This window comes from Ctenopharyngodon idella, chromosome 3, assembly GCF_019924925.1.
Source record: "Ctenopharyngodon idella isolate HZGC_01 chromosome 3, HZGC01, whole genome shotgun sequence".
Lineage (NCBI taxonomy): Eukaryota > Metazoa > Chordata > Actinopteri > Cypriniformes > Xenocyprididae > Ctenopharyngodon > Ctenopharyngodon idella.
This window is the reverse complement of record NC_067222.1, coordinates 52,205,011-52,349,189: the sequence shown is the minus strand read 5'-3', so window position 1 is coordinate 52,349,189 and position 144,179 is coordinate 52,205,011. Positions and strand designations below refer to the sequence as shown.

The 144,179-nt window shown below is 38.2% G+C and overlaps 5 protein-coding genes across 15 annotated transcripts; 2 read left to right on the top strand and 3 right to left on the bottom strand.

Annotated features, from left to right (window-relative positions):
• Nucleotides 1-36,997: 36,997 nt before the first annotated feature.
• LOC127508742 (NACHT, LRR and PYD domains-containing protein 3-like) lies at nt 36,998-61,764 on the bottom strand. Of its 8 annotated transcripts, none has more exons than XM_051887077.1 (11): nt 61,617-61,763; nt 58,400-58,565; nt 58,008-58,085; nt 57,793-57,930; nt 57,625-57,675; nt 52,453-54,247; nt 51,903-52,076; nt 51,607-51,780; nt 50,964-51,125; nt 48,999-49,045; nt 36,998-38,795 (listed from the first exon to the last, which is right to left on the bottom strand). In XM_051887077.1, exons 3-11 carry the CDS (start codon nt 58,063-58,065, stop codon nt 38,188-38,190), a joined length of 3,207 nt encoding a protein of 1,068 aa, XP_051743037.1. In that variant the 5' UTR covers nt 58,066-58,085; nt 58,400-58,565; nt 61,617-61,763; the 3' UTR covers nt 36,998-38,187. The 8 variants fall into 8 exon arrangements, with proteins under 8 accessions (XP_051743037.1, XP_051743038.1, XP_051743036.1 ...); XM_051887078.1 differs by having other exon boundaries at nt 58,008-58,082; XM_051887076.1 differs by having other exon boundaries at nt 58,483-58,565.
• Nucleotides 61,765-74,238: 12,474 nt separating this feature from the next.
• Nucleotides 74,239-78,101, top strand: LOC127508913 (gastrula zinc finger protein XlCGF52.1-like). The gene is made up of 2 exons (XM_051887415.1): nt 74,239-74,472; nt 76,064-78,101. Exons 1-2 carry the CDS (start codon nt 74,415-74,417, stop codon nt 76,909-76,911), a joined length of 906 nt encoding a protein of 301 aa, XP_051743375.1. The 5' UTR covers nt 74,239-74,414; the 3' UTR covers nt 76,912-78,101.
• Nucleotides 78,102-101,656: 23,555 nt separating this feature from the next.
• On the bottom strand, nt 101,657-107,496 carry LOC127508852 (gastrula zinc finger protein XlCGF8.2DB-like). Its single transcript, XM_051887299.1, has 2 exons — nt 106,633-107,496; nt 101,657-102,810 (listed from the first exon to the last, which is right to left on the bottom strand). Exons 1-2 carry the CDS (start codon nt 106,751-106,753, stop codon nt 101,807-101,809), a joined length of 1,125 nt encoding a protein of 374 aa, XP_051743259.1. The 5' UTR covers nt 106,754-107,496; the 3' UTR covers nt 101,657-101,806.
• Nucleotides 107,497-116,655: 9,159 nt separating this feature from the next.
• Nucleotides 116,656-126,242, top strand: LOC127508809 (E3 ubiquitin-protein ligase TRIM35-like). 4 transcript variants are annotated; one of them, XM_051887186.1, is made up of 6 exons: nt 116,656-118,690; nt 118,778-118,873; nt 119,489-119,719; nt 119,797-119,819; nt 121,729-121,932; nt 123,073-123,212. In XM_051887186.1, coding segments are annotated over exons 1-6 (951 nt in total). In that variant the 5' UTR covers nt 116,656-118,294; the 3' UTR covers nt 123,074-123,212. The 4 variants fall into 4 exon arrangements, with proteins under 4 accessions (XP_051743146.1, XP_051743145.1, XP_051743148.1 ...); XM_051887185.1 differs by having other exon boundaries at nt 116,785-118,690; nt 121,729-121,847; nt 123,073-126,237; XM_051887188.1 differs by lacking the exons at nt 116,656-118,690; nt 118,778-118,873 and adding an exon at nt 118,968-119,424 and having other exon boundaries at nt 119,508-119,719; nt 121,729-121,847; nt 123,073-126,242.
• Nucleotides 126,243-139,142: 12,900 nt separating this feature from the next.
• LOC127507919 (zinc finger and SCAN domain-containing protein 29-like) lies at nt 139,143-143,685 on the bottom strand. The gene is made up of 3 exons (XM_051885352.1): nt 142,717-143,685; nt 139,830-139,923; nt 139,143-139,153 (listed from the first exon to the last, which is right to left on the bottom strand). Exons 1-3 carry the CDS (start codon nt 143,599-143,601, stop codon nt 139,143-139,145), a joined length of 990 nt encoding a protein of 329 aa, XP_051741312.1. The 5' UTR covers nt 143,602-143,685.
• Between the last annotated feature and the right edge of the window lie 494 nt (nt 143,686-144,179).

Below are 144,179 nucleotides of genomic sequence, written 5' to 3'. Positions count from 1 at the left end.
TTTTTTAGATTTTTATTGTAATGTTTTAATTTTCACACAGAAAAATACATGTTGCACATGTTCTTGGCTTTGGAGTAAATGTTTATTTTGAGTCTTGTGATTAAAGTATATTTCATATAAAATGCATTATTTTCATTTCATATAAAAGCATTATTTTTTAACATCATGAATGGGAAATAACTTGCATAATACAATGAAACGAATACTTATATACAGTTACATCACACAAGATCAATGTTTTAAAATGCTGTACTGTACCTTAATATAATGAATCATTATAATATACATATAAACTTTGCTAACTTTAGCCTGCTAGCATTGAAAGTGTACGTCCCTCCCTCTCTGCAAATCGCCATCCAAAGCCACGTCTCCTCCAAAATACCTGAACCCACACAGACCAGAAGTGAGGCGATCTTGAAAGAACAAACTTGGAAGGACTCGAGGACACAGAACTCATCCTTGTGAGAATTGAGATGTGCTGATCTTGTTCCTCAACTGACCGTCCCAGCAATAGCAGCTAATGCACAATTAATATACAAATGTCATAACCTATTAAACATTTTCTTTTATATTAGACATTATTTTTGTATAATTTTATATCACCGTGTGTATTTATGAAATGAGTAGCCTGTGTTACCATGCTTTGTCAATGTTACAATTCTTTTTAATATTCCAATAAAAACACTGCAGGCTGTCCTCAGGTTATCATCACTTTATTAAAATTAAGCAAACCAGACAAACCAGTGTTTACTTTCATGAGCTGTCACGTATTTGCAGCAGGAATCTCTTAAGTGAGAACGAGAAGTTAATCTGTTCACCTTCAACATGTACATTAAGTTATATTTTAGCATAATGGACCTCTTCTGTACTATACTGTACTAAACAAAAAAAAAGTCAGGAATAATTAATCTTTTGTAATGTTTTTGAAAGTCTGTTAATGTTCACCGACTGCATTGATTTGATACAAAATGTTGATATTATTTATATGAACGGCTTTCTATTTTGAAAAGTAATTCCTGCACATGATCCTTCAGAAATCATTCTAACATACTGATTTGCTGCTCAAGAAACATTTCTGATTATTATCAATGTTGAAAATATTTGTGCTGCTTCATAGTTTTGTGGAAACTGTGATAAACTTCCTTTCAGAAGTTTAGGTTGAATAACAATTTTAATCAACAAAGATCAAAAATGACAAACACATTTATAACATTTCAGAAGATTTACATTTCAGATAAATGCTGTTCATTTGAACTTTGTTCATCAAAGAATCCTAAAAAAGGATCAGTTTCCTCAAACATGAAGCGGCAAAAACTATTTTAATGTAGATAATAAGAACCATCATCAATAATTGACCACCAATGATAATTGCTAATATCCAAGCATAAAAATGGCTTATTAGAATGTCATGTGACACTGAAGACTGGAGTAATGATGCTGAAAATCAGAATAAATGACCTTTTACAATATATTCAAATGGAAAAGTTATTTAAAATAGTAATAATATTTCACTGTTACTGTTTTCACTGTATTTCTGATCAAATAAATGCAACCTTGGTGAGCAGCCGGTCTGTTCCAGCCGGTCTAGATCTTAAATGGATGCAAGTGGAAAGATGCCATCCTCTTCTTCGTTCTGCATTTGGGGGTAAAAATCGGCTGTTTCCCACTAGAGACTGGACCAGTGAAGTCAGGTGGTTGATCTTCAGGTCCATTTTTTCTAGAGTTTCTAGAATTGTCCTTTCTACAGCTGCAGTACAGAAGAACATTTAATTTGGCATGTAGTTTTGATGAATAATGTATTTTATCAGTGTTCTTTTGAGTACATTAAGGACTCTGATGTAGTTTTTACACTGGGGATGTTGTTTGTTGTAGTCCATATTTGAGTGTGATTTATTCCTTGCACCCCCTGCAGCTTTGGTCTGGTCTAGGGTACGGTACGTTTTGGTTAGTTCACCCAAAAATGAAATTTCTGTCATTAATTACTCACCCTCATGTCGTTCCACACCTGTAAGACCTTCATTCATCTTCAGAACACAAATTAAGATATTTTTGATGAAATCAGAGGGTTTCTGTAGTCAACATGACAATCAACTCTGGGAAGTTAGTATCATTAATTCTGTAAGGCACTATGAATCAAATGAACATTTGTGTAGCGTGTTTCCTCCAAAGGCTTCTTCCTCATTCCTCCTCAGACATCAACAAGGGTTTTCTTTGCTATTGTCACCTTTGGCTTGCTCACTGGAGTTTGTAAGCATCATTATTTGGAACAAAATACGAATATAATGAGGGATCAAGCAAACAAAGGGATAGATGGACAAACTACAGGCTGTTGTACATGATGGGTTCCAGAAAATGTTAATATGAGCTTGTATTTTTATTGGTATTTTAATTTATATATACTGATTTGTAACCAGATTATGATTAAGTCACCCTTTGCAAATCATTTAAAGCATTTAAAAAATTAAATCCATGAATGCAGTGCTTATGAGTGCCTTTTTGATTATTCTGAGCTGAAAGCAAAGAAGCTATTTAAGTGTAAGTGCACAATGTAAGACAAAATGTATCAGTGAAACTGCATTTATCAATGCAGAATCTCCAAAATAGGCATAACTGTACTGTTTTTTTGTTGTTTTTACATGTTATGTTAGCTACTCGTTGGGGAAAATGCACAATATGAATTTCATGCTTGTCAAATTGTATGCAGATCAATGAGCCATCAATGTATTTGTATTTGATATAGTTAGTTTTATATTTCTGTCTACACTGGATGCGAAAGGCGTGACGTGACAAAAGAATAGACTCCACTTTGTCACATCCAATGTAGACAACTTCAAGCGAGCTGCTGATTGAAGATTCATCATATAGACGTCGTATAGAGGTAAGGAAGACGGCTCATTAACCCCTAAAAACGACCGACTGAATGCGATGTTTACCAGATGCTACGATGTTTCACAGACGTCTCCTCGACGTACGTGTGCTCTCTGGGATTTGTGCTCAGGAATACTGTGGATTTGTTTTGAACTTTATTCGTTGTTGTGCAAATTGTGTAAAAACAGGCAATGGTGTCTAAAATGTAAACATATATAAAATTAATATAACATTTGTTATCATGCTGATATCTGAAGAAAAATGGCCCTCTTCATGTGATATTTATTAACTATATTAAATGATATAAGTCACAGTGAAAGCGTGCACTCTGAAAGACAGCATCACATAGAGGGATGTCGGATTGATTGTGCATCGATAAAACAACAATTATAATAAAATCACAGACTAATATATCGCACACCCCTAGCCTCTTCACGGTAATTATTAATAACATTTGAAATTCAGGTCTGTAGACATTTCTATTTAGACTCTTGGAGGCAATGAAACAGGCTACTCTGGTGGCGCCAATCAATCTATAATCTTTTTTGGTGGCATTTTATTTTCTTTCACTTCATGAACTTGTGAATTTACATTATGCATTTAAATAAATAGTACCCACTGCAAAATCATACTAGGGGAGGCCAGAGTTTATACAGGGGTGGCCGGGGCGCCCCTCATCTGGTGATTTTTTTTTTTGTGAATTTATATCACAATATATGTTGCAGAAAAACTAAATATCACAATGTAAATCTTTTACGATATCATGCAGCCCTACCCTGACATATAAGTGCATGACTCAAGAAATTCGTTCCAACACCTCTAGTACAGATAGATCTGTCATCTAATTATATAATATCAGATGGACTTTTCTTGTAGATTATTAATGGAAAATGAAAAACTTGCTTGATACTAAAGTAAAACTCACAAGTTAATTTCCCCTACTTGACATCATGTGTCCTGCAATGTGACTATGTGCGTACATTGCAATGTCAATGCTGAAAAGATATATCATGCAGCCCTAACCTGAATAAAGCTAAAAGACACTGGAAATCAAGTATCGTTAAGGTAACGCATGGGTCAAACACTTCAAGACTTTACAAATATAAACGGTAACTTTTTAAATCTGTCCTAATTACCTTGCCCCTCCGTAGTGCTCGTCTGCTCCAGCTGCATGTTCCTCGTCTCCTCCACCCGTGTGGTCCTCACCTCCTCCCGGTTGCTTGTGTGCTCCAATGGGTCACAGGGTGTGAGGTGCAGCGTAATCAGCTGATCATCATTGGAATCCTGGGTCTAACCTGTGCAAGTTAAACTAGTGTTGTGTTTTGCTCATATTTATAACAGAGGTTAACCATGAATTTGAACTGTACCTATTTTAAGTGTTAATCTGTTTGAATCATATAGTCCCATTTTTCCCAACCAGTTTTGTGGCACTTTAGAGTCCAGGGAAACTATTGATAGTCTACTGGATGTATTAGATATCTGCAAATCTAGATTTAATTGATTTTCTGTGACTAAAACAAATCCAATATATCTTTTAGTCTGGAAAAAAACAGAGTGCTCATAATATCCATTCGAAGAATGACACCAAGTGTTATGTTTGAGTCTCTATTTAGTTCAGACTGGACTGTGTCGTGCGCTAAAAAACTTTATGCCTCCAAGTTAGTAGTAGTGTAAGTGTGTGGTGTATCCAGCCAACATCTGATGGTTTTCTTTTTCTTTGTGCTATTTCCATTGATGGTCCATCTGCATCGTGAGCTCTACAGTCAGCACTATATTGAGATTTATTACCATTTGATTCATTGACTCAGTGACCAAAACAGGCCTAAGCAGATTTTATGGATCTAATTAGTATACAGGTGCTGGTCATATAATTAGAATATCATCAAAAAGTTGATTTATTTCACTAATTCCATTCAAAAAGTGAAACTTGTATATTATATTCATTCATTACACACAGACTGATATATTTCAAATGTTTATTTCTTTTAATTTTGATGATTATAACTGACAACTAAGGAAAATCCCAAATTCAGTATCTCAGAAAATTTGAATATTACTTAAGACCAATACAAAGAAAGGATTTTTAGAAATCTTGGCCAACTGAAAAGTATGAACATGAAAAGTATGAGCATGTACAGCACTCAATACTTAGTTGGGGCTCCTTTTGCCTGAATTACTGCAGCAATGCGTCCTGGCATGGAGTCGATCAGTCTGTGGCACTGCTCAGGTGTGATAAGAGCCCAGGTTGCTCTGATAGTGGCCTTCAGCTCTTCTACATTGTTGGGTCTGGCATATCGCATCTTCCTCTTCATAATACCCCATAGATTTTCTATGGGGTTAAGGCAAGGCGAGTTTGCTGGCCAATTAAGAACAGGGATACCATGGTCCTTAAACCAGGTACTGGTAGCTTTGGCACTGTGTGCAGGTGCCAAGTCCTGTTGGAAAATGAAATCTGCATCTCCATAAAGTTGGTCAGCAGCAGGAAGCATGAAGTGCTCTAAAACTTCCTGGTATATGGCTGCGTTGACCTTGGACCTCAGAAAACACAGTGGACCAACACCAGCAGATGACATGGCACCCCAAACCATCACTGACTGTGGAAACTTTACACTGGACCTCAAGCAACATGGATTGTGTGCCTCTCCTCTCTTCCTCCAGACTCTGGGACCCTGATTTCCAAAGGAAATGCTAAATTTACTTTCATCAGAGAACATAACTTTGGCCCACTCAGCAGCAGTCCAGTCCTTTTTGTCTTTAGCCCAGGCGAGACGTTTCTGACGCCGTCTGTTGTTCAAGAGTGGCTTGACACAAGGAATGCGACAGCTGAAACCCATGTCTTGCATACGTCTGTGCGTAGTGGTTCTTGAAGCACTGACTCCAGCTGCAGTCCACTCTTTGTGAATCTCCCCCACATTTTTGAATGGGTTTTGTTTCACAATCCTCTCCAGGGTGCGGTTATCCCTATTGCTTGTACACTTTTTTCTACCACATCTTTTCCTTCCCTTCGCCTCTCTATTAATGTGCTTGGACACAGAGCTCTGTGAACAGCCAGCCTCTTTTGCAATGACCTTTTGTGTCTTGCCCTCCTTGTGCAAGGTGTCAATGGTCGTCTTTTGGACAACTGTCAAGTCAGCAGTCTTCCCCATGATTGTGTAGCCTACAGAACTAGACTGAGAGACCATTTAAAGGCCTTTGCAGGTGTTTTGAGTTAATTAGCTGATTAGAGTGTGGCACCAGGTGTCTTCAATATTGAACCTTTTCACAATATTCTAATTTTTGGGATTTTCCTTAGTTGTCAGTTATAATCATCAAAATTAAAAGAAATAAACATTTGAAATATATCAGTCTGTGTGTAATGAATGAATATAATATACAAGTTTCACTTTTTGAATGGAATTAGTGAAATAAATCAACTTTTTGATGATATTCTAATTATATGACCAGCACCTGTATGTCCCTACAAAAATGGCTTTGGTCAGCGTGCCTGAACATTAAAAATATTGTATGTGGGCTGAAAACAGAAAGGAAATATGGCTCCTACAAAAAAACATACCAAACATAATTCCATAGTTGGCAGTATATGCTTAAAGCCCCATATTGTTCTAACATAAATGCACATTAAAGTAACAAATGTACAATTAAACATTGACTTAAACACTTGCTTACAATCATAGAAATACACAAGGTTAGTGTTCTCTCCTTTCCAGATCAATAACAGTTACATGTCCTCAGAAGTCCCCCATGCAGAATTATCCATGTCTTATTAATCTACACATTCAATCACATAATCATAGTAGTTCGCTCCTCATCCCCAAATCTTGTGCACTTGCTTTCAAACCTCACAATACTATGCAGATAAAAACAGTGGCAGAAACGTTTTGAAGTCAGTTGTCTTACAAGTTGTAGTTTGCCAAATCTTACAAAATGGTTTGAGGGAGTGCTGTATGACTGTGTTTAAGGCTACATAAATATTGAAATACTTCAATTGTTTTAAAAAGATCCAGTGTTGTGCTAACAAACTCTGTGTTGGTTATATAAAAATGGAAACCTCTCCCAAGTTTCTACTGTCAAGGATCTTAGGAGTTGATGACTGAATTTATGATTTAAACACTGACCAAATCTTTTGCGTACTCAACACAAGTTGTGAAAATACAGTGCATGCATCTCACCTTCACAAAGGTATTCATAAAATGAGCCTATCTTCTGAAGGTAGTCCTGGGCAGAGGCGGAGAGTGTGCAGCGAGGGGTTCATATTTCACACTTGTTTTCTTTCTTTTTGGTCTCCTTTCCAAGAAGCAGAACTGGCTTGTATCCAATGGCAGGGAGTTTCTCAAGCTGCGATGAAATGACAACATTGTGTATTTGCTGTTTAAAGTAATAGAAAAACAACAGCAAAAATAACTAAGCATATTAATTATTGAGAGAATATAACATTATTAATGACAGCATCCAGGTTAATGCCATTCAGGATATTTAACTTCATGGTGAGTTTAGCTTTTGTGTACCAAGTATGTGCAAACAGGAAAGGCTCATACAGTAGAAGCAAAAACCAACTCTTCTATTTAGAAAAACAGCAAAAAGATGAATCTGACGCCATGAAGGTACAAGAGAACTTTTTGAAACATTAGTAGCTCGGGTTTAGCACCTACATTGATAGGATTGTGTAACCACTGTGCAATTGGACAGTGACAATCTATAGATTTATTAAAAAAATAAAGGCAGAACCTTTGTGATTATATGACCAAATGGGTGAATGCTGCACATACATTTACACTTGACGTGTGTACATTGTAAAATGCTTTAATGAATGTAGTATGAATGCAGTCCATTTGTTATTTCTCGTTCACTTGATAAGAAAGTTTGATTATTATATTGCACCTGTGATTCTGTCATAATGCATGCCTGTATTTGCGTGTGCTGTATATCACTTCATATATAAAGTGCAAGAGAAACTACGAGTATGCAGTGTTACGTTGTCAATTAATAAGTCATGAAATAAAAGTAAAGCACTAATAAATCCCGTAACTGGTACGTCGTGTGTTCGCTGGGAAGGATTTGCATGCAGGTGATGTTCATTCTATTTATCAGCAGCAGTTTCCATGTTTCATTAACGGTTCATGTTAGTATTGTGTAATTACCATGGTAACTGTAGTTTCTGTCACCCTAAAATGAAACATTATTTTTAATGTTATTTTGTATATTTTTAAATTACTCTGGTGGCTCATGCCAACTTACCAACTTTATTGTATTAACAAAAACTAGTTTGGGACTGCTATTTAATAGCCTTACATTATAGGTCTATTTATTTATCAGCATTAGCTAAGTCCCTTTGGCGGCCATCTTTGAAACGCCTTTCGGGCATTCAAGTGCAGCTCCTATCTCTTTGAATGGGGAAACATCAAATTCTCCAAAGCTGTTTGCTAAGCTTTTGATCAAATTTCATATTTGAAATCACCAATGAAATCTGACAACAACTGTCTCATAAATTTTGTTTCTAAACGCTCAAATCATTGCTAAAAACTGTGTTTTTCGGGCTGGATCAAGCTAATGCGCATGCGCAGTCCTAAATGCACGTCTCTTGTGCCTCATTTCGGAGGCGCGCGTCTGACTGTTCCTATATCAACCGGAGCTTCTAACAGCCATTGCAGTGACGCGATGACTTTACCTATCGGCGATTGGTAAGAAGGTGGGACTTATTCCACTATATTGTGCATTGCACTTTCTCCCATTCAAAACAATACGAGTGACACGTCTTGTGTTATTCTAATGTCTTTGGTATTAGTCATATTTGTACAATTTGTGTATGTTAATAAAGTGGGACAGTACTTGTGTGTGTGTGTCAGTATTTTTTGTGAAATAAATTTGCTTGTTTTGTAAAAAAAAAAAAAATTATATATATATATATATATATATATATAAACCTCTGAAGCTTCTTCTTGAGGCACTGCTTCAGAGGCTGCTCCTTTTTACAATGGGAACAGATCTTCTGTGCGCAAAATAAAATGCCCTGACAAAATGGACAAATCTTTTTTGTAGACCCCCCTGGCATTATAACAAACTGACACACAGACAGACTGACAGAGACGGATAAAACAGACAAGTAGACAAAGACAGACAGAGAGGAAAGACTGAAAAATAGAGAAATTGAGACTGAGATTTATATAAAAGATATGAATTGAAGAGATGGATAGAAATATAGATTGCAAGAGATAGAAAATGATGAAGAGATAGATGGAGGTTGGCTCTTAAAAGTGCCTTTGGGTTTTGAAAATCAGGTGTGTCTATAGGTTCGGAAAGGTGAAGTTTGACAGGATCTGCAGGGAGAACAGAAAATGTTAATTATGTAGTGTAGGCTAGATATGTTGATAAAAGATGTAAAATGTGTACACCAATAGTGAGAGATTCCCATTTCCTTAAAAATACTTAATAAATTAATAAAAATTCACATGTGTAACATGCGTCTGGGGTTCCTCATCAACGTTATGTGCAGTAACTTTAGGCCAAGTTATTATTATATCACTATTACTGAGACATTACAGTGACGTAGTGGGTGAATCACGATGATCGAGAGAAGAAGACATCATCTAGATAGCTTATGTTGAATGCGGTAAGTGGTTGCGACCATTTAGCAAACCTTGTCAAAAAATCCTAAAGGATTCCAATAAGAAGATTGTACAGGATTCTAAGTAGAATTTCTATCATATTTTGGAACCATTAAAAGATTCCTACAAGAATTGTCTGTAAATTGTAAATATCCTGAAGGACCAGTTCTATGGGATTTTTTTACTGGGATCCATTAGGCTATTCAGTTGTAATTGTGAATTCAAAGTGATTATTAAGGTGCCCTTAATATTTAAAAAAAACAAACAAACAAACAAATAGTACTTTTCTGACTCTTGCTATCTATGGGTGTTTTCACATTTGGTACTTTTCAGGGGTCTGAGTGCGGTTCACATGATTTTTGGTCCATACATGAACACTAAATGATCTTAGACCCCTTTAAAGTGAACTGAATCAAGACCATCTCGGGAGGTCTAGGTATGGTTGTCTTTCATCTTATGGTAGGGTTCGCTAAACATGCAATCTGAACACTAACCGCTCTGGGCTCACTCACTCACTCACTCACTCACATTTTTCTGTTTGCATATTTTCATTAATTTGGTCGTAACATGCCTCCATACAAATCGCACTATTCAACATGGCTGCTGCAGGAAGAGGGATGATATGGACAAATGAGGAAACTACAGCACTACGCCAAATTTGGAAGTTAGACTATATAAAGCAACAACTGTCAACCACCCACAGAAATACAAAAGTCCTTCTTCAGTTTTCCACAAAATGAAAGACAGAGGACATAACTCACGGTCTGTGGTTGGATGGAAGGAGTGAGGACTCAAAGGTGCAGAAGAAACAGTGTTCTGGAGCATTGTTTGAAATGAGGCTGTCACGTGACCTGTGGAAATGAAGCTTCGTTACCTCACTGACACATCGCACCGGACTCAAACAAACTAATATTTTCTAAAGCTGGTGACGTGATTAGTAAAAAAGGAGCTGCTTAAGGACCTGATAACAAGATTTGCTTTTTTTTTTTTTTTTTTTATATATATATTGCAGTAACCACTATGACAGTACTTTGGATCAAACCAGTATCGTTTTTAGTCTGCCAACACTGATTATCACATGTGTAAATAGTTATGTTTAGTTTGATGCTATGTAAAGGACAAAACAAAAGCATTAATAATCATATGATTATTATATTTATATAATTCATCTATTTAAATAGAATTCATTACAAACAGATTTCCAGGCATTTTTTCCCTCCACAACTGATGTATTTTGCTTGCTTTAAAAGAACTGTCTCTTGTTTAGTCAAGTGTTTTTTGTTTTTTTTTTTTGATTGCAGTCTTTTTCTGCTGCCATTGTTTTCCTTGGATTTGCTTCTCAGTTCCATGCAATTGTAGCGTCTGGACCAATCAGACACACATTTATTCATTATATTTAATGAATAATCCCCCTAAAACTGCAGCTAGCATCCCAAACGTAGCTAACACACAGGCAGAACTAGGTGTCCTGTTACAGATACATGGTACTTTTACGATCAGAAAGAATTTTGCAGAGACTAGTGACTCTGACTTCATTCTTTCTGAGAAGGACAAATAAACCCTCTTAATCCTATGTATTCTCTATATAACCACTTGGGAAATGTATAAACATGTATCCAATTTTCCCATCTCATGACTTTCCTTTTATAGGCTTTATTCTATGTATTAATTCTCTCTTTTGAACTATTTTGGTATTAATGTTCCAGAGTTGCAAATGTACAGTTAACTGAAATTACATTGGTAGCATGTTTGGTATCTACGGACTCCAACTTTCGTTTCCTATTTGGCAATTTATGTTACATGTTACTAACTCTGTGACACATTAGTATTATAAGAATCTAGAAGGTTCTTTTCTCATTTATCCAATCCAGGGTCTTATGCTAATATCTTGCTAGAGAACAAAGACTCGTAAAGTTCCCTCCGAGGGGGAAACTCCTTATTGGTTCGGACACCTTAAGAGTGTGTGACATCTTCACCCCTTATATTCACTGATCACAAGATCAAGCTCTCTTCTCTTTTACTGAAAAACGCTGATGTTAAGATGATACTGTAAGAAGGTAGAGGCTTCTAAAGAACCCCCAAGCTTGTGCCAGGCTTCGGCCTAGACCTTCCATTCACCAAAGATCCTCTGAATCCAACTGGTTCTCTCTCATCAAGACAATATCAGCAAAGATTCAACGGGAGCCTCCACAAATCGCATCAGGACAGTTTTAATTTAACTTGGAGAGACATGCAAGTATCAAACTTAGTCTCATTATCTGATACATTGAATATCCTTACCCCTTTTAAAGAAGGGCCTGTTACAGTTTTTTACGATTGTTTACACACTAAAATAAAAATTTCCACACAATTTGCAAAATTCTACTCCAGTGAGCAAAACACCTCCACAGATTTGCACAATGTTGCACAATTACACACAATGTCTGCTTCACCCTTTTTGCAAAACATTACACACAGTGATTTGTAAAACTCTACACACATTTTCACACCTTAGACACAGATAAGGATTGTGAGGTTACTTCCTTGTCATTACAAAGCCCCGGATTGCCAATGACCACACTAATGAACGAATTGGATAATCACATCCACCAGGTGTGGAAGCACACGTGTGCTAATTTGAAAACGCAGCACTGGTGTGCTATAAAAGGCAGCAGGTGAGTTCACCTGTCTTCAACAAAAATGGAAGGAACTAGAAGAAGAAGAGTGAGAATGAGAGGGGGAGCTCAAAGAGGAGATGAAGGAGGTAGAGGAAGAGGAGAAGGAGGTAGAGGAGGAGGCCCAGGTAGAGGAAGAGGAGAAGAAGGAGATAGAGGAAGAGGCCTAGGTAGAGGAAGAGGCCTAGGTAGAGGAAGAGGCCTAGGTAGAGGAAGAGGAGAAGGAGGTAGAGGAAGAGGCCTAGATAGAGGAAGAGGTAGAGAAGGACTTGAAGAGTTGATAGAACCTGAACAAAGAAGACGCGGACCAAATTTGACTCAAGAAATCCGTGCAACACTTATTGACCATGTTATCAACCATGGACTGACACTGATGGAAGCTGGACAAAGAGTTCAACCAAATCTCAGCAGAAATACTGGTGCGTCAGTAATTCGGACATTTCATCGAGAAAACAGGTAAGCTAACCACACATTACATTGAAACTGAAGCTCGCTGGACTTATCATCAATATTGTTTACTGTGACATTTGACAGTAGGCTGCATGTGTATTTTTTTATATATATATATATATTTTTTTACATAGGATTGAGGGTCGAGGACACCAAGGTGGAAGGGGCCCTATGTGCGAGAAATCCAAGCCAATATCATCAATGATGACCATATTTTCAATAACATCCAACGAGTCTTTCTGTCAACATTAGGTCGAATCCTCAAGAAAAATCAAATATACATGAAGCAACTGTATCGGGTAACATTTGACAGAAATTCAGAGAGAGTGAAACATCTGCGCAATGAGTATGTGGAGGTATGTATTGTTCATCTTACTGTGGTGTGGTATTGTGCACTGCTCATAATGTTCTGGCACAAAAAAATACTGTGCAATAGATAATGAATAGCATCCTATTGTCTTTTACTGTTTCAGAGAGTCTTGCAAATGGATGCTGCAGAAATTCAACATGAATTTATATATGTGGATGAGGCTGGATTTAACCTTGCAAAAACAAGAAGAGGGAGAAATGTAATTGGACACAGGGCAATCACCAATGTGCCAGGGCAGCAAGGGGGTAACATCACCCTTTGCGCTGCTATTACACAAAATGGGGTCCTCCACCACCATGCAAATCTGGGACCCTATAATGCAAATCTAATACTTGCATTTCTTGACAGATTGCACGAGATTGTCACAGCATTAAACCAAGTGGACCAGATGCGGTACATTGTCGTTTGGGACAATGTCTCATTCCATCGGGCTGCTCTGGTCCAGAATTGGTTCCATGAGCACCCTGAATTTGAAGTCTTATACCTTCCCCCATACTCCCCCTTCCTGAATCCAATAGAAGAGTTTTTTTCAGCATGGCGGTGGAAGGTATATGACCTGCGGCCCTATGACCGTTTGCCCCTCATTCAGGCCATGGAGCAGGCCTGTGATCATATCGAAGCAGCTTCTGTGCAGGGGAGGATTCGTCACACGAGGCAATTCTTCCAACGGTGCCTTGCCAATGAAGACATAGCCTGTGATGTGGATGAAATCTTATGGCCTGATCCAGCCAGACGGAGAGATGATGAATAGTTACAGTATTCTTGTTGCTTTTACAGTAGTTTTTCTTCAGAGTCAAAGTGTATGTACTTCATGCTGTAATTTTTATTTGTCTACAGATTTTATTTGTTTCATTGATTTCATTGTTGGTTGATTACTGTAACTGATTATGGTAAGAAATACTGTAAGTATTGAAATAAATACTTGAAATATTCAGTCTGCAGCATCAGTGTTGTGCAGTGCTTGGTAAGTTTATAGTAGGCCTATTTGTGTACATTCTCCCTATAGCTCAAACTAATCATGAAGAATGTTGTGGGTTTGTCACTATTTTTTTTTTTTTTTCATCTAAATTATCCCTTACATAACAATGTCTGGCCAAAAATCTAGCACATGCTATTTCCTAAAATTAGTTTTTTACAAATGTGTTTTTTTTTATTTATCACAGCAGTGTGAAACTGGCTGCAATAGTGTCTGATCATTGAGGACTGTTCTCCTCTACGACCATTCTCACAAATATGTGTATATGTTTTGACTGAATGTTTGCAAAATGACACACATCTAGGAATTATATGCAAATGTGTGGTGTTTGGATAATTGTGATTATATTTTGAAAAAAAGAACCCGGTTTTCAAAATTGCGTGTAAACAATTGAAAAAAAAAAACTGTAAATGACCATTCTCAGGGTATAAATACTGGGTTTAGGTCAGTAATCCCAACAGCAGTCATGGGGAAGTCTGCTGACTTGACAGTTGTCCAGAAGACGATCATCAAGACCCTCTACAATGAGGGTAAGCCACAGAGGGTCACTGCTGAAAGAGCTGTTCGCAGAGTGCTGTGCCAAAGCATATTCATAGGAAGTTGACTGGAAGGAAAAAGTGTGGGAGGAAAAGGTGTAAAAGTGAAAGGAATGACCGCAGGCTTGAGAAGATTGTCAGGCGAAGCCGATTTAAGAACTTAGAAGAGCTTCAAAAGGAGTGGACTGAAGCTGGAGTCAGTGCATCAAGAGCCGTCTTACCTGGGCTAAGGAGAAAAAGAAAAAGAAGAGGAAAGTCCTCTTTTCAGATGAAAGTAAATTTTGCATTTCATTTGGAAATCAGGGTCCCAGAGTCTGGAGGAAGAGTGGAGAGGCACAGAAACCACGTTGCTTGAAGTCCAGTGTAAAGTTTCCACAGTCAGTGATGATTTGAGCTGCCATGTCATCTGCTGGTGTTGGTCCACTGTGTTTTCTGAAGTCCACAGTCAACGCAGCCGTATACCAGGACATTTTAGAGCACTTCATGCTTCCTGCTGCTGACCAACTTTATGGAGATGCCGATTTCATTTTCCAGCAGGATTTGGCACCTGCCCACAGTGCCAAAGGCACCAAAAGCTGGTTCAATGACCATGGTGTTACTGTGCTTGATTGGCCAGGAAACTCACCTGACCTAAACTCCATAGAGATTCTATGAGAGACACCAGACCCAACAATGCAGATGAGCTGAAGGCTGCTATCAAAGAAACCTGGGCTTTATTACACCTGAGCAGTGCCACAGGCTGATCACCTCCATGCCACACCGCATTGATGCAGTAATTCATGCAAAAGGAGGCCCAACCAAGTATTGAGTGCATAGAAATGAACGTACTTTTCAGAAGTAAAATATCATTTTATTGGTCTTATGAAGTATTCTAATTTATTGAGATAGTGAATTGGTGGGTTTTTGCTAAATGTGAGCCAAAAACATCACAATTAAAAGTACTTCAATCTGTGTGCATTGAATTTATTTAATACACGAGTTCCACAATTTGAGTTGATTTATTGAAATAAATGAACTTTTCCACGACATTCTAATTTATTGAGATGCACCTGTATATATTTATGTGTGTGTGTTTTATGGGTTGTTATGGACTGTTTGTAATGGCAATAATGGAAACGTTATGTTAAATGAATGATACTGTGTAAAGCACATTGACCATTCAGCCAAAAATATTTGTGTCTACTGTGAAGTAACCATGTTTCTATCGGTCATGCATGAGTGTTGCATACAGTACATTCACATTAATATTAAGGCTGGGTAATCTTAATTAACTTTCAATATAAACTATGAGTCTACTGCAGTTCACTTTATTACATTCAGATCAGCAGTGTCTAATTATGGTCTGTCCACATGTTTGTCAGTGTCTTTTTCCTCCTTCAGCGGCACATGAACACCTGATGGATTGAACTCTCTCTTATCCACCACAGTGGCTTCAGACCCAGTGATGCAAACACCTGTGGAGTGACTGTATGCACTGTAATAAACTGTATATCTGTAGTTAAAAATATTTTTATTATTACTTCTTGAAAAAAAGAGTGGTAGAACGTCATGGTCTGATTGATTTACACCACTAAAGCGTCATATTTTATTTTTGTTCACCTCAATAGATGGCAGAGATGGTGCTAAAGGGCTGCAGGTTAACCAATGAGACCTTTGATCTGTCACAATCACAATATCTACGAGAATATCATGCATCAGTCTCAGTAAAAGATGTTGTTGTTGAGGTTGGTTGTCTTTAATAGAGATTATCTTTTTAACTTTAAATTGTTTAACTGGTAAGATGTCAAATCATGCCGGTTTTACCTCTGGAAGCATCCAGAGACTTCACTGAAATTCAAGCAGCTCTTAAAGCCAAAAGAATCACACTTTCTAACTGAATTAAAGGAAGAAATTTAATGTACAATTAACAAGAAAACATACACACGAGTTCACTCAATCAATTTTTCCTCTAATAGTCTTCAACTTGACTCTTCTGTAGTCACATGGTGTACTAATCTAAATAATCAAGGAAGTTTGCTGTGGTGCAGCAGGCTCAATGATATTACACCGTGTAACCGTGGAGACATTTGTGAGAGACGCTGCATAATATCACTGCACCGAGTCTGTATATCGTCTATTATTTCTCGATGTCCGACACCAAGTGCGTCAATTCTATTGTGCAATGCAGAAAATTCGGCTTTTATTATGTTGCGAATGGTTGCAAATTCAGCTGCCGATCTGTCTCGATCCTCCTGGAGGAACGCGAACAATGAGTCCAGTTTGTTATCGATAGTTGACATTCTGACGTTTAATGAGTCCAGTTTGTTGTGAATAGACGCGGTCTCCTCTGATGATCTGTTACGATCAGCGGCGAGGAGAGCTGCTATTCTGTTAAAGACCTCGTGCTTCCGACGAGCTTCCCTTCCCTCTTCTTCTTCTAGAAATATAACCAAAACTTAAATTAAAAGCCGTTATCGAAGGAATAACAGTTAATTGCACATACATCGTTTTGATTAACACGGGTATTCGACATAATTTTAAACAAATTAATATACCAAATATTGAAAATGATTTAATTTAAAATAATAAGGAAGAATCAAAACTCACTGCACTTTATTTCTTCATGGGGAGTGGGAGTCGTGTTCCTTTGTGGACTGGATCCGTTGTCACGACTCCTGTTCTTCTTTGGAGGCGCTGCGGAGCTCGGTCCCGGCTGCTCGCTGGCTTCCGACGGTAGATCTACCGGTTCGCTGATGGATATCATTTGGGCCTCCTTCTTCACAATCGTCTCCGGTAGGGTCAATGAAACCTGGGAATGTAGCCAAGTTGGCTAATAATATTTAAAAAAATATACTTTTTTGGGGGGGGGTAAACAAGAATAAAATATTCTATCATTAGAAAATAGTATTATTTTTTACCTTTGTCTGAGTCTGCGATGACGTTAGGGCTATCCGCTACTGAAAAATAAAACATAACAAATTTGTAAATTTAATCTTTCAATTGATACATATTTATTTACAATATAATGACATATCAGCAGCTGTGACTATATTCACATTGATATTATAAACATGTTTACAGTAAGACAATTGTCTTTAAACAACTAACAAATAACATATCACCCCACAAATTAATATAAAAATTAAAAATGTGTTCAGCAAATTGGTTCAAACTCCATATACAACACAAAACATACACATTTAATCATCAAATACTGAATATCTGTTTTTCTCAGATGGACAATAACAATGTAATATTAAGCCATTTATACTACCTCAATCAATAACACTGCGCTTTAAAAAAATACTTTTTAATTATTATATTATATACATAATCTGAATACAGCAAAATGAAAGGAAAAACATTAATAATCAAAAGAAACTGACAAAGAAAATACCAATACAGAAAAAATATATATAAATACAACAAATTATTTAGAAGTATTTAGCAGATTTCAAAATATAATAAATAAAGGATGGGTATTTAACATATGGGTCATTCCTGTTATGCAGTGACTTTTACTGTCTCAATGATTTATTTACTCATATTATTTCTAAAATGAGTCACATATTTTTAAGAAATGGCTTAAATTGTATATTTAGGTCTTCTTTATCACTTAAACAGAGATAATAGATTTTTTTAAAACTATTTTGTGTTTTACACACCTTTTTATTGATATATGCGTTCAATTTTATCATGTCCTCAGTGCAAAGTAATCAACTTTCAGAAGAAATATAAACCATGAAATGATAAAAACTTCAAAATATTTTTAAATTATATTATAGACTAGGTTAAACTGCCTCTAATCATACATATAAATCATGTGAAAATATAGTTATTTTTTAGAGTTTTCCTCAATTACTGTGTCCCTGAAGTCATCTTCCACCCTGTTAGTATGTACTTTCTCGCCTTCCAAAACCAGCTGCAGTTTCATTGAGACCATTTTCAAGAAGTGACATCATTTCTTTTTCTTGCTGGAATTCAGCTGTACAAGCTGAGGTTAGCTTCAACTCTCACTTCTAACTTTTTTTTAGTTTTTGAAATGTTATCCTGCTTGTCCCACCCTGTTAGGCTATATTATGGAGAATGTTTGTCCTATCAAAAAAACGTAAAAACAAATCTGACATAGTTATAAAAGTTCTGTTTATCTGTAGAAGGTTAGCTAGCTTAATGTTGATCACTCAAAGAGCTATAGCTAACTTAGCTCAAACTTTTCCACCCTGTTGGAATGTGAAACTAACAGGGTGGAAATTCGAATGGAATAAATAGTATTTAATGTATATAGCAAATTCTATACATATGTATATATTATATAAATGATTTATTTCTTAAAATTTCTTTGTAGTCTTCAAATTGTAATAATAATATAAAGATACTGAATAATGAAAATAAACTGCACAGTTCTTTATGGATCCTTATATAAAGGGGCTCTCTATTCAGCACCAAAAAGGGTTCTACCATTGTTACAAAGACCCTAATTTAGAACTTAATTTTAGAAGTTTCACATTACAGTTATACTGTAATGTGAATGTCTGTAATGTAAAAAGTATAAATTTCATTATTTATATAGAAAAATCAGTACCAGTATTAGTATCAGTGATACTGGCCTTCATTTATTCAAAGATGCAATTAAAAATATGCTGTTGTTATTCAAAAAAGGGCATTCTCTAACCATCTGAGCAGAGAATTGTTTTGCCACCATGATTGATTGTGATAAGGAACCACAGAGCTATTTTTTGTGTCGCTCCCCCAAAGGAAATCTGGATTTTTTTTATTTTATTTTTTAATTATTTTGAAACAATATTATATAGGTGCAGTTCCACACATTAAAGATGGCAAACCATGCAGGACAATGACGTAAAGCTCATCCACTGTAAGACCCTGTTAACACTGGTGTTCCACCCTGTTATGCTCCTTTCCACCCTGTTAGACAAGTCATTTTAAATAATCATTTGGCAGCAACGTTAAATATTTGAACCTTTTTTTCCAACACTTCATGAACCTTTTTTTTCCAACACTTATGAACAGTGTTGCCAAGTCCGCAGTTTTCCCGCGGAATTGGGCTACTTTTACACTGTTGCCGCGGGTTAAATCGACCCAAAATAACGTGATATTTAGCCCCTGGAATGCGATTTTACCAGGGGAGCCCCGCCAAAAACGCGAATTTTACCCCCCAGAAAGCGATTTTTACCGTGGGACCCCCTGAAATGCGATTGGGCTAGTTTTGGGCGGGTTTTGTTGTGAAAACCTGGCAACCCTGCTTATGAAGCCAAAATGTTACCGCATACCAGGAATGACCCATAAACATAAAACACACAGACATTGAGGCGCACATGAAACTGAAAGTAAAAATATCAAACGGAAATACGTGCGATGTGAAACCGAAAGCGGAAATACAGACTGTAAACACACACGGATGCTGCGTGTATCATGCCATGATCACCACATGTATGGAGAGAAACTACATGGTACAAACATATCCAATTCATATTTCACGCCGGTCTGAGGAAAAAACGCCATCCGAAGAGCATATCCAACAAATATCATAGAAAACTGATATGAACAACACTGTTAAAATTAAAGTCATTTCAAAGTGCAGCCCCGGACGCTTCATGTCAGCAAATACAGTGTGAAGTTTTCGACACCGCATTTTCCTTCACCAATAACCATAATAATATTAAGAATATTTGAATTCAGCCCGAACGTTACTCGCTATCAAACTGACAAATAGTTTCTGAATAATGTTTTTAACATGAGCTTTTAACACATAAAAACAATCACCCCAGCAATTCCGTACAAGAAAACACGTTTTCCAGACTTAAGGAAATAAATCCCCAGGTCAGGCATCACAACAAGGCGCAAATGTTAAATAAAGAGGATTTTCTTTTTTGCTTACAGATTCTTGGCATTTTTCTGTTGAAGAAGTGGAGAAGAAGTCCGTAGTTTCACAGTCGATCAGGAGCGCACAATTTCCTGTGTTTTCCAGGGTTTCTGGACCGTTTATATGATCCCTGATTGAAAGAGGAGGGATTGGGATCTGGGGGTGTCCTGCCCTCAGGGAAAACCTACTGACGAATTTAAGGTTTCAATCTCTTTACTAGAAATAATTGTTAAATATACCTGCTTTATATTTATAAGGAAATATATTGTTTTAAATACCCCTTACTATCCTGGGGAACGAAAAGGCACATATAAGTTTAACATATAAATAACAACCGAGTATTTCTAAGCCTGTATTAGAATATATATATATATATATATATATATGATATCTGCCTGTGCAGATGTATGGATCTGTAAAAATCATATCACATTATTTATCTACGGCATCATTAAAATCATACCCTACGCTATTAATAAAATAGTATATTGATTTAAATCGGATTTGTATTGTATTGATTTTTTACATATGCTGCATAAACTGGTGTCGATGTTCCACCCCTGAGGCATTCACAACGGCTGTGCAAAGAATTGCAAATACGCTTATTGTTTGAAACCAAATCTGATGCCTTCTTTTGAGCAAACCCGCTGAATAGCCCTATTGTGGGGTTAAAGCGGCTGACATTAGGTGAGCAGCGGGAAGACGCCCGTGAGGCGCTGTCTCTGTCGCGAGACTGCTTCGAGCAGCAGCGGGGGTCAGTCTTCATCTCCAGAAGGCGCGTCTCAGCAGCAGCTCGAGCTCTCAGAGGCTGTTATTGATGTTTGAGACACGAGAAGGTGCAGCAGCCCCAGGGCCTCGATTAACTGCGACACTGTTGAACTGACAGTCACAGCAGCGAATCTCCTGATGTGAACAATTACAGCTTTGAACTAACCACTGCAAGCCACTTTGAGAGAGAGAGTTTGTAAACCATTTCATGTTAAGGATGTCAGAAGGAGTGTTTTCCTGCTCTCTGAAAACTGTAAGAAATTTTATATTTTCATTTAACTAAAACTATAATAATTGGCTTCAGTAAATTTAGTAACTGTTTGCTCTTATTATTAACACTGGTATTTTATTTATTAACATCTTCATTAAAAGAACAGAATGTTTTTCACTTTTGAAACAAGTGTGTGTGTGTGTGTGTGTGTGTGTGAGAAAGAGAGATTTTTTTAGATTTCAGTATAAACTAAAAGCAATATTAGCCTTTTCTTTCAGACATTGCTGCAGGAGATCTTTTTCCAGGTTTAATGGTATTTATGTTTTTTATTTAATTTTTATTTTTCCTTTAGGAAATGATTTCATCAATGAAAAAAGAAGAGTCACCAGGTGCTGACGGCCTGCCAGTTAGGTACTGTAAGGAATTTGTAGATCTTATAGTCCTGGTCAAAAAGATACTAAGGATACTAACAAATAGATCATGATGTCAAAGTTATTCTCCCTTCGTCTTTGTGAAGTTAAGAAACACTGGGTTGCATAAATCCAATAAAATCCAAAACACTGGCTGAGACTTCAATCATGAAAGTGACACTAAGAGAAAAGATTTGATCTAATGAATGACATCCAGACACTGTGCTTTACATCAAATCATACCTGAAAGATTATCAGTATAGTTTAATAAAGAACGGAGATTATACAAAACTCTGCTTTGCAAACTGCAAGCCCCATATTGTTCTTCAGTCCCACTGTGATTACTAGCAAATCATGCTGTTTAATAGCAAGGGTCTCCTCTAATATTTCTTGGTTCCTCATAGTGCACAGGTACATATTGGGCACAGGCAACAGTTACAAAAGAGTTGACCGTAGTACAGGAATCAATGTTACACACTCCATCATCTCTCCTGTGGCTTCTGACCTGGTACACTGGGAAAGTTTGTCTACTAATGTAATTGTCTCCCTCCACATATATGCCAGCATTTATACAGATATTTTTAATGCTGCCGCTTGAACCCTGGATGAAAGATATAATACCGCCACAGAGATCTCTTTGTCTGGGTGAAAAGAGATTCATCCAATTATTTTTATTACCAGTGTTGAATTTAGTTTGTATGATGTGTTTTTTACTAAAACTATCAAATGGATCAATGATACGGTGACTCTGAACATCGCTGAGAGCCAGAATGAAGAGGAGCAGGAGAAGGGCTGCAGATCTCATCCTGAGGAAAAATGGGAGAAAAGGATTAGTTCATTCAAATTTCCTGATAATTTACTCACCCCCATGTCATCCAAGATGTTCATGTCCTTCTTTCTTCAGTCAAAACGAAATCAAGGTTTTTGATGAAAACATTCCAGGATTTTTCTCCTTATAGTGGACTTCAATGGTCTCCAAACGGTTGAAGGTCAAAATGACAGTTTCCGTGCAGCTTCAAAGAGCTTTAAACGATACCAGACGAGGAATAAGGGTCTTATCTAGAGAAACGATCGGTCATTTTCTAAAAAAATTAAAAATATATCAACTTTTTAACCCTTGCACTGCTCTGTGATGCTCCACACATTAAATAATCACTAATAATAATTATTACCAATAATAATACTTGTACCTCAGTGGAGGTAAAATCCTAGCATGTTTTCTTCAAAAACCATAATCAACTGTTCGACTGAAGAAAGAAAGAGATCTTGGATGACATGGCGGTGAGTAAATTCTCAGTAAATTTAAATTCTGAAGTGAACTAATATGAGAGTGAACACCAGCAGTGAGAGCAGAAGTTAGCAGTGCTGGGGAAGTCAGTCCATTAAGTCATCAACATTTTCAGAACATTTACTACTGTTTGAATGTCTAATTGACCAGCTGTCATAACAGCAGAATGACAGTTGAATGGCAATGATGGCGTTTAAAAGCTTTACACTAAAAGGGGCGACGTGACGAGAGATAAAAACATTTGAGAGGCTGTGGGGAGAGTCAGGGAAAGTTTGGGTCTCATTTCTTGGTTTTTATGTTGAAAGGGTGTTTGTTGTGAATATTTAGATATATTGACTTTGTTCATAAATTTTTTTGTTTAGCTCACAGGCAGCATTTAAAAACAGCATGACCCCCTGTAGTGGGAAATCTACTAACCTTCTGATAAAAGTTGATATATTTCACATATTTACAATATTTGGAGGGGGTTTACATGTTTAAAAAGTTGTTGAGTGTTGGCTTATTACGTTTATATTGAAATTTTGAATTAAATTTTTACATTTTTCATAATTACATTTTTCAATTTTACCATGTCAGCGAGAAACTTACGGCTTATATATTATTCTCTCATGGCATGCAGTTAAAGATGCAGCGTTTTGACTGAACCACTTCTACTTCTGCTGCACGAGAGATGAGATGAGAACACATTTTTACAATTTTCTGGGTCTTGAAAGAGTCTGCGTTTGCAATATATTTCCTTCTTCCTTTTCTGCAAAATGCTCACTCTGTCCGGATGCATTTCTGTCATATATCACACATGCGCACTTCAATAAGCTGACAGAAAGCAGGTTAATACGTTTACATGCTGTGCCAAATCGGGGTAAGAGCCAAAAAACTATCTGTTCCGACCGGTTTATGCTTACTCCGATAAAAGAGTGTTACCGCGTTTATATGACCACGTCCGTCACTGGCTAAGTGAAGGCCAAACACACACTGACGATGAGCAAGACTCTAGACTGCGACCAAAATGGTCGCAAATGCGATCATTTTTTAAAAAATGTGTGAGTTAAAATTTCACATGGTCACGCTGGTGCCAGTGCATAACGTTCAGGTTGTTTTGGCACCTGGCTGGCACATGGTGTAATCTACTGTGTGTTGTAAGGAGACACTCGACACAGGTTTCCTTGAACGAATACATTTAATTTAGAGGGAAACGCAAAAACATAGAAAAACGGTGCAACATATATTCTATATCCCACTCTGCATGTATACAGGGCTCCCGGGGGAAACCCCAAACACGGGTCTTAAAGGAACATACCCCCAGACCATTACGATGTACTCCGTTAACCCTTTGATGTGTAACAAGTCCACTAAAGGAGGGAGAGCGTTTTCTCATTTGGCTCCTAAACTCTGGAATAGCCTTCCTGATAATGTTCGGGGCTCAGACTCGCTCACCCAGCTTAAATCTAGATTAAAGACACATCTCTTCAGCCAAGCATTCACATAATCCATCTCATATCAGATCAATTGCACATGACTATCTTTGCTTAATGTTATGAACAGCAGCTACGCTAATTGTTCTCCATTTGCTTTTCTGTTTTATCTCGGGATGCCCGTGACTAGAGAGTACATCAGTTTCAGTTTGGATCCAGCCTCTTAAGAAGACCTCAGATGACCAACACTTTTGAAAAGACGGCGCCAACTCCTGCGAGGACTTCAGAAGACACAACATCTGGATCAACACGCACATTCGCAAATTTCTATATATCCTAATTATTGTTAATATGTAATTCATTTTTCCAGGAGCTCTTTGCTTCTACCTTCAATTAAATTGCTAACAGTGATTGTAAATTAAATTGCCTAAATTATTACATTATTAGCTAACTGCATTCTCTAAATTGTAATGTTGACATGCATTCTCTGTAAAGCTGCTTTGAAACGATATGTATTGTGAAAAGCGCTATACAAATAAATGTGAATTGAATTGAAAAGACAAACAACAACCAGGGTAAAACTGTTTTCTTGCACATTTTCTTGTTATCAACAGAATCTACTTTTAAGACAACGGCAACATAAACAAAGTGGAAGTAGCAATATTTTTATATTGTTTCTAAAGGTTTAAATTAGTAATAAGTAATTAAATTAGTTTTAATTTAATTTCACTGTTTAAATGCATTGAGAGTTTTCTTTATAACGGTATTTTAGCCTAATTTCTAGGAAAATGCTTAACGTGTTGGCTAATTAATTGCGTTCATGTGGGCTCATCTGCTTGTCTGTAGCCTACATATGCTTTATTTATAAGGTGTGTAGTCTACTGAATTTGCTCCTCAAATATCATTGTCTTAGTAGCTTACATTAAGCCAGCATTTTCACGTTAAGCGCTTATAATGTCCCGCTTCGCTGGACGCGTTTGCCGCCAATATAGCATTCTCTTGGACAAGCGGCAGTGTAAGTGAGAATGGGTTGACTTTTTAACGGGAACAAGAGTGGAGCCATCTCGCCCGTCACCATGTTGGGACAGGTGTTCTGCAATACCCGATTCAGTTTTAAAATCAAGTCATCTGTTATCATGGTTCCAGAGATGGCTCTGGAAAATGTGGGAGAAGCAATAATTTTACAAAAAAAACCCATTTCTTCGACTTTAATCTGTTCATTTTCAATTTTGGATTATAAAGATGCAAAATGTAATAAACAAAAATCTGAAAATAAGTCAATATTTATTTTGTGCACACTAAATTTGTGTATTGGGTTTTGATTTAAATTTTGGTATTCACCATAGCATTTAAAAATACAACAACCATTCATTTTTTGTTTTTCTCAACTGGGTTAAAAAACAAAAGGAATGGACGCAAAAGTACACGGAACAAAGACATCAACGTTTTTCAAATTATAGATTATTAAGGTAGTTTGAATGACTAATTGTCCAGATGGTTATAAGGAAGTCCTGAATAAGTAGGATCCTCCAGACTGAGATCAGACACTAGTTGCTTAATTTTATTGTTAAGAGTTTGAAGTACTCTAGGTAAATTCAATCTGCGAAACAACATGTCTTAAAAGGAGGAAAACACTGTCACCGACAGCGTTAAATTGTTAATACTCCAAATAAAAGGAGCTAATTAATTTTGATCAAATTAATATCTACTGTTGAAAGATACATTTGAACTGCATCTATTAATTGGCCATGTATGGAAACTGTGTGACCCCTAAAGTTAGTTTTTCTTTTTGTGGATGTAGGAAGTCAGTTCTACTCAAGTTCACACGGATATAAACAAACACATTATCTGTCATCATAATGTCTTAATTTTAACACTAGGAATATTATTACATAAGAAAAAATAATATACTTTACACTCAATGTATTGCACCAAAGGGGCTGTAAAAAACTGATTACACATTAATGATAGTTTTATCATAAATAGATTGTAAGTGATTCATTAATTTGAACAGAATGCAGGTTTACCTTTGTGCTGTTCTTGAACTGGTGTAAATGAAAGCGTCTTGTTGGGTCTGATCTGAAGTTCAGAAAGAGTCAGTGGTGTCTGAGATACTCGCTGGACTCTGGTAGTTTTTGGAGGCAGATGTAAAAACGCAGGTTATTTCTTGGAAATGTATTGCACATGTAACACTTTTTTTTCAATATGAGTGTTGCTGCATCTATTAATAATATAGATGGTTTAAAAGCAGCTGTGCACATCACACTAAACAATGAGCTCATCACACTCAGTCCATGTGGTTCACACTTGTTTGTGTTTAACTAGCAAACAGAGCCAAAGTGCTTGAGCACAAAATAAATGCACAAACTCATCAGGGGTGAAAAAGTGACAAAGATGTAACCCACAATTTCAGTTTTTTATTTATTTGCCTCAAACAGTTAATATATTTTGTATATATTCATATAAAATGGCAACCTTTTATGTAAAATTTACATTTCTCCTCTTTAATCATGGAGCGATAAGATGTAAAGTTTGCTCCGTGCTACAAACCCGATTCCAAAAAAGTTGGGACACTGTACAAATTGTGAATAAAAAAGAAATGCAATAATTTAGAAATCTCATAATCTTATATTTTATTCACAATAGAATATAGATAACATATCAAATGTTGAAAGTGAGACATTTTGAAATGTCATGCCAAATATTGGCTCATTTTGGATTTCATGAGAGCTACACATTCCAAAAAAGTTGGGACAGGTAGCAATAAGAGGCTGGAAAAGTTAAATGTACATATAAGGAACAGCTGGAGGACCAATTTGCAACTTATTAGGTCAACTGGCAACATGATTGGGTATAAAAAGAGCCTCTCAGAGTGGCAGTGTCTCTCAGAAGTCAAGATGGGCAGAGGATCACCAATTCCCCCAATGCTGCGGCAAAAAATAGTGGAGCAATATCAGAAAGGAGTTTCTCAGACGAAAATTGCAAAGAGTTTGAAGTTATCATCATCTACAGTGCATAATATCATCCAAAGATTCAGAGAATCTGGAACAATCTCTGTGCGTAAGGGTCAAGGCCGGAAAACCATACTGGATGCCCGTGATCTTCAGGCCCTTAGACGGCACTGCATCACATACAGGAATGCTACTGTAATGGAAATCACAACATTGGCTCAGGAATACTTCCAGAAAACATTGTCGGTGAACACAATCCACCGTGCCATTCGCCGTTGCCGGCTAAATCTCTATAGGTCAAAAAAGAAGCCATATCTAAACATGATCCAGAAGCGCAGGCGTTTTCTCTGGGCCAAGGCTCATTTAAAATGGACTGTGGCAAAGTGGAAAACTGTTCTGTGGTCAGACGAATCAAAATTTGAAGTTCTTTTTGGAAAACTGGGACGCCATGTCATCCGGACTAAAGAGGACAAGAACAACCCAAGTTGTTATCAGCGCTCAGTTCAGAAGCCTGCATCTCTGATGGTATGGGGTTGCATGAGTGCGTGTGGCATGGGCAGCTTACACATCTGGAAAGGCACCATCAATGCTGAAAGGTATATCCAAATTCTAGAACAACATATGCTCCCATCCAGACGTCGTCTCTTTCAGGGAAGACCTTGCATTTTCCAATGCCAGACCACATACTGCATCAATTACAACATCATGGCTGCGTAGAAGGAGGATCCGGGTACTGAAATGGCCAACCTGCAGTCCAGATCTTTCACCCATAGAAAACATTTGGCGCATCATAAAGAGGAAGATGCGACAAAGAAGACCTAAAACAGTTGAGCAACTAGAAGCCTGTATTAGACAAGAATGGGACAACATTCCTATTCCTAAACTTGAGCAACTTGTCTCCTCAGTCCCCAGACGTTTGCAGACTGTTATAAAAAGAAGAGGGGATGCCACACAGTGGTAAACATGGCCTTGTCCCAACTTTTTTGAGATGTGTTGATGCCATGAAATTTAAAATCAACTTATTTTTCCCTTAAAATGATACATTTTCTCAGTTTAAACATTTGATATGTCATCTATGTTGTATTCTGAATAAAATATTGAAATTTGAAACTTCCACATCATTGCATTCCTTTTTTATTCACAATTTGTACAGTGTCCCAACTTTTTTGGAAGCGGGTTTGTATTTAGGCAAGGCAAGGCAATTTTATTTGTATAGCACATTTCATACACAATGGTAATTCAAAGTGCTTTACATAAAGAAGAACCAAATACATAATAATAAAAATTGAACGTATAAGAAATAGAAATAACAGTAAAAACAGAGAATTTCGCTATCTGGATGGAAGAGTTAGGAAGTTTCAGGGAGTTTTTTTGTTGTCCGTCAGAGTGGATCTAAATGGATCTTACTCACGCAGAGGGATAACTATTTATATTTGTCAGGTAGCTGTGCGTTTAAACGGTACCCTTACAGACAAATCTTCCTGGACTAACTCTGTCAGAGCTCCATCCAGGGATAAGAAATGCTTACTTCCTAATTCTCCCAGCTCTTTCAACCAGACAGCAAGTTTTAAAATGCATTAAAAGTCAGAAATAAAAAGATGATACATAAAAGATTGATATAAAATGCGTTAAAAATGAAATACAAACAAGAATTAAAAGAATAAAAAGATAATACGTATAAAATAAAATGCAAACAGTTCGGACATAGCACAGTGCTCAATCAGTAAATGCATAGATAAAAAGATGTGTTTTGAGTCTGGATTTGAATGTGGCTACTGTTGGAGCACATCTGATCTCTTCTGGAAGCTGGTTCCAGCTGCAGCTGGAGTAACAGCTAAAAGCAGACTCTCCTTGCTTTGAGTGAACCCTTGGTATTTCTAAGTGACTTGATCGTGAAGCTCTAGCGTAAGTCCTGCCAGGAAGACTCAAATGTTACGTCATCCATTACTTCAGATCTAACCAATCATTATCTAACACTTGGAGTATTAAAGATCGGTACTTACACATGTCTGAGTTCGCAGATGCTGATGCCAACCTTCACCTCCATCCTCCCCACCACCACCAGGATGGTCCCTGTACATACTTCAGGGGGGTCGGCTACACCCCTGCCTTCACCTTCAGGCAGGAAACGCAAAGTCTGCAAACCTCAGGACATGAGCTACAGACGGGGCCTAAGCCAAAGAACGTTATCTTTTTATATTTTGCTTGCTGATTGGTAATAAATATCATTGTTTCGTTATTTTGCCCACGAGTCTTTCTGGTAGAACTGATGATCTAAGTGATCTGTTAGGTTTATATTCTTTGAGCATATCTCCAGGATGATACTACAATATTACGATATTACAATAAAATATCGTTTTACAATAAAATACTGATGAGTTTGGAGACGATCTGAAACAAGATTTAAAACAGCAAAAACTCACAGAGGATTGTTCATTGTTTGATTTTCTTCTTCTCCGAAAACAGAAAAAACACCCTGAAGAAATAGTGACCCTGAAGAAAACACCCTGAAGAAATCAAGTTTAGATTAAAATATATTTTTTTTTTACAAATAAAAGGTCAGATTTATGTTCATTTATATGGTTTGATGGATATTTGCCTACAGTGTTGAATGTCATTTTCTTGTGATTCTTATATAAAGTGCTTTAAAAATAATATTAAATACAGTAAAGGACAGACTGTTTGTTCTGTGTGATCAAGATGATTTAGTGATTCTTTTCATTCCTGTTTGTAGCATCTTTTTGAATGATTGCTACTAATTTTCTTAATAAAACCTCTACAATTGTTTAATTTGTCTCCTTTCCTGAGATGTTTGTTACAAGTATGGTGATTTATGAGCTTGTAATATGAGGATGAACAGCAGCAAAGATAAACGTGTAATGAAATGATTCATTCATGTTCATAATAATTCACATAACTTTATTCTGATTAGTTCAGAAATCCACTTTGATAAACTAATGACTTTAACACACTTCAACTTCTCTCACAGCCAAGAGCTCGGTTATTGGTTTAGACTTGTTAACTGAAAAGATAGAGTTGAATGTCATGCAGCACCTAAAGAAAGAAGAGGAAGTGACATCAGAATGACTGAGAATTCACACCCATCATCAGTGCAAACTGGGTCAGAGATGATCACTGCTCTGTGGTTAAACTAACAAACCTCAACAGTGAGATCACAGCTCTGAAAACACTACAACTGCTGTAATAATTCATTATTTTAGTTACTGAAGTGTATAACAAATATTTATGGATGTTTTTTCCTAACAAAATTCAAATTCAAATGCTTAATGCAAATAATAAATCAAGTTTCAAAACAGCTGCTCAAATGATAAATCAAATGCTCAAATGCAATTTAATCTCATTCGGGGAACTGTATCAAAAATCAAATTAAAACTCATTTGTATTTCATTTTTAATTTTCATTATCAACCCAGTATAAACCTGTCATAATTAAATCTATAATTCAATGCTCAAATCATAAATCAAATTCAGTAACTGCCACATTTGAGTAAAAAATATCATTCTGTAAATCATAATAATAAGAAACTTTCTCGTAATTATGACCTTCTCTCATAATAATGACTTAGTTTCTCATAATACGTCTCTCGTATTTCTTCTAAGCATGTGGACCAGAAGGGAGTGGAACGCTAACAACATCCGCTGGTCAAAACCGTGTAAAAAGCGTGAACACAGTAAGCATGGCACGTTCTGCAAAACAGTAGTTTTCGTTGAAGTCAGTGTAATATACAAAGTGTAATCTATAATCTATCTATCAAAAAATAACATTAATGATAAATGATCAGTAGGCCTATGAGAACAGAGAACTCTCCGTCTTGTCTGCACTTTTTTGATTACTGTACTGTATTTGCCTAATAAATCATCTGCTAGCTACAGCCATGGTGCAGAATGGCTGCGGTCATGGGCCTAACCTCATATTCTTTCATAGGGCCTAAAATTGCTAGCGGCGCCCCTGATGATACGCAATGGGTAGGATTAGTGGTGTGGGGTAGGGACATGTTATACGTACTCCAAAAGTGCGTATCATATAATGCACGGCAACAAATTGCGTATCATATGCATGCCAAAACTGTGCATTATATGCATGCCAATCACATACGTATCATATGCACGCCAAGGTGGTGAGTAAAACTGCTTCAAATGTCTGTTTTGTTGGCAATAGGCGCATTTAATGTAAACAACACGAACGTAGTGAAATAAATTCATTATTCATCATTCATACATTATATTATATTTATCCATGGATAATGTAGTGTATTGTGTGTTTAAATACAGTTGTTTAGCTGACCATTGATAGCTTGTAGACGATCTCTACACTAAAGCTGTGTGTACTTGTGTGACTATAGCTCCACCTACAGGATACGCCTCCAGGCGCTCGGCTGTTTTCGGAAATACTTGGTACAGCGTATGTATCGTTTCTTCCTTGGAATTCATTTTATTACTTGTGCTTATTTATTTTAATATGAATAATGCATTAAAAGCCCATTTTTTTATATGCAGTGTAGCCTACAATTTCCAAATATGTGTAAATATGTTTAATAAGTTTACACTGGCAGAATCATTTTACAATCGTACACACAAATCTATATTGAACAACACACCAGCAGCACAAGTAACATTACATGCGAAAAAAATATGTTGAGTGGTTAAACCGGGTGTGCCTCATACGTCCTGAAAAGTGAAACTGTGGGCTCTTTGATCGCCCCCTGGTGGCTGGATGCAGTACAGGTCATAAACCCCACCCACCAGCCTATTATTTTATAGGTAGAATTTTAAATTGTGTAGAATTTTAAATTCTACCTATAAAATAATAGGCTGGTGGGTGATACCGCGACTCCGCCTCCCGGCTCCACTGACGATTCCTTCTGCGCATGCCCAGGCTCCAAACTGACGTTTTTGTGTAACGTGTCAGCACCCATTGTCGTCCATTTTACATTCAGTTCATTACAATGGAAGGAAGCGGCGTCGCGTCATCCTTCTTTTTTTTTTTTACAGTCAATGGGTTAAACTTGAGACTTCGAAATTCAAATGTCTCTTCAACTTGGGCTGCATTCCAGTTCGTTTTTTAAATGCCCTTCCCTCGCTAACTTCCCTCAGTCTCGTTGACTCGGATGTACGTCAATGCTTACGTTGCATGAGTGCCCACTACTGGCGGAACCCTTGCAATGGGCTGAACTGGAACGTCCTAAGCCCTTGATCACCTGGAATCCGCAATGGAGCTGATTTATTATTTATTTTTTCCCCTTACAAAATTGTTTAAAGGTGCCATAGAATGTTTTTTCACAAGATGTAATATAAGTCTAAGGTGTCCCCTGAATGTGTCTGTGAAGTTTCAGCTCAAAATACCCCATAGATTTTTTTTTATTCATTTTAACTGCCTATTTTGGGGCATCATTATAAATGCGCCGATTCAGGCTGCTTCCCCTTTAAATCCTCACGCTCCCCGCCCCCGAGCTCGCGAGTCTATACATTGCATAAACAAAGTTCACACAGCTAATATAACCCTCAAAATGGATCTTTACAAAGTGTTCGTCATGCAGCATATCAGATCATGTAAGTATAGTATTTATTTAGATGTTTACATTTGATTCTGAATGAGTTTGATAGTAGCTAACGGGGCTAAAGCTAATATTACACACTGTTGGAGAGATTTATAAAGAATGAAGTTGTGTTTATGAATTATACAGACTGCAAGTGTTTAAAAATGAAAATAACGACATGACTCTGATCTCCGTGAATACAGTAAGAAACAATGGTAACTTTAACCACATTTAACAGTACATTAGCAACATGCTAACGAAACATTTAGAAAGAATTTACAAATATCACTAAAAATATCATAAAATTCATCAAAAGATCATGTCAGTTATTATTGCTCCATCTGCCATTTTTCGCTGTTGTCCTTGCTTGCTTAGTCTGACGATTCAGCTGTACACAGATCCAGATGGATCTTTGGTTTTATATTTGCACATTCGGACTTCCGCATAGGCTACAATAACTTTGTACAGTACATTGGACATTTAGTGGACGTTCACAAGTAAGTATGCCATTAAAATAATACTTGCCCATTTTGATCGATTGTAAAAAATGTTGTAGGGTTACAATCGTTGGTTGTAAATATCATGTCGCTGTTCAGAATTTGCAAACGTTAACTTTATTGGACATTATTAGAGCGTTCTTAAACGCGGAAGTCATAATGTGCGAATATAAAACCAAAATTACCCAAGTACGTTAAAGGATTAGTTCACTACTTTTAAATAAACTTTTGCTGATAATTTACTCACCCCCATGTCCTCCAAGATGTTCATGTCTTTCTTTCTTCAGTCGAAAAAAATTAAGGTTTTTGATGAAAACATTCCAGGATTTTTCTCCATATAGTGGACTTCAATGGCCTCCAAACGGTTGAAGGTAAAAATTACAGTTTCAGTGCAGCTTCAAAGGGCTTTAAACGATACCAGACGATGAATAAGGGTCTTATCTAGCGAAACGATTTTCGAAAAAAATACAACAGTATATGCTTTATATAAACAAATGTTCGCCTTCTAAGTGTCATTTCCATGTACTGAACTCTTGTTATTCAACTATGCCAAGGTAAATTCAATTTTCAATTCTATGGCACCTATAATACATTCTATATGTATATATGTGTGTTTTAAATGTAAAAAAAAATAATTAATATATCATAGAGTTGTTTGTGGTGGGGTAAATTAAACGCAATATGCGGTGACGTCATAATCGTGTTGCATTGTGGGTTTTGGAGCTGCCTGAAGTGTACATATGAAGTAAACTCGCTCCCTTGGTTAAAATCGAGGGAGCGAGGGTCTGTCCATATAAACTTCCCTCGTCCACTTCACGAAGTGGAACACACTTCAAAATGGTGGCAGGGATTCCCCCGAGGGGAAGTGTTTAGGGAAGTTCGCGAGTGCGTGTCTAAAACTGGAGTGGAACGCAGCCCTTGTCTGTGACCAATCAGATTTTGTTGCTCACTGCCTTCAGCCAATCAGAGCTGCTGATGTCACGGTCCTCGTTTGAATCCCCCTCGCTCAGGTGAAGTATAATGTCGCAATGTATAATTTATTTAATAAAACACTGAAAGCGCAATACATTCTCCCACCACCTACAACACAACTGAATGTTTCTTCAAGTGCTTCCATGCTTGAAAAATGCGCAGAAAACTACATTTAAACAGGAAATTACAGAATTTTACCGTACATATTTACAGTGGGTCTATTCGAACGGGATTAGTATTACCTGAGGTAATTTTTCCGGACCTTTTTACAGAAGGTAAAAGTCGCCGTAATCTTTACTGACATTGCCCGCAATGATTACTGAGATGGCACATTCGGACGGGCCTAAAATCACTGAGAAGCTCTGGTAATAATTACTTTACCCCACCTCCCCATGTAAAACTAATCCCGTCCGAATAGGGCTTTAGAGAATGGACAAAATTAAACTATGTCTTTATTCTTTCTCTGTTAAACTACGTGTCGTTTATCATGAGACTGTAGTGCTCGTAAACGTAATGAAAGTACTATTAGCCTTTTAAATATTCTTTCGCATTTCTCCCTTGTGCTTGGGAGTTTGTTGTCATTTTCTCTGTGCTCATATATTAATATTCATTATTGTTTATAATGAGTGTGTTGTATGTCTCTGTTTCATTGGTTGTTCTCTCCCCTCTTCCCTCCCTCTACACTCCCACTTTTCCAGAGCTTTACACGCCCATTTTTACAGACTTTTTCCAGCTCAGAGGTGTGAACGACCAGGCTAAAACAGGGGGGGTTTCATGACTCTTTAAAGTTGTGTTTTTATACAACTTAATTACAACTAAAATATACTTAGTACAAAATGAGTTGTTTCAAAATAGCACACTTTAAGTTAACTAATCATTAACACACTTGAAATATAATAATAATTAGTCTGGCTGCAAGCATACTTTTTTTTCACTAGGGTTGGAACAGAAACCTGTTTGGATACAAAGATTAAGACTAACTGGTCATACTTTACATTAAGGTTCATTAGTTAACTACATTAGCTAACATGAACTAATAATGAACTAAGCTTATACAGCATTTATTAATCTTTATGTCGTAATGTTCTCTTTAATCGTAATGTTAACTTCAACATTTACTAATACATTATTAAAATCTTGTTAATATTAGTTAATGCGCTGTGAACAAACATGAACAATGAACAACTGTATTTTCATTAACTAACATTAACAAAGATTAGTAAATAGTTAGTTCATGTTAATACAATTAACTAATGTTTAACTAATGAACCTTATTGTAAAGTGTTACAGACAAACTAAAGGGCTTTAATTCACATCAAACTGCGCAGACCTTTTCTGACAGAAAAACTCTCATCAGACGTACAGTGTTCTTGTTGTGGATGATACATTTACTCTTTCATTACAAACGTTTGTATTGTAACACGTTTATAAAAAGCTCTTGTTTACGCTGCATTTATAATGTTTGACCAGCAGGTGTCACTAGCGTACGGTGATTCAAGAGCTTTAGTGAATCATTCAGTCAATCATTTCAACAACTGGATTAAGGATCACCTGATTCTGAGTTTAGAAAAGCTTCATTTTTCCCATAACTACTGTTTCGCAGCATCCCCTGAAAATGAGTGATAATTGATATGTGACTTATCTTATTCCATATTCACGCATTCAACGACGTAAGGTCATCTCCGAAACGCCAAACAATCTTGCGATTCCCGCAGCCTTTACACCTCTCGTTAAATACGTCTCGATGGTTTCTGCTGGAATATTTGAGTTGGTCTCCCTGGCAATGACTTTATTGTTGACCTCTGTCTGTAGGGGGTGATATTTCCCCCATTCTCTCAAGGAGATATTCCACTGTTGACTCCACAACATTTTCATTAAATCTTCCCAAGAACACATCTTGGAGAGGGCACGCAGATCTGAAATTACACCGTGAAAAGTCGCAGTGCTGCTCATCATCACATATCTTGATCTCTTCCGTCTCAAAGCTCCGCCCACGCTACTTGATTGACATTTGCATTTGATTTATGATTTGAGCATTGAATTATAGATTTAATTATGACAGGTTTATACTGGATTGATAATGAAAATTAAAAATCAAATACAAATGAGTTTTAATTTGATTATTGATACAGTTCATGCTTCCCCGAATGAGGAAATGAAATTGCATTTGAGAATTTGATTTATCATTTGAGCAGCCGTTTTGAAACTTTGATTTATTATTTGATCTGTTTAAGCATTTGAATTTTCATTTGAATTTTGTTAGGAAAAAACCTACTATATAGTAGAGAAGTAGTCGGTTTCAGACTCTTTCAGTCAGAGTGTCTCAACTCTCATATTTAACGGCTCTGACGAATAGTTGTTCTCACTGTCCAATGACAGCGTGTGTTACATTTACAAGTGACAGAGGATTGGCTCTTCAAACTGAGGTGAAAGATGATTGGTTGCTCCACGTGTGTCCTGACCAATGGTATTTTTAACTCGACTGACAAATGGATAAAGAAAAGCAAATGACCAATGTTTTTAAAAAAGCGGTTTAAAATGTGCATTTAAAATTATTTATTAATGTACTTTTTATTGTTCTATTAATCTATGTGTTAAAACATGAATCAAATAAACAGTTTTAAATTTGTATTTATTCATACATGTAAAAATGTCCATTTATGTTAGAATGATTACATTGATAAATTGATTTTTCATGTTATTTTTAAGTGGGTTTGTTACAGGTGATGGTTGCGGTAGATACGAAGCTTAAACGAACTACTACAAAATAGGGTACTTTATTCAACGCAGGAGAAAGGAACAACCAAACGCACATAAACTAACAATAAGAACAGACAAGGAGTGCTGGGAGTGAGTCCATATTAAAGGGAGTGCAGATGATCAGGAGCAGGTGCAGGTAATCCGTGATGATGGGGAGATGACGAGGAAGTGAGTGCAGGTGTGGAAACAAGGAGGATCATGGGATCTGGAGTCCAGAACAGAAGGGAACTGTGACATTACCTCCAGGGGGGTGGGCGCCCTGGAGACCTTCACGCAGGTGCGGGGAGAGGTGCAGACGGGTACGGAGGTCTCCAGGGCGGGTCTAGGAGCTCGGGCGGCCATGGCGGGTCAGGAGACGTGGGCAGCCATGGCGGGTCAGGGGAATTGGGCAGCCATGGCGGTTCCTGAGCCCCACCCACATGTGTCCCACCCACGGGTACAAAAAATATTTAAAACAATCTCATAACATTAATGCAGTTATATTTTTTTTTTTATTGTAAATGATTTAATTTGATTGGTAACAGCCCTATAGTGTTACCATTCTTATTAAGAATTTAAAATGAAAGATGAATCATACATTTAATTAGATTGGGGGGGACGCCCCTTATAAAAAATCAGGGTAAATATATCAAAGCTGCAGTATTCTGAAAGAATATTCTGAATGAAAGAATATTGATTCAGAATAAATTTATATTTACACCACACAAAAATCTTATTTTTTTTCTGGACAAGCAACTATTTTACTCAGACATGTGAATGACCGATTTACTTCTCCATAGGACAAGCACATGACAAGGCTTAATGTCGAGCCCTGCATGTAGTCTTAATGGGCCACGTTTCAGTCACTATTTCACATTGTCTGACAACAAAAAGAAAAAGAAATAGATGAAATAGTTTTATTGGGATTTAGTGTTTGGAGCACAAACACTAGAGGAACATCACATGAATGATGACAGTGACATGTTCTTCATCAATTTATTGTGTCATGATATTTCAGTATTAATGTAATGAAGAGACTCTATAACATCTCACTGTCACTGATTCATCATGAGCTCAAAGCATTATTGGTAGAATCTCTCATCAGTCTGTTCTGATTCATCAACAGTTTCACTGATCCAGACCAAACACCAAATCCAGGATGGAGCGGTTGAGTGAATGTGGTCTGGACTGTGTGGATGAGGCTCATTGTGTCTCCAGAGATGCTGTAGAAGGACAGAGTTCCTGCACTGTGATCCACATACACTCCTGTTCTATAGTGATCGTCTTCATCATTCACTCCTGCTCTACTGATGATGGGCTTTACAGGGAGAACAGTCTTTATGTTATTGTGTCTGAATGAGTAACCAAGGACAGGAGAGCATCTCAAATTCCAGGACTGATCATTACGTCCAAACTCACACTCATGACCCTCTCCCTTCCTGCTGATGCTCTTATATGACACTGATATAAACACACCATATCCTCTCCACTCAATCTCCCAGTAAGAGCGTCGATCACACACACTCTCTCTACACAACACCTGAGGAACATCAAATCTGTCTGGATGATCAGGATACGACTGCGGTGTGTTAGTGTGTGTAATCACTGTGTTCCCCTCAGACAGATGGAGGTATTTATTCACTGTGTTCAGATCCAGAGTGAACTGACGGGAATCTGATGGAGATAAAACATCACAATCAGGAATTATCAATCTGTCCATCTTTTAATCTACACTGTAAACATGATTTCTGCTGCTTGTTAAATGAACTTCATTAAAATGAGTTAAAACCACACAATTACTGCAAATTCTGTCATGATTTAATTGAGTAAATCCACTTAAACACGTCAAACTGAAGTTCACTTCATCATTTGTGCTGAATGAACTGAAACTGGGCAGTTCCCAGCATGCTTTGCTCTGGTGTGGATCTATTACAGAATCTTGAGTTCAGATCTGACGAGTTCATGTAGGATTTGTCTCAGATCTGAACTTGATTTAGGATCTTCTCCTCTCTCACAGAATCTCATCTGTAGTTGTGAATCTTAAAGCCTCCATCAGTTCGGTGATCGACTCTCAGGTCTGTTACCAAGAGCAGCTGCTGTGAAGAAACGCTCCAGATTAAAATGGAGGATCAAAACAGGTGTGCTTTTAATGAAGAGCTGCAGAAAGACAAGTTTGATCAAAGCCTGTCACTGTATTTCATGAGTCTGTCATTATTCATCAGTGTTTTGTGTCAAATTGTTCAGAAAGTCTTTCCATCGCTTTCCCTGTCAAACACAGAATTTTCCGGGTTTCCATGTTTTCACTGTTATACACTCGGGGGCGCTGTAACATCATCTGAATGAGTACAGACTCTGTTTGATTAAAACTCATGATTTTGATCATGAATCATCATCTGTCTGTGTCCATTATCTTTTCATCTTCCGTTCTCCAGCGGAACCACTTCAAAATAAAAGTCCCGGTAGGAATAATAGCTCAAATATTATTATTTTTTAAACAAAGTAAGTACACACTAATACTAAAACACACATAATTAATACTTATACTAATATAGTGAAAAAAACCCTAAGCTATTTAAAAAATTAATTCATTTTAATAATAGTTTACAATTTCAAATAATATTGAAGTTATGACACCAGTGGGGTTGTCCTACAGTTTTTCTGTCAAGAAAAAAATAAATAAATATAAAACAAATGGAAAAAACATTTAATTCAAAAAAAAAAATATATATATATATATATATATATACACACTCTGTATATATTGGGGCTGGGCATTGACACAAATTTCACAATAGGATTTGATTTCAAATCAGAAGCTTGCAATTTGATTTTGATTATTTGGGGCCTATAAGGTTAAGATCATGGCAAATTTCCTCAAAGAAAAAATATCTCTCTACTAATGCTGTAAACAGGAGCAACGCGTCGACTTTGCAGATATCAACAGCTCAACGGGGCTGTAGGTTGTCAGGTTGAGGTCACAAATGGGTTTGAATTTGTATGATGTGTCGAGTAGAATGCGTTTCATACAAGATCTGACATCTGGACAACCTTGGAATAATATATTTGATTATTCTTCCTATAACAAGCTCTGGGCCATACAGATTATGGGAATTTCCCGGGAAAAACAGCAAAACAGGAGGGGGCGGGAGATGGGTGTGAAATACAGGAGATTCCTAGCAAAAAGTAGTGTTGACAAGGATGTGGTCTGTTCATGTGCTCTCTGTGTGAACTGAAGCGCTACAGCGATCTGTCACGCCACAGAGCGCAAAGAAAGATCGCGACAGCTCGTCCAGGGTCTCACTCCGGTGTATGGGAAAGTAGTCAGTCACTCCTTGTGTTTGATGAATAACAGGTGAGCTGAGAGATAGCACAAAATTACATAAATCTCAACGATATGAAACACAAATGGGTGAAAACTATGAAATGAGCTGCGCGTTCGTAAATCAAATAGTGCGTTTCTCTTGCGTCTCTCAGAAATCAGCTTTGTCAAAAGTAGGCTGCTATCAACTAAAACACTACATCATACACAATTTCTACTATTCGATGTCTACTTAAATATTTAAAACATTGTACAATATGATAAATTAATGAGTGCAAACTGTATGAATGAAATGAAGTGCTATAAGTATTATATATTATTATACATAGTTATAAGTATTATAACTTTATTAATATAAAATGTACTTAAGATGGGTGCTCGCCTCGCCTGTGTTATCAAACGCATGTTTTCATTTATTCTGGACTCTGAACTCGCACTCTGCTGCCACACTGGAGCGCACTTGCCACCAACTGGACAGGAGTGGGAATTACAAGACTGTCCTCCAAAAAAAAAAAACGACCCTATAGGTCATTTTTCAAGCACCTTATTACGACCTATATTTACGTTTTAAAGTCATGCCCCCTCTAGCTGTCATAAAAATAATGGCAGTGTCGTGTTACGTCTGTCGTCATGAAATGACGCATGACTGTCATTACTAGTGTTGTTTTTGGCGGTTTTAATTTTAGTTTTAGTCTACTCTTTGTGTCAAGCTGTCATTTTAGTTTTTATTAGTTTTAGTCACGTTCATACTCTTTTTAGTCTAGTCAAGTTTCAGTCGACTAAAAGTCTGAGCATTTTAGTCTTATTTTAGTCAGAATTATCCATCACTATTTAGTCTAGTTTTAGTCAATGAAAATTGTATTTTAGTCTCTTTTTAGTAATGCAATTCTATTTAACCCAGTCAATATAGTATCTAGTAGAAACCAAAATTTTTTTTTAGCCAAACCCATTTCAAACAAGGTTATCTTATTATATTGTTACCTTATAGATAATACCTTATAATGCCTTGAGATGTCTCTTAACCCTTTAAGACCTGAAGGCTTTTTTAGAGTTTTTTTTTTCTGAGCGACATACACAAAAGACTCATAACTCCAAAACTTTAGCAAGGAGAGTCAAAAGGTAGGTATCATTTGATAGAACACTTTTAAATTTTTTAGAAAATATAAATTACATTACATTTGGACATTTTCATGCTAAAAAACTGCTGATAAAAGACAAAATATATATATATATTTTTTAATAATTTTTCATTTTTTTTATTTGACATGGAATAACTCAGGAAGGCAATAAGATCGGATAAAAATTTTTTTTTTGGTGATGCTCTCCTAAATGTGACCAAATTTTGTGGTCATAGCATAAAGTATAGTTGAATAAAGTGTTATTAATTTTTTCGCAGCTAGATGGTGCCCACGGGTGGTAAACTCTGGTTTAGAGGCACTTCTCAGCACTCGTTAGGAGTTTTTCAAAATTGTTAGATGCGTTAAAAAAGCTGAGTTTCTAAGCTTTAAGATGATACCTATTTTGTGTTATAAGACGTTGGAAAACGAACATGGATGGTTCCAGTAACATTGGATACACACTGCATCCCGGAAAGAGACATGTTTTTAGCCAAGTATGTTAAATCATTCCGTGAGTAATATCTTGTGATCAACGCAATATATTATGTTGATTTTGGATTAATTTTAATCCTGAGAATCTGCTTTATGATGTGCATTTTCTATTATCTGTGCATTTTTCATGAAGTTAGGAGCACGTGAAATCTACATATTTCCCTACATATCGGTCCCTTTCTCTGTGTCAGACTTAACTTTGTTTGTTGTCGTTTATGCTAACACACTACAGCTGCATCTTCTAAATAATGCCGCGAGTGGGGCTTGAGGAAGTGACGTCGCCTGTGTTTGCGCAGTGCGACTTGATGCCGCACCTGAAGTGAGACACAGGAAATAGAAATACTGCAAAATATTAATAATAACGCGGCTAAACGAGATGAAATAACGTTATAACATTTCGTCTCGTCTCGTTTTGGTCAACAAAAATGAAGAGACATTTTAGCATAGTTTTTATTTTGTAAACCACATTCAGTCTCGTTTTTATTCATCAACAATATTGCATTATACATTTAATTTTAGTCATCGTCACATGACCAGCATTTACGCTGCGTCTCGTCTCGTTTTCGTCACGTGATAAAGGTTCGTTGACGACGATATTTAGTCATAATTTTCGTTGACGAAAGCAACACTAGTCATTACCAATCAAAATGCGTGTTCGTTTAAATGCAGTGTGGACTTTTTACACCATTTCTCTTATTTCCATTTACCAAAACTAATTTTTATTAACGACTGCCATTCTGCAGTAGCCGGCTGCTTTAAAATGCTCCTGTGAGCACTTATGTAAGCGCTCTGTGAAGAGTGTTGATATTTACAACATATTTCTGCAGCGCTGAGCTTTGTAGCTAATCACAGACATTTGTGTTGAGCATGTGAACACAGTGGCCAATCAGAATCGTTTAAGTTAGTCCGTATGCGCTCAACACCACTTAAAGGATTAGTTCACTTTCTAATTAAAATTTCCTGATAATTTACTCACCCCCATGTCATCCAAGATGTTCATGTCTTTCTTTTTTCAGTCGAAAAGAAATTAAGGTTTTTGATGAAAACATTCCAGGATTTTTCTCCATATAGTGGACTTCAATGGAGCCCAAACGGTTGAAGGTCAAAATTAAGGAAATAAGGGTCTTATCTAGAGAAACTATCGCTCATTTTCTAAATTTTTTTAAAAATTTTATACGTTTTAAATATAAATGCTCATCTTTTATCTATTACTGCCCTCCACAGGTCAAAGTTTGAACTAAATTGTCATATACAATATGCTAGTGCAAGCAAATAACAATTAGTTCAAACTTTGACCTGAGGAGGGCAGTAATACACTTAGCAGTGTCTACACTGCTGGAATTCAAATAGAGAAGAAGAAGAAGAGAGCTAGTTCAAGATGAGCATTTATGGTTAAAACTTATATAATTATTTATTTTTAAGAAAATGAGCGATGGTTTCTCTAGATAAGACCCTTATTCCTCGTCTGGGATCATGTAGAACGCTTTAAAGCTGCACTGAAACTGTAATTTTGACCTTCAACCGTTTGGGCTCCATTGAAGTCCATTATATGGAGAAAAATCAAAATCAAAAACCTTAATTTCTTTGACCGATGAAAGAAAGACATGAAAATCTTAGTGTCATGGGGGGTGAGTAAATTATCAGGAAATTTTAATTTGAAAGTGAACTAATCCTTTAAATTGGCTGAGTTTTTGCTTAGCCCGAGTGCTGCACATTGAATCCTTTCATTATAACCAACAAAGTATAAGGTAGCACTTTACAATAAGGTTCATTAGTTAACATTTAACTACATTAGTTAACATGAACTAATAATGAACTGCACTTATACAGCATTTATTAATCTTTGTTAAAGGCACAGTATGTTTTTTTTTTTCACCACTAGGGGGCGCTAAACTCTATCAAAGGTGTAGATTGATGACGCAGTGAATGAGTGGAATCATGAACTTGTCATCATTTCAATGGATCTAATCATGTTTATGGGGAAATAATGTTTATGGATGAGTGAATGCATTCATGTTTTTAACATGACTGATATCAGTGCCACACGCCAGTCCCAGAGGATATAAAGGAATGAGGACATTTCATTCTACAGAACTACTCACAAATCAGAAATACTGCTCATACAGCTCAGTTTATTTGACCAATTAAAACTGTGAGGTAACGCAGTGCTGTTTCACTTGGTCTCATGTTACAATATCAATCTAAACTGCATTTGAAAGTTGTAATGTTGTTCTATGTATTAGTTTGTTGGCTGTATGAGACCAACAGTATGCTAGATCAACATTTAGGGTTGCACAGTGTACCGGTACTGCGGTAGTATCGCGATACTAAAGCTTCAAAATACTGGCGATGCCATTGTATTTTTTAAACGGTAGTATCGTCAGTACCGTAAGGAATGTTGTATGTGCAGCAGATACACTTCAGTTGAACATGCGTGCCTGCAAAAACATTACAAGAGACTGCCGTTACCTGTCTGCTGTGCCCTGTGTAGTAAATGCTCTGTAGAATTAGCGCCTTATTGTTTCCCAATGCTTCAGTTAATTTTGCAATGAGATAAAGTTGCACTTACACGTTGTTGTTCGCACTGCATTTTTTCTGGAGAAAGTGTCTGAAATTCACTTAATTAACATCATAATATCTTTATATAAGAATTTGACCACTTCTGGAAAAGGTGTAATAGTTTGTTTCTAGAAACATCTTTGCGAAGACGATTCAGACAAATGCAATTCCATTCATCAATAGGCTATAGCGGCTTTGCACTCGGTTCTTATCAATCGTGATTTTAACATTATAAATGTATTACTTGTATTACTCCAGAAACTTGACATTTGACTTGACATTTGATATTCAACAGTGCTTTGATCTGCCTGCATTGACACTATTCTTTTAAGAGCCAAACAATGTACCAGTTATCAATGTAAAGCTGCTTTGACACAATCTACATTGTAAAAAGCGCTATATAAATAAAGGTGACTTGACTTGACTATTATATGTTTTAATATACATACTGCTCTCCAGTCAGGGTTGGGAATTTCAAGATATGCTGGCAAAAATGCTCCTGATAGTTCGTGACACGAGCAAGAGCACTGTTTTTGTTTAGTTTCTAAATGAATCTGTTTTTGAACAAATTGGGCGAGTCACTGACTCACTAAGCCATTCATAAAAAACAGTCATTTGCTTCGTTCCTGAATGAATCGGTTGAATGATTCATTGACTTAATCATTAACACTTGCTGCCACCTACTGGTGACTTTAGTTTCCCATCTAAAAGTAGGCCTATTCTATCATTCGCGATTTTTATATTTGAAACATTAATCTCATAACATTATTTATGCAAGTGTAATTGAAGTGCAGATGCATAAATGCTACATCTTAATGTCACTTCATGCAGCTACTGTGCTACTGTGCAGTGCTCAGATGAATTTTGTTTACAATGATCCATTTGATTGGTAATAAAAGCCTGTTATTCATTCTCAATGAAGTATTCAGAGAATAATATGGTCTGTTTTCATGTATTTATGAAAGTTTGGTTCATTTTGTATACTGCATGGTATCGCGATACTTCAGCTGGTATAGTATCGTAAGACATTATTATGGTATCGTGACAACCCTATCAACAATACAATATCATACTGATGATATTCTAACATTTCATCGTGTTGAGCTATATAACATTGATTAGTCTGATGTAGCCTACATTTGCTTACCTTGTCTAATAACGTGCAAGAGCGGCATCTCTTTCAAGTCAAAGTTTGTCGCAAAGCTCTTGCCATCTCTGAATTTACAAATTCTTGTAAACATTTAGGATAATGTACACAGCTGAACGAAATATATAACATTGTGCAGGTGGTTTTTGGATATTTTAATATAAAAATCTTACATATTGTGCCTTTAATGCTAATTTCAACATGTACTAATGAATTATTAAAATCTTGTTAACATTAGTTAATGCACTGTGAACTAACATGAACAAATAATGAACAACTGTACTTTCATTAACTAACATTAAAGATTAGTAAATACAGTAACAAATGTATCACTCATGGTTAGTTCATGTTAGTTAATATATTAACTAATGTTTAACTAATGAACTTTATTGTAAAGTGTTACCAAATATAAACACAATGCAAATAAGAGATCAATAGCACAATGTAGACAGACACCTTCATTTATTATAACAGAAGTTTTTGCAGAAGTGCAGCGTTGTGTTTCTTGTGTTGACTAATACAGCAGTGATCTTTGCTTTCTGTAGGCCTTTATAATGAATATTTAAAATATTTTTAAAAATATATTAGTTTCTGGATTGACAAATGTATTTAAATGCAATTAAATCCAATTGATCATGATAACCATAGCAATGGATGGAACAAAATAATCTCTTCATTAAGTATTGGGGTGTAAATTTAAAAAATAACAGATCTCCTACTTTTGCTCTGTAATGTATTACTTTGTTCATTTTATTACTAACTTTTCAAACTGGTCACTCAGTGACTTTTTACTTTTAAATGTACAGATTTGAAATATAAATGAGTTTTATTATCTGTCCTGACAGTGTTCATTCTTTAATTCATGAATAAGATATGCCGATATTTCAAACTGCGTTTCTCTGCATTTATTGTGGATTTACTGTCAGAACTGAATTCTCACAGTTCACATGGGTACGGTATTTTGTACTGTGGATGACAGTGTGACAGTGTTCGCCACCACCACCGAAGACCATTTTAGACCCAGGAAAAACCCTGTAATGTGAAATAGTTTTAATTTGTTGTTTTCAGTTATGTAATGGAGTCAAGTTTCTGTGCTGCTTCATTTGGATCATCTCTGAATCCTTTGTCTGCAGTAGAATGTTTTCTTGAGAAAAATAAATATTCTTTTTTTCTGAAATATAAAGCTTTTGTAACATTATAAATGTCTATACTGTCACTTTTGATCAATTTAATGCATCCTTGCTGAGTAAAAGTATTAATTTCTTTAAAAAAAACCCTGATAGTAATCATAAATGTTTCTTGAGCAGCAAATCATCATAATTAGAATGATTTCTGAAGGATCATGTGACACTGAAGACTGGAGTAATGATGCTGAAAATTCAGCTTTGATTACAGGAATAAATTACTTTTTTGAATAAATTTAAATAGAAAACAGCTATTTTAAATTGTAATAATATTTCACAATATTACAGTTTTTGCTGTGTTTTTGGATCATATAAATGAAGCCTTGGTGAGCAGAAGAGACTTCTTTTAAAACATTAATAAATCTTACTGTTCAAAAACTTTTGACTGGTAGAGTATAACACACTCTCACATGTTTATTTTTTAGTCTTTTTGGGAGGAGTAAGATTTACATGTGTGGTTTCAACAACCAGATGCATTTAGACTTGTTCAGTTTTGTCTGGAATGCGTCCCAGACCTCCTCCTGAAGTGATTTGAGCGAATGCGTTTCGGAGGGCATTTACACCTGGTCTTTTCACGATCGGATAGCTATCCCATCAGAGAAAACGCATAAAGTGACCAGGTGTACACAGGTTTTAAAGAAACACAGTTTGAACCAAAAATATTTTACGTCTCATAATAACATAAATCTTTGTGTTTTGTGTCATTGCTTTGGCAAAGCATCTCTCAAACAAACTAAAAAGCACGACATGGCTTTGTGCCCTTATCAAATCACAAAAGACGATAATTAAGTAAGTCTGTAGTCTGTTGCGCTGCATGTTTCAGAGTGAAGAGCACACTTTGCTCACTCCATCAGCTTGTTTTCCACGTCTCAGTTCACAGGGAATGAATGCAGTGAACTCCATCTCTGTATGTGCCTTGAGTTTAATGTGCATTTTGGAACACAACGAGCACCAGTTACGCTCAATTTTCACAGTCGCATTATATCCAACATTTTTGTGGACAGCTGATTACAGTATTTCACCTGATTTGTAATAAAATGCGTTTATCAACCTGTTTTCACTGAAACTGCAGGTTTCTGCCAATATAACAGTATTGTACAGGGCTTGACATTAACTTTTCTGCTCACCAGCCACTGTGGCTAGTGGTTTTCCAAAGTTACTAGCCACTCAGCATTTTCACTGGCCATAATTTGCTGTTGGGAAATTACATTTTATATGGTTAGTTGACTTTGGCATGCTAAAATTACTTGATTTTGAGTCATTTTACTTGATTAGCTAGATTTAAAACCCTTTCAAACTTTCAAATGCAGATTGACCACCTAAATCAAGACTAGGCCTACATGGTATATCAGCTGGTATGTACGGGTGGGCAAGGGGTGGGTAATATGACCATAATATGATAAATTTTATAATTGTATAAGTTATTTTTATTAGGCTATATAAAAAGAACAAAGAAGCAAATTACAAATACAATAGTACATTAAATAGCTTAAACTCTTTTTTCAGATACAGTAGGTTTATTTTATATTTATTTATCTTCTGTTGTTTGATTAACATTAATGACATAAAGATATTTAACTGGGCTGCTGAATGTATGTACGTAATATACTGACACATATCCATACTCCACACGATGGACATTTTAAAATCTGTGTATGTGTATTTGACTATTCTGATCGCACGCGAGAGAGCACTTCTGTCGCATGTCATTCAGCGCGATTCCGCCGATGCCGCCTTCACTAGCAAGTGTCTAACCCGCCACAGCTGAAATCTACCCGCATTTGGCGGGTTGGCGGATGTTAATGTCAAGCCCTGGTATTGTAACGTCCTATTGTAAAATAATATACTCTTTATAAAATATTCATTTTTCATTTACAGTAGTAGTATTTTACTGTCTTAGAGATAATTCTAATAATGGTGATCTAAAAGTATTATAATTATTATTTATTATTAAACAGCATCATTTGACCGACACTGTGTGTGTGTGTGTGAGAGAGAGAGAGAGAGAGTGTGCATGTGTGTGTGTAAGAGAGAGAGTGTGAGTGCGAGTAGACCTACATTTGTGTAGTCCTGCTGTTATCCTGAACTCTCCCCCATGATCCACACTAGAAAACACACACAATGATAGTCAGTAAACACACTCTCTCTCTCTCTCACTCACTCACTCACTCACTCACTCACACACACACACACACACACACACACACACACACAAAACAATTTTAATTTTGGAAAATTGTAAGGCTAAGTACATTACGAACCAAGTCTGTTACAGACACAGCTCGTTCCAATAGCCGTTGTATTACAAAAAAGAATAGAAACATAATTGTGGAAGGAAAATCGGTCGGGAGCAAAACAAAACACTGCATAAATCCCGCCGTGTTTGACATCAGCGTCTCTAATAGGGTAGCTTAACTGTTTAAAGAACAGTGACGTTACTACCTCGTTACTGAGAATGTACACATATGCCACCTGTTTTCATCAGGTAGCTTCGAATCTTCACGAATCTTGTGTTTCGGATCAGAGGTTCGGAGCGTGAATCAAACTGCCAAAGTCACATGAACCATTGAAATTTCGAAACACTTATGACGTAACGAAGCCTCATTTACTAAAATCACATGACTTTAATGCTCCAAACCTTTGATTCGAAACACAAGATTCGTGAAGATTCGAAGCTTCATGAAGCAGTGTTTTGAAATCGCCCATCACAAGATATTGTTGAATAAAGTTTTTTTTTTTTTTGGTGCACAAAAAGTATTCTCGTCACTTTATAATATTAAGGTTGAACCACCGTTGTCACATGAACTGATTTAAATATGTCTTTAGTAGCTTTCTGGGCAGTGTAAGTGTTAATTGTCTTGCTGGCAATGCAGGCCTCACTGAGCCATCGGACTTTATCAAAAATATCTTAATTTGTGTTCCAAAGAAGAATGAAGGTCCTACGGGTGTGGAACGACATGAGGGGGAGTAATACATTTTTGGGTGAACTAACCCTTTAATTTACACTTTCAATGCCCAGAAAGGTAGGAAAGACATATTTAAAACAGTTCATGTGACAACAGTGGTTCAACCTTAATGTTATGAAGCGACGAGAATACTTTTTGTGTGCCAAAAAAACCCCCAAAATAACGACTTTGTTCAACAATTTCTTCTGTTCCGTATCAGTCTCTGACACACGTTCACGAGAGCACCATGACGTGTGTGTGTGGTGATGAGGCAGGAGCTCGCATTCTGCGGAAACGCAGGACTGTATTTACAGAGGAAGACGCATGCTCAAAATAAACATTCATAACTATGTCTGCAGATTTCGACACAGAGGATGAATTGCATTTTTTTTGCACAACCTTACTTATTCGAAAAAGAATATACAGAGAACGAACTAAAAGAGATGGAAGAGGCTGCAACACAACCACAGCCACAAGCTTCTGAAACACAGAGAGCAATGAAGAGCTGGTGGTGTAGATGTCATCAGTGCCAAGTGATGCCTACTGAACAAGAGATTGTGTACTGCATCTATTGTGATATTGTCATGCCACAGCTTGAAAGTTTGGATAATTCATGCGATGAAACGACACGTGTCTCGTATCACCACACGCATGTGTCGTGGAAAAAATTATTGAATAAAGTCGTCATTTAGTTTTTTGGCACACAGAAAGTGTTCTCGTCACTTCATAAATTTAAGGTTGAACCACTGTAGTCACATGGACTGTTTTAAATATGTCTTTATTATCTTTCTGGGCATTGAAAGTGTAAATTAACTTGCTGTCAATGCAGGCCTCACTGACCCATCGGATTTCATCAACAATATCTTAATTTGTGTTCTGAAGATAAACGAAGGTGTGGAACGACATGAGGGTGAGTAATAAATGACAGAATTTTCATTTTTTGGTGAACTAACCCTTTAATTCTGTAAAGCCCTTGTACAGCTGTGTTGTGTACTGCCTGGATGAAAGTTAGTAAGAAAGTAAGAACTTTTGTAAATGTATGAAAGAAATAAAGTCAAACTCTTCCTGCTCAACATACTTAAGTTTATCTAGTGTGCAGTTTTGATGGTTGAATTTATCAATGAATGAATCTCCTGGGTGATTGTAGCTCAGGTCCAGCTCTCTCAGGTGTGAGGGGTTTGAACTCAGAGCTGAAGACACATAACCACAGCCTTCCTCTGTCACCATACAGCCAGACAATCTACAAACACACACAGCAACAGTCCACATGACATTAGTTTGACAATCAGATCAGTATCACACACTGAACTGTGCAGTTTGTATGCTGTTATTTTCTGTAGATTCAGTCATAAAAGTAACAAAAGCGTCTGTGGAAATGTACCAAAGTATTCATTCACTTTTCTAAACATGTACAGCAGTGGATCGTGCGGCATTCACAATAGCAACTTTTGATTCCATCCGCTGAACCGGTCATTTTCTATGGCGATCGATCAACTGTTTTGGGCTTGTTCAGACGATGACAAGTCAAGAATCTGAAGAACGATTCAACAAACAATTCAAGCAGATCCATATTTGTACGAGTATGAGTACAAGTACATGAGCTTGGTATCGGGCCCGATCAGTTTCCATTGACTATTTCCATTACATCGAGAACAAATGTCACATTCGTTGACAATCATTTATTGTGATAGCATTTTGTTAATTATTTTAAAACTATTTACCTCAGTATCTCCAGCTGACAGTTTGGACTCTTCAGTCCATCAGAAAGAAGCTTCACTCCTGAATCCTGCAGGTCATTGTTACTCAGGTCCAGCTCTCTCAGGAAGGAGTTTGAGGATTGTAGAACTGATGACAAACTCTCACAACACTGAGCAGTGAGATTACATATGGAAAATCTGAACAATAAAAACAAAATGTAATTGCATACAGAATCAATCTTAGCAGTGTATTTTTAAATAATTAACTTAATGGAAAAAATAAATAAATTAATAAATAAATAAAGCATTTAAACTCAAACCTCAGTATCTCCAGCTGACAGTTTGGACTCTTCAGTCCATCAGAAAGAAGCCTCATTCCCGAATCCTTTAGATCATTGTTACTCAGGTCCAGCTCTCTCAGGAAGGAGTTTGAGGATTGTAGAACTGATGACAAACTCTCACAACACTGAGCAGTGAGATTACAGCATTGTAGCCTGTGTAGCGAACAAAACAATCAGTGATATCAATGCTTATTAGGTAGTGTTTATAATCTAGAGCATAGATAACTTGGAAAAACCTTTGACTGTAACGAAGTAAGCAAAGCTAAAACAATTTTCATAAAACATCAACCCTGTGTTTTTAGTTTCTTTAATTTATGATACAATTAAGAATAATTAAAAAGGGTAAAACTCAGGTTCAACTTGTCTGATGATGGAGACACTTTGGCATTTAATATCATCACACACATTGATACATTTACATTTATTCGTTTTTCTGAACTGTCTAGGCCAACAAGTCATCCATGTAAAAAGACGTCCCAATTACAAAAGACCAACAGTGTATATAAATGAATTTAAAGAAGACTCTTACAGTGCTTTTCTTGTGTTTTTGATCACTGGCAGCAGTCTCATCACTGCTTCATCAGATCTTCTGTATTTCTGCAGTTCAAACTTCTCTTGAGTCTCTTCTGACATCAGGAGCACAAACACCAGACCCGACCACTGAGCAGAGGAGAGATTCTGTTCTGAAAGATTTCCTGAGCTCAGATTCTTCTGGATTTCCCCCACAAAGTCATCTTTCATTTCATTTAGACAGTGGAAGAGATTGATGGTCCTCTCCACTGATTTCTCCTTCTCTATTTTCTTTTTGATATAGTCAGCTGTGTTTTTCATGTTCTCTGGTTTGAGTTCCAGTCCTGGCACTAATTCCTTCAGGTCACTCTGATTGGACTCCAGAGAGAGACCCAGGAAGAACCGGAGGAAAAGGTCCAGGTGTCCGATCTCGCTTTGTAAAGCCTTGTTGATCGCACCCTTATGAAGCTGAAACAGTGTCTTTCTGGACAGTGTCCATGTCAGTTTTTCTCTCGGGGATTGAAAAAGTAGCTTTGCTTTGTCATCTTTGCTAATTAAAAACACATAGAGAGCAGCAAGGAATTCCTGGATGCTGAGATGTACGAAACTGTAAACGTTTCTTGCTGAAACAGCTTTTTCCTCCTGAAAGATCTGAGTGCATAACCCAGAGAACACCGACCCTTCATTGACCTCTAGTCCACATTCCACAAGATCTTCTTTGTAGAAAATCAGATTTCCTTTTTCCAGCTGTTGGAAGGCCAGTTTCCCAAGCTTCAGAATAATCTGATCAAAAGACCTGGCATTGGCTTCAGGTTCAGGATCATCACTGTATTTTGCTGTCATCTGTTGCTGCTGAGTAAGTAAGAAGTTTGTGTACATCCCTGTTAGAGTTGTGGGTGTTTTGTCATTGCTCTTTCGAGCCAGTAGAGGCTGAAGAACAGTGAGAGAGATCCAGCAGAAGACGGGGATGTGGCACATGATGTACAGGCTCCTGGATTTCCTGATATGACGGATGATGTTTCCAGCAACCTCAGGACTGCTGTTTTTGTTGAAGTATTTCTCTTTCTGCTCATCGTTGAATCCTCGCACCTCTGTCACCTGATCAATGTAGTTTCGGGGTATCAGACCGGCTGCTGCTGGTCTGGTTGTGATCCAGATGAGAGCAGAAGGAACCAGTTGTCTCTTGATCAGGCTTGTAATTATCTCACTCACTTTTGCTTCTTTGTGAACATCTGTAAATCCATCGTTCTTTTTAAAGTTCAAAGAGAAGCGACATTCATCCAGCCCATCAAAGATGAACATGATTTTACCGTCACCATCAGGAAGAGAGGCCAGTTCTTTAGGATAACTAAAGTATTTGCGAAGCAGTCCCATTAGACTGCAGTTTTTTGTGTTCAAATTTAGCTGACGGAATGGAAGAGGAAAAATTAAGGCAATATCCTGATTTTCTTTTCCTTCAGCCCAGTCAAGGATGAATTTATTGACAGAGACTGTTTTTCCTACACCTGCGATGCCCATCGTCAGCACTTTTCTGTTTCGTTGACCCTCATGGACTTCAAAAATGTTATTGCACTGGATTGATGTGTCCTTGGCATCAAATTGTTTGAATTCGATCTGTCTCACCTCGTGCTCACTCACTATTCCTCCAGTCTCATTCTCCACCACATATAGATCAGTGTAAATATTGTTCAGGTATTTCTGATGACCCATCTGAGAATTACCAACCAATATTCGTTCATACTCCTGTTTTAATTTGTTCTTCAGTCTGTGGCTGATCTCATGAAGAGCAGCCTTACTGTCCTCTGCAGTTGAGCCTTTGAGAAAGAGGGAAAAATCAGCCAACAAAAAGTTATCAGTTTTTAAATAAAATAATAAAATCTTAATTTAAATTCTAATCTAGTCCATAATTCCTATTAAAATAATAACTACCACACATTAGTGGTGGGATCAATGCATCACAATTCTCTGTCCAATGATTCTGGATAGATTCTGAGCTTAAGTTTTTACCCCCAGATTTATGCTTTATGCGCGAGCGTGAAGCTCAACTTCCATAGGAATGAACTGAATATGTTCCCTCTGCTCTGCGAGTCCGCGCCAGTGGACACATACTGTCAAGTAACATCCACATGGATGGCAGGACCCAAGGTTTCCCAGCAGAACATTGCCCAAAGCATCACACTTCCTCCGCCGGCTTGCCTTCTTCCCATAGTGCATCCTGGTGCCATGTGTTCCCCACCTTCTTCCATTGGTCCGTGGTCCAGTTCTGATACTCACGTGCCCATTGTTGGCTCTTTCGGCGGTAGATAGGGGTCAGCATGGGCACCCTTACTGGTCTGCGGCTATGCAGCCCCATACGCAACAAACTGTGATGCACTGTGTATTCTGACGCTTTTCTATCAGAACCAGCATTAACTTCTTGAGCAATTTGAGCTACAGTAGCTTGTCTGTTAGATCGGACCACACGGGCCAGCCTTCGCTCCCCACGTGCATCAATGAGCCTTGGCCGCCGGTTCACCGCTGTTCCTTCCTTTGACCACTTTTGATAGATACTGACCACTGCAGTCCGGGAACACCCCACAAGAGCTGCAGTTTTGGAGATGCTCTGACCCAGTCATCTAGCCATCACAATTTGGTCCTTGTCAAACTCGCTCAAATCCTTAGGCTTGCCCATTTTCCCTGCTTCTAACACATCGACTTTGAGGATAAAATGTTCACTTGCTGCCTAATATATCCACCCACTAACAGGTGCCGTGATGAAGAGATCATCAGTGTAATTCACTTCACCTGTCAGTGCTCATAATGTTATGCCTGATCGGTGTGTGCATATGTAAGTGTGTGTATATATATATATAATATATATTATTATTATTATTATTATTATTAGGCAAGTTTATTTTCTGATCATATTTTTTTACAAGCACATTTTACCAATTCCAAACCACATCAATCTTAGGGTATGTTTACACAACAACGATATTAAAACGGAGAAGTCTTTCCTTTGAATTTTCCACGTACAGATGACACCATTGTCAAAACGATCCCCATTCATACAAATCTGTGAAAATGACTAAAAACACTGTATTCTGCTGGCAGGCCATTAGATGATGATGAAACACTACAGACTGAACATGTAATACGCATGTACATGACGTCATCGTTTTCACAGATGTGCGTTTTTGTTGTTTACACGGAGACCGTTTTCAAAAACTTGCATTTTGAAACCCGTTTTTAAAAGTTTGTGTTTTCAGGTCACCAAAACACCGTTGTCGTGTAAATGAATGGCCAAAACGCATACATTTTTTTCTGTTTTTATTTGAAAATGGTGTCATGTAAATGGCCCCTTAATAACTACTATTAATTTTGTATTTAATAATTTATAAGTGATATATAATTGTTCATGAAGGCTGGAAATGAAGGTGTTCATAATTATCAGGCAGGTTTTCTTTTACACATTGTTTATATGTACTAAGCAGTGCTTTCAACGTTAACGCATGCAATTCATTTATTTCAGTATAACTAACAAATATTTAACGCAATTAATGAAGCATCCGTTTTTTCTGTCATCCTTTAGCTAGCGTTACATTTTATGATCACGCTCTTCTTCATGCAAATGTTTTTAAACCATTCAAGCGTGACACGACAAACGAGAACAGGCTGTCTGTGAATGTTCTGACAGACACACGACGCACAGAAAGACACGTGTTAGTTTCGTACGCACAGACAGCACGCCAGAATCGAGTTCTCTTTCGTGCTTGAACGAATAATAACACAACACTATTATGTCAAAATATTGTCGAGTATCCTCAGAACAGCAGTTAAATAAGTATTAAATAAACATAAAGAGCTGTGAGAAAATGGGATATGTGTCAAATACGCATCATGTGCAGCAGCGGCAGCTCTTAAAGTGACAGCAGCCACTAATACTGTCATTAATGTTAATCAAAGAACAAAGATAACAGAGAAAATTACTCACTGCTCTTGACTAAAGAACTTTTGTAGCTTTAATAAGGATTAATCTATATTTCATTTATAATTTATCTAGTGCAGACTTAGATTTATTCAATATGTAATTTCCACAGGTAAATATGACATTTATTATGGGTTTTGTCGTATTCTCTAGATTACAGTGTGAGTAAATAGCACACAAACACCTGTGGATTCTCAACTAGCCTTGCAGTTATTCTACTGCCCCCACAATGCCCAGTCATGGGAGGAATCAGTATTCAGGGATCAAACCATGTAAAACATTATGTAGTTTTACTACATGGATTATCCCACATTTCCCTGTTAACAAAGTGATAAAAATGAAAAATATAGCATTGAGTCTTTGACATCTTATTCTTAGTAGACATCACTTAGAACACAACTCAACAATGAGCAATAAACAATATCTTTAGTACAGATGAACAATACCTGAAAGCTGTTCACTTCAGACTACAAACAGTTATGAAAAACACCTTACCAACAGTTACATATTACCTCTAGTTACACATATATATTTTATTTCGTTCCTCAGTTGCATTCTAGGACAAAAGGGAACGTCTCGGGTTACGACTGTAACCCTGGTTCCCTGAGAACAGGGAACGAGACACTGCGTCTCGTTGCCATGCCTCCATTCTGCATGCTGTCAGTCCCTTCTGACGAAAAGCGGATGACATGTTCTCCAGGTGCCCCTTTTATACTTCCTGGTTACGTCATAGGCTGTCGCCGGCCAATAGGATTGTCATGATTGGACAGATTGTTTCAGACACCAGCCACGTGAGGGTGTTTCCCAGTTGCGTTCTAGGACGCAGTGTCTCGTTCCCTGTTCTCAGGGAACCAGAGTTACAGTCGTAACCCGAGACGTTTCGTGACAACACTAGTGTGAGGTGCCACAAATTTTTGAACATTTTCAAAGGGTGCCGTGACTGAAAAAAGTTTGGGAAACACTGGTGTAGAGACTACAATATATAAACTAAGAATAAACTATTAATAGTTTGTTAATAATTTGTAAGTACTTCCTTAAGTAATTAGTAAGTAAGTAACATTATGTCCCTGTTCAAACATTCCACAACCTGATAAACACTTGATGAAAACAAACACCAGCCAATGTCAACAGAGGAAACACACTGATCCAACCAAACCAACGAACGTGTGTGTTGGTGTTGGTCAGCATCTGTCAGTACAGTGTGAGAGAATACAACTGTTGTACCTTGATCTACTGTGTGCTTCTCCGTCTGTCTCTCTGAGGCTTTTTGTGGTGCTGTGTGGAGAGAGAAAAGAAGAGAAGTAACATGTAGCTAAAACATGTCTGCCCATGAGCAATATCTCCATAAAACAAACTACATTAGTGTCTCAGTAAGCACTGTTATATTGATACCATTTCCTGCAGTGTTGTAGATGAAGGTCACTGGGCCTGTGATGGTGTTTCCAGTGAGTACAGGAACATTTGCAGTTGCTCCAGTTTTAGCATTCAGATCAACACTGACTTCACTGCGAGTGCTGCTGCTCATCTGGACTAGCATAGAGAGAGATTATTGACATTTATTAAATGAAAACTTTAATATTATACTGATATTGTCTTTCCTTTATTACCTTCCTTGTGTTTCAGCTTGTCTTCTTCCATCTCATAATGCTGTTCAGCAGATGCCATCGTCCTTCACTCACTCACTGCTGTTGGACATGAAGAAAAAGCTTTACAGTAAGTCCACTTTTACCAGGCACTTTCAAAATATAAAGGTACTATTTGAAAATAAATAAAAAATTTTTTTTCAAATAGTCAGTGAAAGCAGGTGTTGAACCTTCAGAAAATGTTGATTACTTGTAGAGGTCAAACTAAATATTTAGATTGAGTGTTATTTAGCTACACAACTCTATTAGTTATTGGCTTGCTGGCAATGTTCAGGACTCAGACACACTCTCACAGTTTAAGTCTTGAACATAGACTCATGTCTTTAGCCTGACATACACCTAACTTATGTCTTAACCTTGTAGTAACGCTGCTTCAGTCAGGTCAGCAGGAATCACACTGTAACTCTGCACTGTAAAACCTGAATCTCACTCCACTAACATCAGTTGTTTGTCTTCAGCCTCTAGATTCAGCTCCTGCTCCAGCCCATCATCATGTGTCCATTAATGACTATGGAGCCAGATCTGCCTCAAAAATAATACATTTACAATTCATAAATGTACAGCACAACTCACATTCACTAAATCCGATTCATAAATTCAAAAGACAATTCATAAATACACAAGTAAAAGCATAAATATTTCCCCACATGCTCACACCTAAATAAATGTAAAATGTTTACACAAATATGTAGATATCAAGTTCTTGAATTAATTTCCATCACAACAGTGTAACTTTCGATAATTATAGTGTACCTATAAAGTAAGTACGTGTAAGTATAGGGGAACAATATGTAAAGTCTTGGAAATAAAGGAGTAACAACCAGGAAAATAAATTATTTATACTGTAAGTATTTTAGAACTAAGGGGTACTTATACTATTATGATAGACAACAATCTTACGTTTGGGAGCAATTTAGCGAGAAAGTGCACTGATTAAGTTGTTTCAAGGCAAGTAGAAAGAACTATTGCAATCTTTTTTAATACATGGGGAAATATACTTTTGTCTCATGTAGTTACAGGTTAAGTATGACATTACGGGCTGTAATTTAAAGTGGTGCTTGTTACACTCTTATTTCATGTAGTTACAGGGTAAGTAATAAAAAAAAGCAAATGATCTGATATTATGGACTCTCGAAACCTTTATTTGAAAAACAACTTATTTCAAAACAGATTTAAAGTTACAACACTTCTTATTAGTTTCTCTTGCTTGGCTTCCTCCTCCTCTTGTTCCTCTTCTTCTTTTTCTTTCTTTCCACTGGTGAATCTTAAGAGGGAATCCCATGTCATTTGCTATTCTGTATTAAAAGAAAATACAGTACACTCGGAAATGTGCTCACCGTTTACTCATCTTTTACCCTCATGCCATCTGAGATGTATACGACTTTCCTTCTTAAGATGAACACAAACAAAGGTTTTTAGGAAAATAAATAATCTCTGGGAATGCTTTATGCAAGCTCATGTGTTCCTAAAAGTGGAAGCATCAAACAGCACATACAGCAATAACTACAGTAATCCATACGACCCCAATGGATGAACCAATGTCTTCTGAAGTGAAACGATACGTATTTGTAAGAAAAATAAATATTTTAAAATTTTAAACTTTCGACCAACTGTCACCTGCACGTGCACGAGAGGGTTGAGAGTAGGGATGGGCAGATCGATATGAAGTATCGATATATTGATACTGACGTTGAGTATTGAAAGTATCGATACTCAAATTAAAATATCGATACTAAGGTGTGTTTTTTTTTTTTTTTAACCAGTTATTTTGTTTATTTAACAATAAATTTAATGCATACAATATGCATTGAATTAGACAAATAACCTATGTTAGCGAATAATTTGTAGTAGAAGTACTTTCCTGCTCATCTGAACACACAAATGCTAAAAGTCAGAACCAATCAATCACAGAGAGCGTTCGCTCACTGCCGACACTATAGTGTATACATTCAAACAGGGCTCCATTTAGTATCGTAAGAAATCAATGATGCTTTTGGGAAACACAGCCCAGAACAATGCTTAACAGAAGACAGAAAAATATAATAATATTATTATTAGTTATTTCGCAATAAAGAAAAATGAAACAGTAGCCTACATAATTTGTGCAATTACATTTATTTAAATTGAAGTTCATACTGATGTTCTGTCTACAAATGTTTCATTTTATGGGATTAACAGCCTGTCACTGGCAGTCCCTTATGAAAATGAACCATTACTACAGTGACCGTAGTTCAGCTAGCCATATAGTAGGCTTATTTGTAGATTTTCCATGGTTTACCAAGTAAACATTTTAACCATGTGTAAACAAAAATATAATGTAATAAACTGCAATTAAGGCATATTGAATGTTAAAATGCCTTTCAAATATAATGTTAAGTGGGTATCATAACTCATTTTACTCTTAGTAATTCAATAATTGAATAAATGTTAAAATCTATAAGTTCATATTAGAGGTATGATATTGGCCTTGAAAGTATCAGTATCGTATCGAAAACAAAATAAGTGGTATCGCCCATCCCTAGTTGAGAGTTCATGCTTGACGTAACTTGAAGCGTGACGTAAGCCGTGGATGTCGGATGCCGTCAGTTTTTTTTATTTATTTTTTTTTATTAATGCTCACAACAAAATACACAGAATAACAGATAATGATAATGAGAAACAAACAAGACAGAATAACAGAGACGGCAGTTCTCGCGCCAGTTTCACACGAATCTCCCGCGAGAACGTCATGAAAGCTTCACGTTGCTCATTACAATATGCTTCATCGAACGCAAAGTCGACTCTCACGCAGGCGCTGGTGACAGTTGGTCGGAAGCAAAAAGATGAATAGCCTAAACCATGGGAAAATTTCTGGGTGTACTGTATTTTCTTTTAATGGGATTCCTTCTAAAGTTTCATCAGATGAGAAACAAGCCAAGCAAGAGAAACAACAACAACAAATAAAGGGACAAAACGTGTTACTTTCTGTCAGGACTTTAGAATTTGAAATGAATAAGTGAATAATAAGTGCTGTAGACCTGTTTTTAATTAGGTTGTTTTTCAAATAAAGGTTTCGAGAGTCAGTAATATCAGATTGTTTGCTTTTTTTTAATTACTTACCCTGTAACTACATGAAATAAGAGTGTAACAAGCACCACTTTAATTGACAGCCCGTAATGTCATACTTACCCTGTAACTACATGAAACAAAAGTATATTTCCCCATGTATTAAAAAAGATTGCAATAGTTCTTTCTACTTGCCTTGAAACAACTTAAATCAGTGCACTTTCTCGCTAAATTGCTCCCAAACGTAAGATTGTTGTCTATCATAATAGTATAAGTAGTCCTTAGTTCTAAAATACTTGCAGTATAAATAATTTGTTATTTTCCTGGTTGTTACCCCTTTATTCCCAAGACTTTACATATCGTTCCCCTATACTTACACATACTTACTTTATCGGTACACTGTAATTATTGAAAGTTATGCTGTAAATTTGTTGTAATTACGCAGTACTTTCCAGGCTGTAATCTAAAGTGTTACCACTCTGTTTTTGAAAATAGATGAGAACAACTAAAGAAAGATGAAACACTCACCTCAAACAATATTTGTAGACTTTTCTTTCTTCTCTTCTGAACTGTCATGTTGAACAGCAGCTCTGAAATTTCTTTCACTTCCTTTCTCTGAAATAAAGGAAGTGAAACTGATTTTCACAATTAGCATCTCATCCGTCTGTTGTGATCACACCATTAACACAATTCATGTTGTTTTCACACAATAGGTTGTTTGCAATCACATGGTTCTGGTGACATGCGAAATTCAGGTGGAGGGCAAGCAGTGAAAATTAGAATGGAAGAGATGGAGAAAAGTCCATACTGTGCTGGTTTAGAAAGGTATAAACATGTCCAACATATGTTGGATATGATCCTTGTGTTATGAAAAGGAGTGATTTTTCTACTGAATTGAAAGTCTTGACTGCCATCGAGGAGGTAGATATTGAGAATGTGAAGCTGCCGTCACACCGCCCCAGCTAGAAATTTTTTGTTCTAAAAATGTGCGCCTTGCAGTAGGGGGCGTAATGTCACGGTTCTGTTCAGTTAGTTTCTTTTTCATGGACTTTTAGTGTGTTACCTTCAGTCACAAGTGCTTCCTTTGTCTAGTTTCCCGCCACAATCTGTCACCATGGACACTAATCCCAATCATCACAGCTGTTTGTCATATTAGTTAATTATCTGTGTATTTAAGTTCCCTGGTTTCTGTTCATGGTTGTCGGGTCTCGTCTATGTATGGATGTGTGTTACGTTCCTCTGCATGTGGATTTATTGAAGACTGCCTTATCTTCATCATCTTCGTGTTTGCGTGAGTTATATCAGCACAGTCCCTGACAGTTTTCGGCGGGTAGTTTTATTTTAGTTCCCAGAATGTTCTACTAAATGGTAGGATAACATTCTCTAAAAAACATTGTAAAAATGTTTGGTGTTAACATTGTTAGAACATTATTCCCTAACCTTCTTATAATGTTTTAAGCAGGTAGTTTTATTTTTGTTCCCAGAATGTTGTTTTAAAAGGTAGGGTAACATTCCCCCAAAAACATTCTAAAAATGTTTAGCGATAACATTGTTCACTTAATGTTCTTTTAATATTTCTGGCAGGTAGTTTTATTTTTGTCCCCAGAATGTTCTCTTAAATAATGGACCATTATTCCACTGTCACGAATGCGGCCTCTGTGGCTCCCTCCGATCACCACCTGAGGGCTCCGTCACCGGAGTACTGAACTCATTTGGACTTAATTTCCCATAACCCACTGCCTGCCGCTGATCACGCGCTCACCTGATCCCCTTCCGGTGGACTATAAAGCGCGCGCGCACACACACACACACACACACACACACACACACCCCGCAAAGTCTTGTTTTGCCACGGCTAACATTTCTGAGCGTTTTTCCCATGTGTATTGTTTTCCCGTGTATGACCTTGGATTGTTTATTCTGTTACGACATCTTGCTGCCTGCCCATCTGACCACCTGCCTGTTTATCTGGATACTGCCTGTTCTGTCTGCTGCCTGCCCCGACCCTGTGCCTGTGCCTGTCCCTTCGTTATGTTTCTGCCCTGTCTGTGATACTGTTGTTGCCGGTGATTTACCCTTGCCTGTTATACTACGATTGTCAACAATAAAGCTGCACATGTTCCCATTTGTGCTCCCATGGGTGTGCTGGTCTGAAAAAGTGAGACCATGTGCTTAGATCGTTAAAATAGGGCCCCAAGAGTTATACCCTGATATACTGTCAAATACTGTACACAAAATGATGCTTGAGCACATATATAAGCTGAAAGAACACCATACAGGTGAAAGAATTTTTTTTTAAATCAGTCTGAGTGAATGATTTTATTCAGACTTCATTTGTTTTATGAATCATAATTTTTGAACAAATCTCTTGATTAAGTAATTCAATAACAAACACACTTTTACGTCATTTGTCGCCACCTAGTGGCAAAACAATTTTAATTTACTTTAATCTCTACCGAAGACATCTGCTTTATATTTGATCGAGCGCAGTTTAAGTTCAGTCAGGCCATGTAGGCATACTGCTGCGATCAGATGACGCAGTCCAATCACTACTATTGTCCTATTAGATCAGGGACATATACATGGCATACTGCTCGGTAAGTATGCTCAAACTGCTCGCAACCCTCCCTCCCCACTATAAGCATGAGCATATTACTGTGCATCTGGTTGTCATCTTAGCTGGCATGGACCTCAATGCTGAGAGACATTCATCCTAATAACCAAGCTATAGATGTTCCACTGCCACATCTACATGTTACCACTGTTTGCTTTTAAAGACATTATTAAGTGTCTTAATTGTCTATGTATTTCCCAGCTGGTGGTTGCATGGGGAGTTAATGCTAGAGCTCTTGTATGTTCAATTAATTTTGAACAATCCCCATAAGGAACCATACCACCAAAGATAACTTGTGTTTCAATAAACTCAAAGTAACTTGCCAAAGTGGTCCTGTCTGAAATAAAATTATATAAACATTTACTACTTCTGTGATAATTTAAACTATTGCATCACATAAATAATGATACTACAAGGCTGAAAAGACTCTAAACCAACACAGATTTGAATGTAGCGATATGATTTTGTCAAAGGCTTAATAGAAGGGCTAATTGTTGTCATTTAGGAATAAGTTCTGGATACTCCCATAATCTAAATGGGAAAATCTATTTGTGGCAGTCAATGTTGATATTGCAGCGGGCCATTACAAATAAAGTAATGTATGGAAAGCACTAGTGTGAAAACAGTATTTACTTATTTTCTGAAAATGTACACACTGTCAAATCTCTGTCAAGGAGAAGAAAGTACAGCTGTTACCACTGTATCAATACTGAGAGTACTGAAACTGCTTTAATTATTTCAGTATTGATATTTATTAAAAAAAAAAAAAACAATTGGCAGCCCAAAATCTCTTCTGGATCTGGACAATTGGCACAAATCACCTAGACTGATGTGGGGAAACACATCAACACCATTTGATGAAAAGCGAGTACATCCTTGTCTTTTTAACAAAATATTAACACTGACCTGAGTCCCTCTGTGAGGAGCATATCTCAGGGTATCAGCTATACAGTTTTCAGTTGTCTTCTGCAGAGTCGTGGGATGGATCTTGTGGCAGGCCTCTAAATATATAGAAAGGAAAAGAGGGGGGAAAAACAATAATGAACACTATTCAAGCCTAAGCAATAAGTGACAAAATATTTGTAGCCTTGAAGTTTGAATATTTCTAGATCAACCATTATATTTCCTAATGACCAATAATAAGCAACAAATTTGTGGAAATTTAAATTAAAAAAATAATTCAAAGTTAAATACAAAAGAATAATAAAAGGACACATTATAATGTACTGAAAAACAAATACAACAATTTAAATGTATTACACATTATTTTGATGCTTGAAAACCCTGTTTCCTCTTTAACCCAGGTGACAAACAACCAGCCTCAAAAGATAAAACTTCATTACACTGCAGTAACAAATGTGTTGCATGTTTGCATTTACACTACAAGATTTATGCAAATCTCTTGTTTACACTGTTTTTTTTTTTTTTTTTATGAAACGAACATGCTGACCTGAGTTTGTACTAAACAAAAAGGTGTTTTCAGTGGTGATTAGCGGCTTTTGAATAACTTAAACACCTTTGATTGGCTAATACACAATACACTTTGTTTTTGTTAAATTAACATTAATAGAAATGGAGGACACACAAACATACTAAGCCCTCTCCAGTTATATCTGAAATGGTGGAAAAAACAGCCCAATTAGCCCAAGCTTTACTCACTCTCAAGCCATCCTAGGTGCATATGACTTTCTTGTCTCTGACAATCACAATCAGAGAAATATTAATAAATATCCTGACGCATCTGAGCTTTATAATGGCAATAATGCGTACCAAACGAGTCTGAGCTGAAGAAACTGCATCCATCCACATCCATCCATCATAAATGTACTTAACACGGCTCAGAAGGGTTAATTAAGGCCTACTGAAGCGAAGCATTTGTGTAAAAATATATCCATATTTAAACAAGTTATGAAGTAAAATATCTAGCTTCCATCAGACCGCCTTCTGTATTCAACGTATGAAGAAAGTGTAAAACTCTTGCAGTTCACAAAGCTTACGCTACATCCTACACCTTCCCTAATAAACTTACGGAAAAAAGCTTAACTGGCGCGACGGCAGTTTTACACTTTCTTCGTAAATTTGATACAGAAGGCGGTCTAGCGGAAGCTCGATATTTGACTTCATAACTTAAATATGGATATTTTTTTTTACACAAACACTTCGTTTCGCTTCAGAAGGCCTTTATTAACCCCTTGGAGCCGTGTGAAGCAGATATTTATGATGGATGGATGTGGATGGAGACACTTTCTTCAGCTCATACTCATTGGTCCCGTTTACTGCCATTATAAAGCCTGGATGCGTCAGGATATTTATCAGTATTTCTTGATATAAAATTACTTGATAACGACTCTGATCATGGTTTTGAGTGTCAATACAGTATATCTGTCCTTTCCAATAAACCCAAAAGCACACAGTAATATCTGACAACTTAAAATTTGTTTGAAAAGACCGATATCACAATCAGAAGATCTGACATCTGTCAAATCACCTCAGATGTATTTAAGTACACCAATGTTAAATCCACACAAACCTTTGAACGTCACTTGCTCTCATAATGTTGACAGAAAACAGTATTTTAACATCATTCTTCAAATGTCATTTAAATGTTTTATCACTTTTTGGCTTAAATAATGGTTTAGACGCTACACAACAAAGGTAGTTTCTCAATTCCAAGAATGCAAAGAACATTCTTTTGGAGACCGATCTTGCCAGGCTACCTTGAAAGAATGAACTCGGAAGGACACGATTGACAAGAATTGAGATATACTTGTACCACAGTTGTCCTGTTGTAGTTTGAGCACATTTGAGGTCGTGAGACAAAACCAATGCACAATAAATAAAACATAACATCACAAACATTATAACCTATTAAAAGGTTTATGTACATATTTAGATATTTTTTATGCTTTTATTTGACCACAGATGAATTAAGATCGCATAAGTTTGCATAATGCGCAAAAGGCATACTGAGAAATTTCCTGTGTGAAACACTGTGAGCATTAGAAATGACACCTGGAGATGAGTAAACATTTGAACTCACCATTATGGTGATCAGTGTTTCCTGTAGTAGGGCTCTTGACTCATTAATGTTTGGTAGCTTTTCTCTGACTGCTGTATTAGTGCATTCAGAAAACACTTACTGTGTCAGAAGAATTTGAGACAGATTGACATGCGACAATGTTAACTGTTAATTAATGGTGACAATGGTGCTGAGTTTGTTTATTAATTTCTTTTCAGTTCATGAATTTACACATCCATGATATAAAGTAATTTGTATAGTAATTTATGCGTATTTGGCATGGGCTCCGAGCTCAGAATTTGGCCCGAACCCAGAGTACTCCCCCTCCTTAACTGGGATAGAAACCAGTCAAGAGTGAGGTGATGGGGTGGTGGAGGGATGCTGTGAAACTTGTTGCGGGATAGAAATGAGAGAAGGCTTTATATACCGGCTTCCTCTTGCACTGATTGGTTGATTACCTGAACGTGTGTCTCCCGAATTTTGTTGAATGAAACTTCATTAATGCATAAATACCATAAGTAATTTACCAACAGAAATACAACTAAAACAGTTGTTATCAGGGCTTGACATTAACACCCGCCAACCCGCCAAGATTTCAGCTGTGGCGGGTAAGAGAGCCACTCCCACTAGCCACTTTGGCGGGTTGAATATAATTTCAGCCTACAGCTTAATCAAAGGTAGCCAAGCTCTTCATAGCACAAAATTACAATCCGATCACAATTCGTTATCGATTAACTTGCACTTAGTGAAGGGGGATCGCGTTGATTGACACACAACAGAAGCGCTCTCTCGCGCACGCGATCACATCTCCTTGCGCCTGAATAGTCAAATACACACACACAGATGTCAAAATGTCCATCGTGTGGAGTATCTCACGTGAATACAGTCGGTTATGGCTTAAGTGTACATAAACAGATTGGTTGTTATTAAAGCAAACATGTTGATCTGCTTTATCAAAGCAGAAATGTTGTCAGAAAACACCTGCAATTGCTAAAAAATACTTAAATAAACAAAAGCCAGTAAACAAGAGCACAACAAAAGCAAACACTGTCCATCATGAAGGGTGACCTCAAATGGCATAAATATCTAAACCCCAGTTCATTTTCATGAGAACTTCTATACATGAATGACAGAAATAAAGTCAGACTTATTAGTAATTGTTTGTGAAGTTGTTTAATCGTCTGCTGAAATCTTGAGAGATTTCATGTCCTTCATCTGCATTTGATTTTATCTAAGGCTGTGGCTTGAAGTCAGTTGTAGTTGCTGTTATTTTTGTCTTTTCTTCACTGATTTAGCTTGTTAGCAGTAGGTACTTACAGGTTGAGATTCAGAGGAGCAAGCTGGTCCAAATAAACTGGGCACTGATCCATATTTTACCATATTTATCATATGGTGCACTTTCAGATTTAAAACTTTGCGGGATGTTTTCATTCACTTTGAGCTACGTTACACACTACATAAAAGGTAATTTTCAAAAGTCCATAATAGGGGAACTTTAAAATGTCTGAATACAAAAGATACTTTTTAAGGAATATTGTAGTATTGCGCTAATGCACGTTCTAACATACACTACATTATAATATACTCTTCAACATGACCATTCACATTTAGTAGTGCTCAGGTGACATTACAGTTTATTTTTGCCTTAAAAGCTTTGGTTTTCGCTTTAAAGCTTTGGTAGTAAAACATTTTATTCACACAGTGTTCTGACACACGCTTTATGAGTGTGTATATGCTGTCAAATAGTGAATGTGTATAGTTCTCTTTATTTGCATCTAATTGCAGTAAAACTGTCAACTTTTCTTTTAAAATTCTTGCATGGCAATGATCAAGAATCCAACTTACTTTGAGAACTTGGAGTTGTATTCGGAATCGGAGTACTGGTGATGAAGGAACCTAAATTGCAAAATAACATGTTAAGACTGTGTACAATTAGATTGTCACCAAAAGCAAGTTGTCTAGTGATGACAAACATACCTTTGCCACTGCTATGTGACATTGTCCTGGTTGGGGTTACATCCAAATTTGTGGCCAAATCTTCCAAAAAAATAAAAAATAAATAACAAAAGAAAAGCATACAAATGTAATCAGAGTTATAAGCGTTCTGTATTTCAAGGATAAGAGATGGCATTCTCTACAACAGTGGTTCCCAAACCTTTTCATACATCAGACCCACATGTAATCTAAAAATATTTGTAAGTAAAATACAAGATGTTCATGTCTTTCTTTCTTCAGTCGAAAAGAAATTAAGGTGTTTGATGATTTTTCTCCATATAGTGGACGTCAATTGTCCCCAAACGGTTGAAGGTCAAAATGACAGTTTCAGTGCAGCTTCAAAGGGCTTTAAACGATACCAGACGAGGAATAAGGGTCTTATATTGCGAAACGATCGGTCATTTTCAAAAAAATTTTCTTTTTCTCTATTAGAATTCCGGTAGTGTAGACGCTTCTAAGTGTATTACTGCCCTCCACAGGTCAAAGTTTAAACTAAATTGTCATATACAATATGCTAGTGCAAATATATATGACAATTTAGTTTAAACTTTGACCTGTGGAGGGCAGTAATACACTAAGCAGCATCTACACTACCGGAATTATAGGCTGTTTCTCAATATGCGTTCTTCAGCGATCTTGCGTCCTTGTGTTCTTGCTCTACGTCATCATCAACCATCGAAGTTCAGTTCCAATACTCAAGAACGCAAGAACAGAGGACGCATGAAAGTACCCGGATGTGTTCTTGATATCGAGGATGCATCGAGTGCAGACTTGCGCGCCGAATTCGCTTGAAACCCCAGAAATCATTGGTGGAGGAAGGAAGCGCTACACATAACTGTAAGTTTTTAACATCATCTTAACAACAAAAACTCAAATATAATAATTTAGATTAGGAAATTAGGTTGTTAACAAGTCAATTCACAAGTTTATTTATTCCTCAGAACCTAACGTTAAGCGTTTTAATTAAACTATGCTAGTTTTCATTTTGAGGTAATTGTAAACTAGTTTTAATTAAAGTAAGTTAATTAAAACTAGCTTACCTTAAACCATAATTTACTAACTTAATCTGTTATTTAAAGTCTATTTTATTAATCTATTTATTCGTTAGGGAGCAGTGAAGAGACGAGGGCGCTTATCCAGTGTAGAGGGGCGAATGAAGCCCTCTTCACTGGAAAAAGCAACTCGTCCAAGTCTGGCTGGGAGTAAGTAACACTAATTTTATTTCGCATGCATTTTTTATTTCTTTCTGTGATTTATTTTAGTTATTGTAGTTTCCTATTGCTGATTAAATGTCTTCTCTGTTCATGGTTTTTGTTAAGAACATGACTGTTCCAGTCACGGCTAAACAAGCCAAGAAAAAATGGAACAATCTAAAAGAAAAATACAAGGTGTGTGTGTGTGTGGTCATATGATTAGAATATCATCAAAAAGTTGATTTATTTCACTAATTCCATTCAAAACGTGAAACTTGTATATTATATTCATTCATTACACACAGACTGATATATTTCAAATGTTTATTTCTTTTAATTTTGATGATTATAACTGACAACTAAGGAAAATCCCAAATTCAGTATCTGTTCTGCGGTTCTGCAGTTAGTCCTATCCAGAGCCGTATGGCTCTGGTCCTATCTACAACTGATGAATGACTTGCACATTAAGATTTACCGCCACCTATTGGCGGTAAATGTAATACATTTATTTTCATTACACTTTACATAGACTATTTTTACTTAAAATATCAAACTTTTAAATTTTATTATCATATTTCTAAATTCAAAATAATTATATTTAAAAACATTTGTACAACATTATTTACCAATGAGCTGCATTAAGCTGTCTATGTAAATGTGTCTAAAAACCACTTCAGATGGAGCTTCTGTGCCACTTCTGCAGTGCAAAGATTTTTGATGATTTATTTTCATTGCTAACAGCCTGAATGGGTCTTATTGTTCTAACTGAATTTATTGTGTATTAATTAACATTCAAAAACATTTTTTTCTATTTTAATTTAAGAAATTGATGAATAATGATGCATACATTTAATAAGATTTAATAAGAAAAATACTCTTATAATGGTAAAAATGCCTGTGGAACTTAACTTAAAGGGGCAAATATCACCCGGTAATAGGAAAGTTAGTGTCTGTTATTGATCAGAAAGTGCTCCTAAATTTTTGACTGTGCTCCTAATTTTTTTTTTATTAGGAGCACAAGAGCTCCTAAAGAAAAATGTTACCATAGAGCCCTGATTAGTCCAGCTTGTGAAAGAAAAAGAAAAAAGGTTTTCAGAAATATAAATCAGAATGGGAGTCTGTGGAGTAAAAGGCTTCCTCAGATGCTGAACTGCATTAAGTGAAGAAGGATAAATGTTCGAGGGACGCGTAACAGCATCTCCAATATTGCTGGATAAAGCTAGAGCTTAAGATGATTTAAGTTTTAACTGCTTTGTATCGTAACCAATAAAATAAGTATTTTTATTGTTACAACCGCCTCCTGTGAGGCTCACGTGAGAGTGCACACACACAGACATCTCATTTACATTTAATTCACACTTTAATTCATCCTCTCTAATCTACATGTAGCCTGTACTGGTGATTATACTGGATTTAATACAGATCACTGCTTTGATATCTTAAATATGAGATGATTCTGTATTATGACGACAACCCTACTTTGTGCTGCTCTTTAATTTTAAAGGTTTTGTGATCATTGTCTCTTCTGATCTAATTTCACTACTGCAATCAATGTACTTATTATTACAAACCCGATTCCAAAAAAGTTGGGACACTGTACAAATTGTGAATAAAAAAGGAATGCAATGATGTGGAAGTTTCAAATTTCAATATTTTATTCAGAATACAACATAGATGACATATCAAATGTTTAAACTGAGAAAATGTATCATTTTAAGGGAAAAATAGGTTGATTTTAAATTTCATGGCATCAATACATCTCAAAAAAGTTGGGACAAGGCCATGTTTACCACTGTGTGGCATCCCCTCTTCTTTTTATAACAGTCTGCAAACGTCTGGGGACTGAGGAGACAAGTTGCTCAAGTTTAGGAATAGGAATGTTGTCCCATTCTTGTCTAATACAGGCTTCTAGTTGCTCAACTGTCTTAGGTCTTCTTTGTCACATCTTCCTCTTTATGATGCGCCAAATGTTTTCTATGGGTGAAAGATCTGGACTGCAGGCTGGCCATTTCAGTACCCGGATCCTTCTTCTACGCAGCCATGATGTTGTAATTGATGCAGTATGTGGTCTGGCATTGTCATGTTGGAAAATGCAAGGTCTTCCCTGAAAGAGACGACGTCTGGATGGGAGCATATGTTGTTCTAGAACTTGGATATACCTTTCAGCATTGATGGTGCCTTTCCAGATGTGTAAGCTGCCCATGCCACACGCACTCATGCAACCCCATACCATCAGAGATGCAGGCTTCTGAACTGAGCGCTGATAACAACTTGGGTTGTCCTTGTCCTCTTTAGTCCGGATGACATGGCGTCCCAGTTTTCTAAAAAGAACTTCAAATTTTGATTCGTCTGACCACAGAACAGTTTTCCACTTTGCCACAGTCCATTTTAAATGAGCCTTGGCCCAGAGAAAACGCCTGTGCTTCTGGATCATGTTTAGATATGGCTTCTTTTTTGACCTATAGAGTTTTAGCCGGCAACGGCGAATGGCACGGTGGATTGTGTTCACCGACAATGTTTTCTGGAAGTATTCCTGAGCCCATGTTGTGATTTCCATTACAGTAGCATTCCTGTATGTGATGCAGTGCTGTCTAAGGGCCCGAAGATCACGGGCATCCAGTATGGTTTTCCGGCCTTGACCCTTACACACAGAGATTGTTCCAGATTCTCTGAATCTTTGGATGATATTATGCACTGTAGATGATGATAACTTCAAACTCTTTGTAATTTTTCTCTGAGAAACTCCTTTCTGATATTGCTCCACTATTTTTCGCTGCAGCATTGGGGGAATTGGTGATCCTCTGCCCATCTTGACTTCTGAGAGACACTGCCACTCTGAGAGGCTCTTTTTATACCCAATCATGTTGCAATTGACCTAATAAGTTGCAAATTGGTCCTCCAGCTGTTCCTTATATGTACATTTAACTTTTCTGGCCTCTTATTGCTACCTGTCCCAACTTTTTTGGAATGTGTAGCTCTCATGAAATCCAAAATGAGCCAATATTTGGCATGACATTTCAAAATGTCTCACTTTCAACATTTGATATGTTATCTATATTCTATTGTGAATAAAATATAAGTTTATGAGATTTGTAAATTATTGCATTCCTTTTTTATTCACAATTTGTACAGTGTCCCAACTTTTTTGGAATCGGGTTTGTAGAAAATCAAACTTTCAGTTCATATATATTATACTGCTGTAGTTATTTAGCAGCAGTGGTTGATGAAGATGAGTGTCATTAGTGTTTTTTTTTTATTATTATTTGTGTCATGTTGTGAGAAATAACAGTATTGTCTTTCATTAAAGTAGTTTATAGGATTTTCTCATACATCGTTACTCCAATAATGAGTTTCTAACAGCAAACACTCAGAATAAAGTGAGATGATCTGCTAATGATCTGAATGTCTTGTTGAATTAGTGTTGATAGTCTGAGGATCATCAATATTAACAGAGCTGCTGAAAACACTCTTTATTTCACGTCAATAGTTCCTGTTTTCACCTCATTTATTATGCTGATGTCTTCAGATCTGCTGTAAATTGACACTTAAAGCTCATTTCATTGCTGTCAACAGACTGAGGGTATTTGATGACTATAAATATGAACAATTATTTTTTTTCTTTATGCTTTTAACTGTTTTTCTTACTGTTCTTTACTACTTTTCTAGATATCTGTCAACATTTTAATGGAGAAACAGAATAAAGTTCTGAATTAGCATCAGTTGCTTTACGATAGACTGATATAAATTCTGAATGCACTTAGTTTATGGGTGAAATACAAAAATGTGGTTAATATAGCACAAAAAATAGTTAATTAAAAAATAAAGAAAGAAAAAGAAATAAAACTTTTCAGGCATATTTAGAAGGAGAATCACTTGATGACAAATTCAAACACTGTATTGAAGGATCACAGTGCAGCCCAAAATACTCTTTAATTGTCATTTTAAATCTTTAGACTTTGCCACTTTCCTTCAAACCACCAGGTTTCACCAATTTGTCAGCAAGAAGTTTTTAATCATTTAAAATATAATGAAATGTATTATGATTATTCTTATATATATTTTATTAAATACAGGTCAAAATAACTGCTTCCTTTTTGCATTAAATATATCTTACACTAAATGATGATGGGACATTAAAACATTTTGTTTTCACAAAAGTAATTTGAAACATTAAAACAGACACATTTCATTTAATGGGTTTTCTATGTAAAATCACTTTTGTACATTTCATTTGATGCAGACACTACAGTTTGATCTCTGGACTTTAACCCTATAAAAACAAACACAGTAACTGATTTATTTTTGATTTGGGCAGATCAGCTCCTCCAACCAATCAGCAGTTCAGTCAACAAAGCCCCGCCCACTGCAATTCACTTAATGAAACCCCTCCCACAGCAGTCACATCATCAGTGAAGCTCCTCCCACAGCAGTTCATCAATAAATGCTGGAATATTCCCATCAGAAGAGCACTGAAGCATCAGGAAGAGCTGGAAACTGCAGAGAACATGAGTGATCCAGAACCCTGCAGAATGAAACACACTGAAGATACTGAAGAACAAAGAGGTTGGTGTTTATTCTTCATTCCTTCATGATGCTGAACAACATTCATGTTAGAAAGATTTAAGCACTTCTGCATATTTAGAGAAACAGTTAAACTATGATGCATAATGTTAATTTTTAATGCTCGGTTTGAGAAACCTTCATATTAATTGTCAACATCAGATCAAACTAAATATTTTACATTTATTTCATATCTGGTTCACAGTTTGCAAGAGTGTTACCCGAATTCAGGCATTTTCAATACAGTTTTCAACACTGCTAATTTTAGGAATAAACTGTAAACACCAAAATGTATGAAGTAAATGAACTTTCCAGAATGGCTGACAGGGTTGTGAGTGTAACTTGAGCAAAATCTCTTCTTACAGTAACTTTGGTAACAGGGCTGATGAATGCAGTCATTCATTTGTGTAAAAACTGAGGCAATGGATTGGGATAATTTTCTTGTCCTCCCATCATGCTGTAGAAAGAGCCCAGATGATGTCACATCCTGGGCGTTTTTGAAAGGAGGAAAATCATGTCAGAAGTAACAGGGTTGAGTGAATCATGTAGGACACTGATAATAACACATTTAAAGATGCAGTCAGTCTAGACTTTGAGCATGTGAACTTTCTACAGACACGGCAACGGTCGAGATATGACGTGATATATTTTTTTAAAAACATAAATAACAAATAATAATCACTCCAAAATTTGAAAATATACAATCTACTCCACTTTACTGCAAACTTCACTTGATCTTGTGTTTCTGGTGTCCCTCATTCACATGCGTATGAATGGAAGTCAGTGGAAGGAAAAGTCTACTGTGAAAGGCCCTTAATAATTACACAGTTTTAGGAAAATAAATTAAATACTACAGAAATATGCTCTAATGTTTTAAATTAAAATAAATTGTGTAAGACTTGATTTTCCTACTAAAACAAAAGCTGAGATCAAACACCCTGCAATAAAACACCCCCGGGAAAGAAGATCTCAGAGAAAGAGCACAGGACACGCCTTGACCAAACTTTTCTCCTCGTTTATCTGTGCAATCCCCCTCCCTCATCCCTTCCTTTCCCCCTGATTTCGCTTTTATACCGTATTTTCCTTATAGCATTGTTATATTTGTCTGCAAGCATATTTTAGCATCTTTGTATAGTTTGTATAGTCTCACCCAACATAAATAGTTTTTAAAATTCTACAATTTTAACTTAAAAATCTAATCATATGTTACCAAAATTTTTAAAATTAAAAATACCCCAAAAATCAATTCTGGTCTGGGTAATTAAGTGAAGATGGCAGATCAGCCATTGCAGCATGTCCCACAGTCAGTTATACATTTCTTATGCTTAGATTTATGCTTTGAGCAATTGATGTTATGTCTTTCTTATTTTTAAATTGTCTTCTAAATGTCTAATTGTGTAATTGGCATGATACTTTTTTACCTTACAATAAAATGTTATACTTGATTTATTGTGGACTGTGCATCAAAATGATCTGAATGTTTTATAGCAGTTGTCTATCACAGCAAGTCTCAATTTTATGACCTTTCACTTCATATTTCTGTCTTTAAATTATGTACTGAAAATTAAATGACTTTTTTTTTCTCTCATTTCAGACCTGATGGAAGAAAGCGAGGAGAGTGAAGAACTAAAGACAGTTCTAAAGAAAAGAGCCAAGAAATCTTTCACCTGCACTCAGTGTGGAAAGAGTTTCTCAACCAAACAACATCTTGAGCTTCACATGAGAGTTCATACAGGAGAGAAGCCGTTCACATGTGATCAGTGCGGGAACAGCTACAGTCAATCATCAAGCCTTAAAGAACACATGAGGATCCACACCGGAGAGAAGCCACACACATGTGATCAATGTGGGAAGAGTTTCACGCGATCATCAAGCCTTAAAGAACACATGAGGATCCACACCGGAGCGAGACCGTTCACATGTAATCAATGTGACAAAACATTTCGTGGGGAATCCACCTTTAAGAAACACCTGCAAGTTCATACAAAGGAGAAGCCATATTCATGTTCTGTGTGTGGAAAGAGTTTTTCACAGCTGCAATATTTAAATAAACATGAGAAAATACACACTGGTGTGAGAGAGTACATGTGCTTTGAGTGTGAGAAGACTTTTACTGCAGCAAATGGTTTAAAACAGCACCAGAGAATTCACAATGGAGAAAAACCTTACAAGTGTTCACACTGTGACAAGAGATTCAATCAGTCAACACATCTGAAAACACATGAGAGGATCCACACTGGAGAAAAACCTTACAAGTGTTCACAGTGTGACAAGAGATTCAATCAGTCATCATCTCTGAAAACACATGAGAGGATTCACAGCAGAGAGAAGCCGCACACGTGTGATCGGTGTGGAAAGAGTTTCTCTTTTAAAAATCAGCTGAAGATACACGTGAAGATCCATGCAGTGGAGAAACCACATCACCACAGTCTGCAATCATGATAAGTAGTTCATCTTTATGTGCTCAGCAACAGTGTCTCTTCTGTGTAAGTTAGATACAGCCAAATCTCTCCTCTCCACCTATAGTTGGCGCTGTTGCTCTGTGGCTGCTGTTGAATTATCCAGGTTGTTGATGAGGAGCGACCCCGAAATGCCTCATTCATTCATGTACTTGTGTGAAACCTCATCAGTCGCAGCCCAAGTACTGTTCCAATTCAAAGTTCACATCTAGTCAAGTACAGTTCAAATCCCCGGATGTGTTCTTGATCCGCCCCTTTTATTGAGGATGCATCAAGAGGTGACTTGTGCGGACTTGAGACAGCCAGGTATCCCAGAATGCATCACACACTAACCAGCAAGCGTCAACAGTAAAGCAGAAAACCTGTGTAATTTAAACATATTACTGTTATTATGTCATGATATGTAGTTTTAAGAGTTTTCAGGCAAGAATGTACTGGTTTAAAGATCAAATTTGTGGTTTATTGATAAAAGTAGCGCCTATTTGGAGTTGTGAGATCCAGGCAATCACCGGGCGCTCAGCACTCATGTACCCCGCCGAGAACAGCCTAACCTCGGCTAATCCTTCTGATGTTTGCTGCTGGCTCTGATGTCTCTGTAGTGCTTAAACATAATATAATTCATCTTTTGTAAATCTAACGGGTGGTCTCATAAATCTATAATTTGTTGGACTAAAAGTGAAATATCATAACTTTATATAGTTAGGCGTTATAGTTTACTGTTGTAGCCTACTAGAGCGCTGACTTTGTATGTTTGACTGAATCGTTTGCTTTATTTTTTATTGTAGCTTCTTATACCTTTTACTTATACTTTTTATAACGGGTATTTGGCTATTGTTGGCCATTAAAACTGACATTTAACAAAAAGAGTCAGGGGTGTGTTTTATATTTGCAGACTATATGCACATATTGCCACATATGTTTGATATTTTTAAAATGGAAACAAAAAGAGGAAGAACTGTGTTTTATAGTTCGTTTGGTAATAACTATACATGCAGTGAAGACTGTAACACTACACAAATAAAGTTTGTTCTTTTCCTTCCTAAAACTGTGTTTGAATGAGTGTAGATACAACAAATAACCACAAAACAAAGAATAAACGCCAACCCAGAGTGTATTATACAAGATGACACAGAAAAGCAATACAGGTGCTGGTCATATAATTAGAATATCATCAAAAAGTTGATTTATTTCACTAATTCCATTCAAAAAGTGAAACTTGTATATTTTATTCATTCATTACACACAGACTGATATATTTCAAATGTTTATTTCTTTTCATTTTGATGATTATAACTGACAACTAAGGAAAATCCCAAATTCAGTATCTCAGAAAATTAGAATATTGTGAAAAGGTTCAATATTGAAGACACCTGGTGCCACACTCTAATCAGCTAATTAACTCAAAACACCTGCAAAGGCCTTTAAATGGTCTCTCAGTCTAGTTCTGTAGGCTACACAATCATGGGGAAGACTGCTGACTTGACAGTTGTCCAAAAGACGACCATTGACACCTTGCACAAGGAGGGCAAGACACAAAAGGTCATTGCAAAAGAGGCTGGCTGTTCACAGAGCTCTGTGTCCAAGCACGTTAATAGAGAGGCGAAGGGAAGAAAAAAGATGTGGTAGAAAAAAGTGTACAAGCAATAGGGATAACCGCACCCTGGAGAGGATTGTGAAACAAAACCCATTCAAAAATGTGGGGGAGATTCACAAAGAGTGGACTGCAGCTGGAGTCAGTGCTTCAAGAACCACTACGCACAGACGTATGCAAGACGTGGGTTTCAGCTGTCGCATTCCTTGTGTCAAGCCACTCTTGAACAACAGACAGTGTCAGAAGCGTCTCGCCTGGGCTAAAGACAAAAAGGACTGGACTGCTGCTGAGTGGTCCAAAGTTATGTTCTCTGATGAAAGTAAATTTTGCATTTCCTTTGGAAATCAGGGTCCCAGAGTCTGGAGGAAGAGAGGAGAGGCACACAATCCACGTTGCTTGAGGTCCATTGTAAAGTTTCCACAGTCAGTGATGGTTTGGGGTGCCATGTCATCTGCTGGTGTTGGTCCACTGTGTTTTCTGAGGTCCAAGGTCAACGCAGCCATATACCAGGAAGTTTTGGAGCACTTCATGCTTCCTGCTGTTGACCAACTTTATGGAGATGCAGATTTCATTTTCCAACAGGACTTGGCACCTGCACACAGTGCCAAAGCTGCCAGTACCTGGTTTAAGGACCATGGTATCCCTGTTCTTAATTGGCCAGCAAACTCGCCTGACCTTAACCCCATAGAAAATCTATGGGGTAGTGTGAAGAGGAAGATGAGATATGCCAGACCCAACAATGCATAAGAGCTGAAGGCCACTATCAGAGCAACCTGGGCTCTTATAACACCTGAGCAGTGCCACAGACTGATCGACTCAATGCCACGCCGCATTGCTGCAGTAATTCAGGCAAAAGGAGCCCCAACTAAGTATTGAGTGCTGTACATGCTCATACTTTTCATGTTCATACTTTTCAGTTGGCCAAGATTTCTAAAAATCCTTTCTTTGTATTGGTCTTAAGTAATATTCTAATTTTCTGAGATACTGAATTTGGGATTTTCCTTAGTTGTCAGTTATAATCATCAAAATTAAAAGAAATAAACATTTGAAATATATCAGTCTGTGTGTAATGAATGAATATAATATACAAGTTTCACTTTTTGAATGGAATTAGTGAAATAAATCAACTTTTTGATGATATTCTAATTATATGACCAGCACCTGTATATATAAAAATGTATATGTGTGTGTGCAACATTGTCCTTTGAAGTCATTTTGAGTTCGGGAGCACGCTGAGGAACAGCACTGTCCTGTGACGAAGTCCAAGGCAAAATAATCCCACCAGGTTGGATAGTTCCACAAGGATAAAAAAAACAGTCACAGACAAAAACAGGGAATGAGAATAGCGCAATCGCGTTTAAAGAGAGCAAAGAGAGCGCATTGCTCCAGAACGCCGGTCAGTCCACTTCTTTTGTGGGAAATGTCATGATCCTGATTATGTCACAGGGATTCCCTGGCGTATTGTGGTGGAACTTTCGCGAGACAAAAAAAAAAAGAACACAAACACTTGACGGGGCAACAGAAAGACAGGGGAACACAATTATTCATGACGTCGAAAGACAGTGTCCGTAATAAAGCTTCAGATTAACCATGTTAAATACATCAGTTTTAGGTGGGTTACCTCAGCACACAGTGTAATTTATTGGCCCTGTTTTGCTTTTTACTTCAGCTGGTACTCCCATTGGGCATTAGCTTGGTAGAAAATTTATTAGAGGAACTGGAAAGAGCGTGGACACACAAGTCATAGTGACTCCTTAAAATAGTTTAAAACAGTTCGTAAATGCATTCATAAGTGCAGGAAGATTTAGAAGAACTAGAAAGTTTTAAAATGCCAGTGGCAGCTAATAGCGTCAGCGTTCACCCGGAAGTCATGGATTTCTCCTGTGTTGAATGAAGAAACGATGAAAAACTTGCATGGTTAGTTTGACTCTTGTAGTAGGGAAGAGTTCTTTCTCTCTTCTAGGTAAGGACATGGGGTGCAGGTTGAGGCCTGGCCGGGGAGCACCCAGCAGATGTGGAGTGTTGGCCAGAGGAGGCAAGAGAGAGGGAGGGGGAGCTGTGTGTCACTCTTTAAAGTCTGGGAGAAGTTACACCTCTTAGGGACAACCTGATCAATAAGTGGGAAATTCCTCTGTGGGGGAGTTTATGGCTCTTGTTTTTAAGCATGATTAAACTGGGCCTGGGTTTGTGTTCATTTATACTCCAATTGATACAGCAAACACACACTGCATCCTATGAGGAAGTTATACATGAAAGTGTAAGTCATGAAATGAGCATTAATTTGATTGGAGACACAATATATGTGAGGTTACATGAACTAGTAGTTTGCACACAAGACATGCATAAAACAAAATACAAAACAAAAGACACTTTACAAGACAGTTATAATCATACACACAATGTCCTGGGGTGCGTGTTCATTTATAGAACAGTTTGTCTATAAATTGAGGCAGAAGAGTCTGTTTTTACAGGCTTTGTGTCTTCTCTATGGCCTAGTGATTCAAAGTTAGTTTGAGCTCTTCATTCTTTCAAGTCATAAAATCATGGCAACAAGAGGCCTGGTCGTATTACTTTGGGGGTTGTCGCAGACACCTTGGTGCAGGGTTTTTAAAGATTATATGTTAGACATAAAATATATTTGTGTCTGCTTTGTCCAGATGCTACATTATTCCCCCCTTTTGATCATTGTTCCTTCACATGGAAAACAGTGAGCGATGTCGAAGGTGCAGAAAGATCAGACACGCATCAGCACGTAGCAGCAGCCTGGTTGCTCGTGCCGCCTGAGGCAGCAGGTGCCCTGGGTAGGGTGTCACCTGTCATCCTGAAGTCAGTTAATTTAGAGCAGGTGTTTGCTTGTGGGTGCTGGTGGCAGGAGGGCAGCAGGTGGTCATTATCATCTCATGAGAAGTCTGAAGTTTGGAGTGCCGCTCTACTCTCGTGGTGGTGCCGACTTGAGTGCGCTTGGGCTTTGTTGGGCACAGAGTCCGAGGCTTGTCCTTCGCAGTACTCCTCTGGTGAGTCCTGTTCAGGGAGCTGTATTTTCATCATGCCAGCAGCCCCTGTAACTCTGAGGCAGGCGTGTCCAGCTGTCCTTGTGCAGCCTCTAATTGATACCTGTGTGAAGGGTGTGATGGAGGATGTTGTTGCCAGCTGCAGTTGGTCATTCTGTGGTGTCTTCTAGGGATGTGCCCGAAGCCAAATACCGTATCCGGAAAGGAAATTATGTGTACTGAAATGGCGTGTACTACAAAGGGTATACATGTGAGATGGGAGGAAAAAATATATTTCTTTCTATATATATGCTTTCTCTCGCAATTATATAGTTGGATAATTATAATGTAAATAATTTGTGAGCATCAGGAAGCTGCTGTTAACATGTGGAGTATTAAAAATGCTTTTGAATCACTTTCGAGATTCGCAATCACACGAGCTGTGTCGTGTATTCTAAGGAGCGTCAGTACTTACTATACATTTCACAAGATTAGATATTTGTCAGTGACGCTCAGGAACTGCAACCCATTCACCACTGTCCTATCAGCCATCTCTCCTTACTCTCTTTATGTGGTAAGTGAAATCTGTTGTACTACAAAATAACAGGCTCCTGCTAGCAAGGGACTAACCATGTCCCTTTCGGGGCTCTGTAGACTGCGTTTTTTTCCCCATGTGCCTTTCCGAATGCTTCTCCTAGTTGCTTTGCTGGTACCTGGGATGTTGCCATGACAGCAGCCCAGAGCTGGTCCTGTGCTTTCTCCGTATAGCTGTTCTCATTGTTCAGCAGCTGTCTGAGACTTTTGAAGCCTTTGATTCTAGTTTGAGCCTCTGTCTCTAGCTGGTCTGTGAGGCTTTGAGCACATGTCCACTTTTTGTGGGACTCTGTGATCTGTGTGAGGTTGTTTACCTTCTGTTTAAGATCCATGAGGCGGGCTAAGGAGATGATAACTTTAGTCACTCTATGTGGATGTAACTCTGGCTTGGGTCATGTATCATTGGTCCTTGTCTCTCATTATCCAGTTGTGTTTGGCTCTGGTGCAGTAGGTTGTCAGCAGGTCTGGGTGGAATGGTGTTACTTGCACTGGCTAGTCAGTCATTTAGGTCTCCCACCTGGGAAGTTAAGCTGAGCATGTGCAACATTTTGGCACACTTGTTATTGAGAGTAAGGTTGAGAGACCAGTGCATGACCCTAAAGAGTTCATAGCTAAAGGTTTAATGGGTCAGCTATGGATATAAAGTACAGTTTGATGCTTGTTATTGAAGTGTATATTCTATGATTGCTATCTTAGCTGTGGATGCTAGGATGCTAAGATTTGTGTGGTTCTGAGAATGTTTCTGAAAGGTGTAAGCTGAGATTTAATGGTCAAATTATTTCTCAGAATCTCCTGATGGCTCACAACAGGCTACCTCTCCATAGAGGTGAAGAAGAGGGGAAAAAATAACAGCTTTATTGTTTTTGTTCATCACTGGTGCTCAGGATATATATAGTTTTAGTAATTACTGAGATTACTTGTGTAGCAGGGTCATAGAACTTGTGCACTCATTAAGAATAAACAGAATCACTGGTTCCTTTTGGGCTCTATGGGGAAACAGAAACAGACTAGAACGAGTTAAAATGTGGCGCTTATACTTTCAGATATTCAAGAACTTTTAATTTCTAAGGCTATTACTGTCACAGACACGCCAGGCTCTTCACTCACCCAATCACGACGCACTCCTTCACCAGAGTTCTGATCACGCACACCTGACATTCATCACCACCCCTGTCAGCAGCACTATAAGAGACACTCACAGCCACAGTCATTGTCCAGTCTCGTTAACGCATACTTACCCTAATGGTTACCTTACGGACTCCTCGATCAACTACTTACCTGTCTCCAGTGTGCTTCCTAGATCCTCCGTGTTCTCCTGTCCTCCGTGAGTGTCTCTGTGTGTCTTCAGCTCCAAGGACCATCCGCCACCCACGACTCCTAGAAGAAACCAAGTATCAGTATCTCTGTCATCGATCATCACGAACTCTATCTGGCTTCACTCTCCTGCTCACTGCTCTGGTTGTCTCAATAAAACATCGTAAACCTTACCTGTGTCTCCGACCTCCTCTGTATGTAACAATTACACTGTAGAAAGGGGAGCATCACCCAAATCTATATGTATATAACACTGTACTGAGATTTCTTCATCAGAAACAGGTTAAGCAATACTGCAATTGGGATTTCTTCAACCAAAGCAGATTAATCAATTCTGGTACAGTTTATATACCGCTGAGCTAGTAGAACAGTAGAGATGTCAATTCAAGCTATTTTATCAGCATCTAACAAGCCAGCAACTAGCGATCTACATGCGTATCAAATGTGTCAAATGTTGTGTTGGAATTATCAAATGCACACTTTTATGTGGATGGTTGTTTAAGCGAATGGTGCTTAGCCGTGCTAGCTTAACCAGCTCAATCTGGTGTCACAGTGACGTATGCGCTATCTGGAGTTTGTGTTTTTTTTTTCCAAGTCATTGTCATGGAAACCAGTGCACAGCAGTGCCAAATCAAACAGTATATGTCTAATGTCTGTATGTTTCAAAGAGCCATGCATAGTCATAGATGGAGATGAGGCTTACACATTCATCAAGGATTTCTTTCAATCAGTAAAATTTAAAATTATACAGTGGGTACGGAAAGTATTCAGACCCCCTTAAATTTTTCACTCTTTGTTATATTGCAGCCATTTGCTAAAATCATTTAACCCTCAGGGGTCTGAGGATTTTCGGGGCCCTGGAGAAGTTTTGACATGCCCTGACATTTGTGCTTTTTTCAGTTGTTCATAAACATATTAATGGAAAAAGTGTCATTACACTGTATTCAGCACAACCTAGGCTACCATAATATGTGAGGAACATGTATGTACATGTTTGTGTTTTTGAAGGAATAACGTTTATGCGTGGTTATTGAAAAAACAAAAAACTTAAGTCACTGAAATAAAGCCAAAAAATATATATTAAATCTGTGTTCACAAGACTTCTGGGTATTGGAGGTTGTAGACTAGAGTTTTTGCTTCAAAATGATGTAAAAATTATCCTGCATACTCGTTCATTTATAACAATATATTGATTTAGTTTTTGTAAGACACTTTTTGTCAAGAAACACAGTATGCGTGGAGGCGTGAATCATCATGAATAATGGGTGATTTACACCTGAGAAGACAAAAGAATCGCATAAAGAACCTCTAATGAGCTGCATATTAATGAGGCCTTTCAGTCAGGTAGGCTGTGAAAAAACCCTCTGTGATCATGTCTCAAGCTCATCATGGTGTATATCAAACATACAGAAAAAACAGCAATGCTGTGAAATATTATTACAATTTAAAATAATGGTATTCTATTATATACTTTAAAATATAATGTATTTCTGTGATGCAAAGCGTCTGAACATTCATGTTACCTCTATGGCATTTCATATAGTCTTTTATCTTAAAAGCATGCACATTTGGAGAAATATTGATGGGTTCTCATATGTTTATGTCAATTTTCTATACAGAGGAGTAATATTTATTCAATATTTATTGTCATCACTGTGAGCGCTGGATACTGTTTTCAATTCATACTTGCAGCCGGAGGGCGCTCTGTACACCTTTAGTCCACAAATTACTCTAAAGAAGAACAGGACATTAAGGAACTAACGGCATGTCTTCCAGAGATCGCTAGCCATGGCTTTAACATACAGATAAACACTTTTCAAGACAATAAATGCACGATTGAGATGATATATACATGTATTGCCTCAGAATTTGCGTCTGAATAGCGCTCGCTCCGTGGGCGTGGCCGCATTAGCGGATAATGAGCTGAATCACAGACTTCTGACATGTGTCTCTTTTCATACAGATTACATAAACACAGAATATTTGTTTTCGATTTGACTTACACGATTTAAAACCTGACATTTCAACATTTTTTTAGACATAAGTCTCATTTTTGTGTCATTAGCATTCACTAAGTTACAGTTCATTTTCTGAGAACCATCAGATTAAACTTCGTTCAGAGGGAGACGAGAGATCACGCATCATGTTAGTTTTCTTTATTTTGCAAAAAGCACATCATTTTGTTTTTACTCTGAGTGTACACAAATAAAAGAAGATATTCCACAAATTTTAATGGTGTATAACTCTTAATTATATGTGCAACATTGACGGAGTATTTTGAGTCTCTTTCACACTGGTAAGAAAAAAACCGAGGTGGTATCGCCGGCGTGACCGCCGACCCGAGGGAGTTAAGTTCATTTTTTTTTCCTCATTAATGTACACACAGCAACCCCATATTGACAGAAAAATACAGAATTGTTGACATTTTTGCAGATTTATTAAAAAAGAAAAACTGAAATATCACATGGTCCTAAGTATTCAGACCCTTTGCTCAGTATTTAGTAGAAGCACCCTTTGATCTAATACAGCCATGAGTCTTTTTGGGAAAGATGCAACAAGTTTTTCACACCTGGATTTGGGGATCCTCTGCCATTCCTCCTTGCAGATCCTCTCCAGCTCTGTCAGGTTGGATGGTAAACGTTGGTGGACAGCCATTTTTAGGTCTCTCCAGAGATGCTCAATTGGGTTTAAGTCAGGGCTCTGGCTGGGCCATTCAAGAACAGTCACAGAGTTGTTGTGAAGCCACTCCTTCGTTATTTTAGCTGTGTGCTTAGGGTCATTGTCTTGTTGGAAGGTAAACCTTCGGCCCAGTCTGAGGTCCTGAGCACTCTGGAGAAGTTTTTCGTCCAGGATATCCCTGTACTTGGCCGCATTCATCTTTCCCTCGATTGCAACCAGTCGTCCTGTCCCTGCAGCTGAAAAACACCCCCACAGCATGATGCTGCCACCACCATGCTTCACTGTTGGACTGTATTGGACAGGTGATGAGCAGTGCCTGGTTTTCTCCACACATACCGCTTAGAATTAAGGCCAAAAAGTTCTATCTTGGTCTCATCAGACCAGAGAATCTTATTTCTCACCATCTTTAGCAAACTCCATGCGGGCTTTCATGTGTCTTGCACTGAGGAGAGGCTTCCGTCGGGCCACTCTGCCATAAAGCCCCGACTGGTGGAGGGCTGCAGTGATGGTTGACTTGCATCTCTGGAGCTCAGCCACAGTGATCTTTGGGTTCTTCTTTACCTCTCTCACCAAGGCTCTTCTCCCCCGATAGCTCAGTTTGGCCGGACGGCCAGCTCTAGGAAGGGTTCTGGTCGTCCCAAACGTCTTCCATTTAAGGATTATGGAGGCCACTGTGCTCTTAGGAACATTAAGTGCAGCAGAAATTTTTTTGTAACCTTGGCCAGATCTGTGCCTTGCCACAATTCTGTCTCTGAGCTCTTCAGGCAGTTCCTTTGACCTCATGATTCTCATTTGCTCTGACATGCACTGTGAGCTGTAAGGTCTTATACAGACAGGTGTGTGGCTTTCCTAATCAAGTCCAATCAGTATAATCAAACACAGCTGGACTCAAATGAAGGTGTAGAACCATCTCAAGGATGATCAGAAGAAATGGACAGCACCTGAGTTAAATATATGAGTGTCAAAGCAAAGGGTCTGAATACTTAGGACCATGTGATATTTCAGTTTTTCTTTTTTAATAAATCTACAAAAATGTCAACAATTCTGCATTTTTCTGTCAATATGGGATGCTGTGTGTACATTAATGAGGAAAAAAAATAAACAAATGATTTTAGCAAATGGCTGCAATATAACAAAGAGTGAAAAATTTAAGGGGGTCTGAATACTTTCCGTACCCACTGTACTAATGCAGACTCCTGCTTTTTTGTGAACATGTTTTCACCTACTTTAAATGTTTTATGCCCTATGTTGACTAGAGACTTTTGTAGAGGCAATGTAGAAGGCATTGTGGCCATTCTGGGTGCCTTCTGGTGCCAGTTTTGGTTCTGGGTTGCCGTTCAGAGTCAAAGGGTTCTTAAGAACCCTTTCTGAGGAGGCCTTGTGTTTTTTAAAGGCCTTCTGGTGTCAGGTTGTGTGTGTCGGGGCAAGCCTTGCATGGGGGCAAGCCGTACTGCTTAAAGGTGACTTACTGGTTTTGGAGGAAAAAATTCTTGAAGCTGGTGTCTTCCTTCATCCCAGTATAGCATCTGGACAAATCAGACAAAGATATGTGTTATATTAGTAGCACTTTATTTTACAGTATGTGTACTTTCCTGGTACATATATAGTAATTATATTGTACATACAGGTAAAAGAGTGGTAAAACAAGGTACTCACCTGACATGGAAACTAATAAGAAACACTGTTGTACTTTCCAATGATACATACATGGTAACTACTTTGTACCTATAGACAAGTGTTGGGTAATAACAGGCACTTATAGTGTTCGTATATGCTGACACATTACTGTACTTACTAATGGTATGTACATGGAAACTATTTTGTACTTACAGACAAGTGTGGGTAATAACAGGCACTTATTTATGGTAACTTGTAAGACACTTTACTTACTAATGGTATGTACACAGTAACTATGTAGTACTTACAGGCACTTATGTGTGGTAATTAGTAAGACAATTTACTGAAGTTACTAATGGTATTTACACGGTAACTATGTAGTACTTGTCCTTGTAGCTAAGGTTTGCGTGTTTACTGATGCAGTATGTGTTGTTTTAATCTTTAGCAGCAGGTTTACTCATAAAAAAATAATAATATTGAGTTCATTTTATTATATCCTGTATGCAGCAGCAATGTCTTGAAAGCAGACAGCCAAGGACACCTTTAGGTTGTAGCTTCCCCCTCCAATAATGCCACTCAATAAAGGCAAGTTATTATCTCAGAGTCGTGTTACCCCTGTAATGGTATATTTCACTTTTGTAGGTTCTTCATGCATGTTCTGTATGTTGCATATGAGCTCCCATTTGTGGATGCACAAAGAAATGACTGTGATTGACCTAATAATGAATAAAGCAAGTCTTCTATAAGCTCGCCAGTCATCACTGAGCAGACACGTGGACAGGTAGGGCTCAACCTGTGCAGAGCACATGCCCTTTTTGTCCTTACACATTTCAAAGTGCCCTTTTTTGGAGGTGTATTAAAGGTATTAAAAAGAACTTGTGACAAAATCTTTTTGGATCCGCTCAAACTGTCAGTCAAACCTCTTAACTCCGTGCCCTGAGTGCAGCGAACTGAAGTTCCACAGCAGAGCAGCTGAACGTCTTGCAACGGTAAATACATTTCTTGTTGTTTGAATAAGTACAAAGTTGTCTTTACGAAAGAAACACTAGTATGCCTACCCCCTTTAACTGAGCTATATAAATGTAAAGTATGACAAAGAAATAATATCCAATCAACCCCAATAACAAAATTAAAAAAAAACACCAAATTAACTTACAACAAAACCAAATAATACAAATAAATAAAATACAATAAACAAACCAAGCAACAACAACAAAAAATAAACTTCAATCCAGCTCAAATACACACACACACAAAAGATAAACAACACAAATTAACAATGTACTGGCTCAAATGACCACCAGATGGCAGCGGAACAAGAGGCAACGGTCTTGCGTCTCCAAGGCAAGCGATGTACAAACAATAGTGAACTGAAGGCGTTCAAAGCAACAGTGCGCAAGCAACACTCCGACGTCCCAAAACTGGAACAGGTATATAGGTGGAGAGTGGGGTAAGAAGAGCCACTTTTTACTTATGTGGTCCTCAAGATAAGGGAAAATGAGGCAAAAGTACAATGAAAGTATTTTAAGTAATTTCAGGAAGCTTCCTATCATTTTAAATGATCAGAATACATCTATGACAAAGGGTTCAAAAAATATGGCTTCTTATAAAAAAGTGTTCCTCTGGCTCAATTTACCCAGGTTAGGGGTAAGTTGATCCGAGTCAGTAGGTGGGTGTAAACTGACGATCTAACTAAATCTGAATTAAACCCATGCGAAATTTTAAAGATAATGTACCTATTTTAAAAACTAATTTAATAATCAAATTTCCTTTTACAAATATTCTTCCTAAAAATATTTTACAAATATTTCTTTTTTAAAGCTAAATTTAACAACATAAAACCAACTAAATGAAGTTGAAATTTCAGTATCTTTAATTGTTTGCATTTCTGAAACAATATGTTGATCTACATAAGAATGAATAAATGTCACTGAAACTAAACATTTTAGTCAAAAGGTTCTTGACATGGTAGTTTTTCTGCAATGTCGACCATGTTAGGCCATTAGAGACTACAGGTGGAAAGATATATATGATTAAACATCCTCTGGTTCGTATCAGAGAAGGATTTGGTGTACTTGTACACTATTCCTATCAAATAAACTCAAAAATAAAGATAAACTAAACCAGTTGTGTAATATTACATTTCAATGACACCAGATTATACTTCAGATTTAACTTAAATTCATTGCCTTATCGTGGGGTAAGTTAAAACGCTGGCTCAATTTACCCCACAGCATTTGGCTCACTTTGCCCCATAGCTGCCATTTTAGGAAAAGCTAGCTAGCTTACCAATTCAGAATAATATTTAGCTAAATGACTTGCATGGTTTTATACGTTGCTAAATCACCAATATGCATCACAAATAGTTTTAGACCTGGACAAATTTTCTTTGATGAAACAGCCATTACATCTGTTTTGTTAAAAGGTTGGGGGGGGCTCATCTTACCCCACTGGCTCACCTTACCCCACTCTCCCCTAAGCCGCAGCTGGCAACTTATGCAAAACGACAAATAAACATTTTTCTTCTGCTTCTCCCTCCCGCTTTTCTTCCCTCAAACATTTTAGAATATACATATAAGGCAAAAGAAAAGTTACCTCTCATGCACACAACACTTACATACTCACTAACAATGCCTGGACGCACACGACTAATCTAAAATTACATGAAACAATCACATTAATCCAAATACGAATTTGATTAATTTCCCCACAAACACCTATATTCTAAATGTATAATCTAAAAGACTTTAAAAGTGAACGAGTGAAGATACATGACCCACACAAACAGTTCACATCAGTGCAATGCCACGAGGAAACTGAGATCTCACCTGTGACTAATATATAATTACGTGATTACCTGACGTATCAACCCACCACACACTCCAACTTAACACACATGCTACTACAGTTGTACTAGTGCCAACTTCTTTTAAAGTTGTATTATTGTTCATTAAATCTAACATGTAAGCAATATATTTCATCAAGGGACTGCTGAGGAAATTCGGGCATTGATTGAATGGCGGACGGCCAATAAGAACCTTTTTACTGGGAGGCGCAACTCCTCCAAATGTGGATGGGAGTGAGTGTTATTGATTTTGAGTGTTTGTATTGCCTGTATGTAATGCCTTGTAATCTTGTATTGCCAGATTTGGGTAGTCTTCTTAATCCATGTTATTGAAGTGCCAGTGTGTCACTCTTTATGGTTTTGTTTTGTCAGTGGTACAGTGCAATGGATGCTGCACTCCAGGGGCAGCACTCAATTAGTCTGCCTCTGGTTGTTGCAGCAAACCTGACTGCCACCTCAGGTGGCTCGGTCAGCACACCAGCCTCTATCTCTTCAGAAGAAGCCAGGAGCAGCCAGCAACCTCACAAGAGGTCGAGGGACAGTCAGTCGCTTCTGGACTTTTTAAAACTGTCTACTTATCTCACACAGAACAACCTCCTTGACAACAACCAGTCTGGCTTCAAGAGTGGCCACTCGACTGAGACTGCCCTGCTCTCAGTCACTGAAGCCCTGAGACTGGCACGAGCAACTTCACAATCATCAGTATTCATCTTACTGGATCTGTCTGCTGCTTTTTTGACTGCCCACTCTCGAGTGCCGCTCTTGAGCCGCCTGCTTGGCCGCTTCCGGTTTCTCAGTGCTTCCCCTACCGCCGTCTTGCGAGCGATTTAAAGAGCTATTTCCTGCAGTTTTAACCGCTTAAAAGAGTAGTCTCCCCGCCGTTTTCACGGCGATCGCTCTGCGGATCGTCGCTCTCTGGCAGCTGTTCACCGTACCGCTTATGAGCCGCCTTCAGCATCTGAGAGCACCCGTTTCAGCTCATCCCCTGCTGTCTTCCGTCAGGTGAGTATACAGAGCTTATTTTTCTATGTGTATTCTCGCTGGCATTTGTTTCAAAATGCCGTGCCTCTGAACGCGTCATTTGCTGGGTCCGGCCCCGCAAACCGCGTTCGTCGTAGACGAGTGCTCTCATTACAAGAGCACGAGAGCGAGCTTATTCTGACTCTCAGCTGAATTTGACATGATGCTCTCCCCTGACTTAGGTGAGACTCATGATACTTATTCAGTCTGATAGAGTACATTTCTCTGGCGTTTGTCGTAATGCCGAATCTCTCAGTGCGTTGCTTGCCAGTCCCGCATTCATTGAGCCGCGTTCATTGAGAAATATGACATGACGCTGTTCCCCGACTCGGGTGAGACCCATGTTATATATATTCAGTTTGATAAAGCGCATTTCTGCCATGTTTGCTGAGTTTCTCAACGCGTCACTTGCCGGTTTGGTCCCGCAAGCCGCGTTCATTGAGAATAAGCGTTCTCACAATGAGGGCGCAAGAGCAGGGTGCGAACTACGGGGGAGCTAGAGGGAGCTCGGCTCCCCTTAATAAGACATGGGCTCCCCTGAAAACGTGATTTGTGAAATTTTGGGGGTCTCAAAAAATATTGACAATGTGTTATTTTGACGTGCAATTTCAGTTTTGTGTAATGTGAACGTGGATTATTATGTGTAAAATTTCAAAAATATTCATTCATGCGTGACGGTGATTTAAACCTAATTCACTTCAATAAAGATAACTATACATGCTATTCTTGTCATGAGCATCAAGTTGTGGGGGCGCTGTGGTGCAAATTCCACTCATGTTTAGTACGTTAACTCAAAGATTCATAGAAAAAATTATAAACATTGGAATTGTGGTCAATTCTGTGTTAAGGTAAGGCATGTTATTTGCAATATATGTGTTGTGGCTGGGTTGTTATAGGTCTGCGTGACTCTCGATGTCTTAGGCCTAATTGAACGGAGGAATTATGGTATTCTTCTGTAGCCCGACGAGTAACTTTAACCGTTGTTCATGTGAACTCAAAGACAGCCTGATGTTTTGTGTATAGACTATTTGTGGGTGGCTGTTTGTTGTTTCACCTATCAATTTGTGTCGATAAAGTATAATAGGGTAAATCCTGTATAGTGATTTATCATATAGTGCTTGCATAAAGCAAGTAGTGCATACACTTGTAGCTTATATGTATTTTTGTAAGTCATTGTAAGTTCTCTTTTGAGGCACGCACAGGCGCACCCCCCCCGGTCACTGAAAGAGCGAGCTCAATGCTCACTTATGCTCAGTTAAACATGACATATGCTCTCTGTTTATTATGCTGGATCTCTGTACGCGTTGCTTGCTGGCACCACCCCCGCAAGCCGCGTTCATTGAGGAAGAGCGGTCTCACTTCTGACACTGCTCAGCTGAATATGACATGACGCTCTCCCCTGACCCAGGTGGGACTCATGATATATATTCAATCTGAAGGAGCATATTTCTGCTGTGTTTGCTGAGTCTCTCAGAGCGTCGCTTGCAGGTTGCCGCGTTCATTGAGAATGAGCATTCCCGCAATGAGGGCGCGAGAGCATATTTTTCCTGAAGGCCGAGCCTCTCAACGCATCGCTTGCCAGCCCCGCCCTTGCAAGCCACATTCATTGAGGATGAATGCTCTCACTGAGAGAGCGAGCTCAATGCCCATTTATGCTCAGCTATGCTCATGACACATGCTCTCTGCATCAGTGCACAGGCCCCAACACAGCGGCCTGTCAACTGACTTAATCCAATCCCTCGTCACGCGGGCCGAGGCTTGGCAGGCCATCCCCGGAGTGTCAAGCTGGGTGTTGGGGATAATAAATCGAGGTTACTTGCTGTTCGCCTGAAGACCGCCGCGCTTCAGCGGAGTGGTTCCCACTCTGGTAAAAACGGACGACGCTCATGTCCTTCGCACCGAAGTGATGGCTCTGTTGGGAAAGGGACCCATAGAGGGAGTCCCTCTCTCAGAGAGCAAACACGGTTTTTACAGCCGATATTTCTTGTCCCCAAGAAGGATGGTGGTCTCAGACCCATCCTAGACCTCAGACTCCTGAAACGCTCCCTCATGATATGGAAGTTCAGGATGTTAACGTTGAATCAGATCCTCGCGCAGATTTGCCCCGGGGACTGGTCCTTCTCACTGGACCTGAAAGACATGTACTTTCACATCCAGATTTCCCCCCGTCACAGACGATTCTTGAGATTCGCATTTGAGGGAATGGCTTACCAATATACAGTCCTTCCCTTCGGGCTGTCCCTAGCTCCTCGCACTTTTACGAAGTGCATGGATACGGCACTTTCCACTCTGAGACAGATGGGGATCCATGTCTTGAATTACCTTGACGACTGGCTCATATTGGCCCAGCTGCAGGACGAGCTAGCACACCACAGATCCATGCTCCTCAGCCACTTGGAGTGCCTAGGACTCAGGGTCAATTTTGCCAAGAGCTCACTGCTCCCCAGCCAACGTATCTCGTTCCTGGGTGCAGTTTTCGACTCAGCCCAAATGAGGGCAATGGACTCACCAGAGCGCGTTCTGGCCATTCAGCAGCTCACGGCTTCAGTCCCCCTCTCCCTCTGAAGTTTTTCCAGAGGATGCTAGGGCTGATGGCTTCCACCTCCCCGGTTTTGCAGCTCGACCTCTTGCGAATGTGGCCTCTGCAGTACTACATAAATCGCCAGGGCGGGCCTTCATCCAGATGCCTTTGTGCGCTGGCAAAGCAGCTCTTGGAATGGGCCCTGCCCAGACTGCAATTGCTAAGAGCATCGCACATACTGGGCAAACTGAATCTGGGAGCAGACATGCTATCTCGGAGCAATGTCCCCTCGAGTGGACGCTCCACCCCCAGACGATTCTCGGAATCAGAAGACAACTCTCATTCCCCAGTCTTCTTTTCGAAGGACAGAGATGCGCAGGCCCATGACTGGCCCAGCCTCCTCCTTTATGCTTTTCCCCCGATCACTCGGATCCCTCAGGTCATCAGACGAATCAGGGAAGACAAACACAGAGTCCTCCTGGTGGCCCCACTCTGGAGGAACCAATCTTGGTCCTCAGAGCTGTTCAGGCTTTCGACAAAAGCCCCGTGGCTGATCCCCCTGTGACGGGACCTCCTCTCTCAGGCGAACAGGACGATCTGGCACCCCCAGCCAGAGATCTGGGCTCTGCACCTGTGGTCCCTCGATGGGAGCCTGTAAACCTGCTGAATACCATTTCTTAGACGAGAGCCCCGTCTACTAGACGCCTCTATGCCCAGAAATGGTCAGTCTTCGTCGACTGGTGTGCAGCTTGAAACGAAGACCCTGTTGAGTGTGACATATCCCCGATATTGTCATTTCTCCAGAAGTGTCTGGACAAGGGCCTCACTCCTTCCACGCTCAAGGTGTACGTGGCAGCTATAGCAGCGTTTCACACACCTATTGCTGGCCAGTCGGTGGGACGAAACAGCCTCGTTGTGCATTTCTTGGGAGGTTCTAGGAGGCTAAATCCCCCCCGTCTTCTCACTATACCCACAGGGCTTAAAGTTTTCTGGCACCGTGCCGGATCTCCAGCGTGCGGCGTTTGGGTGCGGAAAAAAATACAATAAATTGATATCAAAATCTTGATATCACGTTCAGTTCATGAGTTCACCTACCAATGGTTTGAGAGGAATACAGCTTTCACTCTTAACCAAACTAACATTACTTACATCAGAAGTAGAATGGGGCGGGTAGTAAGAGACTGCAAGCCTTTTGGTAGCTGGTAGAAAAAGTCAAAAGAACCAGGTGCTTGCTTCTGCATTCTGTGCTCGAGAAAGCTAATTTATGCATCTAACTGTAAAAAAGTGCAATCACATCAAGAATTAGACCCCGGTCATAGAGCAGCTGTCCACGCTCTCCAACACACAACAAAATTACCGGGAGCAACAACCACAGCTGGCGTACCGGTGTCAATGACTGACCGTGTTTGTGATTTGAAAATACGCGTGTGCACGTTCATTGCAGAACACAACTTATCTTTCACGATATCTCAACCACTGGTAAATCTGTGTAAAAAAATTGCGGAAGACAAAAAGGCGTTAACAAAACTGTCTGTTTCAAATCAACATGCCAGTTACATAAATACACATGGCATAGCACCAGCGTTTAAGAGACATCTGTCTGAGAAGCTCAAAAACTGCATGTTTTCACTGAATATTGATGAAGCCTCTAGCCAGAGAATGGACAAAATTCTCAGTGTCGTTGTTCAATTTTTTGATGAAGATACGACCAGAGTAACTACCCAACATCTGGCAAGCAGGAAATTTAATATTGCAAATGCCTCAGCACTTACGGTGGAACTATAAGATGTCCTGCAGTCGTATGGTCTTGAGTGGAAACAAGTCACCAGTATTCTATTGGACAATTGTGCAGTCATGAGGGGAAAGAAGACTGGACTTAAGATGCAAGCTAGGAAGGAGAACCCTTACCTCCTAGTCATATCTGGAGACACCGCCATATGGTTTCCAATGCTGCCAATGCGCTCATGAGCCCATTCAGCTCAGAAGTTGAAGATTTCTGCTCTGATGTATATTATGTTATTAAGAAGTCACCAAAACAGAAGGAGATTTTTCAGAGTTTCAGAGTCTGCTCCATCTCCCTCCCAAGAGCATGATCAGACCGATCGGCAACAGATTTCTTCAGATGCTGGAGGTGTGCAACAGGCTGAATGAACTCCTGGATGTACTGTTGGTGGTGCACTACTACCATATACTGGATCCAAGTGAAGAACATAAATACTAGGGGTGTAACAAAATATCGCAGTACTATATTTCACGATGCAAAAATGTTACGTATCGTAGAGTGATGTCGATACTTTTACGATATGACGGCGGTCTAATCTTATTGGTTGAGCTGCCGACGTGACCTACTCTGCAACATGGAGGTGGCAGTGAGAGAAGCCGGGTTGTCACAGCATATTAAGGGTGTGTCTCAATCAGCTCTCTAGTTCAGTAAGTGTTTCGCGCACACATCGAATCTTACAAGCAGGTTTAAACATTTCTTGCATCAGTTTCTTGCTTGGTCGCGTGAGAAAAGTCGTGGCTTTTTTTCATCGCAGTGCCACAGCAACAGCTGTGCTCACAAAAGCAAAAGAAGCTTGCGATGCTTTGCTTTAAGAAGTTCTGTCTTAGGGGCGTTCACATATTGCGTCTTTTCCACGTGCAAGTCAGTTATTTCAAATGTAGCCACGCGGCAGGCGCGCTCATAATGGAAGCAACGGGATCGTGACGCGCATGCGGTGCGTTTTCCAGGCGCATCGAGATGAAAAGTTATCAACTTTTCAGAATGCCGCAAGTGCACCGCAGGCCATGTGACAAGAACCAACCGATCAGCTATGGCCTTTCCATAACAAAACATCAAAAACTCAGCTGAACAGCTGATCATAGCTGTACAGGGTAGTTTTTATATCTTATCTCCATAAATATATCTAGTAGTAAAGCTAATGCAAGGGCTAGAAATCAATTTATCAATTTTTGTAGTGCAGTTCATGGTTGCATAGCAACGACCGATGCCACGGGAGCGCAGGTGCTTTGGAAAGAAGGAGAAGTGGTGCGTCTGCGCCTTCTATGCGTTTTTAGATATGTGAACGGTCCCTTAGGATTCTTAATTCTAAGTTTGTGTTAAATTTAACTTTTTTTTTCAGTGACAGAGACCTATTCAGCTGTTAATTTGAATACAGAAGGTTTTTATTAAACCTTGAAATGTGATCTTGTATGTACAACAAAGAAAGTTATTGAAATTTGTTAATGTTTTTTAAATAAATCTCATTTGAATTTCAGTTTCATTTTGTTCAAAATATCGTGATACGTATCGTATTGTGAACTCAGTATCGAGATACGTACTGTATCGTGACCAGAGCATAGTTACACTCCTAATAAATACAGGTAATACAAATCATGTAATCTAAACCAGTTTAAGTATTTTTAATGTACTGCTGTAATGTACTGCTGTACTGTTAATCTGTAGTAAGTGCTTTGCTTGTGGGCTGTAATGCTGTACGTAATAATGTCCTGCCTTTTTATTTAGTTTTATTTAGGAAGGAGCCAATCAGCAGTGAAACAATGTTCTTGTGTGTTTGTGTACTACAGAAGGCTTCTTAAGTGCTTGATAGAAATGAAGTGACAGTTCAGGAAAAGACCAGAATAGAAGTTCTTCAACAAGTACAGGCCACAGCATCCAGAACTCAGGTTAAAACACAAGGCTCGGATCTCTCCTCTTCAGAGTTTTAAAGACTGAAGGTCATGGTCGACTTGTTCAGAGGTATCTTGTATGAGTAGGCAAACTCATGGCAACTTAATATAAATGTAGAGATTTACAGCTTTCAAACCTTAGTATTATAAAGCGATGAGAATTCTTTTTGTGCACCAAAAAAAAAAAAAAAAAAAAACTTTATTCAACAATATTTAGTGATGGATGATTTCAAAACACTGCTTCATGAAGCTCCGAAGCTTTACGAATCTTTTGTTTCGAATTAGTGGTTCGGAGTGCCAAATCCACATGATTTCAGTAAACAAGGCTTTGTTACGTCATAAGCGTTTGACTTTGGCAGTTTGATACGCACTCCGAAGCTCTCATTCGAAACAAACGATTCGTAAAGCATCGAAGCTCCATGAAGCAGTGTTTTGAAACGGTCTCGGCTGAAATAGATGTACTTGCGGCAGGTCCATATATTCTGTATAGATCTTTCAGCCAAGTTCATTTCGTAATAGGCGGGCCCCCAAATAGCAAGCACCTTTGGGCCGTTTCAGGTTGAAATGCGCCAACATCGACTTATTGTCAGAGTCTGTGAAAAGATAATGGGCCAGAGTCATGTAGACTGTACGGCTGACAGACGGATTTTTCTATCTGGGCCAGTCTTGACTGAAAGCTCGTTATCTGTTTTCGGCCTGAGTTCGTTTTGTCACAGGTGGGCCACTACTGGGATTAAGGAATTCAGTCGCCTAAAAATGAGCGGTTAAATCCTGAGGAGAATCCTGCAGTTGACATTTCATGTTCGAGAGAAAGGATCTCAGCTGCAAAACGGTAATTTATTTAATGCTCAGTTTAGTGTTATTAAATGGATTAATTAATGTATCAGATGGTTTGCAATGATAACATAACCCCAGCCTACATTTGTATGTGGGGCCTATATGGGTATGAAATGGGCTGAAAAATGGGCCCCATGTAGGATTGTCCACGGGTTCCATAACGGCCCCATGTTAATTGCCCAGATGGATTTCATGCAGGATTGCACCTGCCACTGGGTGGGCCCCAAGTGGAAAGCATGCACAAGACCTATCTTGGTCCCAGCTTTAACCCATACAATACTTTTATGTGGGGCCCATGTGTGGCCTTTATATGGGATTGTCCATGGGTTCCGTAATGGCCCCATGCCAACTGCCCACATGAATTTCATTAGGGCCCAAGCCACTCACTTTTTTTGTGGAATACTTTCACAACCCACAAGTGAGGACATTGACTGATCCTCACTATTTTAAAAGGCTTATAAAGTGGCCAAAATATGTTTTTATTTTAATCTAGTGATGGTTACATGTTTCTGTGATGGGTAGGTTTAGGAGTAGGGGTTGGGTTAGGTGATAGAAAATATCATTGACCTGATATAAAATCAATGGAAGTCTATGCAATGTCCTCAGTAAGATAGGTTTCTTTTAAAAATTCCTGATGAGAACCGGTTCTTGGTTCCCAACCCTATTTACCTGCCTGTAACTTTAGTAAACCTGAAGACCTTGATTAGCTTCAGGTGTGTTTAATTAGGGTTGGAGCTAAACACTTCAGGACAGTCGCCCTCCAGGATCAATGTTCCCCACCCCTGATCTAAAGGCATTGAAGGTACTACAGTGGTGTGAAAAAGTGCTTGCCCCCTTCCTGATTTTTTTTTTTTTTTTTTTTGCATGTTTGTCACACTTTAATGTTTCAGATCATCAAACAAATTTAAATATGAATCAAAGATAACACAACATGAAGTTTTTAAATGAAGGTTTTTATTATGAAGGGAAAACAAAATCCAAACCCACATGGCCCTGTGTGACAAACGTGCTTGCCCCCCGCTGTTAAAACATAACTGTGGTTTATCACACCTGAGTTCAGTTTCTCTAGTTACAACCAGGCCTGATTACTGACACACCTGTTCGCAATCAAGAAATCACTTAAATAGGACCTGCCTGACAAAGTGAAGTAGACCAAAAGATCCTCAAAAGCTACACATCATGTTGAGATCCAAAGAAATTCAGGAACAAATGAGAAAGTAATTGAGATCTATCAGTCTGGAAAAGGTTATAAAGCCATTTCTAAAGCTTTGGGACTCCAGCGAACCACAGTGAGAGCCATTATCCACAAAATGGCGAAAACATGGAACAGTGGTGAACCTTTCCAGGAGTGGCCGGCTGACCAAAATTACCCCAAAAGCGCAGCGAGGACTCATCCAAGAGGTCACAAAAGACCTCACAACAACATCCAAAGAACTGCAGGCCTCACTTGCCTCAGTTAAGGTCAGTGTTCATGACTCCACCATAAGAAAGAGACTGGGCAAAAATGGCCTGCATGGCAGAGTTCCAAAACGAAAACCGCTGCTGAGCAAAAAGAACATAAAGGCTCGTCTCAGTTTTGCCAGAAAATATCTTGATGATCCCCGAGACTTTTGGGAGAGTACTCTGTGGACTGATGAGACAAAAGTTGAACTTTTTGGAAGGTGTGTGTCCCATTACATCTGCCGTAAAAGTAACACAGCATTTCACAAAAAGAACATCATACCAACAGTAAAATATAGTGGTGGTAGTGTGATGGTCTGGGTCTGTTTTGCTGCTTCAGGACCTGGAAGACTTGCTGTGATAAATGGAACCATGAATTCTGCTGTCTACCAAAAAATCCTGAAGGACAGTGTCTGGCCATCTGTTCGTGACCTCAAGCTGAAGTGAACTTGGGTTCTGCAGCAGGACAATCATCCAAAATACACCAGCAAGTCCATCTCTGAATGGCTGAAGAAAAACAAAATGAAGACTTTGGAGTGGCCTAGTCAAAGTCCTGACCTCAATCCTATTCACACTCAAACCCTCCAATGTGGCTGAATTACAACAATTCTGCAAAGATGAGTGGGCCAAAATTCCTCCACAGCGCTGTAACAGATTCACTGCAAGTTATCGCAAACGCTTGAATGTAGTTGTTGCTGCTAAGGGTGGCCCAACCAGTTATTAGGTTTAGGGGGCAAGCACTTTTTCACACAGGGCCATGTGGGTTTGGATTTTGTTTTCCCTTCATAATAAAAACCTTCATTTAAAAACTGCATGTGTTTACTTGTGTTATCTTTGATTCATATTTAAATTTGTTTGATGATCTGAAACATTAAAGTGACAAACATGCAAAAAAAAAAAAAATCAGGTAGGGGGCAAGCACTTTTTCCACACCACTGTATATCTTGTGCATTTTGACTTTACTCACCAAAACTTGTAAACAAGGCTACTTCAAATGAATGTGAGTGCATTAGCAGGTAGTTGCTGAATCGCAGGTGTTTCATATATGAGATGAGGTCATGACTGCACCAACTATATTGACAAGACCTTTATGAAAGATATTGGTTTACTTGTGGCCTTTTTGTGTACTTGAGCTTAACTGAGACTTGTAGACTTTTGAGAGGCTGTTGTGTCAACCTTGATTTATTGCAATATTGAGGTGTTACGTTTTATTTTGGTTTTAGAATATAAACATGATTTCTCATCAATCAAATCAATTGTTTCTTAATTTCACTGGAATGTCTCTCAATTGTCGAGGACTAGTAGATCTTTGAGCCTACATTCAGCATGAGTAAAATACTTCAGTACTATTAAAATCAGATACTCTAAAGACCTTTACTCAAGTTGTATTAGAATCGGTGACTTGTAACTTGTAAAAGAGTCATTTTTGATGTAAGGTGTCTGTACTTTTATTCAAGTATTGTTTTCAGGTACTGTTTACAGCTCTGCTCTTTCCACAGTGACAACTTCTAAAACCGTTCTCTTTCGAGTGAATCCTCATGTGGCCCCTAAAGTTACCTTTAAATCTTAAACTCTTTCCACACTGACCACATGTAAAACGCTTCTCTCCAGTGTGAATTTTCATGTGGGAATAAAGGGTCAGTTTATGTCTGAAACTCTTTCTACACTGATCACATGTGAATGGCTTCTCTCCAGTGTGAATATTCATGTGTTCCCTAAGGCTTTGTTCCTGTGTGAAGCCATTCCCGCACAGTACAGGTGTTAAGGCTTTTCTCCAGTGTGAGTTCTCATGTGGCCCTTAAGGTTACCTTTAAATCTGAAACTCTTTCCACATTGATGGCAGGAGAAAGGTTTCTCTCCAGTATGAATTCTCATGTGGACTATAAGGTTTCCTTTCTCATTGAAACTCTTTCCACACTCTTGGCAGGTATAAGGCTTTTCTCCAGTGTGAGTTCTCATGTGGATTTCAAGTTTTCCTTTTCTACTGAAACTCTGTCCACACTGTTTACACGTGAATGGGCTCTCTCCAGTGTGAATTCTCATGTGGGCTGTAAGGCTTCCCTTCTGACTGAAACTCTGTCCACATTGTTTACAGGTGTAAGGCTTTTCTCCAGTATGAATTCTCATGTGGACTATAAGGCTTCCTTTATGTGCGAAACTCTTTCCACACTGTTGACAGGTGTAAGCCTTCTCTCCAGTGTGAATTCTCATGTGGACTATAAGGCTTCCTTTATGTGTGAAACTCTGTCCACATTGTTGGCAGGTGAAAGGTTTCTCTCCAGTGTGAATTCTCATGTGGTCTTTAAGGTTTCCTTTTACAGTGAAACTCTGTCCACATTGCTGGCAGGTAAAAGGTTTCTCTCCAGTGTGAATTCTCATGTGGTCTTTAAGGTTTACTTTTACAGTGAAACTCTTTCCACACTGTTGACAGGTGTAAGGCTTTTCTCCAGTATGAATTCTCAAGTGGACTTGAAGGTTTTCTTTAAGTGTGAAACTCTTTCCACACTGTTGGCAAGTGATGGGGCTCTCTCTAGCGTGAACTTTCAAGTGGACTTGAAGGTTTCTATGTTGATCAAAACTCTTTCCACACTGTTGGCAGATGAAATAACTTTTATTTCCAGTCTTTTGAGCTCTTTTTTGTAAGGAGGACTTTTTAGCCTGTGTCGCTCTTTCCCCAGTCATGAAATCGTGATGTTTATCATAATGTTTTTTCTCTTCTTTCCTTTCATTAAGTTCATGACTCGCCTCTTTCAGTGCCATTAGGTCTAGGGCAAAAACAGACACAAAACAATTTAGACATTTAATGCATCAAAACCAACAACATGTATGATCTATACCCAATCCTATCCTATCCTATGGATCAGGGATGGGCAACTTTGTCCTGGAGGACCACTGTTTTGCAGAGTAAAGTTTCATCCCTAATCAACCTACCTACCTGTAATTTTCAAGCAGTCCTGAAGACTTAGGGTTAAATTTTGGGGTTGGGTTCAATTTTGCAGGTGTGTTTGATCAGGGATGGAGCTAAACTCTGCAGAATAGTGTCCCTCCAGGACCAGAGTTGCCCATCCCGTCTATAGATCTTATACTCAATACACCAGTGGTTTTCAAACCTGGTCCAAAGGGACTCACCACTGCATGTTTTATATGTCTCCTTTATTTATCACATTTGGTTAAGGTCATCAGCTTGTTAGAAGAGAGCTGACACTGATGGAGGAATTTGCAGCTTTAACCACAAACTACTGTTCATCAATGGGGATAGAACTGGATCCATTATAGACCTAAATGTACTCAAATTAATTCACTGAAAAGCTCTTCCGTACTCCGTTACCGATCTCAATACATCCGTACCGCACCCAAGCATAATCCAACTGCGCCTCTTCACGTGGACCAGGGCACGGTACGGAGCGATCACACTAGTAAAATGAACCAGGGGGGTTCAAAAGTGCTTGGCACAGTTCGGATCGCCTAGTGCAAATACACCCTTAATTTCTATTTTATGACACATTTTAATTAAAAAAAAGAACATCTATCAAAAATCTATATCATCCAGGAAAAGTGGCTAACTCTTTCCCTGCCATTGATGAGATTTTCTAGCATTTATGACACCACACTTTCCCGCCATTGACGGAATTTTCTGGCAGTCATCCGAATCAGTACCAAACCGCGGAATCCAAACACAGACGAAGAAGAAGCAGAAACAAACGATAAAAGCTTTGATCCAGTACATGCCAACTCACGCAATCATCAAACATTAATCGACATAAAAATTAAAACTTTATAACATTATTGAATGAAATGTTGAGCACATGAAGAGGTGCAAAATAATATAGAAGGTATCAAAAGTATAACATGCAAGCTTTGGGGGGAGGGGGTGGGTTGATGGACGTGATCTATGAATCCGATCCGGACATGGTCTTTAAAAAAAGCTTGATTTTCTCAGCTTTTTGTTCAAAATGTTTCTAATTTTTAATGAAACTTACCCACATTAAAGTGTTAATAAAAATATTGCATGAAGGTAGAATAAAAAGTTTATATTATGATTAAAAGCAGATGCTGTGTTCTTTATTTTGACATATTGTATGTTCAGATATTCACTGTATAAATTAAATAAAGATCGATCATTATTAATTAATAAGTTACTATTAAGTCATAATAGTATAGTAGCTCGCATGCTATGAATAGTATAGTAGCTGGCGCGCTATCAACACTCGGGTAATGACGGCGTAAATGACTGCTAACAAACGTTAATCTGTTTTATTTATTTTCTACAAACCATATTATAAATGCGTATGCGTAGTCAGATATGAGATGAACCGCGGTGCAATGCGTGCCGAACCGAGTGTGCAGAACGGTACCGTTTGATTTTTTACTGAGAACCGTTTCACCCCTAGTGCACATGCGCGTCAAACAGACGGAGCGCAGTTGAATTGTAATTTAAATAAACACTAGATGTCCTGTTCCTGGAGATCTGGAGATTTCCAACCCTGATCAAGCACACCTGAAGCAGTGAATTACTGCGCGCATCTCCCCCACTGAACGAGAAGTTTATACTGGACTTTATTTTCATTAAAAGGGATTATTTCTGGTATTGTTGGCACATTTTATAAATGTAAGGAACTAATTTAGACTCAAACTTAAAAAAACTTGCTCAAAAACTTTGAAACGTACATGCTCGGCCAGATTCGCCTCCAGATGCGGAGCGTTACAAAAATTTCCTGTGCTCACTCCCAGGCGAAATGGGTTCAGGCGCACTTAATGCACACTTCCATTTTGTCATGCGCACCCAAGCGAACTTGTGGACGCGTCGGGTATAAATCAGGCTTTAAGATCTTCAGGGGCACTTGATAATTACAGGCAGGTGTGTTCAATCAGGGTTGGATCTGAACTCTGCTTGTATGTAGATCTTCAGGAACAGGATTGGGCATTCCTGCTCTAGGTTCAACTCATCAGCTCTTTATTAGAGACTCATGATCAGAAATGGATATTTCAAATAAATCTACAAAGTGTCCTGTTAAGGTACTCCAGGGCTGCACTCAAGTAAAGATTTTAAAAGCCCTTGAATATGTGCGTGGCCACTTTTAACCTTTTCTAAATAAAAGTAAGAACAATGAGCAGATCTTTTTTGTATTGTTCGATTATTTTTTTGATCTTGCACCTGGCAGAGACGCTTTGAATGTGTTTGACTATGTGACTTTCTCACGCCACATAAAATGTACACATCAGGCGTTGTTATAGGAAACATGATTAAAGTCACTGCAGAAACAAGGTTGTGTTTGTTGCAAAGTGCCGGACAAGCAGAACAAGACAATATAACGGAGACAATGTTTTGAGACCGGTGGAGACGACAGCACAGAATAAAGCCGCCCATACCTACTGCCGCTGCCTCAGAAGATGCAGGAGTCCAATGCGGCTGCGCAATGTCATGATGTAAATAAGACAACATCTGTACTGCAAACCCTTCTTGTTGCTGTTTTTTGGCTTATGCCTACCAATGCAATGTCATTGCCATCGAAACCAATGCAGATATTCCAGAAAACGAAAGAGTGGCTTGAACACACAAATTGGATCTGAACAGCTGCAGTACACAGTGTGGACGTCAAAAACTTTGGATCCGAATTTGGACTGAACATTTTTTTTTTTAAACTTATTTCAGTTTGTATCAGAACTTTAACAAAAACATGTAAATGATAACCATGATAATTTTGTCACAATAATCACGATATGTAATTTTAACACGATTTCACCTCTAGCCTCAATCTGCTTATTGATTTCTAACCTACACCTGTACCACAAATGACAAGGTAAATATTTTTCACTGGTTTCATCAAATATTAGCAGTTCACTCTGTTATACTTCAAAATGTTTTACACACTTCCCCTGCTGACTTTCCTCCATATGACACACACACATGAAATGGTTATTGATGTAAAATGTTTCAATTGAAACAGAGTGAAAAATACATCGGGGAGCAAAGAGGACACTGACAACACGTCGACAGACAAGACAAAGCAGATTACTTATGATATTAAACAAAGTCCCAGCTTTCAAGTTGTGTAATTTAAGAAATTAGAACAATATACCATTTTGTGGCTCTTTAATGTGTCGTGACAGATTGCTGTAGCGCCTCGTGAACTGATCATCTCTTCCTACTAGTTAATTTATAGCATCAAATAAACATGAATGAACACGAAAAGGAATGTTGTTTAAAACGTGGAAAGACGTCAGTACACACCATTTTTCAAGTTTAAGTCCACCGAGGTTAATCTTCTAACTCCTGACTGCTTATTTGGACAAAATGGCAGATTCGGCGTTATGACTGGTTAGATCGCTTGTCAATCAAACTCCCGGCGAAGGATCAATTAGGACTTATTTATTGCACTTTTGAGCATGAACAGAAAAAAAATCTTTTCCATTGTTCTCTATTCAGAAGAAGATATTAGGTTTAATGTTGCAGAAAATAATTTTGTTTTGGCTACTTCTGTAATATTCTCTGTAAGATTATACTTAGAGAATATATTGATTTCTGTAGAGCTGGACATTTTAATAATGATCAAATGACTGAGTTCAGCTGTGAGAATAAAACCAACCTGTTTGTTCCTCAGTATCTTCATGTTTCACTCTGAAAGCTTCTTCAATCTTCATGTCTTCAGTCTCCTCTTTAATAAACTCAATTTTCATATCTTCAGTCTCATCTTTAATAAACGCCATCTTTAAGAAGAGAATAATTAACAGAGTTAAAAGTCTTCAATGACCTGGATAGACAAAAAAATAAAAACTAACGGTGTAAATTAATAAACTTCATATTTAGACATTAATGATCTACATTTGGTATTTAGTGAATTATAAATTATATTGAAATGATTACACTGCTGAAAAAATGATCAGTTTGTAAAAGTTTTCATCACACGTTAGTGTTTGTTGTTGTCGTTCACGTTCACTGTTTGAGCAGCACGTGTCGTGATTCACTGAATCATTTACCAAAGTATTTGATTCAATTGACTCGGAGTTGAAAAGTTCAGTTTCTCCATCATTACTCGCCAGAGACTGAACTCGTGTTCATGATAAACTGATTTATGATATATAGAGAGAAATGAGACGCAGGTTTACTGTTTCTCATCAGTGGATGAGCTTTACTCACACAAATATCCTTCATTACACTTAGATAAATAAACATTAAATAGTAAATAAACTAATTCCACATAGCTTGTAAGAAAAAAAAAAAAAAGAAAAAAAACAACAACAACTATTAATCATTGAACTGTCTTCATCGATTTAAACAGCTTAAATTCTTAAAACAAACCTTTCTTCAACAGATGCAGGAGCGCGGCGCAGTCTTATGACGTCATGTCGTCACTCCAAAATAAAAGTCCTGTTCAGACGCTGCATTGTCTACAATCACAGAAGTGCATAGAAATCTACAATTTTTATTAGATAATCTTTCTAGTAAAACTCAAACAGTGACAAATATGATACAAACACAAATGTTAAAAACGTTGTTTGAGTTCATAAAGCAGAGTTCATTCCGAATTGAAACTCATTTAAACTCAGTGTGTTTCAATATAAAAATGTGGACAAGTTCATTTGATCCTAAACATGGGTATAAAATGTGTAAAAAAGTTATCTTTCAAGAATCAGTTTAAGTAAAAGAAGCATCAAAATTAAATGCAATTCATTCAATACAAAAATTATTGCTAAAAGGTTCAGTCAAATTAAAAAAGTAATCTTTCACATATTTGTTATTAAATCAATAACAAGTAAAGTCTTCAATGTTAAAGGATTAAAGTCCACTTTCAAATAAAATTTTCCTGATAATTTACTCACCCCCATGTCATCCGAGATGTTCATGTCTTTCTTTCTTCAGTCAAAAAGAAATGAAGGTGTAGCTTCAAAGGGCTACACCTTTATATGCTTTATAAACACAAATGATCGCCTTGCACGTGCTTCTGCTTTCCATATTCTTTAAAAAGCTTACGCTGGATGTCCTACAACTTCCCTATTCTACTTACATCACTCAGTATCGTCAATCAGTATATCATGTAAATGAATGCGGCCGATTCCCTGATCAGTGACCTGACTATAGGGAGCTGATTGAGACACACGCAAGGTCTGTATCAGACGGGCTGCAGCGTTAATTTTGTGTTAAAAGATTTTATGGTTATTGAGAAAATTAAACACTTATTTCATATATACATCGTCTTCCAATAATTCAAGCACTTTTCAAGTATCTTTTCAGGAATATCACTATTTTTAAGGTTTCCCAGGCCATTTCAAAAAGTCAAATTCAAGCACTTTTTCATGTTACCATGAATGTTTTTTTTTTTTTTTCACACAAATTATTTTCCAGAAACAAAACTGCATCTTTACCACTACTTTTTTTTTTTTTTTTCCAGCTGTAATTCTTTACAATGAAAGTAGTAATGCATAAACATATCATGTTAGAGTCATGAATAATTTAATACTCTTTCACACAGTTTTGTAACAATACAATCGAAGAAATAGACATTTGGATAAAGACATTTGAGGAGACAGACATATAAACATATTTACTCATATTAATAATACTGTACGTCTCTGTTGGCCGAAGATTTGAAAATAAACCGTTACAACAGCTCACATTAACTTATGTAAGAGGGAGCTCAATTTATCAGTTTAAACATAAAATATCTAACATACACCTTATACTCTTTAATTACATGGCTATATTTCTCATAAGCGCTAATCGCGATCCACTCATAACTATTAAAGGATTAGTTCACTTTCAAATTAAAGGGTTAGTTCACCCAAAAATGAAAATAATGTCATTTATTACTCACACTCATGCCGTTCCACACCCGTAAGACCTTCGTTAATCTTCGGAACGCAAATTAAGATATTTTTGTTGAAATCCGATGGCTCCGTGAGGCCTGCATAGCCAGCAATGACATTTCCTCTCTCAAGATCCATAAAGGTACTAAAAACATATTTAAATCAGTTCATGTGAGTACAGTGGTTCAATATTAATATTATAAAGCGACGAGAATATTTTTGGTGTGCCAAAAAAAAACAAAATAACGACTTATATAGTGATGGCCGATTTCAAAACACTGCTTCATGAAGCTTCGGAGTGTTATGAATCAGCGTGTCGAATCCGAAGTTCGGAGCGCCAAAGTCACATGATTTCAACAGTTTGGCGGTTTGACACGCGATCCGAATCATGATTCGACACGCTGATTCATAACGCTCTGAAGCTTCCTGAAGCAGTGTTTTGAAATCGGTCATCACTAAATAATTCGTTATTTTGTTTTTTTTTGGTGCACCAAAAATATCCTCGTCACTTTATAATATTAATATTGAACCACTGTACTCACATGAACTGATTTAAATATGTTTTTAGTACATTAATGGATCTTGAGAGAGGTAATGTCATTGGAGCCGTCGGATTTAAACAAAAATATCTTAATTTGTGTTCCGAAGATCAACGAAGGTCTTATGGGTGTAAAACGGCACAAGTGTGAGTAATAAATGACAGAATTTTCATTTTTGGGTGAACTAACCCTTTAAAATTTCTTGATAATTTACTCACCCCCATGTCATCCAAGATGTTCATGTATTTCTTTCTTCAGTCGAAAAGAAATTAAGGTTTTTGATGAAAACATTCCAGGATTATTCTCCTTATAGTGGACTTCACTGGCCTCCAAACGGTTGAAGGTCAAAATTACAGTTTACAGCAATCCCAGACGAGAAATAAGGGTCTTATCTAGAGAAACCATCGCTCATTTTCTAAAAAAAAAAAAAAAATTTAAATGTATACGTTTTAACCATAAATGCTCATCTTGAACTAGCTCTCTTCTTCTCTATTTGAATTCCAGCAGTGTAGACACTGCTAAGTGTATTACTGCTCTCCACAGGTCAAAGTTTGAACTAAATTGTTATATACTTGCACTAACATATTGCGTACAGACAAAGCTGTAAATGTGCATACGCGCAAAAAACCACCCCAAAAAACAGATGTATGAATCTCTGCATACGAAGGATCCCACGCATATTCTCTTTGTACATCCCAATTAACGTAAAATTGAGCTCACATGCATGAGCACAACACCCCACCCAGTCTCCTCCATTGATTAAATCAATTTTAATATGGTAACGAGTCCACTTTGGCAAAAGCAAGCAGCAAGAAACAAAATTTTACAGAAAGTGAATTGGAGGTGCTACTATCGGAGGTAGAAACGAGAAAAAATATTTTATTTGGAACTTTGTCTTCCAGAATTAATAACAAAAGGAAAAAAAATGAGTGGGAGAGTTTGGCTGACGCCGTCAATGCGGTGGGATCTGAAAATCGCACTGTAAATGATCTTAAAAAGAAATGGTCTGATGTAAAGGTGGAAGTTTAACAGAGAACTGCTGTGCACCGAAAAAGTGTGGGCAGAACAGGCAGTGGTGAAGGGGTCGATGAACTTACACCCTTTGAGCAGAGAGTTGCCTCTATTATGGGTGACACTTTACTCTCTGGAATAGTATCTGTTGTTGTGGGAGACTCAGTTTTACTACAGGACTGCCACGAAGGTAACCAATTACTCATTTGTTTGCTTGTTTGGTACACATAGCTTACCTATTTAATTTTCAAATGCATGCAATGTAGCTGACCAAAAGTACACCAGAGATTTTACGTATCCATTGCATTTATGGCAAATGCGTGTACCCATTAATAAGGAACGGACTCAAATCACAGTTAACGTGCCTGTGTTTATTTAGACTCATATGGTGCAACAGCCGGAACATCCACTGGGACACTCGGAATCTGCCCCTCCTGAGCAGCCAATGCCCATTGTGTCCGGCATCTCCAGTGTCTCCGGTGTTTCCAGATCTCCCCCCAGTGCTGAGGCCCGTCCGTCTGGCCGCATACTGTTCTGGAGTCACAACAGCAAATCGTTATGGGCATCAGAGAAATTAACAGTCACCTGAAAAATATAATTGACGCACTCACAGACATAAGCCACTCATTAAAGGAATTGGTCAAAAAATTTACTTTGTCTCTGATTACCATTTATATTGTCGCAATCACATGTTGACGGGTCTGAATGGCTTGTTGGTTGGGCTGCACATACATTGGTCCTGGGTCGGGGTCATCTGGCGGTGCTGCCACCTCACCAAGTGGTATGCCATGCCTGTGTGCAACATTGTGCAGCACACCACAGGCCAGCACGATGCGGCACACCTTGTCAGGGCGGTATAACAGCACCCCCCCAGTCCTGTCAAGGCACCGACATTTCAGCTGCCCAATCGCCCGCTCTACAACTGACCGAGTGCGAGAATGGGCATCATTGTATCTGCGCTCTCGGTCAGTTTGTGGGTTGGTGAGGGGGGTTAACAGCCACGTCTTTAGTGGATAACCGTGGTCTCCTGAAGGGCAGTTGAATAATTAAATGCAAATAAATAAATAATAAAAATAATAAAATACAATTAGATAGAACCATAACTTTAAATGCATCACTCACCAAGAAGCCACCCATTGCACATCCTGCAGGCTTGAAGCCTCATCCCAACCATGCGGTTTGTAAGGATGTATGAATCATGGGTTGACCCAGGCCACCTTGCCACAGTATTTGTTAGGCGCATTTGTGCGTCACATATTATCTGCACATTTATTGAATGGAAATGTTTCTGATTCACATATGCAAATTCTTCTTCAGATGGCACCTTTATAGCAATCCCAGAAAATTGCTGTGTCCCAGATCTGGCGCAAACTTGACACTTTCCTTTGGCCGACTTTTGGTAGGAATTTTGGGACTTGAGCGGTCCGCTCCTGTTTTCCATATTTGGGCCACAAGCAAGCCACAGTAATGCCGCATGTCAGCCATGAACAAAACAAATGAAGCAGAACTGGCCCACATCTGGCCAACACTTCATTTTATTTCTGGCCCAGATCCAACACCTTATCGAATCAGCGGTTCAGAGAGCCAAAGTCACGTGATTTCAGCAGTTTGGCGGTTTGACACGCGATCCGAATCATGATTCGACACACTGATTCATGTTTTTAGTACCTTTATGGATCTTGAGAGAGGAAATGTCATTGCTGGCTATGCAGGCCTCACTGAGCCATTGGATTTCAACAAAAATATCTTAATTTGTGTTCTGAAGATTAACGAAGGTCTTACGGGTGTGGAACGGCATGAGGGTGAGTAATAAATGACAGAATTTTCATTTTTAGGTGAACTAACCCTTTAACCATTAAACGACATGCTTAAAATGTCAAATTAAAATTAAATTAGAATAGGGGTTGGGAATAAACTGGTAGACACGATTAGCAGGTAGAAATTTGTCAACCAGTAGAGATCTTGGGCTATCGTCTCTGTCGCGGTTACGCTCATGTGAGATTGCTATGCTGCGCAGACACGAAAGCTTATCATTTGCATGAGTTTTTAAGCATTGCATTTTAAAAAACAAAGTGGTTTTAAACCGTTGAAGCGCAATTAGTAACTAATTTATCATATTTGCGCACTCTCCGAGACACTGTTTCTCAGCGCCGTCAAAAAGACGAGCGACGTAAAGCCGCTGCTCAATAGAGCGTGTGAGGACTGAACTGAGTGCTTTTTGCCGCCTAATTGGGATTGAACGGTTAAATACACATACCTTTAATAAATAAAGACTTACCTCAGTGTTCCTCCTCGGCTAAATTCAATTCAACCATCACTTTTGTGTGATAAAAGCGTCAAATTAAACATTTATTGTGCACTTTAGTTAGATTAATTGAATAAAATGTGAGTTTTCAGAAGTGTGCTGAAATCATTGATCTTACGCTGCACTGACTGACAGCTGCTGTGATTACAAAGGGAGAGTGCAGTGCTTTCTCTGTGTAATTCATTCACAAGAAAAGTTATTGTTTTTCATGAGATTTTGTGAGTACTTCATACTTCACATTGACAAAATGTATTTTTAAACCTTGCTATTTTATAATGTTAATATTAATTCAAAAGCAAAACTTAGTGAAAAAAATCTTTAATGTGTATATGGATGATTTATCAAAGTTGCTGAACAGTTGTGGAACAGGTCGTATGGTTCGTAACACTATCATCAGCCACTTGATGTACGCAGACGACTTCAACAGTTACTGAGGGTTAGTTCTCAGTACGGTTTTGACATTAAATATAATGAGAGTAATATGATTGTTAGGAATAGGGAGGACAGGAAATTGTCAGTTCCTGACTTCTCTCTGTCTGGTACTGTCCTTAAAGTATGTGATGAGGTTAAATATAATTATATAAATGATGACCTGTCTGATGATAGGGACATTTTCAGCATCGTATGATGTATGCACAAGCTAATATGTTGATTCGTAAATATAGTATGAGCTCAGAATCTGTGAAGACTATTTTTTTTAGAGCATACTGTACCCCTATGTATACTGCCCATGTGTTCATCTGAAGAAGGAAAGTCATATACATCTTGGATGGCATGAGGGTAAAAGATGAGTAAATGGTGAGGATATTTCTGGGTGTACTGTATTTTCTTTTATTACATACAGAATAGCAAGAGACATGGGATTCCCTCTTAAGATTCATCACTGGAATGAAAGAAGAAGAGGAACATGAGGAGGAGGAAGCCAAGCAAGAGAAACTAATATGAAGTGTTGTAAATCTGTTTTGAAATGAGTTGTTTTTCAAATAAAGGTTTCCAAGTGGTATCAGATTGTCACAAATCTGGTCTATGAACTTCTGTTCATACTCACCACCAGAGGTCACCCGCTTACCACATGGACTCTTGCACCACAATAACTTTTGTACTTCACCCCGGACTACAGTTCCCATGATCCACTGCAATGATGACACACAGCTGAATGCACTGATTACACAACTGATTCCCATCAGACATGCTACATAAGCCATGGACTTCCTCTTTCTTATCATTATGACCAAAACTTTGCTGAAAACCTTGTTTTACATAATCTACTTCATGCCTTCTGTCCTCTGATTGATAGTTCATACTTTTATCAAGTAAAGTCTTTTTTGCTCAGAAATCTTTAATGATTTTTATCAAGTAAATGTAAGATAAACATTTATTGTACTGAAGCAACTTGGGTTTACTTGATTATTCATTCATTATTTTTTAATGTTAAATATTAATTCTTTGGACATTTTTCTCATGCTAATGTAAAGGTCAAATATGACACAATCAGTTGGTTTTGTGACTAAGTCATTCTCTTTAAACGCTATTGAAGGTAGAAACGTGAATACCAAATGTCGTAACTTTAGAGACAGTCCCTAAATTTGCGAATATATCAAACGTTCAACGTCAAACCAACTTTATGCCAGTATCTGCTTTCTTGGAGCATATATAGTATAACTTACATCACAAATGAGGTGTGAGTTTGGTCTTTTATATCTCTGTACGAGTCCATTAAGATATGTTCAGCGTTTTATCCTGATGGCAGGGGAATCCTGTGACGGATGAGGGAAACCCTAGTATTACAACACAGTGCCGCGATATAAAGTTAAGGAAACTAAACAACAGAGAAATATACGTCTACCTCAGATTTAAGGTTTGATCTGTACATCAGCTTTGGACAATAACGTTATAATCTCGTTCACTGTAGAGAAAGCTGCTTATGTAGCCTACACAGGGAAAGTAACCGTAAAGACTCTGAATTAAACATAAACGCAACTTTTGTGTCTTTATCAGCTTTTCTGCATTTATACTGTCTCTGATAATCATCACACATTCACTTACCGCTTTCTCTATTTCTGTAAATCCGTTTTATTAAATGAATGACCTGTTTCTAACTGTTGTTTTGGTCTTCATAAACAGCCGCTAGCGACACCTGCTGGTGAGAACGACTAACAGCAGATGGAGATCATGCATCGGTACTCTACTGCTTTTCCTGCAGTTCCCGGATGTGAAATGTTGAATTTTCTGCCGAATTTGAACCACTGAATTTGTGGAAGTGAATTTGTAAAGCGAAATAAAATGGAATGAAAATTGCCTAGTCAAATTTTATAGGTTGTATTTTTAAACAGAATGAATATTTTGGAAGTGAAATCTGAAAGGTGAAATTAAAAATTCAATAATTTATAAAGGAAAATGTGTGTGAAATATTTTGAATTGAAATATTCACAGCTTAAATATACGACCATGTTGAATTTCAGCCCATAAATAGGCAAGCCCTAAAAATACATCAAAATGCAAGAACAGTTAATGTAATGCATATTTTTTTTTTCAATTAGTGCAATTCAACATGCTTTTTATTTCAAAAACATTTGGTATTAATTTACTTCCATATATTTTCTCATTTAAATATCATTTTGTAAAAAAAAAAAAAAAAAACATGAGAAAATCAAATGGTGAATTGACGTCCTCACCATATACTGTAAAAAAAGATGGATGACGCGACGGCGCTTCCTTCCATTGTAATTAACTGAATGTAAAACGTACGACGATGGACGTTGACATGTTACGCAAAAACGTCAGTTTGGAGCCTGGGCACGCGCAGAAGGAATCGTCAGTGGAGCCCGGAGGCGGAGTCACGGTATCAAACTTCCACCCAGACGACTGCGTCATCATTGATGTGTTTTAAATAGGCTATATAAATTATACACAATTCAGTAGATAAACTCAATATAATATGACACTAGAAACAACTCTAAAATGTCATAAACGGTCCTGCCATTTTAAATAAAGTTGAACTAACGTTACAGGAGATCGATTGCTGTAGACAGTGCTCTATGATTAATTAGTCTCTATAATCTTAGTTTTGTCCTGCTAACTATTATTTTATACCCATAAAAATAATTAGTAACTGCCAGAAAACGATCACCTGCTTTTTTCCCAACATGGTAAACGTTAGGCGTGTTATCTTAACTAATAACCTTTATTAATTAGCTTATAAAGCCCACATTTAACGTTACCGAAAAAAGCTCAATGATCCGTCAGATCTTGTAGGCCGTAAGTACAGTTTACTGCTGAACAACTCATTTTGTTGGTGTGAAATAACACAGAAATTGAAAATTAATAGTTAGTGATATATCTTCAATCTCCTCTCAAAGCTCCAACAGTCCTCAGAGAAGCTGTCAATCACAACTGTCAATCATGACGACACGCCCCGCTTCTATAGCATCAAATTGCTAGCTGAAATCAAACTTATCACAAAAACGAACAATTGAATATGTATCAGCGTGATAACAACTACCTTAAATGACCAAAACCATCTTTCAGAAAGTTTTGTTTGAAGCGTAATTTATTTTTTTGTTTGACTCATTCCCGTTCGTTTGCATTGAGAGGGCGGGGTTTATGATCTGTACTGCATCCAGCCACCAGGGGGCGATCAAAGAGCCCGCAGCTTCACTTTTCAGGACGTATGAGGCACACCCGGTCCCGACATATAGGATTTTTATTTCTGTGCCCCTGAGAGTACGGTCCCACATATGGGATTTATAACGTTCAGAAACGTCACTTAACTGCCAGATTCAAACTGTGGTTTCGCGCTTTGGATGGCGCTGAGCCAGAGACGGACACGCTCAGTCGATTCTAAATTCTAAAATAACGGTCGTGTTCAAAAAAAACAAAAAAACAAGAACATTTGAATTTAAACTCACACATGAAAGGGTTTAATCCTAATTCAATTTAATTATTAATCTTATTTATTTTTGAACAAAGTCTTTTCATACAAAGTGATAATATAATTGCACTTTTATTTTCCCTATTTCAAAGTTTTCAATGCTGTTATTTGAAGTACAAACCCGATTCCAAAAAAGTTGGGACACTGTACAAATTGTGAATAAAAAAGGAATGCAATAATTTACAAATCTCATAAACTTATATTTTATTCACAATAGAATATAGATAACATATCAAATGTTGAAAGTGAGACATTTTGAAATGTCATGCCAAATATTGGCTCATTTTGGATTTCATGAGAGCTACACATTCCAAAAAAGTTGGGACAGGTATCATAAGAGGCCGGAAAAGTTAAATGTACATATAAGGAACAGCTGGAGGACCAATTTGCAACTTATTAGGTCAATTGGCAACATGATTGGGTATAAAAAGAGCCTCAGTAACTTTGAACACAAGAGACCCGGGTTCGATCCTCATCTTGAACAGACCCATTACAGATAGAGAGCTGAGGATCACCACGAACAACTCTGCAGTGAACATTTTTCACAGGATAGTCTTACAAACTTTCATTGGAGACAACTGGGATTCAATGAAGAACCGCTGTTACTGGTGAATGGGGCCGAACCGACTATCTCCCGCCCTGGCCTTCATCCTCCCATCCTTCGAAGCACCGACAACTGGTGCCATCGTCAGCAGTACGTGCCCACCAATGAGTGTAGGTTCCCGCGAGTGGGCATGGTTTCAGCTTTGACAGCGGAGAAACCCCCCAACATTTGACAGCAGAGAAAACTGTTTATTTTTTTCAAGACTGATAACTTTTTTTTAATCACTTGCCTTTTTTTTTTTTTTTTTTTTTTTTTTTTTTAAATCAGATTTGGCTGGGTGGTTAATAACACATTTTTCTGTGGTGTGACAAACTCAGAACACATATTTAATATTGCTTTACACTGACTTTAACAAGGCAAATATCTTGGGATCTGCCAGTAAGGAACTTACGGTATCAAGTTACACAGCACAGTAGGTTATGCAGCTTTGTAATGAGTTTTGAGGGCATGATAGTGTTAAATGTCTAACTGCAGTCAATAAAAGGTAATACTTTTAAAAAATAAGGACTAATGTCCTTATTTTCCAAGTGGGTTAGAATTTTGTGAATGATAAATTTAATTGCATCCTCTGTGGATCTATTTGTCCTGTTCACTGCAGTAGATCAGAGGAGTCTGCTTTGGTGCTCATGATGAGTTTCTTAATAAGTCTCTCAAAACACTCCATGAGAACCGCTGGTCTGCAGTCATTGACACAAGAGATTGTGTGGAACAGAGATGATAGTGGTGGACTTGAAACTGAAAGGAACTGCAGACAGGGTGAGGTAAAGATTCCACAAACACACTCACACGATCAGAAACCACAGTCTTACAGCACTTACCAGGAAGAGGTTAACTTCTTATTTCTCCTTTCTGTTATACTGACTTTGTCTTGAAGAAAGCAATAAAAAAAATCAGTGCTCAATGAAGAACAAAGAGGAAAAACTTTCAAGAAGGACTTTTATGTTTGTTTCTGAAAAGATAGCATATATTTGTGATTCTCATGGCTATTCATTTTTGAGACCTTGATTCAGAAAGGAAAAGTAAAGTTTAGATTGCTGGACCTCAAAGAGAGAAAATGGCTTCACTATCTGAAGACGATCTTTCTTGTTCCATGTGTCATGAAATCTTCAAGGATCCAGTTATTTTATCATGTAGTCACAGTGTCTGTAAAGAGTGTCTTCAACAGTTCTGGAGAACCAAGGAAACTCAGGAGTGTCCTGTCTGCAAGAGAAGATCCTCAAGAGATGATCCTCCGATTAATCTTGCGTTAAAAAACTTAAGCAAGTCATTCCTAAAGGAGAGAAATGAGAGGCGTTCAGCAAGGTCTGAGGAGATCTGCAGTTTACACAGTACGAAATGTAAATTCTTCTGTCTGGAGGACAAACAGCCTGTGTGTGTAGTGTGCAGAGATTCACGGAAACACGCCTATCACACATTCAGACCCATCGGTGAAGTGGCTTCATCATATAAGGTAAGACAGATTTACATTTATGTATTATCTACATGATCATATCACAGAAAGATCTGGTGTCTTATAGATTTTCACTTTAAATTCTAGGAGGAGCTCAATACAGTGCTGAAGTCTTTACAAGAGAAACTTCAACACAATGAAAACATTAGAGGCGAGTTTGAGAATACAATTCAACACATCAAGGTGAGAACTGATTCTTTTGACATATTCACAATGTTATACTGACATAATTATATTTCTTTATTGATACACAATATATTCACACACAATCATACTCATTCGCATATGTGCGTAATGGTTGTGCTGTGTCGCGTATGTTTTGGTTTTGTGTTCATGTTTATGATTTCATGTCTTTTATTTTGTAGTTTGATATATGTTGCTTGTTTGTGTCATGCTTCCCTTGCTCCTCATGTTCTCCCTTAGTCTATGTGTCATGTTCTCATTGGTTGGTTATGGTCATGTGGTTTTCAGTTCTGTTCTGTCATTGGTTCCCTTGTTCCTTGTGTCACTTCCCCATTGGTTGTCTTAGTCATGTGTTCTCTAAGTTCTAGTATTTAAGCCATTGTCTTCCCCATGTTTCTTGGTTGTGTATTGTTATTGTGAGTCTCATGTTCAAGTCGTCTCATGTTCAAATCAACTGGTTGCTTGGTATGTTTGCTCACTTTACTTCAAAAAACTGCACTTGGGTTCATCAAGCTTGCCTTCAGTCTGGACTAATCGTTATATGCTGAAAGGTAGGCTATACAGTGTTACAAGAAACTTACCCCTAACCGTTAAAAGTGAATGTTTTGATTTCAGTCTCAAGCTGTGCACACAGAGCGTCAGATTAAACAGCAGTTTGAGAAGCTTCATCAGTTTCTCAGAGATGAAGAAGAAGCTACAATCACTGCACTGAGGGAGGAAGAGGAGCAGAAGAAGCAGATGATGAAGGAGAAGCTGGAGGAGATGAACAGACACATCTCAGCTCTTTCACACACAATCAAAGACATGGAGGAGATGATGAAAGCCAGTGACCTCTGCTTTCTGAAGGTCTGATTTCAGATGATTGGTTGATCATTGGTTCATTGATTGAGTTCTTGATGATAAATGGTGTGTTTGTTCTGCAGGAGTTTCCAGTCTCAATGGAAAGGTGAGTGATCTGCTCCTGTCTCTGGTCTCTCTGGTTCTGATCCAAAGCCACTGCAGTTCTGCACATCAAAATTGTCAGTGTTAAAGGATTAGTCCGCTTTCAAATTAAATTTTCCTGATAATTTACTCACCCCCATGTCATCCAAGATGTTCATGTCTTTCTTTCTTCAGTCGAAAAGAAATGAAGGTTTTTGATGAAAACATTCCAGGATTATTCTCCTTATAGTGGACTTCAATGGCCTCCAGATGTTTGAAGGTCAAAATTACAGTTTTAGTGCAGCTTCAAAGGGCTTTAAACGATACCAGACGAGGAATAAGGGTCTTATCTAGAGAAACCATCGGCCATTTTCGAAATAAATACAACTGTATATGCTTTATAAACACAAATGATCGCCTTACACGTGCTTCCGCTTTCCGTATTCTTCAAAAAGCTTACGCTATATGTCCTACGCCTTCCCTATTCTACTTGGCGCCAGATCCATTTTTTTTTCCAAAGCAAACTCAAGTCTTAGAGCAAATTAAGTTTTTTAAATGAAAAAAATTGAGTTGATCATACAAAAATAACTAGGTTGATCACATTATCTAGGTTTAAGGTTATAGCGTGCAGTGACTTTAATGGGAGATTAATAAACTAAAAACAATAAAAACATACACGATCACCTCGTTTAGATAATGTTGCACAATTAAAATAAAAAATGACACACAAGGTATCATGTTAGTCTAAATAAACTGTTTTAAAGATTGACATTAATTGTAAAGTTCAAAGTTATTTAATTTCTTGTCAAAACTGCATCTGTCCATTATTTTCTGACAGCCACGCGGAGAGACTGGGCAGGGATTTCAATGACGATGATACGATGGCTGGATTGCGTTTACTTTACACTGAGATCCGACCACAATGCGTCCTCGACTACCTCCAAACCAGGACACGTTGATCGGATAACATTCCAATCACAAATGCATTTACACTTGTTAATGCCAAGTGTAAATGCAGCCAAACTAGCATGGTCAAGTTCACTTGCGCATTCGCATCCTTTAGTGCAGAAGTTGTAATCGATAACATTGAAGCATCAGTGCTAGCAGTGTTATTGTTTCTAGACATGTTTGTTTTAATGTCATATTTTTATTTATCAACATTAATTTACATAAGTCTTAAAATATTTTTCTTTATCTTCATGACGGACACGCCCCGCCCATCCCTAATGCAGACTCCATAATATCTGGCTTCCCCACTGAGAACTATCACTCTTCTGCCTCACTCATACACTTCAAAGACACTTCGGGCATTGATTGTTCTCAATACAAGAATCAAGACATGCAGCCCATAGAAATGGCATCCATTTCACTAATTCATTGACAATTTTGCAATTAAGGAACTTGCCTCTGTTACCAAAAGAAGCAGTCAATGGCTGTGGCTGAAGCAAAAGTAGCACCTAGTGCTATCAAGCAAATCAGTTGTATATCTAAAGTATCATTTAACAGCAGATGTCATCACTATTTGAAACTAATTGATTTAATTAACTGCATGAACAATTCAATATTCAACACTACGAAGTGTAGATCCTACACAGCTTTCCTTAATGTAAGTTTGTACACCTGTGGGTGAGACTCGTATACAGTCAAGCCCGAAATTATTCATACCGCTGGCAAATTCTGACTTAAAGTTACTTTTATTCAACCAGCAAGTTTTTTCTTGATTATAAATGACACAGGCGTCTCCCAGAAGATAATAAGACGATGTACAAGAGGCATCATTGTGGAAAAAAAATTATTACTCATCTTTTATTTACATTTGAACAAAAAGTGGCATGTCCAAAATTATTATTATATAATCGGGCTTGACTGTATATACCCAGCGTGTTAATTGAACACTGGTGATTTTGCTGTGTGATGTCTGAATGTTCTTCCAGGGTTGAGATCTCACAGCTGGATCCACAGATGGCTTCTGGAGCTTTGATTCATGTGCCACATTATTTGGGCAACCTGCCATTCAGAGTCTGGAAGAAGATGCAGGACATCGTCCAAAACAGTGAGTCTGGAGAAGATCTGTGCTGGAAATCATGTATGGGTGGACAGGTTTTTCATGACACAAGGGATCTATATTTCAGTTTGTAGTAAGTGAAGATCATAATAGCTGTGGGGCCGTATTCACAAAACATTTTATCTTGCCACTTAGAGGTCTCCTAAGTCTCCATCCATGCTATGGATGATATCATCAAGCTTACTAACTATGCCTACTGTGATTGGCTCATAGCGGAGGGGTCTTTGTCAGTGATTTAATCATAGGAATATTGCAGAATGAGGAATCATGTAGCCATATTCAAGTAAAGACTTTAAAATAAAAATGTTGCCATACTGATTTTAAAATGTAGGTTAGTGTCATTAATTAAACAAGTATATGTTCAGCTAATATTCAGCCTCTTAGTCATATTTTACATAGACCCATAATGGTGTTAGTTTTTTTTTTTAATTGAGTAATATATTAATATATTATTCCATACATTATCAGAGCTTGGCAGACAAATAGCCTAGTTATTATACTTAGACATTAGACCGATTTAATTAATGGATTATAGCCTAATTAATGTTATTACTTTATCATTTAGCTAGGCTATAATCACACATAATAAATCATCCTGTCATATACAGTTTATGATATTTAAAAAAAAAATGGGGCAAATTATTACATAATAATGTATTCATAATTTAAATAAATTCATTAAAAATTAATTCCAAAAAGTGATTACTGGTTCAAAATGACTGCTTAAGGGATAGTTCACCCAAAATGAAAATTCTTTCATCATTTACTCACCCTCATGTTATTCCAAACCTGTATACATTTCTTTCTTCTGAACACGAAGGAAGAAATTTTGAAGAAGATTTTATTTTATGGGAAACTGAACAGTTCTTGGGCACCATTGACTTAGTATTGATCATAGTATTTTTTTCCTACTATGGAAGTCACTGGTACCCCAAAGCATTCTGGTTACAAACTTTCTTCAAAATATCCTTCTTTGTGTTCAAAAGAAGGAAGAAATTTATACAGGTTTGGAACAACTTGAGGGTGAGTAAATTTTCATTTTTTTAAGGCACACCAAATACTAAAGAGTATTGACACTGACAGTGATTAGAGGAAAATGTCTGATGTGTTTGGTCAACAGGATGAGTGTTCATGATTTATAATATGTGGACGTTCACTGTTGATCATTAAATGAACATCAGAATAAAAGCAGCTGTTGATTGTGTCTCATCAGGTCCTGTGATTCTGGATCCAAACACTGCAAATCCACGTCTTGTCCTGTCTGATGATCTGACCAGTGTGAGATACAGCTCGGATGAACAACTGCTTCCTGATAATCCAGAGAGATTTGACTTTCTCTGTGTTCTGGGTTCAGAGGGTTATAACTCAGGAACACACTGCTGGGATGTGGAGGTTAAAGAGAGTTCATACTGGAGTCTTGGAGTAACTACAGCATCAAACCAGAGGAAGGGAGGTGTTTTCTTCAACGCTGATGTTTGGAGTGTATGGTACCATCAGTATGGACTGACTGGGTTTGGTTTTCCTGTTAAACAGGATCTTGAGAGGGTGAGAGTTTATCTGGACTATGACAGAGGATTGGTGTCATTCTCTGATCCTGTAACTAACACACATCTATACACATTCACAACCACCTTCACTGACACTGTCTTTCCATTCTTCAATTGTGATTGGTCGTCTCATCTGAGGATCTTACCGTTCAATAGTCAGCAAATGTTACACCAATACACTGTTAAAAGTTGCTGTAAAACAGCCATTCTCTGATGCTCTGATGCCATTACATAGTGATTAAAAACAAATTTAGACATTGATGAACACCTGCTGTTAACACGCAGAATCACTGAAGGAAAGGGAAACGAGAACTGAAAAAGCACAAGAACTACATTCAACATCCAACCACAGCCTTAGATGAAATCTAAGAACAACTCCACAAACCGCATTAATGGCTTCACTTCTTACTAAATATTTTAACTTTATTTCTGTCATGCATCTGCAGAAGTTCTTATTAATAATGATCAGAGCTTTAGATGTTAATGTTTGGTTGAAAGTATTTCATTTGAGGTCACCGTCATGGTAATTTGTGTAGTGTGTTTTTTGTAGTGGTGTTTTTTTTTTTTTTTTTTTTTTTTTTTTTTTTTTCCTTGGGTTGCTGTAACAGTGTTTTATGAAGCACATTTGTTTTGGCAAAAAAAAAAATGAGACTACAAAAAACATCACAAAGTGTTGCTGCAGCCAGTTAAAGAGTTTCTACTGCACGAAATTAACACACAGAGACATCAACAATCAGCATATGAATCTTAACAATAGCGACAATAAAAAATAGATAAACAGATCAATACTGAACATCACAAAACAAGGTACTAAAAATTCACAAAAAAAAAAACAAACATACAACATAAAATCATACAACAATTCAGCTGCGAAATTGTTTCATGCCGCGATGCATGCTGGGTTACCTTTTTTTTTTTTTTTTTTACATGCTGGTACCTAGCATGCATTGCAGCATGAAACTTTTGACCATGGTTAAGATTCATATGCTGATTGTTTATTTCAGTCTGTCTAAATGTTGCAGTAGTTTGAAATGTCCACAGCATGTTAAAAAATAATAATAATTATGCTTCGGAGCGTTATGAATCAGCGTGTCGAATCATGATTCGGATCATGTGTCAAACCGCCAAACTGCTGAAATCACGTGACTTTGGTTTCCGAACTGCGGATTCGACACGCTGATTCATAACGCTCCGAATCTTCCTGAAGCAGTGTTTTCAAATCGGCCATCACTAAATAAGTTGTTATTTTGTTTTTTTTGGCGCACCAAAAATATTCTCGTCGCTTTATAATATTAATATTGAACCACTGTACTCACATGAACTGATTTAAATATGTTTTTAGTACCTTTATGGATCTTGAGAGAGGAAATGTCATTGCTGGCTATGTAGGCCTCACTGAGCCATCGGATTTAAACAAAAATACCTTAATTTGCGTTCCGAAATATTAAGGAAGGTCTTACGGGTGTGAAACGGCATGAGGGTGTGTAATAAAGGACAGAATTTTTGGTGAACTAACCCTTTAAAGTATGGTTCCAAAAACACATCCGGGAGTAAGTTCAGTTAACAGAGTATTTTTACAGTTATCACACAAGACATTTTTAACCGAGCGATGAATCAACGAGTCACCGTGGAAATGGATGCTAAGAAAAAGTGTGCAATACTACTTCCTTCTTCATTTGTTTAATGACTATGGACATGCTTTGTGCATGTTGCCACCTGTTTGGTGGTTGTGCAATCATATTTAAATCTTTTTGTTTATTTTTAATCACTTTGAATAAGTACTATATTGTTTGATTATATTGATTATAATGTATAAATGTATCTTATTATATGGTAATCAAATTAATATAATTAAAATAGAACGACTGATTATACTAAATAATAGTCTGTGCATGCAAAGATAACAAGTTTTTTTTTTTTTTATGTTTTGACATTTTGCTTCCACATTGATTGAAAGGTGAGATATTTCATATGTCTTTTTTATTATAGAGCAGGTTATGTTCAAAGAATAAGTTGCTATGCATACTTACATACCCTGAAAGTTACCTCCATTTTTGTAAGCTGAAGTTATCCACTTACTTCCCCTTACATAACCTGCTTTCTGGAATACAGTTAGTGTTTGTTAAATATAAGAAGAGGAAATAAAACTAGACAGCTTTCTGAAGAAAATATATATTTAACCTCACGACTTGAGCAACAAGTTGAAGTATCAAGAAATCCAAATTTGCAGCAGGCTAGACACTAGAGATCTCACTTCAATTCTCAAGTAATAGTGTTTAGTGGAGCACTAAATATCTTATTTCCATTCTCAAGTGATAATGATTAAGTTGAACACTAGAGATCTTATTCACAGGTGATAGTGTCCATAAGGGGAGAGACATCACTCGACTTGAACAGGTATTGAAGGCCTTATAGAGTATACATTTCTGGGGTGTCATGGACACTTGGTTTCATTTAAGTCAGGTGTGCAGAATAAATCTACCACATTCTCAGCAGAGGATTAAACAACTTATTTTACATCTTAAATTACATTACATCACTTATTACAGTTTAGTTTGTCTTTATCTCTTATAATTGCAATTGCAGGTGTTTTCTGTGAGAGGCTTACGTGCATACATACGCGCTCATTTATATAATAATACTCAGATGTTTATGGTCATAAGAGTAACATCATTCATTTGAATCTGTGAAGGGTTAACTAGGCTTATTATTTTTGTACACTCACAATAAAAACAAAACTACTTATAAAAAAGAAAACAAAAGTAATTTTCGGGCCGTCTCTTTTTCCTTTCCCGTGAGCTTCTCAAAAATGAACCGAAATTCAGCATAGATATAGTCTATTACTTGTCGCAGTTTTTGTCTTTCATTTTGTTAATCTGTTAATCATTTAAGTGAAATATATTTCACGTATAGGCTGTTTATTCGTCACTGTTAACGATTTTCTTGTATTTTTACAGTACAGTACTGGCAGCACGGTTGCCAGCAAGTTACTGTATTTTGATTTTCAGTAATTGTACTGTAATTCAATTTACAAAACAGTAATTCTACAAAACAGTATTTTACTGTATTTTTATGGCATTTTCTAATTTTAGCCTGCTTCTGCTGTAATTAATAATACTGTACTGTAATATCTATATTGATACATTACTGCTAAATATTACTATAATTTTCAAAATTACTAATAATGTTAAATATTATAATTATAATATGTAGTTATTACAGTATATAAATCTATAGGAAGTAATATAATTCTACTTCAGAATACCTGCAAATCAAAAGACAACCCAAACAATGTTCTTATTAAAAATGTTTTATTCAAGTGAATTAATTCAATCAATTAAAACTATTAAAACCATTGCATGCTCAGTGCATCAGCAATTTACAGGTATTAATGGCTTTTAAAGGGATAGTTCACACAAAAATGAAAATTCTGTCATCATTTACTCAAGTTGTTCCAAACCTGTATGAATTTCTTCCTTCTGTTGGACACAAAAGAAGATATTTTGAAGAATGTTGGTAACCAGACAGTTGATGGTAGCCATTGACTTCCATAGTAGGAAAAAAAAATATAGAAGTCTGTGTGCCGTCAGCTGTCTGGTTACCAACGGTCTTTAAAATATCTTCTTTTGTGTTCAACAGAAGGATAACAATTCATACAGGTTTGGAACAACTTGCGGGTGAAAAAACAATGACAGAATTTTCATTTTTGGGTCAACTATCCCTTTAAGTGTGCACAAATGTAAATGAAACAAACACACACACAAAAAAAGAAAACTTGAGGTTTGGGTTGAGTGAGCAACTACTGAAAAAACAAGTGTCCCACTAACAGTCGGTGGTGGGTGCAGGCTTCAGTTTGAAGTTTTCCATTCAAACTCAAGGACCGAATAAAACTGTTGACCTGTGGGTGGATGGCTGTCACCTTCCTCTGCGCTGGTCCTCTTGCTGACACCCTGTCTGGCAGTACATCCTGAAGATCTGGAATCTTCAGGATTGATTCTAAGCAGGAACCTGTTAGAAATATCATACCAGTTAATAGATATGCTAAAAAAAAAAAGACTAATGCACTCAACCTTGTCCTCAAATTCCTCCCATCCTCAAACTATTAGTTCTTACTCAACTGCTGCACACATGATTTAAAAACAATACAAAAGTGAAATGCAGAAAGAAATTCACTTGCTTCTGAACAAGCTCTAATGTACAAGCAGGACGCTAATCCCGGCCCGTCCGCTTTGAGTGAGTATGTACAGTACAGTAAGTGGGTGTATGATGGCGAATATGAGCTTGTAAGTGTGAGTCAAGTTTATTTTTAAAGCACATTTAAAAACAACAAATGTTAAACCAAAGTGCTGTACAATTTGAGAAAAAGAAAGGACACAGACAGTAGCAGAAACAAGAGAAAGAGAGAGAAAACAAAGCCTTAAAATCAACAAGTCATACTAATACAGATTGGATTTCTATCATTAAAATAAAACCCAATATCTCTCAAGCAACACCATAAGCTAGCGAGAAAAGATGTGTCTTCAACCTAGATTTGAATGTGGATAATGTGGTAGAGGATCTAACGGAAAAAGGAAGTGCATTGCACAACTTGGGGGCCGAAGTTACTAACGCCCGGTCGGCCATGGTTTTTAGAGGGAATGAGGAACAGAGAGAAGCAACTAGTTTGATGAGCGAAGAGATCTCACTGCAGAATATGGTTGAATGTGATTGACAATTTACTGTGGTGCAAGGCTTTATAAACAAAGCAAAACCTTAAATTTGACTCTGTATTCAACTGGTAAACAGAACAGACGTGGTCCCTCTTCCCTGCACCCTCTAGCCGCTGCATTTTGAACTAATTGCAAGCGATGGAGAGTGGATTTAGGCAAACCTACAAATAAGGAATTGCAATAGTCTAATCGTGATGTGATAGTGGGGGGCGGGGGATTTGGGTAGTAATGTTGCTGATTTTATTAGAAAACCATTAGGAAACAATACCGAGTATATAAAATGCGTCAAATCTCCAGGAAACACAACAAGCATATTGCTGAGAAAGAAAAAAAAAAAAATCACTGAGAAAACACTGCATAGCCCACACACCAGGACATTGACTGCACACGGGAAATACAATAGCCTAATCGTTTAAAAAAAATAAAAAACGTTTTTTAAGATGTGTCACCTAGCCGCAACCTACAGATCACACAACACAAACATAACATTCACAAACATAAAAGCAAGCATAGGGCAAAGTGCTGCGTGCATAATTTGGCATGGCAGAATGCATCCAATTCAGTGTGCATCTGTTTAGTAGCTTTGATAACTTTAATTCTTACAACTGTTGAATTAATGGGCAAATGGTGAATATTTCAAAGAGTAGATAGAAATAGATAGAAAAATAGCCAACTTATTATAAACAATTATAAACATCGGAGCAACCATAGAAATTTTCAATGTATCTTTATTACAACAATTTTCTCTTAAGTTACACTATTATTCACACTTCATTCAAAACATTTTACTTGATTAAAAAGTCAACACCGTTTCATTGTTCTCGCAAGAAGTACACAATACCTCATTAACAACCCAAATTTCTACAAAATTTGGTAAACAGTCCAAGAGAGAGAGAGAGAGAGATGAGAGCAGATGGACTACAAGAATGCTAAAGTTTTACTCTACAACCGGTTCAATGCAAGTGACGAATACAGTAACAGCTGACAGGCTAAACCAAAGCAGACTTAAAGGAATGGGCCACATTCTGCAAACCCCTCTGCTGTTTTTAACCCTCTGGGGTCTGAGGATTTTTGGGGCCCTGGAGAAGTTTTGACATGCCCTGACATTTGTGCTTTTTTCAGTTGTTCATAAACATATTAATGACAAAAGTGTTCTGAGGCAATACATGTATACATCGTCGCAATCGTGTATTTATTATCTTCAAAAGTGTTTATCTGCATGTTATAGCCATGGTTAGCAATCTCTGGAAGCCTCTGTTGTTAGTTCCTGGAATGTCACATGGTATGCCTGTTCTTCACTGAGACATTCGTGGACTAAATGTGGACAGAGCGCCCTCTGGCTGCAAGTATGAATTGAAAACACAGTACATCAGAGTATCCAGTGCTCATAGTGATGACAATAAATATTACTCCTCTGTATAGAAAATTGACATAAACATATGAGAATCCATCAATATTTCTCCAAATGTGTATGCTTGTAAGCTAAAAGCCCTGATGGATGTTGTTTTGTCAAAGGTAACGACGGTTTTTCATATTCATAACTCCTGACGCATAGGCTATTAACAAATTACGGTCACTATAAGAGTAAAACAGAGGTCAAAATGTGAAGCTTGAGTCTTAGATCTTTTAAATGATGTATAGTTTGTCAACTGCACATTAACAAAGTATATTAAAATAGAAAACAATTATTTGGTTAGAGACTTGAGACTTCTTTTAAGAACATTATAATAGTAATGCATCTATTCTTTTGACTGGTACTGTAATTTAAACTATAACAGGCCTATGCAAAATTTTCTTCACATATGCAATAATACATGCATGAGATCACAAAAATCATGTTTTTTTTTTTTTTAATCAAGAGTGGACATTAATACTGTTATCAGCATGATCACAGAGGGTTTTTTCACATAGCCCACCTGACTGAAAGGGCTCATTATGCGGGTCATTATGCAGGTCATTATGCGGGTCTTTGTCTTCTCAGGTGTGAATCACAGCATTATTCATGAAGATTCACGCCTCCACGCATACTGTGTTTCTTGACAAAAAGTGTCTTACAAAATTTATATCAATATATTGTTTTATATGAACGAGTAGGCAGGATCATTTTTACATCGTTTTGAAGCAAAAACTCTAGTCTACAACCTCCAATACGCAGAAGTCTTGTGAACACATATATAATATTAGTTTTGTGGCCTTATTTCAGTGACTTAAGTTTTTTGTTTTTTCAATAACCATGCATAAACGTTATTCCTTCAAAAATACAAACATGTACATACATGTTGCTCACATATTATGGTAGCCAAGTTCGTGCTGAATACAGTGTAATGACACCTTTTCCATTAATACATTGATGAACAACTGAAAAAAGCACAAATGTCAGGGCATGTCAAAACTTCTCCAGGGCCCCAAAAATCCTCAGACCCCGGAGGGTTAAATTACAGATTGGACGCATTATTATTATTATTATTATTATAATGTTTTTAAAAGAAGTCTCAAGTCTCTAACCAAATAATGGTTTTCTATAATGGCATCTGAACATTCATGTTACCTCTATGGCATTTCATATAGGCTATTATATTTGTTATATTATATAGCCTAAATGTTAATGTGCAGTTGACAAACCATACATCATTTAAAAGATCTAAGACTCAAGCTTCACATTTTGCACATGCACATTTAGAGAAATACTGATGGATTCTCATATGTTTATGTCAATTTTCTATACAGAGGAGTAATATTTATTGTCATCACTATGAGCACTGGAAACTCTGTTTTCAATTCATACTTGCAGCCGGAGGGCGCATTAGCGGATAATGAGCTGACTCACGGACGTCTGACATGTCTCTCTTTTCATACAGATCACATAAACAGAATATTTGTTTTCGATTTGACTTACACGATTTAAAATCTGACATTTCAATGTTTCATTTTTTTGTGATTCACTAAGTTACAGTTCATTTTCTGAGAACTATCGCGTTGGACTTCGTTCAACGCATCATGTTAGTTTTCTTTATTTTGCAAAAAGCACAACATTTTGTTTTTACTCTGAGTGTACACAAATAAAAGAAGATATTTCACAGATTAAAATGGTGTATAACCCTTAATTGTATGTGCAAGATTGGTGGAGTATTTTGAGTCTCTTTCATACTGATAAGAAAAAAAGCAAGGTGGTATCGCTGGCGTGACCGCCGACCTCTGAGTGTCAAGATTATGTCACAAATAACAACCAGAAAGACTAATAAATACTATACAAATATTCTGCATGGCAGTGACAGGAGTTAACAACAAGCACACAGTGTCATATATGCGAAAAAAAAAAAAACAGTATCTAACCTTTTGATTTTGTACTGCTCAGTGGAAACGAGGCAAAAGTCACCTGCCTGGGGCCTTATGGTGGATGAGACCACAGACATCTCCGTTGAAAAACAACTTGGTGTTGTAATCAAGTACAATGTGTTTAAGCCATTTTAACTTCCAAAGAAAATGTAACATTTTCATTACTTTTAATCTATGCACTAATCATATTGTATATGTGTGAGATAAAATAATTTGGAGAACAAGTATTTCGAGAAGATCTATTCAGGTTGAGCGATCTAGCAAAGAAAAGCAGGTATACTTGGGTACCAATGACTAGACAGACACGAAGTGCAGTTAAATCATGGCACACAGTCTATTGTCCAGGGGTACATTATATAAGAAGAATATAAGAAGTGAAACTGACAGCTCAGTAACTAAAGTACAAAAAAGGACTATACGTTCACTCATAACTATGACGTGAGGGCTGCATCATTTTAGGGTGTACAGAGAAAGATCACATGATGAAGAGAGACAGGGCACATGATGTTTCTAGAATCTCACAATATGACAATTTAGTTCAAACTTTGACCTTTTAGAGCGTTTAGAATGCTTTGAAGCTGCACTGAAACTGTAATTTTGACTTTCAACCGTTTGGAGGCCAGTGAAGTCCACTATATGGAGAAAAATCCTGGAATGTTTTCATCAAAAACCTTAATTTCTTTTCGACTGAAGAGAGAAGGACATGGACATCTTGGATGACATGGGGGTGAGTAAATTATCAGGAAATTTTAATTTGAAATTGAACTAATCCTTTAAGGCTGGAGATGCCGCCACCATAACCATACTCAACATCATAACAGCAGAAAAATGTCTTCCTATAGCCACTCTTGCATCGTTTGCAAGTGATGGTGCTTCTGTTATGATCGGTAACCTTTGAAAATGATAGTTCTAACTTCTATTAAAATATGTTATACATTTTAACTTTTGAATTTAATTTAAAGACAAGAAAACTGGAGTGAGTAAGAGGCTTAAAGACCATTTCCCTTGACTTATTACTGCCCACTGTGTTGGCCATCACCTCAATCTTCCAGTGTCAGATTGCATGAACAAAAAGGGGGTGTCTTACCTAACCAAATACTGCAGAACCAGTCAACAATGTTTTGGTCCTATCAAGCAAGCAGTACAAGAATTAACAGTCTCAGAGAGATGGAGAAATTATTGAGCTTCCACAACTGCAGGTATAAATCTGAATTATAGAATAAAAATACAGTAATTTGAGAAATTTAAGCAATATTTGAATTGGAGAACAGTTGTCAGGGTTCTTGTCTGTTTCCTGTTATGTTCTTTTGTTTGGTTGGTCACATGTTCCTTTGTTCAGTTTTCCCACCACTTGTTTGTTTCCTTGGTTACCCTGATTTGAGTTTATTAGTCTCAGCTGTCCCTTGTTAATTAGCCTCGTTTGCCTCTCTGTTTTTCCTGTATATATTCCCTGTGTTCTCCCTTAGTCTTGGTCGGTTGTTGTCAATGTAGTAAGTCAATGGTTTATGTTAGTATACTACATTTGTGTTGGTGTTTCCCGGATGGTTCATTAAAGTCTTCTGTTCTGCATCCTCCTCTTCGTGAGTGTTTGTCCATCATGACACATGACAACAGTGATATAAAATACATTTTGAAGTAATTTTTGTTATTTAATACAGGCTGGTAACCAAACTAGATGGGAGAGTAACAAAGGCCACATTCACACAGCAGCAGAATACAGTTGTCAGTCCTGTATTTGAGTCCTTAATACGGTTGCGTTCACATGCAGTGCGGTTATTTACGGGAGTGACAACCGCATTCCATAACCAAACTCACACCTGTAAATTTTCAGGACTCACAACCGCATTCTCTGAATATTCACGCTGTGTGAACGGAACAGGACTGGACAACCAGTTGTCTGTCACGTCATACAGTGCGAGGGAGCCGCTCTTCTAAGGTGTTTTGTGTGTGGTTTCGCTTTCTGTAACTTACAGCGACAGAGATATGAGCTGTGCATCATCTTAAAGGCAGGAACACACCAAGCCGACGGTCGGCCGTCGGGCAGTTTTTGTTCGTCGGCCGACTAAGTTTTTTCGGTGTGTTCCGCACAGTCGGCTGCAGTTGGTCCTCGTCGGCTTTTTTCAGCCAATTCGACATGTTGAATCGGCGTCGGAGCTCGTCGGTCCATCTGATCATTCTGATTGGCTGTTCAGCTACTGCCACCTGCTGGTTCGGAAAGGCATTTCATCTTACGCAGGCGCAGACGGGACGTGCTACTTAGCCGTCGGCTTTCGAGCAATGGTTTGGTGTGTCAGGCCAACTTTGGACACAGACGCTGCCCACGTGAGCCAACCCTGCAGTCTGCTTTCGTCGCAACTGGTTCATCGGCGTCGGCTTGGTGTGTTCCAGCCTAAAGGTGTTAGAGCCAGTCACTGTTCTCCACCAGAGCGGTTCCTGTCGGTTTTGTTTCTTTTCCAAATTCAAATGCTGTGTAATGCCCGAGACGTCACAAAGGACCTGACACGTGTGTGCAACAGGTAAAACTCTGGCTATCGTGTGTTTACATGCTGCTGTTGGTTAATGAAGTCTGAATGGATAAACTTGCTGATCAATTAGTCTCTTGTCATGTCAAAAGTGATGATACTTTTCAGTTTATGGACGTCGCCATCTTTAATATTACGTTGGTCACTGTCGTTATGGTTACTAGTAAGAGAATACGGGCTTGACTCTGGTTGCACGTTCATACAGACAGTGTTCCAAACGCTACTGTACGTTGCTGTGTGAACGAGACATTTCAAGACTCACACCTGTAAGTAAATGCGATTGTCAATCCCCAAAACTGACAGTGTGAACGTGGCCAAAGAGGCCACTGATGTAGCTCGAAAGATCCCCCCAGCCCTTCTGGCAGACCTGTCACTTCAGGCTAGAACAGAACCAACAGCCCAAGGTCTTTATAACTTTGCCAAGGCAGAGTTCTTCCCTCCAGCACTTCATGCAGATTGTGCATGAGAAGCTGCACAGACAGTTTCAAGTGTTCCGAAGATGCAATCTCTTCTTTTCTCAAGTCTGAAGGTCTGAAAATAATACCACAGACTTCACTCATTTAAAATTTTAATAGCCTATTTAGAGCTGTGCTATTTTTCTGTATTTTGGTGACAGCACTTCAGTCATCTCTAGGGTTGGGTATCGTTTTAATCTTAGCGATTCCGATTCTGCTTATCGAATCCAGTTCTTATCGATTCTCGGTTCCGATTCCAATATTTTTTTTTATGGAGAGAAAAAAAGAGCAAATACTTAAAGAATAATGTTTTTACCTTTTATTCTTGCCACATTGAGGCTATAACCAGTGAGCTGTAACTAGTAACTAGAAATAAATAACACTTTCAATAAGTAAAGATTAGAAGCAATTACAAACTATTTAGGTATAACACAAAATATAAAACATAAAATATATAACAGGCAGTTGCTATTGCAGGCAGTAACATAAGAGAGATTAAAATGCAAATTCAGTAATGTTGAATACATTAGTACTCCACTAGGTGGCAATAAGTGACTGTTTAAAAATAAATTAGACGTTTAAAACAGTGGATCCATAAAAGTGATAGTTCACCCAAAAACTAAAATTCTATCATTTATTCACCCTCAAGTTGTTCCAAACCTGTATAAATTTCTTTGTTCTGTTGTCATGGTGTAAGTGTTGTTTTTAAGACATTTAGGAGCTTTTAGTGCTTGCAGGTGCTTCTGGTTTGAGACGGAGTTGCATCACTGATCAAATGTACACGTACGTTAAATTGAAACGCTAACCTTGTAAAATTCTTCATTTTATAGTTTAATAAAGATACTCCCCCTGATAAACCTACTGTATTGCAGCTGTTGCGAGGACAATTCTGGAGACACTAAATGAGCTGGACATGAAGATCAATCACACGTGTGATTGTGATGATCTTTAAATAGCACATGCGCAGTATGGGGAGTTGATTCCAAAAGAGTCGATTCCCTGAATCTGACTAGCCAAATTATCAGAGTAGACTCTAGTATGATATTGTTTTTTTTCTTCACAAAACAAATGGTTTCTTTTTTTTATTTATTATTATTACAGGAAGTTGTGATCAACTTGAAAAAGCTTAACATGGCTTAATTTACTAAGTCAGTGTTATTAACAAACCAAACCTAGTAAACACCATACTAATAAAATATGTACAGAAAATGCAACACATTTAATTAAGCATTTTCCTCCCAATGTAAATGCTTAAGTGATATTAAAATACCAAACTTGGTAAACACTATACTAATAAAGCATACTATACAGAAAAATTGGTGTGTGCAGAAATCGATCTTTTAATATCACTTTCGGCTACATTAGTTTACAAGCTTTTTCCTTGTAACAGGTTAAGGAAAACACTTAACGTGAATATTCTGGGCTCGACTGCTTTTCTGTACATAGTATATTTTATTAATATCAATGTCTTAGTACATTAAGCCACAGTAAGCGTTTTAAGTGTAAAATTATGTCCCATATGTGGGCTATATTAAATCCTGAAACGCTGATTGACATCAAAACAGGTGACAAGCATTAACTGCACATCAGATGTCTATATTAATTAGATCTTATTAACATAAGCATTCCCAGACAGAAACTTGGCCCACGGGATCTGCAGGGTTATATATGAACAAAAAGACCTAAATAATGTATTTTTTTTAATTGCCAAGTAAATGCGTCATTTTTGAAAGGTCAGATTGGCTCGATGTGCTCTTTAGCTATATAAGCACGGAAAATATGCTTGTCAGGACTAATTGAAGATAAATGAATTGATACTGACACACGAATATTATGGCGAGTGTAGTCTGGGACGTATTTTGCCCAAATTCATCTAAATAAAATCTAATTCAATCTTTAATTGACTGCAAGTAAAAAAAAAAAAATGTTTTATTTGTTCAACTTATTCTAGTTTTACCTTTTTAACATTCAGGAGCAGCTATGAAGAATCCCGTGCCTCCGTCAGCAATTGAAGCAGAGGCTGAAAAGCACATCAAAGGTTATCTCCGCTTGGCCCCAACTTGGGTAAATTTGGTTTTATATTCGCACATTCGGACTTCCGCGTTTAAGAACGTTCTAATAATGTGCAATAAAGTACATGTTTGCAAATTCTGAACAGCGACATGATATTTACAACCAACGATTGTAACCCTACTACATTTTTCACAATCGATCTAAATGGGCAAGTATTATTTTAATGGCATACTTACTTGCGAACACTTGGGTAAATTTGGTTTTATATTGGCACATTCGGACTTCCGCATAGGCTACAATAACTTTGTACACTACATTGGACATTCAGTGGACGTTCGCAAGTAAGTATGCCATTAAAATAATACTTGCCCATTTTGATCGATTGTGAAAAATGTTGTAGGGTTACAATCGTTGGTTGTAAATATCATGTCGCTGTTCAGAATTTGCAAACATGTACTTTATTGCACATTATTAGAACGTTCTTAAACGCGGAAGTCCGAATGTGCGAATATAAAACCAAATTTACCCAAGTTTGGCCCCAGGGAGAATGTAAACTGCTTTTGTTCTTTTTTTTTTTAATCCTGTTTTTTTTTTTTTTTTTTTTTCAGGATTTTAAATAATATAAATGTAAAGTTTTTTTTATACACTGTTAATAAAATAATTCAAATCATTCTACATCGTTTGTGTCTTTCATTCTGAGTGGAAAATACTTTGGATTAGTTATCATATATATAGACGCATGTATAATTATCGTAGCTGTCATTATCAGCAGTAAATGTGAGGGAATGTCTAAAATTTCAAATTAAAGACGATGTCTATGTCTATAGATGTCACACTTTACAGTTGGTTTTGTGACTGTAAATCATTCTCTTCAACTGCTATTGACGGTAGAAATGTGAATACCGAATGTCGTAACTTTAGAGACGGTCCCTAAATTTGTGAATATCAAACGTTCAACGTAAAAACATCTTTATGCCAGTATCTGCTTTCTTGGAGCCTATGTAGTACAACCTACATAACAAATGAGGTGTGAGTTTGGTCTTTTATATCACTTTACTAGTCTGTTAAGCTTAATGCAATGATGCGATGCAATGAGCTAATACCTAGTATTACAACACAGCGCTGTGATATACAGTTAAGAAAATTAAACAACAGAGAGAAATATATGTCTACCTCAGATTTAAGGTTTGATCTGTACACCAGCATCGGGCAATAACATTATAATCTGGTTCACTGTAGAGAAAGCTGCTTACATGTAGCCTACTGACAGCTCAAGTAACCGTAAAGACTCTGAAATAAAGACACAAAAGCTGCATTTATGTTTATCAGCTTTTCTGCATTTATACTGGCCCTGATAATCATCACACATTCACTTACTGCTTGCTCTATTTCTGTAAATCCGTTTTATTAAATGAATGACCTGTTGTTTTGGTCTTCATAAACAGCCGCTAGCGACACCTGCTGGTGAGAACGACTAACAGCAGATGGAGATCATGCATCGGTACTCTACTGCTTTTCCTGCAGTTCCCGGATGTGAAATGTTGAATTTTCTGCCGAATTTGAACCACTGAATTTGTGGAAGTGAATTTGTAAAGCGAAATAAAATGGACTGAAAATTGCTAGTCGAATTTTATAGGTTGTATTTTTAAACAGAATGAATGTTTTGGAAGTGAAATCTGAAAGGTGAATGTAAATTATTGAATTTTTAATAATGAAAATGTGTGTGAAATATTTTGAATTGAAATATACGACCATGTTGAATTTCAGCCCATAAATAGGCAAGCCTTAAAAATACAATGCATTAAAATGCAAGAACAGTTAATGAATTTTTTTTTTCAATTAGTGCAATTCAACAAGCTTTTTATTTCAAAAACATTTGGCATTAATTTACTTACGCTGTAAACAGAGCTGTTTTGACAGGTAAAAAGGGTGTTTTTTTACACAACCATTCAGAAATTTTATTCAAAGTATGTTATACACTTTTCGTGAAGACCTTTTTCAACTCTGTTTCTCTCCCTCTGACTCAAACAGTTGGTTTTGGGGGGTTTCCCCCTTTAGGAGTTCAGTGTAACCGCCCACTGTTATGATTGGCTAACATCAGTGCCTATGCATTAATTATTAACGCCCCCTAGTCAGAACATGTGCGGAACTGTTTACTATAGTAGCAGGTTCTTATAATTGGCTTATAAGAAGGTGTTTATATAAACAGGTGATATTCTAAAGACCCTCCAAATGACAATTCTACATAAAAAGGTGTGATATCAAATAAAATACGATTGCTGTAAACACTCACAGGTGAACTTGTGGCAATTGTGGTGCAATGATGACACAAACTCATGCTGTATGTTGAATGTTACCTGAGAGATAGGAAGTGAAGGAGAGAGAGAAAGAGACAAAGAAGATAAGAGGCAAAGAAAGCATGTTTCCAGAAAGGGACCCAGAGGAAAAGAAGAACAAAGACGAGAGAGAGAATGAGAAGGGGTCCTCTTCCTAATCACTGGATTGTTCCTCATCGGTTGTGTCTTGGTCTGGATCATAATCTGTGGTGATTTCAACTTTTGACACTTCCTCCTCTATTGCTGTTTCCTGCTGTTTTCTCTCCTCCTTTGTTACCAGTCAGTAACAAAGATAAGATCAAGAGCATTTCTTCCAGTATATTGTTTTGCTGCTGTGCCGCCACAAACTGAATCTCAAAAAAGTGTTACAGTACATCTTTCAATAAAAATAACATACATATAAACTCACCAAATCCTGAGTGTTACAGTTTCATAAACACCCGCTTCAGATTCAGAGGAGCTTCACAATCGGCTAGCATCCACACTTAAATCAGCAATCATCATTCTAAACGATTTATCGTCATCAACCATAAAGTATTATTAAGATACTCATGACCATATTGAATGAATTATAACAATATAAACCTTTTTAATCTCTTCTGTATCGCTCGTGTTCTGCTGTAATGCCTGTAGGAATAATTTTCGCTAATTCCATTTAATGACTTTTAATGCTTTTAAATGTCCCGCGGAAACCCTGCTGTAGCAAGGTTCAGTATTCAGGAAGGAAGAGGACAGGGTCGGCTTGACTACTGACTGCTTTTATTTGCACTAATTCTCAAAATACAAAACAAAAGGGGTGCAGACAGGCACAAAGCGGTCATAAATCATTCACAATTCTCTCACACGTAGATCACCAGCGGGGCAGCAGTCAGTAGTCCGTCTCTCTCTCCCCCACTCCTGTTTCTCCTGGTGTTATATACTCTCTCCACACCAATTACTGAAACAAGAGACAGGTGTTCGTCATTTGCATTTAACCCACTCACTCACCGTTCGTCTCCTGACTCTCTCTCTCGCTGCCGACTCCGCTGAACCACGCCCCCCTCGCCACATACCCCCACCGCCCGACTCAGGCCGGGGAGCCGGCCGTTCCTCCCCCTCTATCTCCTGGGACAGGACGGCACCCAGCCCCCTGTCCGACGCGTCTGTCTGCAACAGAAAAGGGAGAGAAAAATCAGGAGAGTGTAACAACGGCCCGCCACATAAAGCAGCCTTCACTTGGGTAAAGGCCTGCTGGCACGGCTCCGTCCACTGGACCGTATCTGGTGCCTCCTTTTTAGTGAGATCAGTCAAAGGGCTGGTGAGGTCCGAATAATTAGGTACAAACCTTCTATAATATCCCGCCAGCCCTAGGAACTGTCTCACCTCCTTTTTGGTCTTGGGACGCGGACAGGTCGCAACTGCTGCCGTCTTATCAATTTGGGGACGCACCTGCCCATGTCCCAAGTGGAAGCCCAGATATCTTACTTCCACCCGCCCAATTGCACACTTCTTCGGGTTGGCCGTGAGCCCAGCCCCTCTCAGCGACCTCAAGACAGCCCTCAAATGCTGCATATGCCGCTGCCAGTCATGACTAAATATAATTATGTCATCTAAATAGGCAGCAGCATACGCAGCATGGGGCCGTAAAATTCTGTCCATGAGACGCTGAAAGGTAGCCGGAGCCCCGAACAGCCCGAACGGAAGGGTAACAAATTGGTGTAATCCAAACGGCGTGGTGAAAGCTGTCTTTTCTTTAGATAATGGAGACAAGGGGATCTGCCAATATCCCTTTGTTAAGTCCAGTGTCGAATAAAACCGAGCCGTACCGAGCCGATCAAGCAGTTCGTCCACCCGTGGCATTGGATACGCGTCGAATTTCGACACAGCATTCACCTTGCGATAATCCACACAGAACCGAACCGAGCCGTCCGTTTTCGGAACTAAAACTATCGGGCTCCCCCAGTTACTGTTGGATTCTTCTATTACGCCCATGTCAAGCATCGCTCCTAATTCTGCCTGAACCACTTTTTTCTTATGTTCAGGCAAACGGTACGGCCGGCTGCGAACTACCACGCCCGGCTCTGTCTCGATATGGTGCTGAATCAAATTAGTACGGCCCGGTAGGGGCGAGAACACGTCCGCAAACTCGGCTTGTAATTTCGTTAGGTCAGTGAGCTGGGAGGGCGAGAGATGATCTCCTCCGGGGGCCAGTGCGAGAGATTGGTGTTTGGTATTCGCCTCTGGCCCGAGATCATCCTCTCCACCAATCACCATCGCCAACATCACTGCCTCTGCCTCATTCCATTTTTTAAGGAGATTGAGGTGATAAATCTGACGTGCCCCTCTCCTATCAGACCGTATAACCTCATAATCGAGATCTCCAATCTGCCGTGTGACCTCAAATGGTCCTTGCCACTTTGCTAATAATTTAGAGCTTGACGTTGGAAGTAATACAAGCACTTTCTCTCCCGGTGCGAATTTACGCAAGTTAGTTCCCCTGTTGTACAGCCGGCTCTGTCTGTCCTGGGCTTGTAACAAATTCTCCGTTGATAGCCGCCCCAAAGTGTGGAGTTTTGTTCTCAAGTCCATTACATACTGAATTTCGTTTTTACTCTGAGATGGTCCGTCCTCCCAAGTTTCTCTCAGGACATCCAGTACCCCGCGGGGCTGGCGTCCGTAAAGAAGCTCGAAGGGGGAAAACCCCGTGGAGGCTTGCGGGACTTCTCGCACAGCGAACAACAGGGGTTCTAACCATTTATCCCAATTTTTGGCGTCTTCTTGTACGAATTTACGAATCATGGTTTTAAGCATGCGATTAAAACGTTCGACCAGCCCGTCAGTTTGTGGGTGAAAGACGCTGGTACGGATCGTTTTAATGCCCAATAATTCGTAAAGTTCGCGTAAAGTACGTGACATAAACGCCGTGCCTTGATCGGTGAGGATTTCTTTTGGAATCCCCACCCGGGAGATTAAAGTAAACAGTGCGTCCGCAACACTCTTCGCGGAAATGCTGCGGAGGGCCACTGCTTCAGGATATCGAGTTGCATAATCCACAATGACTAATGCAAAGCGATGTCCCCTGGCTGATCGCTCTAATGGCCCGATGAGGTCCATACCAATTCTCTCGAAGGGGACCTGCATTAATGGGAGGGGGCGCAAAGGCGCTTTTGGGGTGGCCGGTGGATTTACCAACTGACATTCACGACAAGACGCGCACCACCTGCGCACATTCTCGTGAATGCCCGGCCAAAAGAATCGGGTCATGATGCGATTTAGTGTTGTTGCCTGTCCTAAGTGTCCAGCCATTGGATTAGAATGAGCCGCTTGGAAAAGCATTTCCCTGCGGCTCCTTGGAACTAACAACTGGGTTGTATCTTCTTTTGTCTGGGTGTCTTGGGTCACCCGATACAACCGATTTTTTATAACTGCAAAATATGGATAAGTAAGCGCCCGTCCAGGCTGGAGAGGCTGACCGTCGATGGTTTGGACCTGCTCAAATGCACGTTTTAGGGTCTCATCCTGAGACTGCTCCAGGGGAAAGTCATCGCGATCCGAGAGAATTATTCTCTCAATTTCACTCTGTTCCCCTGGAGCAGCACTCAGTGGTCCCCGTTCAGTCTCTCCCGCCTGTACTTGCGCATCCCCAACCATCGCCTTTTTCCCCCAAGAGGCATCCGTGCATAAATAACCCAATAATTCAGAAAATGCTGGCCAATTTGTCCCCAAAATTAACGGATGCCGGAGGTGCGGATTAACTGCCACCTCAACGCTATGCTTTTGGCCCCTGAACTGGATAATGACCGGCACTACCGGATATACCACCACATCCCCGTGTACACACCGCACCTTAACCACGCGGCTTGTATCCAATGCCCCGGATGAAATCAGGCTTTGATGGATCGAGGTTTGGTTACAGCCTGAATCCACCAAGGCCTGATAGGTACCCCCCTTGATACTCACAGGTATTTGATACCAGCCAGCTTGACCGGGGGCAGCCTGCGGGGCGTCCGGGACCCGGACCATTGTCCCAACCTCCATCACTGGGCACCTGTCCACGAAATGCTCCGGGTCCCCGCAACGCCAACAGGCTGGCCCAGACCTCCCCGCCGCCCCAGTGGCAGGGAGTGGGGTAAATGATTGGCGTGGAGAGAGCGGAGAAACAGGAGCGGGGTCCTGTCCAGCGGAAGTCAGTCCTGCCCTCCTGGGCGGGGCTCTGGGACCCCCAAACTGGCTCTGGTCAACCCCGCCCCGCCCCCGGGGCGGGACTCGAGGATGGACAGGTGGGCGGGACCTGGGGAGAGGGACAGGACGAGAGAGAGAGACAGAAGGGGAAGACGGGGAGAGAGAGACAGATGGGAGGGGTTCGCCGACCCCTGGGCACGCCACCATATGGTCCTCCGCGAGGTGGATGGCTGAGTCCAGCGACGTGGGGCGGTGGCACTGGACCCACTCTGCTGTCCTCCGTGGGAGCCGAGTAATGAACTGCTCCAGTACCACTCGATCGACAATCTTCTCCACGTCGCTTCCCTCAGTTAACAGCCATTTGCGGCAGGAGTCCCGGAGCTGTTGGGCCAACACGAACGGTCGGCCGGACTCGCCCAGTTCCAGGGAACGGAACCGCTGGCGATGTTCTTCAGGGCTCCGGCCGACCCGCTGGAGGATGGCCCTTTTTAGGTCGTCGAAGACCAGGAGATTCTGCACCGGAAGCTGCTGTGCCGCTATCTGGGACTCCCCGGAGAGCAGCGGGACCAGGCGCATCGGCCACTGGTCCCGCGGCCAGCCCGACAGCTCGGCCGTCTTCTGAAAAAGATCGATGAATACCTCCGGGTCGTCCTCAGATCCCATTTTGTGGAGTGGTAGGTGGGCGGGCACAGCTCGAGGTTCCAGGGCTTCCGGTCGAACCTCCCGGTCAATCCAGCTCCGGAACCTCTCGCTAGTCCTCCTGCTGGGCTTGAACAACGACTTGGAAGCACCTCTCTTGATCCTGTCTCAAGTCCAGCAGGGCCTGGTGTTGTTCTTGTTGCATGACCGCGAGGGAGGTAATAATCTCCGCAAATGGCGATCCGGAGGACGACTGCATGGCGGCGGCTTCCGTCTTCCTTCCCGGGTTTCGGCACCAGTGTAGCAAGGTTCAGTATTCAGGAAGGAAGAGGACAGGGTCGGCTTGACTACTGACTGCTTTTATTTGCACTAATTCTCAAAATACAAAACAAAAGGGGTGCAGACAGGCACAAAGCGGTCATAAATCATTCACAATTCTCTCACACGTAGATCACCAGCGGGGCAGCAGTCAGTAGTCCGTCTCTCTCTCCCCCACTCCTGTTTCTCCTGGTGTTATATACTCTCTCCACACCAATTACTGAAACAAGAGACAGGTGTTCGTCATTTGCATTTAACCCACTCACTCACCGTTCGTCTCCTGA

Coding starts and splice junctions, on each gene's coding strand:
- LOC127508742 (XM_051887077.1), bottom strand. CDS start 58,065: ATGGCATCTGCTGAACAGCATTATGAGATGGAAGAAGACAAGCTGAAA. Junction 57,931..58,007: donor CAAGCTGAAACACAAGGAAG/GTAATAAAGGAA, acceptor TCTCTATGCTAG/TCCAGATGAGCAGCAGCACT. Junction 54,248..57,624: donor GAAGCACACAGTAGATCAAG/GTACAACAGTTG, acceptor TCTTTCTCAAAG/GCTCAACTGCAGAGGACAGT.
- LOC127508852 (XM_051887299.1), bottom strand. CDS start 106,753: ATGGCGTTTATTAAAGATGAGACTGAAGATATGAAAATTGAGTTTATT. Junction 102,811..106,632: donor AGATACTGAGGAACAAACAG/GTTGGTTTTATT, acceptor TTTTTGCCCTAG/ACCTAATGGCACTGAAAGAG.
- LOC127507919 (XM_051885352.1), bottom strand. CDS start 143,601: ATGGGATCTGAGGACGACCCGGAGGTATTCATCGATCTTTTTCAGAAG. Junction 139,924..142,716: donor CTGGCTGGTATCAAATACCT/GTGAGTATCAAG, acceptor TTTCTGTTGCAG/ACAGACGCGTCGGACAGGGG.
- LOC127508809 (XM_051887185.1), top strand. CDS start 118,295: ATGGCTTCACTATCTGAAGACGATCTTTCTTGTTCCATGTGTCATGAA. Junction 119,720..119,796: donor GTGACCTCTGCTTTCTGAAG/GTCTGATTTCAG, acceptor TTTGTTCTGCAG/GAGTTTCCAGTCTCAATGGA. Junction 119,820..121,728: donor TTTCCAGTCTCAATGGAAAG/GTGAGTGATCTG, acceptor ATGTTCTTCCAG/GGTTGAGATCTCACAGCTGG.
- LOC127508913 (XM_051887415.1), top strand. CDS start 74,415: ATGAGTGATCCAGAACCCTGCAGAATGAAACACACTGAAGATACTGAA. Junction 74,473..76,063: donor AGATACTGAAGAACAAAGAG/GTTGGTGTTTAT, acceptor CTCTCATTTCAG/ACCTGATGGAAGAAAGCGAG.